The following is a 144,179-nucleotide window of genomic DNA, read 5'->3' on the forward strand; positions in this document are numbered from 1 at the left end:
TGGGTTTTATGCATGACAGAAAACCTCGATTCCATATTGTAAGGGGTTGGCCTACAAGTCCCATAGAAACATCCTCAAGTCTAATCAGCCTTGTCTGCATAGTATTATACAGCTACCTATGCAAAACTAGATGCAGCCACTTATTCATAATTATCAGTTTATCTTTGAATGATACTTTTGTTAAGTCAGAGTGGACTTCCAGTGTGGAACTTTATATCTTTTAGAGAAGCCATAATATATGTGGTAATTTTGGTGTTAATAGCCACCCTTTTTTTCTTTCTCCTCCTTTATCTCTATGGGCCATAAGAAGATATGTCTTTCATTGCTTGCTACTGCCAGTGCCATTCAGGACCAAACACAGGCAGTAGTAGTGTTCCCACAGTCTTGTAGCAGGAGGCAGAAGTCAGTCTTACAAAATATTTTTAAGAAAGGAAAATTGCAAGGTAATTGATTTTTAGATTCCTGTCATCATGTCTGGGCAACGCAGAAGTTAAGAACTGATAGCTCAGAGAAACTGTCTGCTTGAATACCTATCCACGCCAATCAGTAAGAGCTTGCATCACAATTCTTTTGAAAAGAGAAGGCGCTGGTACCTTCACAGCAAACCATCACCGGCTATGAACTGCTAGGATGGGCAGAAATGGGATTTTAGAAATGGGAACTGGATTGTATTTTTAGGTGTTAGGTCAGATTGTTCAAAGTCCAGGAAATCTAAATGCAGATAGAAGCTCGCTATGATTCATAGTGTGTGGCCAGCATTAGTTCCTCATGTTCTAACAAGGAGCTGCAGTGTTTAATATTAGATCAATTTTTATAAGAGAAGAATAAAGCAGCTGGATGATGGTGCTGTTGTGTAGTTTCCGCTGAATACTGCTGCCCTTATTTGAGTATTTTTATGGATTCAAAGAACGGTGTGAGCTCTTGTACATTTTTTTTTGCTTGCTTTTTTGATTGCTTGTGTTACCACCTTGCACTATTTTCCTTTTGCTTTCACAGTGGCCCATTTTTCTTTGTCATTTATTTTATTTTATGATATATCTCTTTCTGGAAAGCAGTTGGCCCTGCTTTTGTGATATGTCATCCCAGAGTGTTGCTTCAGCCGTTGAAAAGAAGTGTGAATTTCAAAACCTCATGGCTGCAAGCAGGTTTTAAACAAACAAAACAAAATCCTTGGGCTGTGCTCGCTGGCTTAGTGTACAATAACTGTACAGGAAAAAACCAGATGTGATTCCAGGGCCCAGATGAAATACAGATGAAGGCAGTGCTCCTACCCATGGCAGTGAAAACACACCGTAATGTTGGATATTGACATCTTCTCACTATCGATAACGGTGTGTAGAGAGCACACCTTATCGAGTGCTCACTTGTATGTTGGCTCAGGTAGGAGAACTTAGGATCCAAACCAGCCCCTTTTAAAGACCTGGCATATCTGTTTTTCATTAGCCGGCATCTGGTGGTGGCGTTCTGAGATGCAGAACTCACCTGAGGCTGCCAAGGACCCCTTGCCCAGGGCAGTTTTTCTAGAAGGGCTTGAGAGTCTGCACTTCTGCACTAGCTATGCAACCTCTGCATGTAGTTATTTTTATCTGTATTCCAGAATAGCGCCAGGCCCATTCCCCTGGGTGCTGGATAAGCCCACAGAAATACAGTAACTATTCCAAATAAAATATATATATATATATCTCAGACCTCAATACTCATATCAGTTAACACATATGACCTCATGGATTCATACAAACTAATCTTGGGCACATAAGTAAGGTGCCTGAATTAGGGATCTATGCTCCCTCTACAGTCAGTGGAGAGAGGCAGTTGATAGATGTGCTGAAGTTGCATTCTTGCAACCTCTCAGTAAGCAGGGGATGATTAGGCATCGAAGCCCAAGAGGCTCAATTAAATGCTTGGAGTCAAATGGAGTTAACGTTTCCACCTCTGAAAGATGCAGTAAAAAGGGAGGGAGAAAGGTAACTGTGTCACCTTGGATGAAAGGTTATTTCGCTTGCATTGAGCAGGCTGTGTATGCACAGTCATGCTAATGGCAACCAGGAATTTCACCAGAAAACTAGGCAAGAAGCAATATAGGTAGGACAAATGGGCACATGATTGTATGAGAGGCCTCCTAGAGTCATGGTCAGATGAAGGCAAAAGAAAAGATGATATGCCAGACTAAGATGTGGTCTGGGTTGTTCAGCCGACATCACATTTAAGCTAAAAATTGTCTTTTTGTTGCTGCTGTCTCCTGGGTTTGACTGGTAATAACTGGAAAATGGGTGGAGAACAGCTGAGTAATGGGGACAGAGTCCAATGGCTTTAGACAGGGGATCATCACTGGCTGAACTTTCTGAAAGCTCAGTCTCTTTGGGTCTTTCACTGGACCAGCCTTTATGAATAATGTAGGCTATCTCCATTTTTTATATTCCTTAATTGGAAACTCTGAATGATGTTCCCTGAATCTCATTTCTGAGCAGTCGTTTATTTGGGTGACTTGAGACGATAATGACATTCTGCTGGACATTCAAATGACATTCAGATGAAGCAGTTTTCATATCTGCCTTAACATTTCACCTCTTAACCTCCCAAATCCAGACTGCAGGTTGTCAAGGTGAGGTGAATTGTTTCTATGATGTCATGTATTCACTCCTGTAATGAATTTCTGTGGGTACATCCAAGGTAAGGCTTCCCTCCAGAATGCCAAGTTACGTTAAATATTCTAATAAAATTTACCCTGCTCATGGATGATCACAAACCCTATATAGCACTTATGTGCTACTTAGACCCTCAAAATTAGGCTTCTTTGCAGCTTAAGAGATATGTAGGATTTGCAAATAGTGGTGGATTTAGTTCCTAAGTCCTTGAGGTCCATTTGTGAATCAACATATTTGCAAAGAAAAGCAGGCTGGTGTCAGCAGCAGCTGGTAGAGACCAGCCACCTTCAGACACTCATGAACGTAAGCAGGGTTCTCTTAGTTTGTGGTTTCTTCTAATTCACACTCTAGTTACTCTTTAAAGCTCAGCCTTCCTTGCAGCAAGGCAATTTTATTTTAAAATCAAACCTGAGCCGTCTGACCGTTATCATAAATACCAACCCAAACCACTGGCAATCTGCAGCTGGAGAGTAAGAAGGGCCCAGAAATAAAGAGCCCCATGGTGCCAACGGTTTAGGAAGGTGCACTGAAGACCCCCTGGCCATGCATTGTGATTTATGGCATGGTATGTCTGCAGATATCACAAAGCGCGGTTCCTCTGTAAATGGCCTTAGCAAGACACAGTTGCAAGGCCCATGCACTGCAGACTTTTCTCTCTTCATGTACAATGAAAAGAAAAGGTGAAACTGCTGAAGATGAAGTCTTTTACTCTGTGACTTGCTAATTTCGGTTTCCAGACATCTCTGAGTTAGGAAGTGAGTCAGATGGTTATTATTTACTCATCTGCTCTGTAGTTTCTGCTGTCTTAATCATTTTGGTTGTAGCTGGGAGTGTTACCTTCTTCAAAATAAAGGCTTCAAAGATGAGCAACTAATTGCAGTCTTCACTCCTTGGATTACAAAACACCAGCAGGTACAAGGCTGGCAGCCGTATTGATGCCGAGGATAATGTACTTTCCTGCAGTGTTTAGAGGGATCCCCCAAGTGTTTAGTCTATAAGCAGAGTTAGAAGAGATGCAGTTAGTAATACAGGGATATCCAATGGCAAGGCCATAGCCCAAGGCCTCCTACAGCCCCTGTGCGTGGATGGACCCCGAGCCCTGCTGACTTCTGTGCTCACGGGGCTCAGGAGGAGTCAGAGCTTGTCCACAGAAGTGCTCCAAAACTGCCATCCTGCCTCCCAAGGCTTAGACAGCCCTGCTGTAATACATCATATTCCATGATTTGTCTCTTCCTAAACAAAAGTGAAAAAAACCACCATCCTCTTTTCTGGTCCTTTAATGGTCTCTAATTTTGACAAGCAGCCTCTCTCCCTGCATGACGTCCCTTGCAGTCTAGTCCCACTCATGTGAAAATGGAAAGAGAGTTTCACAGTGGCCACCATCTATGAAGTATTTTCTAAGCACGTGTATGTCTGTAGCAGCCATCACTGTGGTGTCTGAATACCTCACAAAACCATTGCCACAAGCTCTAACTGCTTGCGCTTGCCTAGATGTAGGTCTAGAAAGTGTGGTATATTTTGGGGCTATCTGAAGTTTGAAGTGACTCGCAATAATGCCTGACTTGCTTGTATCATCTTCTTTCTTTATGCAGCAGTTTAGTAGCTCGGTGTCCTGTTTGCTTTTGTTATCAAAGTGGCATGGTAGAGGTACAGGCTTTTCTACAGAGATTTCGCATTCACCCACAACTGCTGGTGTTGTAATTGTTCCTTTGATAACAAGTGCTTTTAGTGCCTTGTTTGCTATCTCTGTCACTGTCACATAACTGTACCAGATGTCACTTACCATTGGACTACTGCCCTTTCTATATGTGGGTTTTTTCAGTAACCATTAGACTTTCTCACTGCACATCCCTGTATGATTTTTTATTTTACCTTTTTTTTATAGCAGCAGCTAATGGTCCCAGTGAAATATAGGAGCTCTGGTTTGGAGCCAGCATGCAAATCCATAAAAATAAGTTGTCTCTGCCCTAGTTAAACAGCTTACAGTGTAAATAATAAAAAAGGGCAGCTGATGGGAGAAAGTTAAGCCATTTCTGTACTACTACATTTCTGATGCTACTAGCATTTAGTGTCCTTCTCAGAATTGTTGGCAGGATCAAGACACTACGAGAGTCTAAGTGCTGGTTCCAGACAGGCTGAGAAAAAGGGGGAAAAATAAATTTATCAGTTAGCCAAAGAGTTTCTATGCATTGGAATATGTACACAGACTGTAACCCAAGTATCACGGCATCATTAAGTCCTAGCCACTTACCTACTTCATTAGTTCAAGGATTGTCGTGCTTTTAATCTCTGTGATCTGGGTCATCGCAGGATTCAGGCTAATGTTTGAGTCAATACAGGGCTTCAGTTTCCTACTCCTACCACTGTGTGTTTTGCAGTCTGTTCTCACTTGAGTCGAGTAAATATGAAGGAAGTCAGATTTTGAAGCTTGTTTTTTTTTTTCTTCAGTAGTCACATCAGTTAGGTTCTTTCCTCGGTTTGTTGTTATGTTGTTTAAGTGACTGACACGAAGCAATCAGGGTTCAAAACCCCACTGTACTCAGCACTGTGCAGCCCTTTGCTTCCCCAGCTCCCAGAGGTACAAGCTTTAAAGTGTTTCAGGTGAAAGTGAGTTTTCTTGGTTGGGGCTGTGAATTAGTTCCCTGAGCAATGTTTTACAGCAGCCTGGTACCTACCCTGTCTGCAAGGAGGCCAACAGTGACGTGTGGGCAGTTCTCCAATGCCCTTCTCGTGCTTCCCCTGTCAGAAACCAACTGCTTCTGCAGCTGACACAACCAGCAGAGGAATAATCCTCAAGTGTACCAGTCCAAAGAGTTGCAGGAGATCTCCCTGGACAGTCAGACTGGTAGTAACATAAATAGACAGTTCTTCATACTCATTTTTAATGGGCGAGCCTGGGCTCTCAGACCCCGATTCAAATTACCAGTGCCAACTGTGGCATGAAGACGTATACCCAGAAGTGGTGGCAATCTTTGCTTTGGGTGGAGAACTCCCTCCCTTTTTGCCTCCAGCTTGTGATTGCTCAGAGAAGGATGTGTTAATGTGTGTACAGGGGCTGAGGGGATGCTGACTCCCTTCAGGAAGTGTGGAGGAGTTATTCCAGTAGTGATCTCCTGTGGTCAGGAGTGATTATGTTGCTGCTACTAGAGAAGCAGTAGGAAAGATAGATGTACACATGTAGGTACCTTATCCAGTTTGGTGGGGTGGCTGTTAATTTCTAATTCAAGTATCTGATACATCTAAATGTGCAACAGCCTCAGAGAGAGCTTGCGTGGGGAAAAATAAGGTCTGTACTTAGGGAAACCTCTTTGCAATGGAAAATAGGCTGGTGTGGCAGTCTGATGGTAAGAAGAAAAACTGTACCTCTCAAATTGTATTCGTTCCCTGTCTTCCTATTTGAAAATGCAGGAATAAGCAGGTAACAGTATTGCCTAACACTCACCTGTCCTGCTGGAATAACTGGGCTCATGTTGGCCTTCTGCTGCAGCTGGTTTGTTAAGTGACTGTTAGAAGGAAAACTGGAATTTAGATGATCATACCTGGCAGTTTGATCTGCAAGTGTTGCAAGAGGACTGGGAGGAGTCGGGCCTGGAATCAAACCTGGGAAGAGGTTTGGAAGCTGTGGAAGCACACACAGAAGCACAGCAGGGAAGGCATAGGGATGTCGTGATAAAAAGATCCCCAAAGGAAAACCCCGGGAGAAGTGATAGTGAAATAAGCAAGTTCAAGTAAAGGTGACTTTACTTGGGACTTACACCTGGTTGACACTGAGGTTTTTTTAACAAGAATATGATTTTCCTGTTGATATATGTATTGCCGATAAAAACTGCACTCTGCATACAGAGCTATAAAAAAATGTATGCCAGTATACTCTGTTTTGCTGTGTGTAACTGGATTAAATCATACCAGTATAATTGCTACTATGCCAGAAAGGCATTATGCTGCTCTGTGTTAGCATAATTAAAGTAGCAGAACTTGTAAGCATAGATGAGTCCTTGAAGACCTTGGAATCTTGCTTGGAGTCAGGCGGAGCTGCTGGTCTCATTTGTATTGCATTGCTTTTTAAAAGTATTTTTCTGTTTTGGTTTTTGCACAGAAGTATTTCCTTATTGCCATATAATCCCTCTCAGAGTACTGTATGCACTTAACAGCGTATGCTGGTTTGTTTCAGAAAGGTTTCTTCTTAATGTGTGGGGCTGCTGAAACTTTGAAGAGAAATCCTGGATCACTTTTTTAAGGAGGTGTGGAAAACAAACTGTGGGAATAAGCATACTTGGCTGGACTGTAACTTCCCTAGATCCCCTGGGAGTTTTGATTGTCCAAGGGATGCGAGAGTTCGGTGTTAAGAATATCCCAGAAACATGAAGTTCCTGAAGGCAATGCTAATCATCATCACATCCATCCTAAATCCTAGCAGCTCCTGAGATTTCAAGCATTTACACTGTACACCTTACTTCAAAGGAAATATGCCTGAAGGGAGTAGTTAGATGATTCACAATAAAGTCCATAAATATTATAAGGCAGTAAAAATATGTTCCAAAACAACTAATAACATTAACATGCATAACCTCTCTGAAATACTGTAACTTCAGTAAAATGTATTGGGGAAGATTCTGACCTCCCTCATCCACTGAGAAAGGCAGAAGCACTGTCCTAAATACTAGGGAAAAGAATAGCGAAGGATCGTCATGCCTCAGCCCTTGGGAAAGATAAGCTAGATCCAGAAAGTATGAGAGGCATTTCTACACACGTCAGTGCAGAGAGGGGACATACTTTTCTCTGAAGCACTTGAGATACTTTTTCTGTTTAGGAGGAGTTATAGCAACAGTAATCAATGAGGTATTGGCTAAGAAACCTGTGAAGTAATCAGGAGGATTTTAGATGGGGCAAAAAAAACTTGGGGGCTGTACATATATGTACAACCATCTTTCTTTGAAAAGAGTGAGAAATGGCTTTGTTCTGTGGTCCAAATACTGCTAAGAGCAAACAGACCCCCTCGTTGCTCAAACGAGAAGGATCCTGCTTCTCTAAGCAAGAATATTTGGATTCTGCCTGGGAGGTGCGGTACAGCTTTGCATGCTCGCTGTCTGCTGAGTGCGCAGCTGGATACCTGCGAAATGCTGGGTGACCACAGACTCATTTCCATGTATGCTACAGCATTCCTTTGGGAGGAGAGGCTCTTAATAGGTCTGTTCATAATGGACGTGTAAGCATGCAAGCTTTATTACCTGCCTCTGCCAACTCACCAGGAAAGTATGCCAGTCCTGCACTGACGGATATGTAACCAGGGCTGTTTAATTATCATGTGGCTGCGCTGCCAGAAACACTGGCTCACTCTGTCCTTGGGCTTTTCACTGACATACACAAAGCAGGAGCCTCTTGCTCCTCTGAATCACTACTGATATTATTGCAGCCGCTGGAGAAAGGGAAGGGCAGACCAGGAAAGAGTTAGGCTCTCTGTTTATCAAGAAAGTTGAGGAGGCGTTGATTTTAGGGCAAATCTGTGACTTACAAAGTCTGTGCCTGCAACCTGTATGACATTTGGGATATCATAATTCTAAAAAAAAAAACCATTTATAGGACTTTCTGCAAACACCATCCATTGTAATCGTTTAAATGGTAGGATTTAGACACAGAGTGTTTTTCTCCCCCTCTTCCCATGCTTGCAAACTAATGCTCTGAGACAGACCCGCAGTGTTGCTCTTTCAGTGCTGTGCGGAAGAAGTCTGATTACAGAAACGCTGTTATGAGCTTGAGAGGCAAAAAAGTACAGCAAAAGAAAAAGAAAGTTGAGGGATTAAGAAGGAAAAAAGAGCACAAGCCCCAGCCAAACCAAAGCCACAGGAAATGGAGTCTGAATGTGAGAGCAGAATCTAGACAGAAAGGGATTTGGCAGGAGGGAAATCGTTGCAAGGACTTCAAGGAGAAATATAAGGCCTAGTCCTATAAAACTCGTGCTCGTGACAGGTCTTTATCTCTGCAAATGAACCCATTTGCATGACGCTACTATAGTTTGTAGGTCTGGGATGTTAGAAAAACACCATCTGTTAAAAAAAGGGTAGCAGCACTGAAAAGGGAACAAAAGGTAGGACCAGTGAAATGTATAGGGAAGAGGGATTGCTTGCTTTAAGCTCTCTTTGGCTGGGCAGCAAGGCTCATATCCACAGACACAGGTAGCGACTGTTCTTTTCCAAATGGGTAGGGTGTTTGTTGGGAAAACAGTGCCTCTGGTTGTGACAAAAAGGGGTACGTTTCACATATGCTTATTTGCCAGTTCTTCTGTTTCCGTCAGGATACTCCTTGTGGTGCTGGATTCCTTCCCAGACTCCTGTAGATTTTGGAAAGCCTCCCATTCAGCTGCCATGTAGAAGGCTTTGAACTTAAAATGGGAACAGCTGAAATGCACCCAGCGATGGGGGGGACCCTCACAGCCCTCTCCCCATTTCTTCCTTCCCCATCAGGACCACCAGGAAGCTGGCAGGCGCCATCCTGGGACTAGCAGCACTGGCCGCGAGGAAAGGTGGGGTTTGCAGCGCAAGGAAAAAACATTTGAAGATGGAGGCATGGATGTTTAATTGGAAGCCAGTGCCTGATTAGTTTTTAGGATAGAATTTAATCTCTTTGTGGAAAGGGAGGCACTTGCCCGCAGGAAGGGTTAGCTGTGCAGGGTCTGATGAAGAGACACTTGTCCCAGAGCCATAAAAGTGCGTGGAAAGGCTGCAGAGAGATGTACTCCATTACTGTGGAAAAACAGGTAACATTAGGATTTCTTTGTAAAAAGTCAACAAACTGCTTTCCCTTCAAGGAACAGAAACACTGATGAAGAAAATGCCATCTGTGCATCAGCTCCCTTCTGACTACAAGTGTGTCTTAAGTCAGGAGAAAAAGAACTGCAAACTACTTAGCTGATAAGAACAATCAATTAATTTAGCTGTGGCGTACAGTAGGTAAGTCTTACATCAGTGTGAGTTGTGTGCAGCTAAATCTGGCTCATAAAACAAACACAACTTGGGGCAGCTACTTGGCAGAGTCCTATCTTGCTTCATCCCACTTGGAAGCATAGTCATGGCACTGATATGTAACGTATTTATTTGTTGATATGTCTGATGTTTGCATACAGGGTCTGAACCAGAAAGACAAAGAGATACCCTGGGATATGGGTAATACTGCCCTCAATATCCTTGATACACCCAGTGCTGTGTTTACCTATCATCATAGCACATTTCAGAAGGTCCCCTTCTTACTAGCCTGAGAAGCTGCAGGAAGTTGTTGGTGTGAGAGAGCACAACAACCCACTTTCTTCACTTCCTTCCTTACACTCTTGAGTAAAGCTGCGGTCACCAGCATAGGAGAAAAAATAACGCATACTTTTTTTTCCTTCTTTTTAAAGGCTTTATCAGGCTCTTCCTTGACACAACAGAGTTAGACTTCAGTTCTGCTGGAGAGACCCTCACGGTTGCGTGGACACTGCAGAGCTGCAGCAGACTGTGCAGAGCACTGCACCTCGCCAGGGGAGGTACAGCCAGTCCCAAATGTGCCTCTCACAGTTTGCCTGGGGATGGAGGTTAGAACAGCAGATTTCAGTAATGATGTAAAAAAGTATCCCATCAGCTTACGGGGATTTCTTGCAACTTCAAAAGTGGCTGCTCTGTAATAAAGGGTATCTCACTAATGAGGGGTTTGAGCCCCATGGGAAATTTAGACGTCACAGGGCTGAGCACTGCATTGTTGGTGGGTTTGTGGGGTTTAAAACATCCAAGATAAGACCTTTGTTCCTCTACAGAATACGTGGGGGAGAGAGAAACATCTGAGTGAAAAAAAAGGGGATTTAAGAATAGTTGCTTTTCCAAATTTTACACAAATAGAGCTACCCACTTTTTTTTTTTTTTCCCTCCAGCGTATTTGAGAAATAAATCTTTTCAGTTTTGTTTAAAAATCAGCTCGGTTCTCCTGGTCTGAAAAATGCCTTGTTACTAAAATTCTAGACCTTGCACAGAGATAATGGGCTCGTTTACAGACAGGAGGTACTGATCTTTAAAAACTCATCCTTAAGCATATATCGAGTTTACTGACCCAAGCCTAGCTTAAGGAAATGTGCTCTAATCTGTCTTTTCCTTGAATAATGTAGAAAAAAAGAGTAGATTTTAGACTTTTGAAATGCTTGATTGTCTTCCTCAAACACCCAGTGGACCCTGTCGGAATATCTGAGTAAGGGAAGTCTATTGCATAACTTGGCCAGTCCCAGCGCGTTGTCCTGTTTGTATCTCCCATCGGTTCATACGTGTTCCTGAAAGAGCACACACGCTCCTGGCCAGGCGATGCACCACTGAGCTGACAAACGCAAAGATATCCAGGAGATTCATGGACCCGTCTCTTACTGTGCATCTTGAGGATGCGTCTCGCTACATATCCTTTAGGAAATGTTTAGGTACTTGTTCTACCTCCCCCACCCAGAGGAAGAAATTCTGGCATAGTACAGAGATGCTAAAGCAAGTTGGGAGTGGAATATCAAACTCAAAGCCATCAAATTCAGCAGATTATTCTGGGATTTTTTTCCTTTGGGATCTCCTCTGCTGGTCACTTATACTTGTGTAGGTATACAGCATCCAGGAGGAGAAAAAACCCTCCGCTGAAGAGGTTTCTGAAAGAGAACAGTAGGCAAGATAATTCAGAAGGAGCAGCCACTGGACAGAAGTTGCAATGTCGCACTCTAGCTTACTGGTATTTAACTTTCAATAACGTGCATGGGCCAAGTCCTGATAACTTTAAGGATAGCTTGCTGCTACACCGAACGGGGAACCGTTTGAGTCAGCAGCATTAAGTTTTATATAAACACAGTAATATCACCCAATATGTCATGAGGGAGAAGATGATTTATTGAAGTAAATGATGCGACAGGAATATTACAGAATCACAGAATCACAGAATCACTAAGGTTGGAAAAGACCTGCTGTTACCCAAAGAGGAGAGCCGAGCTGTTGCTGCCTGTGGATGATGTGTCAGAAGTGCCCTTTGCTCTTCCAGCACATCTGCCCAGGAGACAGCCATCACGCTGTAGGCCAGCTAACCTCACCCCCTCTCAAGGTTTTGTCTTAAAAACAAGTATTAGTCACGTGAGAGGTTTGAACACTTGTATTGGGAAAAGTGCATAATTAAGGACTTTCTAAAGCATGCAGTATATCTGTTTCAAACTACAAAGCATTTGAAAGATCAGTGGTCAGGGATTTATGGAATGATTTATTGTGTCAGTGACCACTTAGATACATCATATCAATGGATCATTTTTCTCTGTCACAGGAAGAACATTTGTTTTTATTCAGGGCCAAAACCTGAAGTTATTATTCATTTTATTACTTAGGCAAAATTCTCATTAAAGACTTAAGCATTTGGCTCAAGGCTCAGTATTTCAAAGGAGAATGTATTTAGAACAGAAAACAGCAGAAAGGTCTTTGTAAACATCCGAACGCCTCTTTAAACTCATTCTACAAACACATTAAGTCCATAGCAATGCAAACAGAGAAAGTTAATTCAGCCGTAATTCCCACCCTTCTTCCGTGCCAAGAGATGGCTATGTTTACTCCTCGTGAAGACGACTTTGTTTACGCTCTCCCAAGCTAGCCTTAGCACCTCCCCGCTTACCACCTCCATCAGTGGTGAGCCCTGCTAGCCTGCTTTACAAGCCTGCTGTGATGCTTATCGCCTTGGCATCCGAAAAGGTCTTGGATAGCCTGTAAGTAAAAACAAACTAGAGCGATAGAGCCTTTCAAGTGTGCTGTCAGTGAACAAATGATGTGGTCACTGAGGGAGCCTAAAATGAAAATAAACAGCGTACAGATTTCAAATTGGCCTGAGGGCCCCCAGAGAGATATTGAAGGCATATAGTGCAAACCTACCAGCGAGCATTGCTGATGTGCACTGGGCATACATATTCTTGCCTAACTCAATTAGAAAAGTCGTATCTGTATAAATACAAGGCACCAGATGATTCTGTAGGTATGTTTTCAAGTTTAATTCGATACTTTTAAAATATGGAAGTGGCTTACCTGTAATATATTATACTTTCATCAGTCTTTAACTAGATTTGACAATTCCTTAGGGCAGGAAATATCTTTGGTTGTGGTGCACATATGGATGACAATTAGTAGACAAAATTTAGTAATGTATGTGAGGAGAACTGGAAATGACTGTAATTTGCTTTGGTTTTCTGAAGAGTCTTAAAACTTGCTTCTGCAGACTTGGACTGCAGTAGCTCTGCGTTTCTACAGTGTCGAGCTATAGGATTTCAGAGGTCAGTTTTCAGTGTTAGTTTCCTCATGTAAATTATACCACCTTCCATCCTGAAAACACATTCTCCCTCTTCGTTCAAATATCAAAGCATAAGAATGACGTTATTCTCTGAATTCTCAAAATTAAAGTGATGAACAGGAACAGTTTAGGAAGGAGTGACCTAAGTTTCACTTAGTCCAGGTTCTTGATAGCAAGACAGAGAATGGTTTTCTTGAGTATCCAAACCAGCCTGAGGATGAAGCAGCCTAATTCACCTTCATTTGATACAGCTTTAAGATTTTAAATTCACATCGTCCAATAGGTTCTATTGCCCAATAGCACAGAAAGCTGTTTTATTATTCCACGGTGTATTCCCCGTAGCCAAAACATCATTACCTGAAATGACACTCTTGGTTGTTCAACCAGAGATAAATGTGTATAAATACCAATTTAACTTGAACTGCAGGGCGAATCCGAGCAGATCTCAAACACTGGTGCACAGATGTAAGGCAGATTCATCATTCAAATAAAATGTGCATTTGTTAGGTAACCTCCTACTCAGAACTGTGTAAAGGCTGTCAGCTACGGTCAGATGAGATTTTTCCGTCTCCCATGTTCACTAAAGAGTCATTATGCATATGAACAGTTGATTTGCGCATAATTTATTAGCCTGGACAACACTTGCATATTTCAGGTATTCCAAAATAAGTCTTTTCTATGTGATCTGGGAAAAATGGGTAGCACAGATTGATTAATGGTCTTCAATATGCGATTGCCATATTTAACATACACCACACATGGAATATTAAATGTCCTTTTACGCCCTTTTTTAAGTTGCAAAGGCAAGTGCTCAGGGCTGTTGAAATGCCAGATTTTAAAAAACCTGCCTTAATGCATAATTCTGTCTCTTTGTGCATCTATTAGCACAGTCTCCAACTGCTAGTTTTTGGCAAGCGATTGGACCTATTTGCAACATCCAGATGCATGGAAAGGGATTTTCCCACTTGAGCCAAGACAAGCCCTTTGGGAATGGGCCATGTGCTGCTGGGGCTGCACAGCCGCCGCATGACAGTGCCGGGCTCCTGGCTTCGCTTGGCCTGGGAGAGCAGTGCCAGGGGCAAGTGGTAGACCTCCGGACGGAGAAAAAGCAGCCGAGTCCAGCACTGTGCCACCTTAGTTGGGTCCATACCACCGTGAGCAGGCAGCCATCCTATAGGTCCTAAGCATGCTGTGCCCAACCTTCTGCTTTCTGTCCTTGTTGCTGCCTGAATGTGTGTAGCCTGTGCAAGCACCACCAGCCCGGCTGGGAGCAAACACGGCCAGCATGCCCGGGCACTGGCTGTACCCGAGGTGCTTTTACAAGCTTGCAGGAGAGATAGTAAGTGACTTTGGTTTCCAGGGCAGCCTCTAGGTCACCTGTAATAGGTCACCCTTAACAAACAGCATTGACACAGAGCTGGAACGGTGGCGAGTGAATGAAATTTAGCTCTCTCCTATTTGAGCAATGGAATTTATTCCCAGCTCTGACCTTGTGCAAACTCTGTTACCATATTTATCACACGGAAAGAATGACCATGGCCACTGCCAGCAGTGCGGGCAGGAGGCCTCCTCAGCAGGAGCAGCTCCCAGCCCAATCTGCACACTGAGGGGCCGAAACACACATGGTGATGCTGGGGGAAGGAGGGAGGAGGGATGTCCTCTGCTCTCGCACCCGAATCCAGGGTTGTCGGAAAAAGCTGCCGAACCTGAACGACACAGAGGGTGCGGAGCTGCGCTCAGCTGCTCCCCAGTATTTCTCTTCTCCTGTCCCCTGGGTGCCTTTGGGTGCAGAAGGGCACTACACAGAGCTTCGCTGCCAGAAGGGGTGAGGAGAGCTGGCCTGAAGCACCGCTCTCTCCAGTGGTGCCGTTGCAGCTGAAGGTGGTAGGCCAAGGAGGCTGCTACCTTCCTTTCACCCTCACGCTTGAAATCAACAGCTGCATCTCTGAGACACGGGTTTGCGGTGAGAGATGCTGTGCTCGCTCTGCCAGCTTCTCAGGGAGCCAGAAGGAAGGGGGATTTCTGTATGAAAAAATCTTCCCTCTGAATCCATATCTCCTCTTGTGCTGGCAGGGGCTACTTAGCTACTTGTGAAGAAACTGCCTGTTCCTGTGCTCCCTTCTCCCCTGCGTGCCCATCTCTGCTGGGAATGTAGTTTGCCAGAAACAGCCACTGACCTCCCCGAGCATACAGGAAGCATCACGCTAAAAAAAAAGAAAGCAGATCACGTGAACAGAGCTAAACTTCCCACAAGGTGTAATTTTTCTCCCTTTGTTACTTTTGAATGCAAATACATCACGACAAAAAGATACAGAGGAGGTATAAAAGAGCAGGGGGAAGAGCCCTTGGGACCCGTCTGCTTTGCATTCGGATATCCTGAGCCTAGAGAGACATTTGTGCTAAAGGTTATTTCAAAGCAGCTCAGAGAGGAGGCTTATTCGTACTTAAGGATTTTTGTTAATTAGGTGTGACGCACCTCAAATCATTCACCTCCCTGGGCTTTTCGGAAACAAGTCCGTGCTTTTCTAAGCCGCCACGCTGGTGGAAGGGAACATCCCATTTTGGTCAAAGTGTAGGTTCTTGCAATAGCAGTGAGAATAAAAGCAAAGCCCAGCGCGCAGGCACAGCAGTGCTCACACCGCTGCTTGGCAACCCGCAGGGACCCTGCCAGAGCCAGACGGCCTCCCAGGAACGCCGCAACAGGATTTGCCAGGGGTAAGGGCTGTGGAGAGGGATTTCCTGGCCCAAGTCTGCTTTTTCAGGTGGTTTGTGGCAGCCCAGCAAGAATATGCAAAGAGCAAGAGGTTCTTTTAGTGACTAAGCACCTGTTCATTTGGACCATAGGACTTTTTCTGTGTAGCTTCAGCAAACCTGAATCAATATAATAAAATGTCCACCATAAAGAAATCATACTGTGAAGCAAACTCCTCTTTATTGCCTTAAGATGGTGATTGGATAAATATTATTTAAAGGCACTACTGCGGTGATCCTTCCCTGGGTTTCCCCTCCCCTCACCCACAGCAAGATGCCAGAAAGAAAGAGAGTTCGCAGTGAAGCATTTCTTTTTTTGGCATCCCCAGCTCTGAGGCAGGAAGCCTGTGGTTACATTAACTCTTTGGATTTGGGGGGGCAATATACCTTCTCCTCATTCCACCAGTTACCCTGGAACTGTGAAGTGCATCTCTGTAGATGTCCCTCTACACAATGATTTTGAAGCATTTTGCAAGTGGGAGATGCCACCAGCATTAGATGAAATAGAGAGGAATAGCCTCATTACAAAGGGGGAGAAACAAGCACAAAAACGTCAAATAACCTGCAGAGAACTCGCTGCCAGCAAGAACAGAGTTCAACTCAAGCCTCTTGTCCTGCAGGCATCTGCAGGTGTCTGGCCACCCTGCTGCCTTGGCCCCTCGGGCTCTGCCTGGCATGAAGCAGTCCATGGTGCTTGAGCTGGTGGATCTAAGGACTCACCTGCAGGCTTCCTAAGCAAAAAGCATCATCTATGGTAAGTCTGAATGCAGACCGGAGCTTCCTGCTATACGCGATAGATACAGAAATGTAAGAGGCTACCAACAAATTGCAACCATGGTAAAGGAAAGTTTTGTTGTATACTATGGCCCGGTGAGCAAACCTTTTCTTTTTCTGTGGGTACTTCAGTCTTTCTGTTTCAAGGCAGGGCTGGGTGCTACTGCAAACTGCACTTCCTAGCTGGCTGCTTGCATCGTGATTGTGTCAAAGCTGCCCAGCGAAAGTAGAATTGCAGCTGAGATACAGCTGAGCAAGATTAAACTGCTCTTTTTGTTCGCGCTGTTTATTTTTTCCCTTGCCAGTGTACTTCCCCACATTCCTCTGGTGCATTTTAGAACAAGTAAGCCTTTTGAAATGATTGTCCTAGCACACAGGGCAGCCACCTCGGGCAGTCATCAAAAAGCCAGGCTCAATTTAAGTGAGGCATACTGGCAAGAAAGAACAAAGGTGAAGATTATTGCCTTGGAAAAGTGTGAAGCCGACTGTTGCAGTCTGCTGCAAAGATTTTATTTAGAAACACGCACATAAATATGATCATGTGAAATACCATAGAAGATCAAACTGTACTGGCAGCAGATCTCTTTCTTGCTAATGATGTGGTACAAATGGTTTGAGGCTTAAATCAGACAAGAATAATAGAAGAAAATGTATCTACTGCTTTTCTGCCTTTCCATTGGGTTCACACAACACTGTTTGCATCACTCCCCTTGGCATCAGTTCCCCTCCATAACATGAGCTTTCTACTTCCCCTGTGCTCTGGCCTTTTGAAATGCTTTCATGAGAAGTGCTGTAGGTCTCTCATATTTAAAGACGAATATTGATTGTAGAGGTATAAAAAATACATTGGTAATTACAGCTGAGCTGGGAAAAAAATGCTTCTAAGGTATGTTTATTTTGCCATGATAGGATGCTGCAGACTTACATATTAATGTTTAATTTACCACAACATAACTTCAGTGTTGGAAAATGAGCAATGTGCAAGTGCATCAACACAAGGCACCAAGAGAGCAGCAAAAGTTTGCATGCATTGATCAGCCTGACAATTTGATAAATCAGTAAGTTCTGCCTTTAAAAGAATGTAGAGGAGTGTCAGAGGCTTCAGTTTGAAGATGCTAAGCTTTTCTGATTTGAGATTTTTGTTCTCATTAACTCAGCCTTCATAGTTTCCTTCAGTGAAAAAAGTTTCCAGTTTGATGATGACAATGTCCGGACTGGATGCCTGGCCAGGAAGGTGGGTGACAGCAGTGGAAACCCAGCTAGAGTTACGCTAGGAACTGCCATCAGTGGTACCTGGGCTTACAAAGACCCTATGAGGAAATGATGTCTCCGAATGCTGAACCTGTTTGGAAACAAGTGTATGGAAAATAAACAGCTTTGGTCGTGCCAGGTTTGGTTGGGAATGCTTCCCCTTTCAACAGCTATTCAAATGCCAATCTATTTTTAGCATTCCAAATATTTTTACAGCACAGTTTTGGCATGCGTTTTCATACCATAATTTGGAAGGGCTAAGTTAAGGTTTTGCTTTTATTTTTTAAAATGAAACCAGAGGCATAATGCAATGCCATTTTCAGGCAAGAGCCTGCCAATGAGTGTGATTTGCCTTGTAGTGGAATAGAGAGTAAATATAAATTAGAATCTAACACCTGAAATACAGTGGGCAACACCTTCCGTTAGCGTAAATGAGCAGAGCTGCAGTGTCGGTGGAGCCTGGCTGATTTATATCTGCAGGAGTCTGGCCCTTTGTCTGTGCAACTCACATCAGCTGTGGCTGGTAGGTCCCAAAACAGTCTCATTTTCTGCTGCTGGATAGAGACTTTCCCCTGGCTGCCCCATGGGACTCGGCAGAAATGTCTCCCAGACCCAGAGCTAACCCATCAGGGGTGGGATTTCCCCTTCTGCATGACCCTGTTCCTAGCAGGTTGCCTCAGCATGAAAAATTGCTTGTCTCCGCAGGTCTGTGCAGGGCCAGATGCTGATCTTGTCTCCCTACAGTTATCCCTGCTCTATTTAGTGACATAGGCCTTAATGTTGTAATGTTCACTGGTGCCAAAGGTCCTTGGAAGACAAACTCCTGCTTTCAAACATCTCTGCAGAGCCTGCTTGGAAGCTCAGGGGATGAAGGCTCCTCAAGGATTCAGGCACTCCTGAAGATGAGTGGGAAGGTGGGAACACAAAGTGCTGATGTCTGATCCCGTCGCGTCCTGCCCACATTGCTGTGGCTGATGCTTCCCTACTCTGTTCAATGGGAATGCTATTATTTTGGGGTTTTTTGGTCTTTTTTTTTTAATTCACCAGGATACAACATGAAACAGAGGCCATTTGGGTTGTAAGCTGTCAGTGGGCTGCTCGTCAATCACGACGGATGTGTTGTGCCTTGGTCACTGTCAGCTGATATTGCAGGAGCAATTGTGATTGTTTATTTGTGCTGTATCGCAGTGCCTCAACCCAAAATGGGAGACTCTGTTCTGGTGTTGACAAGTTTGGCGAGCCACAGCGATTTGATGGTAACTCTTACGCCTGGTCAATGTGAGACTGAGTTAATCTTGCTATGGTAGTGGGGTTCGCAGCACCTGAGTGTTGCTGAGCGATGGAAAAACTGGCAGATGTCAGAGCAGAAAGGGGCTTTTCTACAAAGGATAAATCATTAGCAGTGTTATAGCATATTTGGTAAATAGACTGAGAAGTAGAAGCAAACCTAAGATACCGCTATACAACCGGAGGTGTTCAGGAAACCACTGTGTGCTCTAGCTTCGTATAATTAAATAGCTGCCTTGTTTCGACCCAGAGGTGGTTAATCTTCAGCAGCAGATGAGCCACTTTGTTTACGATAGGCAAAGGCAGCCTGCAAAGGGCTTTGGTTAGATGCAGAAATCATATTGTGAACAAGAATAATACTTGATTACTAAGAGCTGGAGCCCTGGCCAGGTACAACACATCTTCAAGTTTACGCCCTTATGATCGGAAGGATAATCTATCGATAATGCAGTTTTTAGGAAGAATAACTGGGAAAGCAGTCCATGAGCGGCTGAGACTGCATTCTGCTGGGCGCCATTGGTGAAAGGATGTATTATCACAGTCCTCAGCACTTAATCATTGAGTGGAATACACAAAAATAGCCAGGAAAGTTGCAGGCTGTGCTGAATGGGTTGAAAGGTTGTGGGAACATGTTCTGGCACACCCTCGTGCTGTGGTGAGACACACGGCAAGGGGGAAGAGGGGGGAGCATTTCGGTGGGCCAATGCAGGGGCGAATATACTGCTGTTCCCATATAAACCATATTCTCTCTTTCTCTCTTTCACTCAGCATCATTTTGCTTCCTGGAGCAGAAATAATTTCCATTACTTGTTTAGGGTAACACTTTTCTAATGCATATAATGTGGAAATGTCTCAGCTGCAAATCTATGGTCCTGCTCAAACACTGGGAAAAAGCTTTAGTATATTACACAATAAAGTATTTGTAAACACAGATTGCTTGAGTTTAAGAGGAACTTTGGTCAGCTGAAAAATAAACCGATACAGCATTACAACATGACAACAAATGAGCCAGGCAGGGAACCTGCCTGTGGCTCTTAATAAAACCACCACCAACTCAAGAAAAAACCAAGCCCCACCGCTGGAGCGGGTAGGAGAGCAGGTACCCCAAGGAAATCAGGATAAAGAGCCATTTGGTTGGCTACCTGTGATATATATTAAGAAAAGGCCCATAAAAACCAGTCATTGTGCCACAGTTAGTATCAAGTTAGCCGCCTTGCTGCCAGACTAGCCAAGGCATGAATACTAATGCTGCCCTCAGCTGCCATAGAAATTGTCTCTTTGCATAAGAGCAGCGAAGACCCTTTGTCCTTAACTCACTTGTGCCGGGACTAAGCCAGGAGCTCCAGCTGCATCTGCAATCAGACAAGGTCTGCTTAGCAGCATTGAACACGCAGCATTGTATTTAAAACGCACTCTTCTCCGCCTCCCGGGGAGAAAATGAAAATGGAGACTGCACACATGTTCTTTGGTAGGGGTGGCCCCAAGGTGGTGTCCCCGCTGGGTGCGCAGCAAGCAGATAAAAGCGCAGCCAGAACGCGCTTTTCTGAGCACTTCGGCTGCGTGAGCAGAGCGGGGGGCACACAGGCCCTCCCCGAGGGGCCGCGGGGCAGCGACTGGGACAGAAGGTGGTGAAGAGATGGCGTGGGGGGCTGCGCTCAGACCAGCAACGCGGGGCTGTGCTGACGCTGGCGGAGGTGCGGGGACCGGGGACGCGGTGACTGCAGGAAACAGCCCCCATTACCGTGGGCCTGCGTGCAGCGGGAAAGTGGAGCAGCAGAACTTTGTACCGATCCGTAAGCAAGCGGAAGTCTTTCTCACTCGCCAGGAAGGCGAGGGCTCTGGCGCCGGGCAGCAGCAGCAGCAGCAGCGGTTCCTTCAGCCTTGGCCGGGCAGCAGCACGTCAACCGCCAAAGCACAGGTTGTGGTACGCACCGCTGGAGCCATTCTCAACGTCGCTGTTTGCTAGCTGGTATGGCTGGGGGTGCTGAGACAAGAAAATTAAGAAATTACTTTTCACGTAGAAAAGTTTTCCTGCTGCCCTCATGCTTGAGAGTGTCCTTGGTTTTATGTAATACCACTCACCCAGCAGTCTCGCATCACTTTCTTGAAGGATCGCCTACGTGGTGGAGTTACTGCAGAGCTGTTACCTCAGAACAGCCGTTTCTGAACATCCCCGCGCAAAACCAGGCTTATCCTGAAACAAGAAAACCTTATTCTGGTTGATCTGAATACTCTGTCAAAACTGACTCCTTTCCAAGGGTGGATTAGGTTAAATCAGACCAGGTGGAAGAAGAGTGCCCACACACAGAAGGATCAGGAACAGCCCTCAGACGCACACCCGTTCTTAATCAGGGTGGATTGGCAAGCATGGACAACTGTCCCAGCGGACAGAAGAACAAAACTAGAGTACATAGATAGGAGTCTGACACGAAGGTGCAGCATAGGCCTCCCAAGCCCTACTCTTTCTTCCAAGTACGCAACAAGTCTGTGAAGTTTAGTTTCTCCTGTCGGTTGCATCTCTTATGCAATGTACTTTGTTCTTTTAGTTTTATTCTTAGGTTGATTGTTTTTTCCCCTGCTTACTTCTGCAATCGTCAGCTTTCTCTTTCTCTCTCCAGTCCTGCTTCTTAAAACAATTGCGTGTGTACAAACACCTGATTCCTTACGATGCAACACTTCCAATTTTCAGATAACCACCTTGCTGTCAACTACCTGCAGCAAATCACAGTCTATTCAAGCAAATCAGGGCTCACTGCATTTATGTCAGTCACATGTTTTCAAGAATGCAGTGGATCTCTTGATCTCACAGTACACACACTGTCACTTCCTCCGTCAGTAAATCCATGAAAATCAGAAGAACAAAAATAATGGTGACACTGAATAATTCAGTAATACACTCCAACAGTATCTGCTAAACTCCTGTCAACACAGCCTACTTTGCTGTCGCTACAGCGTAGAGTGGAACTGGCTTTACAGTCCTACAGGCTATTATTAGTCTGGTTTTTGGATACTTAACACCTTTTGCAAGAATGGGAGTAGAACAATAAACTGAGATTTTTATCATAATAATGTTACAACCAGAAGGATTAAACCCCAACCAAACACAAGTATACTGATGTTTTGTCACTGTTATAGGCAAGTCGATGTATGAATGATCAGCTCTACTAGGTCAGCTTAGTCTTTGCTGCTTGGATTTGTGTCCATCTCCTCCTCTGCCAAGCTCACAACAATACAATGTGAGAGCACACTTATGAGACAACCAGGGAGTTACATAATTTATGACCCAAATAAAAAATCCAGGCATGGTACAGAAGTGGATGGTTGAAGATACTTTACCTAACAATTCAGACATTCTTCTTTAGAGAAGAGGGGAGAAGTAAATCATAAAGCTGAGTCCTTGAGGTGAAGTAAAGACACAGAGCGGCTTTGTATTAATACGAGTGGAGCTACTACTGTGGCACCTTCATGTGAAAGAATGAAGCACTTCCTTAGCTGTTTTACTCAAGCTTGAGAAATATTATGGGTTTTGTATGTAGACTCTATTTAGCTCATGAAAGAGGAAACAAGAGGTGGTTCACTCTCATGTCTGGGCTTCCTACATTTTGCATAAAAGATCTATAGTAGTAGAAATATCTTTAACCCAGACCAAAAAGTGAATAATCTGAGCTAACACATGAAAGGCAAAGCTAAACAAATTCAAAATGTAAGTCAGTCAGTCAGAATCTTTTCACAGTACTTCACCTCTAGAATAATTTATGTACAACTGTAATGAACCTGTTATCACTTGAAGCCTTTAAATCAAGACTGAACAACTTCAAAAATAACAACCACTGTAGCTTAAACAGAGTTAAAGATACCCTGTTGAAATTATTAAGACAGGGTATTTGGACTTCATTATACATAATCCTCTCTGATCTTTAAGTCTATGTCTAGTTGCACAAGCCTGGAGTGATGGGTCTTCCTGTTATAATCTAGCTGTACTTTTAGGCCCTGGAATTTTTCCATAATGAGCAAATTAAGTTGGAAAGTTACTTATTCTGATTAAAAAAATATATAATTCAGATTGAGGCTTAAAAATGAAAGGTGATTCTTGATTTTTGCCGTTCTGAGTTCATGCTGTCCCCATATCGTTGTGCATATTTCTATAAAACAATTGACATGAAATGTTTCCTCTTAAGTTATTTTAAAAGAAATTATGTGTGGGCTCCTTCATGTTTGCTTTCTCCTCTTCCTTGCTTTCCATTGTATTCGGCATTTTGTGCAGTGCAGATGGAGACCACTTGGTTATGGTCAAAGTTGTTCTTTGAAGGATGACACATGGACACTGTATAGTAGCAGAATATATTTTATTTATTGTAGACTGGGCCATACATAAATCAGAGAGAGGAAAAAATGCAAGCCCTTGGGTTCTGTTTTTCTGTGTAGAGAAACAGAAGGTGATAATTTCCCCTCACTCGGAAAATATCTAGGTCAACTTCAGGAGGGAAAGAATGAAATTTGATCGTAATGGACCTGAAGATGAACACTATTTCCCATTTACTGCCAAACCAGTATTGGCTGTGAAAAACTCTTAATATTTGACCTTGAGGAACCTCTTTAAGAGGCGTTCCTCATGTATGGCCTACATGTAAACCCTTGAATGGTGATACCTCTAGCCAGCTACCAAATGCTTTTGGCAAATCCCTTGCTTGAAAGCATCTATTTCTAAACAAAACTTGCACCTAGAACATTTTTCAATGCCACAATAGTGTGTTTTTCTTTAACCTCTGTAGGTCAGTTTAGAGGGTAAGATGGACCACCTGGGAGATTTCAGCCATGGTCAATGGCTGCAGAAACAATGGTGCCAAAGGAAGACTTCAGCACTCCCTGACCAACAAGAAGCTACCAACTCTACACATCAAGAGATAGTTTGACAGAACAGTCCCCTCAGTGGCAATGCTATCCCCACACCCTCCCTTCTGTCCCCTCAATGGTTTCAGTATAACTAGCTGCTGGGTCAGGGAGCTGAAGCAATTACGTTTTTGGTTTTCTTTGTAGTTAGCTTCCCCAAGGGATTCTTAAGTCAGTGCTGTCACCAAAAGAAATGCTTGCCAAGGCTTGCTGACCATGCATCTGTACAGATCCTGGGAGTGCCTCTTCAGTTTTGCCAAGCCAGGTTAGCTCAAATCACTGTCAAACTGCTATTAAACTAAACTGGTTGACTGCTCATAGCTGAGCAGTGAAAGGCATAACTTCCAACAAAGCAGTAATAACAGCTATTGGAAATAGTACCATCATAAACTGCCATGGTCATTCCCAAATCCCACTTGGCAATTAGAGGGTAAACACTAAGGACAGAGACAAGACATCAATAAGTGGTATCATCTGCATGGAAAAACCTGCAAGATACGTAAGGTGGGATTTACATCTATAAATAGGATTTGGGAAGAATATCGCAAAAGGCTTAATTTGATTATAAAACATGGAGTACAGAGTCTCTGTAAATCCTTTAGAAGGAAAGGTAATTCAGAGGTATAGCTTGCTGGCTCAAAACAAGAGCTCAGTTCCTTGAATGTTCAGTTCAGCAAGTGTCTCGGGTAAAGACAGCCCTGGTTACCTTAAACAACTTGACATATGATTTGTATCAGCAATTCTTCTGTGCTTTTGCAATCATGATTTTATCACGATAAAGTCAAAGCAGTTGGACATAGAAGAATATAAGTTTCAGTTAATTCTCCTAGGCTCTGAACCAGGTTGACGTCAGCTTAAGATGAAAGAAATTATGCCTGGTGGTCCATAAAACAAGTTGTTCCACTAAACAAGTACTATTTGAAAGGAGAAAATCACATATCCCCACACATTATTCATCCAAGTGGTAACCCATTAGTGTAAATCATCTCTAGGCAGCCATTTACAAGGTACAGGAGATAACGGTTTGGCTGCAGAAATTTCTGGAGGAGTAAAATATTGTGAAAGAAGTGGAGGAACATAAAATCTTATTGTTGAAATGTCTGATGACTCTCATGTACTTCGGTAGGGTACACATCTCCTTATTCTGCAACCTGTTATTTACAAACTGCATGGAAGAATCCTGAATGAAAAACTGGCTGTAGGCAAGGCAGCTTGTACCCTACAGAGTTGCTCTAATAATTAAAATTAAGACAGAATTTAATCCCAAACCTACTTATTTTAGGTTATGTTTCTACTACTTTCATCTACCTCAATATCCAGAAGTAGGTTAAAATTAAACTAATAGATTCTTTGTACTCCTGTTTTGCCCAAGTTACTAGATTTATTCAGATACATAATAACTTTTTTAAAATCCATTTTTTTAAACAACTATAAAAAAATGCCTGAAGCACTACACTACCTTTCCCATTTTCCTAATGACATCTCGTCAAAGCTGATGGGATGATGGCCTGTAATTCAGTAAACAGGAGAAAGTTGTTCTGGCCCCTATGCGTACCTGAGTGCTCCTGCTAAAAGATGCAACTTGATGATGACTACTTTTATTTTTTGAAAAAAAGAACACTACACATTTACTTTTGCTTTGTAGCTGTAAGAGACATTTCACAAAAGCCAGTTTCTCTCAAGTAATTTATTTCCTTACGAAATACACTCTCCAACAGAAAATACAAACTAGCATGTTTTCCTCTAATCCCTTTAAGCTACCATTACTATCCAATGCTACTGTAAAGTAGGCGCAAAAATTCCAGATGGAAAACATGAGTTAGTTGGATTACATCCCCTACAAATACCTCAATTCTTTTGCAGTAGAAAAACTTAGTAGGGATTCAGAGGTGCTTTGTTTTTTTTTTTTATTAAAAAAAGTTCATAGGAACTATAATACCAGAAGACAGAGTAAATGCTCCAACCTAAGATACAGATCTTCTACTAGCTCCCCCTGGGGAAAGCATGACTGAGGAGTTAGTATCATTAGCCAGCAGGACAGTGATCTCATTTCAGTGACCTTGTTCTATCAGCATCAGTGATGACTTACAATGGCAAAGCATTTAATATTAATATGTAAGCTCTGTCAAGTGCTCTCTAAAATGTCAAGTGCCCCCTGCCCATTTACAATCTATTATTTTATAGATACTGTATTATAAAGGTGTTATGAAGTTATGTTATAAGCAGTTATTAATGCCTTTGCTACAGGCTGAATCTATAAGAGGTGACCGAGCAACTGGCTGCTACGGGATGCCTATTTGGGATAGATCAAGCTAATTTTTCTAACGCACCTTGCCAGTGCTTTATTTCAGAGAAGTGACAACCTGTTGGCCTCCACAGCTGTGGTGCTGATGGTTCAAGAGCCAGCTAAGTCAGTAAATATAGAAGTTTTCAGAGTGAGAGAAGCAAGGGCATGGCAAGAGGAGTACAGGCATTACATACTTGATTATACTTTGTCTCCTCCGAGACTATAACCACCATCGGATGGACACAGGGTGTTTAAAAGTCTTTGATCTTAAATTAACGCATTCATAACTTCCCTGCTGGAAGCAGGTAGTCACTGCGGTACCAGAGGAATAACTGTAGAAATGCCATTCAGCACAAGGTAGCTCAGATCTGCCTTCAGTAAGTTTCTCTACACACATTCCAACACTTGCTTTTCAGGAGGATGTAATGATTTACACATTATTCTTAAGTAGAGGAAGTAGCAACAGCAGATTAGTAACATAAACTTACAAGCTAGATGTGCCTGTCAATGCATAGCAGAGCTGTTGCTGTCTTTGGCCTATAACAGTTGCCATGTAAAAAATACTCCATTTATTAAAAAAAATCCATCATCTGAAGTCAGTAAGAGGTCATGAGTATCTATAAGTATTGTGTAAATTTTCCACACTCAGCTGACTTCAAGTGTTAACGGCTTTAAAAACAGGAGAATAAACCCCCAAGTTTATGAATGTCTGACAACAAACTGTGTAATCCCGGCACATCGTTGTCGGTGTTGCTAAATCTGGTCTTGATACCACAGTGTCAACATCCATCAGGTGCAACTGCCGCATGCTGCTTCAGTCATGCTGTGGCTTTCTGTGGAAGTATGTGCAGATCTTCCTCATGGAAACTGAAGTGGTTGCAGCCTAGAATAAAAAAAAAACAAAACCAAAACTAACAAGAAACATTTCTAGCTTAACAGTTCATATGCTGCAGGAGTCTTAAAGTTGCCCTCCATCATTGTTCCAGTTTGATAGCTTCCCAAAGAAGATAGTAAATGAAAGGTGCTTTACTATAATCTGTTTGTCTCACAGATAAGAGGCTTACTACCTACAGGGAACACTGGCTAAAACCTAGTGTTGTCGTACTGCCATAGGAAAAGCACTCTGGCTGCAGTTTCAGCTTCCCTACAGCAGGTAAGAGGGCTGCAGATTTCCAAGATGTAGCAGAACAATGAATGCTGCTGGTATTCCAGACACCTCCTCAGGCTTCAAGTACAACACAGGAGCATCCCGAAATCTGAACTACAGTATACTGGGCAGAAAAGATAGTTGTTCTATAGTAATCTTTCTCCAGGGCAAATCTTTCTGTCTTGTGTTTAAACATGTACAGCATAAAGCACAAGTAGTTGTAGGTTTACTATAACCAAGATTTCTTGGTACAACAGCAATATGAAGAGGTCAGCTGCTACACATAACTTAAGGAGTGGTGGCTTGCCCACTTCACATCTGATAGAAGTGCTGGAAGAGGTGAGATCAGGTAAGACATGACATACTTTACCAAAATAAGCCTTAGTGATGGCAACAACTTCTCGCATCAGATATTCAATTGAGAGTACAATTAAAATTTGATGAGTGAAAATTTACCCAATGTTTACTGAAATAAGACTCAGTCAAACACACTGTAGGACTCAGAGTCCAGTTTCAGACATGAGTTGAGTTTGGTTTGTTTTAAAAAAATGTAATTATCGTTTCTCAGCTTGTATGTTAAACCTCCATGCCAACTTTTTTAGCTGCTTTATAAGCTTAACTTTCAGATCCTAGGATGAGCTCTGTGCCAGGCTTCTTGTACATCAAAAGTAGCATTATGTAGGTCAAGTCCTGTCCTCTGACTCTTTTGCAATTTGTTTGTTTCCTGCTAGTTTTCAATTAAAGGAACTGACGACATTATTTAGCCCCATGGTTTTACCATGGGTAACAAATTATTTTGCTACCTGGGCTAGAATAAAATTTAGCTCGCTTTTCCAATGCTAAAGTGGCTTTCCAGTAACATAAACAGGCAGATGTGGCGGTGAACACAAAAACAGTAGATCTGCCAGGAAAGGTGCTGTCATTATTGTGCTTCTCAGAGTAGAGCTGTATTTCAGATGACAGCTACATCCTTTGAACACCCAACTAGGGACTGGGAGGATCTCTGAGCTCCTGTGTGCTCTAAGTCCCTTAAAAGTGAGGGACATCAGCATCCTAAAAATTCTCTTCCTGCATGGAGGGGATTAGTAGATAACAGCATTAATGTATCTGGCTTATTAGGCCAGAAATCATCCCTTTTGTCCATAATCAAAGTGATCAGATAATTCTTTGAATGCCTGAGCAGAAGAAAACAAACAAAGGGAGAGTGGCAGCTAGGGATAACTTCTTTCATGATCACTGTCACTGACCGTCCTACTTACAGTTTTTGGCGAAGTGGCTGCTGCCACAGCCTCTTGTCGTTTGGCAGCAGGACTGCAAGATGATGGGGGGCTGTTTGACACGCTCTGGCTGCCAGTTGTGCCAGTCCGAAGCTTCTCTCCCAGAGCAGACAACCAATTTTTTCTTTCAGGTGAACTGTTCTCTTTATCCACTACCTCAGTGTCTTTCCCACATGGAGATCTGAAAAGATGGGGGGGAGTTTGAATGCCCAATGGATTAATACGGCTTCCAGGAAAGGAAGGCTCTTTCGGGCTGAGGCTGGAGCCTTTGCAGTTGTTATCCAAGTCAGCCAGGCTGAGAGAGCCTTCATCACAAGCTTTTTGGTCTGCAGCCAAATGACATAAATTCAGCTTGGATTTCTTAGTCGCATGGTCCAGTTCAGTCACACAGCTACAGGCCTGCAGACACTTCTGCCCCACATCGTCCTCCTTGCTGCACTCAAGCCTTCTCTTGGCACGCTTTTCAAACTGCGAGTGTGGGGTTTTAGGAGGGCAGGCAGCTTCCAGGAGACCTTGGGTGACTTCTGCCAGTGCTTTTCTAGGAGAAGGAGCCTTTTTCCCCACTTCTGGAGGAGAAGAGCATGGAGTCCTTGTAACCCAATGTTTAATGGACATTTTGGAGGAAGGGATCAGTTTGGGAGAAGCACATGGGCTGGCTCCACTCCGCTTGTCTGGGGTGCAGGCTGCGGCCGTCTGGGTTTTGAGAGCGCCCGTCGGAGTGTTTGTAGACAGGGGAAGGTCTCCAGAATAAATGGGAGCACAGGCAGCTGGCCGTGGCGAGGAAATGCATGGGCTGCCCACTGTGAAGGCCTTGGCAGGAGTACTCAGTGGGCTGGCTGGCAGTCCTGATAGGGGAGAAATAAGTAGTCTGATGAGGAACACAGAACAGCAGATTAAAGACAGCCCTTTTATAAACACCCCTTCCAACTAGGAGATGAATTCAGTGCTGACCCTGCTTCTCAGACATACCCTTTTGAATTAAGAGGTTGCATAAATCCCTCTAATTTCAGTTAAATTGGTACAAGTCCTGTGTAAAATCCTATATCATATTGATAAGTATACTATAGTACATTTGTGTAATGTCTTGATGTCTATGCCTTCTGTAATGAGCGCTCTTAGGTGAGCTACAGCCAAGGGACTGACGGGCAGACAAAATACATCTTGAATCGTCCATGTTTATCTAGTCTTTCTGGAAGCCTTGCAGTGGCTCTGTCCAGACAGCTCTGTACTGAGATGCTGCCTGAGAGCAAGGCTGGTCCCCACCTGCACTACCATCCTTAATGGTTGCATAACTGAGTTGAGGGACAAAAGTACTGCAAGTACAGTTTTTTAGCTGCACAGTTAGCACAGCTAATTACAAGACACCAAGGAAGCCTTACGCTATAATGCCCTACCATATGAATAATGCTTCTAGTCAAGCGTTAATAGTTGCATATTTTAAAGATGAAAAAAAAAAAAAGAGTGCGAACAGGAAAGGACATACTTTCATTCTCTTGTCTTTTTGCTGGAGGATTTTCTGCGATGCTATACTAGCATGAAGACGGTGGTTATTTACCACACCCAGGGAAATGTGAGAAATTCTTCACCTCCTGAACAAGGACTTAAATTCCAAAGAAAATAAAATCTGTCATTGTAGTAAGTTATTTCTTTAAAACAAATGATTCCCAAACAGGTATTTCACAGTGGCTTTTGAGCTCACTAGCCAAGATGCAATCCCCCCCTGCTTTTAAAAAAGAGGTTCTGAATACCCAGCTTCTTAAAACAGTAGTCATAGGTAGGGCCATAAGGACCTCACTAGTAACAGTGGGAAGATCTTGGTCTGCAGCAATATTAGAGGGGTTTTTTTTAATTACTGTTCAATTTTTTTATTTCTGGCACCCTCCAAGAGAGAACACATTAGTGGGTTTGTTAGATGCCTATGTTCTCATTCATCTAACTTGCGGTGGTGCAATTAAATAGGATAGCACCTTAGTTACTCTATGCATTTCCACTGCTGAGCACAAGTGCTCTAAACGTTTTCTGTCTACCAGGGGTTTAATCCGAACTCCTAATTTTCAGCATTAGTACTGTACTATAAAGCACTTCATTAGAACAATGAGAAGTCTAGTGTGAATAACCTGCCATTTTCTTTAGGCTACTAGGCTGTCTCACAAATAACATGTCGAGTGAGCACCTACATGACTCTCTGATTATGCACCATACTAAGCCTCTTTCAATCCTTCCTTTTACTGTATTGTCTAGTACCCAAAATACAAGTACTGGTGCATCAGAGCAAAATCAAAGGGAATCCCGTATTAATGGATACCACTACAAATCACTACCACACAAAACAGAGTTAAAGGCTCTTTTCCTGATAAAATACGCTACTTCATAACAACTTGCTTCAATCCGGACTAAGAGAAAGTAACTGCCAACATTGGTTCTCCTAATCTTTACTTTCATGAGCACTTACAAGGCAATATCATCTCAGCTGGGGATTAGTTGCAGTTAAAAATTTAAGCTCCTACAGGTAGAAGTAGCAAGCTCAGCAACTCTTGATCCCTAATGACCATCTACAAATTCATACAGCAGAAATATGGGTATGAGCACTCTCAATCCCAAACCAGTCTGAAAGTTATGCTGTAGAGACACTGGATAAGGGGAAAAAAAGCTATCCTGAGAGTTGGATGGGTGCCACGGCAAGAAGCAAACCCAAACTTAAGAAACATCCCCAAACTTGAGATAAAGAATATGAAGATCAGGCTTTTTTGTAAGACTGCATGCATTATTCAGGCTTGTACTAAGCCAGTTCCCAGCTGTTTCCATTTATGCTGCCATTGCATGTAGTACAATGCTGTAAATACCTGCAGCCAAACTGCATAAAACCAAAGCATGTTATTTCAGATGTTTCCTACCTTCTTTGCTACAAATCTTCTAGAGTGATATCAGTCTCCAGATTTAAGAGTCACAAATGGTCCATGCACAGGCCTGCCCCAGAAATTTAGTTACACAAAAACATAAAGTAGTGCAACTTAGGGAAACCACGAAAATAATTTCCAGAGAAAAGGAAACTCTGCTTGCTACACTTGATGATATAGGTCAACAGTCAATACACAACCTCAATCTCACAATTTGTTCCACCTAAATGGGTGGGGAACTACCTAGATCTCATCCCAGCAGGTCTGAAATAGTACTTAGCTTGCCAGCTCTGAATCAGTCTCTGCAGATAACTCCTATATTCTAACAGCACGCGCTTTGTGTTCAAGAGCCAAGGTCAGCAGGAAGCCTGCTGTTGTGTTTGCAGTGTCTGTGTACTTCCCCTTCCCTCCTGTGTTACTTTAATCCAGCAAGAGCAAGGAGAAATAAGTTATTTTTCTAGTATAATTGCCAAAGCTGACGTGTAAAGTTTTAGTGTATAAGCTACTAGAGGTTTCAGGCTTCTGGGCTAGACCTATGCTTACTTCTCTTTTGCTGAAAATAGTACACAAAGTGATTTTTGAGCCCTCTCTGAAGCAGAGTGTGTGCACACACAAACCGTTTACCAGCTATGGAGCAGACCTGGCACTCTCCCTGCTATTGTCCTGCAAACTTCCTGTGAGATTGTTACTCACTGGCAAAAGGTTAGAGGTAATGTTATCCCATTAGTGGGATTTGGAGACCTTCAGCCTTTATTTCTCTTAGCCAAGGTGAAATTCATTTGGAGGGTGGCTAGAAAAGACGGGGAACGCAGGAAGTCACACCAGCAGCTGCTGGGAAGCTATTGTATTCTTAGTTTCAGAGCTACTCTACCAAGAAGCTCATCTTATTTCACTTTCTGGGGAGGTTATTCTCCTTTCACCTACTCTACTGTAACAAAACGCAAGTTTCAGACAAGTCAAAGTAGTGCTGTGATCCATGGCTCCTTTCTTCTGGTCTACCGTACTGTCCAGTGAATAGCTCCTCTATAGAGTCCAGATCTGTTTGCTAGCTCTGAGAGTATGCTGCATAGCTTGTCTGATCGCATAGGGTTTGTAGAAAGTTATTGCATTTGTTAACTAGCCTTAACATGTGAATAGATGAACGCTATTGATTAATTCTGGAACATTATGATCACATCATGATTGTCCTCATGCATTTTTGAAGTACTTTCACTACGTGGCATTTGTCTGTATAGACAGACAGTACCACTGTATGAAGCTGAAGAGATGTAATACTGATAGTAGCAGCAGAGAAATCTGTGCAGAATTCAACTACTGGGCAGGAGGAAACAGTTCAGAGTTCCAAGGCTGTATATGTGCTGTCAGCCCTTTACTTGATAAACCAGCAAACTGGAAAAGGCGTATGATCTTACTGCTCTCAGTTATTATTTGATATAAAAAAAAGCATGACTTGTCATGTGTGCATGCACTGTAGCAACATCTCCTTTGGCTGTTCAATTATTGAACCCTGCTGATACCCACTGAAGATCTGCCTGCCCGACAAGCTGTATTAATGAATATTTGCTTTGCAGTCTGGTCATACAGACTTCGGCGTACTTATAAGCTATTTCAGCCAGTTTGTGTTGTTGGTGGCAGAAGTATTTATAAGTAGAAGTGTTTGTCTGGCTATATGAATTATTGCCCAATATGAAAAAAATAGAAGACTAATAAAACAAGCCAAAGGCTTTTGTTGGTACAGAGAACAGCCAAAATTCAAAAGCCATGTTGCAGAGCAAGACATCTCAGCTCAGAGGCCTTACCTGCTCCACGTTCTTCTGGTTTCTTCTGAGTGACCCAACCCACCAAGTTGATTTTGCTGAATGCTGATTTCTCCTCCTCAGGACAACATCGTAAGCGCCAAATCCTCACAGTGTTGTCATCAGAGCACGTGGCAATCTACAGTATAAATCAGTTTGTTGGAGTAACCAGGGCACCTCCTATGGATCACTGGCCAAGTGAACTAGAACAGCTACACTGAACACACCATGCCAATATGAATGAGGGTGACGCCTGGTTGAGGGGGTACAAGATTTGCCCATAAAACAAACAAAACAACCCAACTGTGTTTCATTACTGTGCCAGACAGCAGTGTTTGCTTTAAAGCGGACAAGGCTGCTGCCTTCATGTCTTTCTGCTAGAGAAATCTCAGTCACCAGTAACTGTTTGCCTTGCATAGCTCTGTAACAGACGGCAGTCTGCTCAGGAAGGGCCAGGGCATATTTTGAGATTTCAATCACTCGGTAGACAAAAGTGGCCATGCTGCTTTTTGCACCTGCATCTAGGTCCATCTCTGTTACTCAGGACCTTTTCTGCTTGGGGACAAACATTTGCAACACACTGAGAAGGTGACATTGGAAGGCTGTTGCACTAGCCTTAAGCACTACCTCTTCAGTCAGGTGTCAGCAGTATCTGGCAGAGAAACCAACTCTGCTAGAAACATTGGTCTAGATTCCCACTGCAGCATCACACACTCCAAAAGGATCTGAGGAATCTTGTCCAAAGAAGCAGCAGAACCCACCTAGTCCACATTTTATGGCTGTCTTCAGACAGATTACCTGGTGACTCACAGGGCAATCAGCAGCAAGAAGTAGTAAATGCTGTGGCCATAGTTCATAGTAATCTGAACGGGAAAGTGCCTCTACTCTGACCTCTGTGACACCAATATTGTCCCTACAGAAAGCAACTTTGCCTCTTAAATCACTCCAAGAAGCTTCCTGACCTGTCTTAGCACTACATTTTCCACTTTTCTTCGTGCTTCGGCATCTGAACAATGGCTGACTATTTCTTACCTGTATCAGTAATGAGTTCAAAGGCTGTATTGGTCTGCAATTCCAACACATCATGATCAGGCTGCTGGGCTACCTCTAGATCACAGATTTCATCTACAATGCTAATTCTTGTATTTTTGTGCATCTTTCTTACACAACTAGAACAATTCCTCCTGTCTGCCTGCAAGACTTCCACCCTCCTACACTGCAGTGCTTTTCTGAAGACCCGGTGCTATAGTGCAAGCTAGGGCAAGTGGCTGACTTGCTTAACACTCTGGGGTGAAAGAAACTCTGGCTATTATTAGGACACTGTCTATCATTTTTCAGGGTTATTTCTCATTTTGAGCTAGGCCAATGTTTTGAACCAACCTCCTGCTGCAGTTCTCTTCCTTTTGGTGTTAGCTGGTGCATAATTACCGACCCAATTTCACTGTGGGTTTTTGGGTGTACAAACAAATATGTCACAAAACCAGCTCAGATTTTGAAAAAAGTCACAATGAAAAGAGTCCACATGTTTTTCAAAGGACATTAAAAATTCTTTTCACTCTGTACAAGACTAGCAGATACATCAATGGTCAGACAGGTAAGGAAGCTATTAAGTATGGAACCACAAAACAAGCCCCGATTAAAAGGTTTCAGTTTTGTCTCTTACAGGTAGTGTCACAAGCTCTCATCAGGAGAGGTCTTTGTTCATTTGCAATTTCCTAGGTATCAAACAGCCTAAATTATTTTAAAATAATGAAAAAGTTCTGATATGTTGTACTCATGTGACAAACTTGGTTTACTGCCCCCACAAATGAACATTTTTAGAAATTACTGACTAAAAATTTCCTCCCAAAGAAACAAATACCTGCTGCAATTTTGAAAAGCAGATGTTGTCACATAACATCTATTGTTTCAAGGGAAAGACAATTTCCAGAAAACAAACCTTAGTGAAGTCTGAAGGACACCAAGCAATGGAGGTAACTTCTTGAGAGTGACCAAGGAGTATCCGTGGAGGAAGGCTGGGCTCAGAAACCTTAAAAATTCCATAGAAAAACAAGTATACAATCAGAAGCCCCGCAGCCTAATATACATTACTAAGAAAAGACCCCACAGCCCACCTGTGAAGCATGTGAATACTGTCCATCTTTCCTATATGAGATGGATAAATCAAATGCTCTCAGCCTGTCATCATGAGGCAACAACTGATGGAGCCCTAAAAATCAGTTCACGTCTCATTTCTAGAGGTGAAGCAGCTGATCAGCACTGAGATGTACTGTCTTGCCTGGAAACACTTGAGATTCCTGCTACACACAGGATTTCTGCCTCCAGAGCTGTCAGCCCAAAACATGACACAAGCATTTTACTATATTAAGTACCTCTATCGGTTCTAGGTAAGATGCTTAAAAGTTTGGGAAGCTCATTCTTTGAATCAGGATAGGCAAATACATGCCTATTCTGCTGTTGTTTTAGAAATGCCCCAATCAGAGGTTAATGGTTTATTAAAAAATAAAACCGCCACCAACAAAATCCTATAGATGAACCTTCACTGGCTTCAGAACTGGCATTTGTGTGACTGCTAAGTGCCTGTAACTCCTCCAACCAATCAGCTGGACCAGAGACACTCTTAAGAGTTCATAAAAAAGCTCTCTAAATCACTCATGCTCATTAAACTGATCTCCATTTCTCTTATACCCTTCATAAAAATCTTTCTCCTGTTCTACGGTTTTACTATTAATCTTCGATTACAGCTCATGTAAGTGACAGATACAGCTGAAGCTAGCATTAAGTGGCCCAAGGAAGAAAACCCACATGCTTACATACACACAGAGATTGTATCCAAGTTTTGCACGCTTTCAGCAGGCAATTCTTTCTGGAGCTATAAGTCACCATTATTGATGTGACATTATAAGGGGGATTTATCAGGGGATTTGCATAAATGACTAAGTGAATGAACAGATCCTTTACTGTGTGGGAAAAGGAATAGACATTACATATAGATTTCAAAGGAAGATGCAAGACATCGAGGAAGGCTTCCGATTTACCCACAAATTTTTCTCTTGTGGATCACCTCCTAAAACAGCCTGCAAAACCACAATTGGAATATCCAGCTTCAGATCTTAAAGTTGTTCCCATACAAACAGGTTCATCGTAACAGGCTGCTTTTTTTTTTTTGTCCTGGAATAGCAGAGGCAATCACTTGACTAGATATCCACTAAATGGCTTGGTCAGAGTATTCCCTTCTCTACCAAAACATGCAATACCATGGAAACTAAATCCCTATTTAGGGAATAAACAACAGGAGATCTTGGTGCAGAGAACACCTTCATTTACATTTAATAGCAGTCTTGCTATACACACATAACAGACACAACAGTGGTCCAGTAGCCATTGATTGCTCAAAGGAAAGCAGAGGGAGAGAATTACTCTTGCTGGGACACACTGGTTTTACACTATACTAGTGTAAATTAAACCAACTACACCCAACTTATATTATTGTGAACTAAACGAGGATGCATAGTTATAGCTGTGTCCACTGTGTTTGGCAGAAGTCAGCCAGTCTGCGCATGTTAAGTCAGGATTAGCCACAGCACATGCTGCTTTTTGCCTGATTTGACAGGATATTGGTGGGGAAGCTAGAGCTATTGTGGAAAGGTTAAAAAGAGAAACCTAGGAAATGAGACTTTATTAGTTACTCTACTCACTAAAACAGCTGTTGTATCCATCTTCAAGATTCAGCATAAAATGGTGTATATAGTTTTATGCACCATACGATACAGAAGCACTCAAATTCCAATGCTGGGACAGACCAAAGGGTAACTTAATATGGTCACCTCGGAGTAGGCCATACCAAAGGATTCAAAGAACAATGGAAGTATATGTCTATAAAGAATATTTTTTTATTACCAGGAAGGTATCTCAGCTAGATACCGTCTTTGTCAAGAGAAACCTCTCTGCTCTCTGGCTTTTATAATCTCAGGGTTGTTCAAGAGTCAGTTCATTAATCAACGGACTAGTAATTAAAAAAAAAACCAAGAAACCAACACAATAAAGTAAGTGTTCATTGCCTGGAAGTGATTTATATACGGAAAAAGACTGAAACAGCGTCCTCGTCAGCAATAACTTCTAGCCACAGTGTTCCTTGGGAATTGCTGACCCAAACACAACTTAGCTCTGCTGCAAAAGCTTCTCAAAGAAATAATCCGGGTTGATAAAGTCTCGCTCTGCCTTTCATTCCTCAACAAGGTCTTGCTCTGCCTTTTGTTTCTCTCTAGATATGGAAAGCTAGCGCTCTTCATTAAGTTCTTTCCAATATTCCCTGTTAATTGCTCATGCAATATCTAATCCTGGTTTTTTCACAGCACAGTAAGTCCTCATCCCAGGAAAAGATACATATGTTTCAGAATCAGTAAAATCTGCCAACATTTAAAACAAATTAAGAAGCCGCTGGATATGACAGATCTTGAAAGAGGCAGTTTCGCTGGAAGTCCCACTTTCTAACATGACTATGGGATTAAAATAGAAGTAATCATCTGATGATTTAATTAATATGCAATATGATCTGTCACTCACATGTGATAGCAACAGAATGCATCTGTACATGAATGCATTTTAAATGTGCTTAAATGCTTAAACTTTGAGATGTAATGACATCCTTGAATGCTTTCGACCCAGTCCCAGCCTGTGTTCCCAGAAAGTATCAAAACACGCGAATGCAGGATGCGCAACTCAAGTTTGCACAGGTATTTTTGCTGAACCCGCACAGAACATGAGGAAGGTTAAAATTACACCACTTGGCATGGGAGCAGTCATGCTGCCGCACTCCTGCTACTACTGAGTAAGCAACCTAGCCGCTTACAAGTGTTCTCCAAATCAAACAGACTACATGCTCAAACCACAACCTTAGCAGGCTGACCCTCTGCTCTGAAAGGTTTGTATTTTACATTCAAACTCATCATGGAAGGGGTAAAAAAGTCAGCATTCCCTAAAAATTACCCCAAACCTGAAACAGGCAGCGACCTGTGGTTTCTGTCTGTTCTACTTCAATAAGAAGTTTACTGTTCCCATATAGCTGTATGAAGAACAGAACTTGAAGCACGCCATATTCTGAGCCTTATTCTGAGGTCCTTGCTATTAACTTGGTGACATTTGCATTTCTTACACGTCAGTGCAAGATGCCACATGACGAAGCCTCTTGGCTGTCAGATGGTGCTTTGGAATTTTGGTGAAGGCCCTGGCTGAGTCCTTGCTGTAATACAAAGGCTTTAACTACTGTAAATTAAGCATGAGAAAAAGCTGTGTCTGAAGCAAGAGCTGGAAAAAGGGGAGGTGGGGGGAAAGGGTGCCCTTTAAAACAATTAAATTGTTAGGTTTCTGCTAATGTGCTCCATTGCTAAATATGAACTGAGAACTGTCTGTCTACTTGTCATAGCTGGCTGAATCAACAGCATTGAAAGAGGATTTTAATGCCCATTAAAACCAGATTAAGATCAGCAACTTGCAATAAGCAGCAGTGATGAGAGATGTATTGATGGCAGGAGGTTAGCTCTGTTTTACATTAAACAGTTACATCTAGCCTTGACAGCAACAAACACACTCTGCGCACACAACATGCCAAGAGCTAACCCCACGCTGCTTTGAGTGGGAGTGGGAGGCAGGGAGTGTCCTATGTGAACATGAAAAGCAAATGAAACAAAAGAGCGGGGCAGCTCCGGGTTGCACGCTGGGGTCTCTCCCAGTCGCCTCACCTTCCAGATGTATGCGTTGCAGTCACTCGAGCCACTGATCAGGAACTGGTCGTCTGGGCTGGTGCTGGATTTGATGTAAAAGGTTGAATTCTGGTGCCCGCTGAAAACAGCCACTGTGAAGAGAAAAGAAAAAAAAAAAAAAGAAAAGAAAAGCCCTACTCAATGCACAGCCGTGGAGTCAGTTGTGCAAGGAGGGCTGATCTTACAGGCTTTTCCTGCCTAGCCACATATCCTCTAGAGAAAGTGGTTGCACTGCTCCCTCACTCCAGCGGCAGGAAGTTTTTATTATCCAACTGGAGCCCTTCAGGCTTCCCAAATGAAGCAACAGCTCTCTCCACAGCATTAGGAAGCGGTGGCAGTTTCATTAAAACTTTAGCTGGACCCGTATCACAAGCAGGCTGAGACATTACCTGGGCTGCCCCACTACTCTGGTTAAGGTTCCTTGTCTCTTCCTCCCTCAGCCGCCACCACCAGCCCCGCTACATTAACAAGGGCACATAGCCAGGGCCTTCTTCCACCCAGGCGGCAACAAAGGTGCTTGCTGCTCCTTCCTCCTGCTGCCAGCATCTTTATTTTGTCAACAGAACTTGCATCATGTCAGCCACACTCGCCAGCTGCCTGTGTTTACAGCCTCAGTAGTGTTTGCTAAAGCCCTGAAACCATTGCCCCAAATGGCTGCCGTTCCCCCCACTGCGAGGACCTGAAGAGGCAGCAGCCGGCACAAGAGCTGAGTGTGGATCTAGAGCACTCGGCCGCACCACATCCCGTCCTCTCACCGGGGCAGAAAGGGCGAGTTTCCCGAGGTAGCATCAGGCGGGGCTGGCACCCCCTCTACCAGCCCTGTTTTAACAGTGGTTTCGGCGAAGGAGGCGACCCACAGACCAGAGGACAGGTGGCTGCCGTCGGCGGTCTTTAAAAAGTTGCGAGACCCCAAAATATCCCTTAATTTTTACCCGCAGCTCTCTCAGCGCAGCGGTTACCAGGCAGCAAGTCCCTTCCTAAGCCAGACCTACCAGCAAGTCCTGTTACAGCGAGGATTTCCTCACGTCCCCCTGCAAACTAAAGCTGCCTCAACACTAGACAAGCGCAGCCGCAATGGGTTTGAAAGCCAGCGAGCGAGGAGAGCGGCACCAACCCGCGGGCAGGCGCTGCCCTCTGCGGGAACAGCGGCACACCGAGAAGCCGCACGCATTTCATCCAGCTGGATGAATCGAAATCGCTTGCCGGGTTTTATCGGCGGCACACAGAAGGCAAGAGCTCCATGAGGAGGCGGAGGGCGGGATGCCCTGCGCTTTGGAGAGAGCCCACTCCTGCGGCGGGACAGGCCGGGGAGCGTATTTCCACAGCTCAGTGGTGGCACCCGGGGTTAACATCAACAACAGACCTATTAATATTTATTACTTGCACCCCTTCTTGACTCTGGAAGCATTCCCACCCACCAGATTGCCTTCCTGAAGAGCAGACAGAAGGACACATTGTTCATTTAATTTCAATTAACTGAGAGACTGAGAAAAGGCAATGGAAACTAAATGATGTGTCTGGCTGGAATGTACCTAACAAGTTTTGCCACTTTCTGAGAAGTGGCCACTGGCCTATGACAAAGCAGCTTAGTGCACCAAAGGCTGTGGGCCATCGTGTCAACGTAAAGGTCACAGATGCAGAGCTGAAGGCATCTAAAAAGCCGAAGCATCTCCACAATATGCTGGGGATGCTTTCTCCCAGAAACTGCGGGAGAAGCTGAATTTAAAAGACAGCTTAAAATATCTGAATACAACATATCAGGTGATTGCTTTACATGGATTCATACCTAAGAATTTGAAAAATCAGTGACTGCCAGTAAGCAGAAGATTCAAAATTGCTGTAGGTGGGTAGCAGCTGGACACTAGCCATTCCTCATCAGATAACTAGTCAACATGCAAACTAACATTAGTCTCTGGGTGAACCAGTATCTGCACTTATGTAAGTTTTTGTGCTATTAATTTTATGTGGGTGGCTTAACACAAAATATGAACTGCCATTTTAACAGGTGCCTTCTCTCCCAGGTAGCTTTAAACATAAGAGCATGGAATAGGTTTCCTAAGCATTCAAGCTGCTCTCTGTCTAAGTTACAGGGAGAAACTCGCCTTTCTATGCTCTGTAACATCTATTTTTTGCAGCTATTTCCACAGATATCATGCTTACCTGGAGTGGTCCTTAAACTCGTCATATTGAACATGTAGATACTGTCATCAGTGCAGTTAGCAAACAGATTAGCACCAGTGGAATCCAAAACCAGGCTAGAATATCCTGTAGGCAAAGAGAGAAGTTCTTCATAAGAAATAACTCCACAAAAAACATTTTGGAAAAAAGGCATTCTCAAGGAAATGCCTAGAAAGAGAAATTTGGAAAGGATCTCTATCACGTATGAGATTGTAATTGGAAAGTTTATTTGTTTGACAGAGCACTTGCTGGAGAAGGAAAGTTTCTAGAATAACATCTACATTTTTTCATGAGGATTCAGGGTGATATTTAGAGAGGAATTTCACCTTCAGAGCAGGCAAGCGATTTGTTTCATAGTTGCAAATGGATAACAGAAACAATCAGTTGTAGAAGCAGAGATTAACAATAAATAGAAACCCTCATGCTTTGGTAGAATAAGCCATCCTCTGATTTGCTAGTGATTTAGGTGCAAGAAAAATCTTTCCCTGCAAGCAAATTATTTCACAACCAGCTCCTTGAGGATTTCCCTCATGTTCTTGGGACTGACACTGACCATTACCACGTGAAGATAGTTGATTAGACAAGTCATCAGGAATTACTGTGTTGCATCAGAGCATTGTAAGGCGTTAAGATACAAAGCAGCACAGAGCAATGTGAACAAGAGAGCTATTGTTTTTGATAATAAACAGTTTCAAGTATTGCTCGACTCCGGAAGGATATAATGTAAAAAACCCAGTCTGGTCTGTTGTCTTTGCAAGATACAATGCAAAGAAAGAGTTCAGTCTGATTTCTACTCATGCATCGAAATGACTAGCAAAATTCTACCTCAAGAGCTCTATTATTTCCTCATCTCCATTTCTGAAAATGTACTACTGAAGCTTACGCAAGTTTTTATCATTGGTGCAACGATACAAAAGTGGGGCACTTTCATTCTTCAACTTGAAAATTTGGTATTGGCAATCAAAATACCCTGCTGAGTTTGTCAATATGATCAATAATTGGCTAAAAAGATAAGAGATGGCACTCTCACTACTTCTTAAATTCACTCTGCACTTAACAAATACCTCCTCCAATAACTTACCAAGTTTGCGAGTACTGGTCCCAGGGTAGCAAAAAGACTTGAAAGGCACCGGGTCCTGACGGTAAGCAGCGTAGTTCTTGCGCAAGTCCCATACTTTGATCACACTGAAATAGAAAAGCAAAAGTGTCTTCAACATTTCTTTTGCAATGCTGATAGGGCCTTCTAAGAGCGCAGGAAGACAGGTTTCTCATTATTGAGGAGCATCCAATGCTAAGGAGCACAACTGAGCAGAAGCAGAGCAGAGACGTGCTGAAAGCAAAACAATCGCTCTGCTGGGTATGGATGAGGAAGCAGCATTGTCTTCTGTAACTAACACAAGATACAAGAGCCTGCAAGTCAACTTTCTTCAACTAGTAAAAGGAAATACAAGGATGCCTCTATACTCCTGACTTGTAGTTTTAAAAATGAAGTCCTTCAAGTTTTTTCTTGCTCTCCAGGAGCAAGCCTCTCTCACGAGCTGTAGGCAGGAGAGTCAATCTTATCTGCCTCAGAAAGGCTCTGACTACATGGAGCCTGCTAAAGAATCGAGTCCTAAGAGGGTAATCTCCATGCTAATCAATGAGACAGTTTGCTCGAACTCCAAGATGCTGCAATGGATCTGGCACCTAAAAGAATGCATCTTTTGTATCTCAAGGCAACATTTTCTCAAGCACGCCTACACATATCCAGGCACCAACCACCCACTTGCATCCCAAAACAGCTCACTGTCTAACAGTAGTCTGTTTATGTGTGGTCCCATAGGTCCACGAGAACAGAGAGCGATGATAATAACTACTCTCATTCTGCTCCATAGCTAAGACACTAAAATGAGCATTTACCACATATGCACGATTTGTCCCAGCACTGCAATCTCCAGTAAGGAAGAAAAGTGGCATTCAGCTTTGCCAATGCAAGCTGGCAGAGTAGCTCTGCTGATTCTACCTAATAGTAACTCTAGCCTTGCGGGCCACTGAGTGACCTTAGAAAAAAAATCTCCCGATCTTTTTGTGCCACTAAGAAGAACACACAGAACAGACAAAAAAGCAGGCATCCTCCCTCCTTACCCATCAACAGCTCCTGCAGAGATAAGAGTATGCTCGTCCTGAAGCAGCACCACAGTTACACTCTGCTGGAAATCCTTAAAAAGAAAAGAAAAAGAACTTTATTTTCTTTCAAGGTCAGCAAGATCTTGCTGCTTTGTTCAAGACCAAGTGAATACCGAGAAAACCTCCTCCTAGCCAGTCAGGAGAACCTGGAAATACCAGATGCAATTTAGGACACAACAATCCTTCGAGCACTCCCACCAGTGAAATTGCCACTGAGTGCTAAGTGTCTGGGCAGCAGTTTGAGATTATACCTTTCAGGTCAGAGACAAGAGAGTTGCCTTCATCACAAGATTCAATAAATTAAATAAGACCAGGTCTTACCCAGTAAGGCAGTAATTTGTGTGGTCAAATTAGGGGGGAAAAAAAGAAAGAAAAAAAAAAATTACAACCCTCCCTAGCTCCTCCCTCCAAAAAGGAATGCTGGCCACTCCTTTCCTCTCCAGAAAAAAAAGATGTATTTTCACATGGCATTTGCACAAAGATGGCTTTGATGGCACGTGGGTTGTTAGACAACTAAACAACGTCTAAAATTAGCCATAGCAAGTGACCATGACACAAAAACCTACCTCTGCAAAGATAAATGGAAGCATTTACCATATTCAAGCCAAATATTTCTCATGATAATTACTTAGGAAGACTTCTGTGAATAACATTGTCCTCAGAACAGAGGCCTACATTTCGTTTGCTCCCCAGATACCTACCACCAAGGGAGCAAGTCCTCTTAGGTTCTGCCTCTTCTTCTTCGGTTTGGAAGGAGTCTGCTTGTCAACCACATTGTGTGCTCCACTGATTTGATTCACCTGCCTATAAAAACCATCTGAAAGAAATCAAAGACATCTCAATTAATAGTTTCTATACAATTTTGCTATCACTTTAATAAAATAGGCATCAGCTTGGAATAAGTCCTAAAAAGTGGCTGAGACTAACCTTTAAAATCATTAATGTATTCTGAAAACAAAAATTGTTAGTTACATATGAAACTGATGAGAAGAACACAGTAGAAAACAGGAGCATATATTGCAAAAAATTACAGAGGTCAATGTAGTGTGGACATTGAAACTAAAACTGGTCTAAGCAGGCTGCCTTTGGAAATCATTACCCCTTGGTCTGGTCTTCAGCATGCATCCTGGTCTGGAGCTTTCAACCATCTCCTCTCGAGCAGAACTGCACTCACAGGAAGGTTTCCAGTGCTTTTCCACTCTATTTTATAATTTTCTATTTAGCCTTTTGTCTGCTACTTCTCACTTTATGAAACTTACTGCATTACTAGAGTAAAGCAACTTTTCTACTTCTTTTCCTATACCTTCTACTTCAATGATGTGGAGCCTCCCTTTTCCCCCACTTGCCTGTTTGAAGAGCCAGGGAACCTGGGACAGATGGAAGAGTGAGACATGTTCTGGCAGCACAGGCCAGGAAACTGCTGGGACAGAGCAGGGAACTGGGAAGAGGCATAAGGGCATGACCTGACCAGGGACGGAAAAGCTCCAGGAAACACAGAGGAGCAGAATGAGTTCACCCTGCATTTAGTACGTGTTCCCACAATATATTCAGTTGCTCCCAGCACCCACAAGCCCCTTTGCTCCTGCACTTTCTGCCTTCCTTCCTACCCTGGCAGGAGTCTTCCCAGCTTTGCTTCATCCCCCTGAATGGCTCTGACCTAAGCACTCTCACCCAGCCCATCTGTCTCTGTGCTGCCCCACACAAGGATGTATTCTGTACCCCCTTATCTCCTTACCAATACACAGAGTATTATCAGGACAGCATGTATATCATGCTGCAAATCTGAGACTGTTACAAAGTGGAAAAATATATTAGACACAGAAGAAATGCCTATTCCTCTCCTTTACTGTACTAAAGCAGTCCACTGTTATGTGGCAATCTTCTTCTTACTGAAGTGTTGCCTGTATTGTAATCGAAAGCATTAGCCCAACATGTATATCTAAGTACTATTTTTACCTGAGATCCCAAGCTTTCTTGATACCTATCTGAAAGTTCAGTTACCTTTCTTGTTGCATCTGGTATCCCAAACCATGATGTTTCCATCTCTGCCTCCAGTACAGAAGACAGCTGAGAGAGAGAGAGAGAGAGTGCTATAAGCTTCCAAAAGTGTTAATTTAATCAACTGAATGCAGTACAATGCCATCTATGTGCCTCTGGCTCTTCTGCCCCAACACTTGGGATGCCAGTCCTAGAAATACAATAATCAGGCCAGTGTTCTGCCATGCTTTTTGACTAGTTTCCTTACTCTTCCTAGTCTTTCTTTACTACTACTCTAGAGAAAACAGCTTATGAAAAGAGTATTTACACACTTATGTATGGAAGTAAGGACTGAATGATTTCAATATCATGTTTTAAACTTGCCCAAGATCAGAAATGTGCAGATGTTAGCATCAGGTCACCGTGAAGTTCCAACAAGTTAGTTTTGCTTCACTGGCTGGGTAGCTGCTCAGCCGGCCTGTGCTATTTGTAACTGTCAGTTTCCAAAGCACTTTTTTAGCCCCAAAAGTACCAATGTGCCAGGGGAAAGAAGAAGGAAAATCCAGACAACAGGGAATATCAACATTTACCTTTCTCAAATCTAGAAAAAGCAACTGACTTGAGGCTACACTGGTGACCTTTGCATGTGCCAAGAAGCTCGCCAGCTCTCACATCCCACACCTTGGCTGTCTGATCTCCCGAAGCAGTGACCTTCAGAGGAAAAAATAAAAAGCTTTAGTCATTTTCTGCACACAGTTTCCAAAGCACTAAAAATAAAGTTAGATGGCAAAAGATTGCTTACAATCCTGTGTTCCCCAGGTACCCAGGCAAGGTCAAATACAGCATTTGAGTGAGCCTGCCATTCTAATAGGAAAACAAAAGCCAAGATTAGTTCAGTGTGTTGCAGCATGATATTTTGCAGAAGACTAAAGAACATCAGACACTGAAATCAGAAAACTTGTCAACAGCTTGCCTTAGGCATGAAAAACAACACAGAACAATTCACCTACTACTTCTGTTGTAAGAGCACGCTCATGCTGCTGCTTTGTAAAGAAGACTCAGCAAAGTACATGAAAGGATTTAAGTACTTCCCACATTTATGTTTAAAAGACTTGCAAAAACCTTTCTTTGATTCCAGTAAATCACGTACTTGTCACATCAAATGAAGATCACATTCTATGTAACACTTACCCTTGAAGATGAGTTTGCTGGTAGTCTGAGCTTCGGTATCATACAGTCTAACAAATCCTTCTTCATTTGCAACTGCCAGTACATGCTCCAAATTCGGGGCTGAAAAGAAATTGAGATGTATTTGTGTGTTATGCAGCTGATTCATAATCATGCCCCTGCTCTTTGTGAAGGGCCACAGATACTTTAAATAGGGTATACAGCAAATAGATAGCTGAGAAATAAACGGTATTTATGTAGCAATTTAAATGTTCAAAATACAGAAGTATTGGCAAGCATGTTTTCCAGATGTTCCGTTTAGGAACTACTATACATGGGCAATCAAATGACTCCAGGAGCAACTTTTGAGATGATGGCCTCTTTCACCAACTATAATAGTTCTCTAGTTACAGTTTTCTGTATCTATACTACCTATCATCTACAACCTCCAGTATTTTCTATGGATCTGAATCGGAAAAGCAGGAAGCCGCCTTGGAGAAACGTGTAAGTTCACTCCAAAACTAGAGTACTACAAATGAAAGAATTTTGCCCTAAAGATCCAGCAGCTTCCACACTTACTTCACTCATCATGTATTTATCATGGGGAAACACTACATGTAACAGCCTAGTGACATCCATACACCTCTTTGATTTTTACATATTATTTTCCATCCTATTCTTGATATATTTTGAACAAAGCCCAATTTTTCAACTATGCAGCCTAGCACTGTCACCAAGAGGACATACCTTGAGACAGACAAAGCTGAAACAAAGAGACATTAAAATAAATGCTTTGTAGTTGTTTCTTTAAGGGAATACTTTCCACCAGTATATCTAGGAGCACCATGATCCAATTTATATCACATCTAGCTGCAAGTACATTATTACCAGTTCACTTTAAAACAAGAAACTCTGAAACCAAATCATGAGACATATTAAAAAAAAAAAAAAGAAAAAAAAGCTGTCAGCGGTGCCCACATCCTAGCCCCTAAAAGGGCCCTTCAGAAGGTGACTTTACCTGCAGAAAAGGTGCAGCCGAAAGGAGGGACCGGCATTCCCGTTTCCCCGTAAGACAGGTGGTCATCTTCGTGGCTGCACTGGTAGCTATCCAAGAGGTGCTGCAGGGGTAGCGGCGAGGACCGACCTACAACGAGACAGACGGACCGTAACCGCACCAGACACCACAGACTCCGAGGCGAGGAGCCCCCGAGACCCCCACAGTGGCCGTGGAGGCGCCCGCGCCGCCCACTCCGCCGTCGGGCGGAGTGGGGGGTGTCTAACCCGGGGGCTCCGAGACCCCTGTTACGGCAGCGGGCGGCCCGGGCTCACGCCGCCGCGGTCCCGCCGCCCGGGGAAGAGGCAGCGGCGGTGCGGGACGGGGCGGGGAGCGGCGCGGCCGCGGTACTCACGGGAAGGCGCGGCCGAGGCGCGGCGGAGCAGCGCGCGGCACAGCATGGCCAAGAACACCGGGCGCGCGCAGACCCGGCTCGTGGCGCCAACTCCCGCCACCGACCGACCCGCCAAACGCGCCTCGGCCCCTCATTGGGCAGCAGGCGCCCGCTGCGCCGCGCCCTCTTCCTCTGATTGGGTGGCGCAGAAGGGGCAGGGCCTCCAGGCCACACCCACCCCCCGGTCGTTCACCGGGATGCCGCCGCCGCGAGTGGCCGCGCCGGTGTGGCTGCTGGCGTGCGCACGCGCCTCGGCGTCGCGCCTGCGCACAAATCTCGCGGTGATTGGTGTGGCCGCCCCTGGGCTGAGGTGGCGGGAGGGTAGCTGCGCATGCGTGGCGGCAGGGCTGGGCGCTCGCCGAGGCCGGCCGGGGCAGCGGCGAGTGGGGCGGTATGGCTGCCAGCGCCAAGTCTTTCCTGGCCGATGCGGGCTACGGCGAGCAAGAGCTGGACGCCAACTCCGCCCTCATGGAGCTGGACAAAGGTGAGGCCGGACGGGCTCGCGGTTGCCGCCGGCCTGGGGAGCGGGGCTGGCGCTGCCTGCCCTCTGCGGCTGCCGTCGGCGCCCGCTCTCTCCCCGGCGCCGCGCTGTGGGGGGCGGTCCCGTCCTGTCCTTCGGTTCCCAGCGGCTGGGAGCTTTGTTTTGTACCGCTTTACCGCGAGCGGGGGGTGGAGGAAGGACCTGGTTTTGAAGGAGCATCGGTTTGCCCAATAATCATTGTTCTCTTCTTTAGGCCTCAGGTCTGGCAAACTCGGGGAGCAGTGCGAAGCCGTCGTTCGTTTTCCCAGGCTTTTCCAGAAATATCCTTTCCCTATTCTCATTAATTCAGCTTTCCTAAAGCTAGCTGATGTTTTCAGAGTGGGGTAAGTAGCTTCAGTCAGTTTCTATTCATTCAAATCTCTGACCGCTGGTAATGCACTGTATCTTGGAGTGTTGCTGCATTGGAGCCTTGGGCAGTCGTGGGGTTTTTCTGCTTCCCTGATAATACCACAGTGGTATCTACTCAATTGAAGACAAGTTGTGCTTGATTGAAGCTTGCTTTCCCTGTCTTCAGCAGGCCTAAGTGGCTGTGAGTGATCAGTGACACAGTTCCTTTCCATCTGTCCTGATCTGAGGATTCACTTGCTAACTGACTAGTGTAAATTTTTCTCCATAGGCATGTTCAAATTCATAACTAATAAATAGATGAATGATCATATGTGCAAATCCCTTCTCTAAGGAATGTTAATAACAAAGACCAAAGTATAGCTTTTACAAGTGCCTGATGTCCAAATGATGCATGTGATGAAATTGGAGCTACCTTGTTATAGCTTACAAAGTTATCTGTTGCTGTTGTGGAATCTTCACTGTTGGCTCCAGGAAGGAAAAGCAATTCACTCACACTTGGCAATGGCAATTAGACTTTTCTATCTTAGTCCTGGACATGCTTTTCTAGCAGAATTAGATCCCTAAGTGTACACAAAACAGGCATCTGCTTACACTCCTCCTCACTGGTGTCAACAGGTTAACTTCTCTGGAATTGGGCTTAAATTTGACACTACCTGTAGTAGAAAATAAAATAGTAGTGTGTTAATAGTCTCTTTTTAACTATATCAGTCTACTTAAATATACCATTTCTAAAGCATAGACCTTTCCTTGTTTTAATTAACTCTCAGATATTTTTTTTTTTATAATTTCTTGTTTAAAGTGTTTAAATTTTTATTGTAAAACAGCCTGATAAAGAATGTGTGTGTCTTCTAATAGAAACAACTTCCTGAGGCTGTGTGTACTGAAAGTTACTCAGCAGAGTGAGAAGCACTTAGAGAAGATCCTAAATGTGGATGAGTTTGTGAAAAGAGTTTTCTCAGTAATTCATAGCAATGATCCAGTTGCTCGAGCTATTACACTTCGGTATGTATTACATAAATGAACCTAATTTACTTAAAATCTCTACCTAATTACTAGTGTGCTAGTCTGGAATAACAAAAATCTGCAACTACTGTGAATGAAGTGTAGGAGGCGTCTTCTACATTGGTCATAGAGATAAAAGCAAAGACATCTGTCTTGAAGGGGGTGAACAATAAGGATCTGTGATCAGAAGAGCAAAGTTATTAACCATTTATGGTGGTAAGAATTGTGTGGATGGCTCCAAGCAAAATGGAATTTGTAACACTGAAATCTTGTGTTCTGAAGAGAAGAAAAATAAAACTCTTGTATGCATAACTTAGATGTATGTAGCTATATGCAACATATGATGTACTGCATACGACCTATTTAGACTAAGACCAAAGGGAAAGTGCTTCCCTATGTGTCAAAATATTTTTTGTAATTTGTAAGTAAAACTTACTTACGTGAATCTTGTTAAGCTTGCACCTGGTTTTGATTTATTCTAGAAGTTCAGGGCTTGTTAGTCTCTGATAATAACTTCTAAAGGAATGTCCTATTATTGATTGCTTTGGCCTTCCTAGGAATCAAATGGAGAAAAAAAATATAAATTAAGCTATCTTAAATGTCACTGTCCTGCTGTTTGGTGTCTGTGTCTCTACCGCTACCCAACATGACCATCTTAACTGAATCTTCTAACTCCTGTGCAAGTGAATTCAAATGTGAAGAGAGCACTCTTCTTTTTCCTTTTGTATTCTTTTCTTCTGCCCATCTACAACTGTTACTTATTTCACTATTGCAAGATGAGAGGCATTAACAGAGGTTTGATTAGCTCATATGTCCATTTCTTTCTTTTTTTTTAATTTAAGATAATGCTTTGATGCTCTAGTGTCTCAGAAATGTGTGAGTACAGTATATCTATATGTTTTCTTGTAGTTCCACTTCAGTATTCTAACATAAGATTACACTTGTTGACTGGTATTGAGAGCTATCTTGACATACTGCTAGAAGTTCCAGGAATCTGCTCAGTTTGCAAAAATACTTAAATTACAAATCAATTCACAGGATGCATCAAGTGAAAAGTTAAAATAGTTGTTGGTTCAGCAGTATGAAAATCTTCAGTTGATTGGGTTTTGTCCTCCTTAAGTAGTGTCAGTAAGAAAAAACATGCTGAAAGAAAGATCTAAACCAAAACTTTGTGTCTGGGCAGGGATTCTATGGCTAGATAACTGTGTGTAAATATTTGCATAGAACTCTTGCTAAAATTACCATCAGTGCAAATCCTGTGTTCATTCTTCTTTTAATTGAATTATGCTAAATATGTCTGAAAAGTGTCTTTGAGATACTCTTAGCAAAAGTATAGATACATTGATTTGTTCCCTTTTTAGCAGTTACACAAAAGGTATTACACTGTTCCCAATAATAACCTTACCTTAGATCAGCAGATGATCTTAGAAACAAATGATGAAAGTAAGACATTTGCTTGCTTGATCATGGTAACACAAAGTTTCTAGAAACTTTGCTTTCTTAGTATGTGGTTGACATTTATGACTGTTCAGACATTTGTCACTTACTTCATTCTGCAGTTGGGAGGAGGGTGGAAACAGTTCTCTAAATGCTTTTTTTTATCCCCCTAGTCTGCCATATTTCTGATTTTAAATCCCATGATATGTAATTCATCTGTGTCTGAAAATAGCCATCAGTACATTTTGGCATTAAATCTATTGTATTAATACCAGAACTTGAACATAAAAGCATCTTAAGAATGCTCAATGTTCCTAATGCCATAGTGCACTCTTAATTTTGTAAGAATTCTTGGTAAGTTTCTCTCTTTGCTCATTTCAAGCTAAAAGCTACCAAAATATAGTTAATTTTTCTTAAACCATTAACATAAGCCACATGACAAACTGTTACCTTTTAATTATATACCTACTTTTAACATTTGTTTGTTTCTGTAATAGACATGAAAGAGTGCATAATTATATAAAAAAATGAGTCTTTTAACAGTCCTTTTACATTTCTGTTTGGTTTCATCTTGCATTTCTTCACGATTTTTGTTTTTCCTGATTTTGCTGTGATGTATTTCTGTAGGATGTTGGGCAGCATGGCATCTATTATTCCAGAAAGGAAGAATGCACATCACAGTATTCGTCAGAGTTTGGATTCCCATGATAATGTGGAAGTCGAAGCTGCTATATTTGCTGCTGCCAACTTTTCTGCACAATCCAAGTAAGATGTAATTTTTTCATTTTTTCATATTACAGAGAATGGAAACTCCATTGACACTGGCATTCACAAAACTTAATATTTTCTTCTGTAGTGCTAGCCATGTCATATGTAGCAAAACATTTAATTATGTGCAATAACTGTATTGTAAAGAAACCTGAATACAAGTTTAACAGATATCTTTATTTCTTTTTTCTTCTAAAATACTAATGGAAGGCTCATAAATATGGGAATGCAAAGTGGAATAGCAGCTTTAATCAAGGATTGTTTTACAGAAGTTGTATTAGGCAACTAAATGTAATGCTGCTTGTGACTTTGACACATTTTTGAAAGATTCCATTTTATCATTTGATCATGCCCATGTGCAGGGGTTCTAAAATGACTTAGGTCTTGGCAAGCGCTCTTTTGTAAAAGTTTTTATTGTTAAAATGCAATGCTTGGTAGTTCAGTTGATTTTTGTTTTTAATTATTTATTTCTTTTTCATTTCACCTGGTACTTTGTCTTTTCTCTACAGGGATTTTGCTGCAGGAATATGTAATAAAATCAGTGAGATGATTCAAGGTACATGTGCATATTGAATGATAAAGGGAAAAGCTCTTAATTTCTTTGAGAATTCTTTATTATCCATATGTAAATAGTAGATATCAGAATACTGTTGCCCTTACCCTCAAATGATTCCAGTTTTTAAGTTAAATTAGCTAATCAATAATCTAATGTCTGGCTCTTGCATCCTGTTAAAATACAAGTTTTCAAAACACCTGTTTGGTAAAGAATAAAAGCTCATCTGTAGTACAATGAATGAACTTACATAGACTATCGCAGATTGCTTCAGATGAGTTAATGTGTGTGTTACTGCAGTGAAGCAAGGAGCAACCTTCTCAAAGAACCATGAAAGTGCTTGATACCACTGTGGTTATACTGCTGGCTAGTAGATGAGTTATTTGAAGCTAATGCAAGTGTCTGCACAATCTGCATTCAGCAGTGGTAACAATGCAGGTATATTGCATGCCTCAGTACTGCCAAAAACCAGTACAAAGCACTAACACTCTGCCTGTGTCTCTCTTCCTTGTTGCAGGTTTAGCCACACCTGTGGACTTGAAATTGAAGTTGATCCCTATTCTACAGCACATGCATCATGATGCTAGCCTGGCCTCCAGCTCCAGGCAGCTGCTGCAGCAGCTGGTAACATCGTATCCCTCTACCAAGATGGTCATTGTTACTCTGCATACCTTTACTCTGCTTGCTGCTTCTTCTTTGGTTGACATTCCTAAACAGGTAATTCTTCCTAATTCATTCCTTCAATTTAAAGTTCAAAGTACATTTAAAAAACTTCAGATTCTAGCTGATGCTGAAAATAGTGATGGATATGGTAGGATGGTTGCCTCTATGTGCTATAGAGAAAGAATACCTTGAAAACTGCTGCTGCTTTCATATTTTTTGCCCTCTCTGGTCCCATTTCCAGATAACCCCATCAAACACAGGGACCTTTATTTACAGATCATAACCTGTCTTTCTTTAAGTCAACTGGGATTGAAATCAACTAGGATCAATCAGCATTTAGGAAAGCAAACACACTGACTTTTTCTGAAAACATTTCATCTTACCCAGGCTTCACTTTTCATTGCTGTATATTCTCCTGGGTGTGCTTTTTGTCTTTCTTGCATGCAAGCAAATGAATATTTCAATAGCACAGAGTGCATTTAAAAATTTATTTATTGAAGAGCTCTGAGGAATTTGAATCTGTTGCTATAATTTAGGACTATAAACCAAGTTGTGGGAAAGCAGTGATGGAAAAATACAATGCTTTTATGTTCTGATGATGTGCTTTGTGGATGTGATTTCTATCACAGGTCTGAACACAGTGACATTTGAGATTCATCTAACTAATCCTTGTAAAGTAGTCATGAAAATCTATTTGCTTCCTTTCAATCCTGTACAGCTATGGAAGGCTGGTGTCTGTTACTGTTAGACTAATAGCGTTGATCTGTCTGAAACTTTTTTGGTATGGCTGATTTCTGTAGTTCAGAGGATGCTTTTGATAGTACTGAATCTAAGCCAACTGAAACAACATGTGAACACTTGATGTGCTTTTTTTTTATGGTGGTAAGCATGGTGCTTTAGGCTGTATTTCTGCAACACAACAGCCAATGCTGCTGAAAAGTGATGTAGCCAGGGTCGAGGTGGAGAGCAAAACCATGGCTGGCATGTTCATGGCTGGCTATTCCATCTCTGTAAATTTGCAGGAAATGAACACAACAAAGGGCATGCAGTTAAGTGTCGCTTAATTTGGAGGGGGTGGGTAGGGATTGTTTTGTTTGGTTGGGTTTTTTGGAGTTGTTTTTTGGCAACTACTGAGACATACAAGGTATGTCTGTGTTGCTATCTGTTAACTGCAGATCATGCAGACACCTGAATTGACATCAAATGCCCAGAATACTTACTAGTAGCGTAATCACGACAGTATAAAGTGTTTACTGGGCTTCTCAGGGATGTTTTATGGTATTTCTGTGAGTGCCGAAACAGGTCTTAAGGCTTCTCAGGTATGCAGGGTCATGTAGAGGAGGGTGCACGAACAAGGAGAGCAGGATGGTAGAATTTGGCTGTCAGACTATTTTAGCTTGCCATGGCATCAGCCAAGTAGGGGCTTTTCCTTGTTGCAAGCAATCAGACAGATAAGGCAAGTTAGTTTTGGCTGAGTATGCTCAAAATTTCTTCATGAGTACTTTTGAAAAGACTTTCTTCTAGTAGCATCTCTCTCTTAAACAATGGATTTACTTTGTTGCAGATCCAGCTTTTGTTGCAGTACTTGAAGAACGACCCCAGGAAGGCTGTGAAGAGGCTTGCAATCCAAGATTTAAAGTTGTTGGCCAACAAGACACCACATACATGGAGCAGAGAAAATATTCAGGTTTATACTTTTTTTAAGCTAAAGTTTGTTATGGAACTTTGCAATTAGATGTAGAATGCTTTCCAGAAGAAAAATTTGGGAGGTAAAGGAAGGAAGACCATACATCTCCGTATCCTTAAGTTAGGTTACTTTGCCAAGTAGAGTAGCCAAGTATTAATGAATACTTGAAGTATTATAACTGAGGAAAGGCATGTGTCTTGTAGTAGGCCTTTCTGCAGTAAGGAAATAACTTTTCTGTCTGAAAAACTCATCTGAGATAAGATGCAAGAGCTGAATGTTTACATTAATCTTACGATACTGAGCACGTATTAATGCTCTCGTGTAACACAGGGAGTCTCTCTGGAATTTGTCAAAACATGTCATCCAGCAAGGTATACTTGAAAGGACAAATGTAATTTTGACTTTATTTCTTAGTATTAATGGCTCATTTTCAAGAGTATCCTTGTGACTCCTGTTGTATTAATGAGACCCTAGAAGGTGTTTATAGTGCATCTGTGTTATTTGGGGAAACAGTTGTTATACTGTAGATAGTATTGCTGCTTTCTTCCAATCACAGTTGCATATGAACATTCTTTTCTCCTTGTCTTTCCCTTTTTCTGGTAGAAATGACCATAGAAAATAACTTCAGATTAGATTAAGAATCTAATGGGAAAGTAAATATTTCAAGAACTTTATGGCACAGGCTTATAGCTCTACTTTTCTGGGTCTTTTTTATTTGTTTTTACTACTCTTGGAAGCTAGTTTTGCTATATGCTGTTGGAGCATAAGGCCTCTGGGAGGAAAAAACTATGCGGATTTTTGTTAATAATCATGTGGGAAATAAGGCATATTTTGCTTTGTCTCCAACTCTTAGATAAAATTATTTGGAGTTGTGCAGAGGTTTTTATTTTAATGAACGGCTTTAGTCTTCATAATAAAGAAGAAATTTCTTTCTTTTTAGGAATTTTAAGGAATTCTTTTAATGACTTGTGGCTTCTTTGCTCTATACCATTAGTCCTGGTTGGTAGTTACCTCAGTACAAGTGAGAGACACTGATAACATGGCTTTCATCATTATGTAGTGTCTTAAAGTAGTTGTCCTGGTGGTTGAAATGCGTAGGAAAAAGTTCCACTGATGTCAGAACTAAACCAGTGACTGGGTTAGAAAAAAAATAATTGACTGAAGCTTGTTATTACTTGCTGAATGGCATGCAGTAGTAATAAGATTTCTTCTGACTTCTGAAATATATAGTCAACATTTTGAGTTGGGCAACTCTTTTCCATATGTTTAAACAATTTGGTAACATCTGTACAAAAGGGACTGGAGCAGACCCTCCTTTTCTCATGGAAAAACCTGCTTCTTGTACCTTTTTACCAACAAGAGTTTCAGCAGAGTTAACTTCAGCGTTTTGGGTCTGTCTCTGTAGGTCAGATAGGAGGCTTGGTCTTTGAATTGTGGAGACTTCACTGACTTGCAGGCATCAGCTTTCGAAGCTGTTGCTGTTGATGCTTAGAGCAGTCCTCCTACTGACTGTGAAGGTAACAAGCAGTCTCCAGTCCATCATGCTAATTCTTCTGTGCTCCTGGCATTCTTCATAGTTACTGTTTCAAATATGTTCTGTGAGTGGTGATCCAATAGCACTGGAGTAAAACATGAGTGTCTTCAGAGACATCGAGACTCATTTTCAACCCTAATCATTGTATCTTCTGTCTGTTGATGCCATGCTATTCAGTGGATTAGCAAAATACTACATTGGTGCAAATTACAAGTTTATTTAGAATTTAACTCTTGCACCATAGAAGAACATACATATGCCTGATAAGAACACTATTTGGGGTTTTTATTTGTTCTGTGGAACTGATTCAACTTTTGATTTCAGTATAGTATTTTCTGTGGAAAAATCTTGAGTTTCAAAACCTTTCACAGACAAGTGCAACTAAATGTTTACTACAGATAGCTTATGGAACTTCTTTCCCTCTCTATCTTTTCTTCTGCTAATCCTTAGGCACTCTGTGAGTCCGCTCTTCACACTCCTTACGACAGCTTGAAACTGGGCATGCTATCTGTTCTTTCTACGTTATCAGGGACCATTGCCATTAAACAGTACTTCAGCAGTGCTCCAGGTAAGAAAACTAGATTAGATCATTATCTTTGGCATTTCTAATGGGTTGGCTATCTACTGATAATCAGTTTCATCAAAACACTTTGTAGCATATTCTTAAACTATTTTTGAACTTCAGAACACTAGCTGAGAGTCAGACTGTGTTCATTGTGTATAAACTTAAAATGGGATACTGTACACCCATGAATAGCCGTGGTCTAAATTTTTGTTCTGGATTTTGTGGGTAATATGCTGTATAAAAGGGTTTTTACCTTTGGGTGTTCAACTTTTCATTTTATGAAGAAGTGTAATGCCTCTCAGATGGCTGACTTGCATTCTGCTTAAGGTGATTTGAAATGGTGGATTTGCATAGTTTTTGAGTAGCATGGAGACTTAATGGTGTGAGAGTGGGCTGGCATGTTACCCTGGCACAGTGAAGCTATGCCACCCTTGTGGGAATGACCTGCTTCAGTAGCAGGTGAACCTTTCTGCCTTGTGACTATATTCTGGAGAAACAGTAGCCATTTTAAAGTGATTCAAGGTATCTTGTTCTTAAAATGGTGATCATACTGTTTTCTTTTTTTCTTCTTGAAAGCCAGGCTGCCCTAATGACTATTATAAGCCTAACTATATGGGCTGCAGAAATGAAGAAAAATAGTACACCCTCTTCAGTCATTCTGGCATTTCTTAATAATTAATACGCTCACTGGCTTTTTTAATCAGATATCATATTTCTTAAGGCAATATTTCTCTGAGTCCCTGAAACATCAGCCTTCAGACCCAAATATTCTTTCTCATGTACGTCTAACTTGTATAGTGTTCAGGAATGGAAGGCTAGCCTCTGTTTGTGTGTGGAGAGAGAGAAAGATATGTTTTCATCCTGTTCTTTAAACATACAGAAAAAAAATAATCCTAAGTCAATCGAGATTTTTTGCAGAAATGTATTTGGAAAGTTCTGTGGTGTAATTATGGACTGTGCTATTTTCCATCCTGTTTGTCTTGTCTTTATTTAGGAACAGCAGCTACAACTGCGAGATCATTTGATTTAGTAAAACTAGCACAGGAGTGCTGTTACCATAATAACCGTGGCATTGCAGCTCATGGTGTGAGAATTCTGACTAATATATCAGCCTCTTGTCAGGAAAAAGGTAAATGAAAGCAAGGGCAATGAAATCTGTCTGTTTACAGTCAGGCTTATGCACTTAACATGTATTGGTCTTGTCTGTGAACCTGTCTGTAAATCTTTCTGATTCTTCATACTGGTTAGGGAGAATGGGGGGCTATAACGTAGTAGAAAATTTTCTGTATGATTTTGTGAATGATTGGGGAGATTCCGTCTTTGTCTAATTTAGAGACAATTAATGGGCACAGCAGAACTTGTGCTAAATAAATGCTTGTCTTACCTGCGCTGTAAGACCAGTGAATTGTCTGTCAACCTTTGAAAACTTTTAGCATGAAGTCTGTTGCAAATGATTAACAAGGCATCTAGATGTTTTAGTCCAGAGATTTATACACATTCTACAAATGTCACAGTTGGTGTGACTGCTGAATGGTTACTGAGACATGGAATGGCAGGATTGTTTCTAATCAAAATAAGATAAGGCACAAATATCAGAAAGATAATCTGTCATGACTGCAACACCAGTGCAAGCATTACGCCCATTAGGGTCAGAAAATGTAACAGGAAATTAACTTACTCTGTTTTTCTTAGATCTTCTGCCGTTGGAGCAAGATGCAGTTTTTGGCTTAGAATCTCTTCTTGTTCTTTGTAGTCAAGATGACAGTCCAGGAGCTCAGGCAACCTTAAAGGTGATAGTATTGTTGTCTTTCCCTAGCATAGCTGTAAGTTATAGTAATAGCTTGTGTAACAGAAAGGCTAGTGTGCACTAGATCCTTTCTGGTGGAAGCATAGCATACTGGAAGGAAAAGAAGATTTTTCTGTTTTGCTCATAATCAGAGTTCAGAGCAATAGATAAACGGAGCACAACTATAGTGCAACTCCTCTCTTCTCTAGAGTAAGTTGATTGTTGTAGGGGAAAAAAAATGCATTCCTCTCAGAGGAACAGCTGTAATAAAAAATGAACTTGAACGTGAGGTGGAGGTGTCTCTGGAGGGTGAAGAGAATCTTGGAGATGTACATGATTACAACACTTATAAAATATTAGTTTTTATTTTCCCATTTCATAAGCTGCTATCAGTAATTTTATCTAGTTATGTACCTGTAAAGGCTGGTGGTATGAGAGGGAAGATTATCATTTCTTGAATTTGTGGTATGTTTTTGTGCTGTGGGTTCAGGGACAGAGGCTTGGGCTCTTAGAAAAACACCATTTTTGTAGAGTACCTGGTTCTGAAAATACCAGATCTTCTATATTTCTACAATCATAAGTGTCTGGCTTTTTTATTTTTAAGTAGATGTTGTGTTTATTGTACCTGTCGATTGTGTGAATTGCAGATCACGTTAACTTGTATGGTGAAGCTGGTCAAGTGCCGTCCTCACCTGAGCCAGTCAGTAGTCGAATCGCTGCTGACCCAGTTGCACAGTGCCCAGGACGCTGCTAGGATTCTCATGTGCCACTGTTTAGCAGCTATTGCCATGCAGCTGCCTGTCTTAGCAGATGGGATGCTAGGAGACCTAATGGACCTCTATAAATTAATTGGACGATCTACCACAGATAAAAAACAGGAACTCTTGGTAAGGCCTTCTGGTGACTAGCCCTTGATGGATAAAGTCCATATAAACTACTGTGATTGGATTTTATTTAAAAAGGCAGCTAAGCCTTTTATGTCCAAGTTAATGTGCCAGTCTGTAGCCTTATTTTTAGTTTTACTTTAACTTTTGATTATGTATCTCAGTGTTTATTCAATGTTGAAATCACATCTCATAGATGGAGCTGAACTATGCAGTGTATTCCATTAGATTTTCCAGCAGGTGGCACTACTTAGACAAACCTAGCTATTGAAATTATTGGGGTACCTGTGAAATAATGCTTATAGAAAAACAAAATGGCAGTTAGCTCAATTTATGAACGGTACTCTGATGCACATGACTTTTAATATACTGTAAGAGATAAAAATGCTTTTATCACATCTGTTTGGAAATGAATTTTTGAATTTTAAGAAAGAAATTACAAGCTTCCCACTAATTCATTTGGAGCATTTGAAATGTCTCAGTTAAAAGCCACAGTAAAGATTCTTTAAATGAAAGTGACTTTTATCTACTAGAAATACTTGGGTTGCCATAACTACTTAAAAAATATATGACTGAGAAAAGTTCCTCAGTTAAAATGTGTATGTAATCTTCTATGTAATTTTGAGTTCAAAATCAAGCAGATAATTTCTGGTAGTTTAGGAAACAGAATTGGCTTTTTTGTCTTGTGTTGTTTAGTTCCTGAAATATAACCTTCTTCCTCACCTCTCCACTCTTCATTAGGTTTCTCTTGCCACAGTGATATTTGTTTCCAGTCAGAAAGCTTTATCTTCAGAAATCAAAACTGTTATCAAACAGCAGCTTGAGAATGCGTCCAATGGATGGACAGCCTACAGGATAGCCAGGCAGGCTTCCAGAATGGTAAGTGAAAATACCTGGAGGAAAATGGTTTGGTGTGGTTGGAAGGATGCTAGTGACTTCTTTGAACTGGAAAAAGAAAGTAAGGAAAATAGTAGGAGTTGGGAGGAGGAAGTGAATGGGGGGCAAAAAAAAAAAAAAAATAATTTCCCTTTTAATTCCCTGGAATGCTAATTCAGATATATGCCATTTAGGGCAGTCATCTCATCAGGATGGTTTTTCACTTCTCTTTTTGAAGTATTTGAGAAGGAAGAAAGTAATGACCTGATACTTTTTTGAGCACGTGCCTAATCCGCATTGCCTAGCTGTTCTTCAGAAGGTGATATAGGCTATCCTAATGTGTGCCTCTCCTTTCTTCACATTGAAGAAAGGAAGAAAAAGATACTGTTTCCCTTTTCCCTTCAGTGAAGTCACAGCTGGGGTTAGAATTATGTAGAAACCCTAGTATGAGATGCTGGGGTAATTTTAAACAAGTAAAGTACATATTGTAGAGAAGAGGACAGAGCCTAGCACTGTTTTGGTAATATCCCACTGTTTTGGGATACTTCAGAAAATCACAGAATCACTAAGGTTGGAAAAGACCCGTAAGATCATCAAGTCCAACCATCAACCCAATACAACCATGCCCACTAAACCATGTCCCACAATGCCACGTCCACACATTCCTTGAACACCTCCAGTGATGGTGACTCCACCACCTCCCTGGGCAGCCTGTTCTAATGCTTGACCACTCTTTCAGTAAAGAAACTTTTCCTAATACCCAGTTTAAACCTCCCCTGGTGCAACTTGAGGTCATTTCCTCTTGTCCTGACGCTAGTCACTTGGGAGAAGAGACCAACACCCACCTCTCTGCGACCCCCTTTTAGGTAATTGTAGAGAGCGATAAGGTCTCCTCTTCTCCAGGCTAAACAACCCCAGTTCCCTCAGCCGCTCCTCATAAGACTTGTGCTCCAGACCCCTCACCAGCTTCGTTGCCCTTCTCTGGACACACTCCAGCACCTCAGTGTCCTTCTTGTAGTGAGGGGCCCAAAACTGAACACAGTATTTGAGGTGTGGCTTCACCAGCACCGAGTACAGGGGCACGATCACCTCCCTACTCCTGCTGGCCACACTGTTTCTGATACAGGCCAGGATGCCCTTGGCCTTCTTGGCCACCTGGGCACACTGCTGGCTCATCTTCAGCCGGCTGTCAGTCAACACCCCCAGGTCCTTTTCTGCGGGGGAGCTTTCCAGCCACTCGTCCCCAAGCCTGTAGCGTTGCATGGGGTTGTTGTGACCCAAGTGCAGGACCCGGCACTTGGCCTTGTTGAACCTCATACAATTGGCCTGGGCCCATCGATCCAGCCTGTCCAGGTCCTTCTGCAGAGCCTTCCTATCCTCGAGCAGATCAACTCTCCTGCCCAACTTGGTGTCGTCTGCAAACTTGTTGAGGGAGCGCTCAATCCCCTCATCTAGATCATTGATAAATATATTAAAGACTGGCCCCAAAACTGAGCCCTGGGGGACTCCACCTGTGACCGGCCGCCAACTGAATTTGACTCCATTCACCACAACTCTCTGGGCTCAGCCGTCCACCCAGTTTTTTACCCAGCAAAGAGTGCACCTGTCTAAGCCACGAGCACCAGTTTCTCCAGGAGAATACTGTGGGAGAGAGTGTCGAAGGCTTTACTAAAGTCCAGGTAGACAACATCCACAGCCTTTCCCTCACCCACTAGGCGGGTCACCTGGTCATAGAAGGAGATCAGGTTGGTCAAGCAGGACCTGCCTTTCATGAACACGTGCTGGCTGGGCCTGATCCCTTGGTTGTCCTGCACATGCCCTGTGAGCACCCTCAGGATGAACCTCTCCGTAATCTTCCTGGCACCAAGGTCAGGCTGACAGACCTGTAGTTCCCCAGATCCTTGATTTTTAGCTCTGGGCTTATTTGATAGTTTTCAACCCAGTGTTTCTGTGGGGATGGAAGATACATTTTCAGTTAAAAAAAAAAAAAAGGTAAATTTCAGTATTTGTTTCTCATCTTGTCAAACTATCTTGTGTGAATAAGTACTATACCTTATACAGGCTGGTATTGCCATAAAATAAGCATTTGTGCTTTTATTTATTTTTGGGATTGTCATGATCAAATGATTGGAAGAAGTTTCACTATTTTTAAAGTAAGAGTAGTTCTGGAGATGTTACTGTTCTCTTATTTGTATTTGTTTCATAGAAACCCACAGCCTTCTTTCATGTCCCCTCGTAGAAACTTTCTTGTCGTTACAGGGCAACCATGACATGGCCAGAGAACTGTATCAAAGCCTGCTGACTCAGGTGGCTTCAGAACACTTCTACTTCTGGCTGAACAGCTTGAAGGAGTTCTCCCATGCAGAACAGTGTCTGACAGGTTTGCAGGAGGACAACTATAGCTCAGCGCTTTCGTGCATTGCTGAAGCTTTAAAATCCTATCACAAAGGAATAGCATCACTGACGGTTAGCACAGATCTTCTACTTTACTGATGATGTTTCTGTATACTGCAGCAGGTCTGTTTGGTTTCTGGTCTTAAACCTCTGAAAAGTTTTTAAAGATGTTTGACATCTGCCAGACTCTCTTTTTGAGAGGACTGCAGGGAAGAACCAGTTGTAACACACTGCATCTTCAGAGAGAAGATCCTGTAGCTCAGCTAAGTGCGATTAGCTAGATTTCTTCTTTCTTTTCTTCTCCCCCCCCACTTCCTGCCTTGAGCAAATCTTACGATGTGACAGATCTTTTTTAAAGTTACAGTACTTAAAATTTTACACTCCTTGTCTTGGCTGAATAAACACTACTGTAATAGTCAGGCCTGGGAATTTGTCTAAATTGGTTGCTATCCTTCCAAGATACGGAGGTTTTAATTGTCGTCTTCCCTCCTGCTGAGTTTATGTTGCCTTGTATTTGACAGTGTGATCCTATTGAATCCTAACAACAAGGTGACACCAGTTTAGTAAGAGGAGGGAGGACAATTCAGTCTCATAAAATCAGAAGAATTCAGGTGGTACCTGCTTTTATGCAAATACTTGCTGTTTCCACCACTTCACAGAAGTAGAAAGAAGCTCTGTGCGTGGTGTCTGTGAATGTAAACAAAAAAAACATTAATGAATATGGACCTTCAGTTCTTACTGTAAAGCTGCTTCTTAACAAAAGATGATCCAACTTCACACAATACTTTCTTGCATATTTTAGTTTCCATGAAGAAATCTTTACATAAAGTTTTCTATATGTCTTTTGAGTGAAGCTGCTTTTGGGTTTTTTTTTTTCAATTACTGGAACTGTCAGTTTAATGACTATTCAGATACTAGTGTTTAATGAAGCTCAGATATTACTGTTTATTAATAAACTGTCCCTGAATAAGCAGGAAGGATGTAAATTTTACACCTTTGTTCTCTGAGAGAAAGCTCCATCATTCCTGAAGTATTTATCTTTAACTTGTTGGCTGAGTGAATGAGGCTTTTAATTCAACATTTTAAGATTCTGTAATGTCTAGAAGACATGGGGGGGGACACCACACCTCATCTAATCAAATGTTAATATTTAATACAGGCAGGAAAATAACTTACTTAAATAGGTCATTTTGTGATTCAGTAATTTAATTAGCCTTTCCCTAGAGTTCGTGGGGTTTTTTTTCTGTTGAAGGATTCCTGTCCTCATCTCCTCTGCTGACTTCACTTCCTGCATGTTGCACATAGGTATTGCACCCAGAAAAGCACTTCCTTGTGGGTTGTTGTGGTTCAGAGGAGGAAGTACCGGTTTCGGAGGGCTAGAGAAGAGGAAATTGGGTTTTATTGCTGGCTGTTGTTGACTTCTTGCATCGCTCTGGACAAATTCCTAACCATGCTTGAGTGTGTCATCTGTAAAAGGAGCCACTCACTGCTTGCATCTACAGAACTCAACATCTCAAAGGGGAGCCAAGTGCTATAAAGTGCACATGATAGTCTTACTGCTGAAGACTTTTGCTGTCTCTTCCCTCTGACTTCAGTTTTACTGTTGCTGGTGTTTCAGTGGAGAGCATGACTCATCACTGTTGGTACTGCAGGCTGTTAGTGTGTATGCTGAACCCTGTGTAGCTGTCCACTTTGTAGCTGGAAGACACTGTGCCAGTAAATCTGTTGCAGATGTTCAGTCAGCCCAGTTTAGCAATGATGAAATATTCAGACAGTGTCTGATCTTATCAGAAAATTTCTCAATTCCTTCTTGACATACATGCAGCTGTCTGTCTCACATTGCTGTATGCAAAATGTTCTTTCATGTGGGTTAGTCCACTTGAGGAAAAAAGTCCCATCACTTCATGGATCAGAGGTGTTGGAAGGAGGGCAGGGACTTGTCATACAGCGTATCAGCCACAGTCCCCATCTGTCTTGCTGTGTACTTGCTTGTATAGTTAAGCGAAGGTTTTGAATAGGACCTGCTCTTTCTGGCACAGAACATGCATCTCATTGGAAGCATTGTGCTTATTTTTCACTGCTGGTCATCTAGAGAAGATATAGAACTTGAACGAAGCACTAATATAACCTAATAGAAATTAAGTAGCACTAGCTCCAAATAAGTTGATAACAAGTGGTGGTGTTTGAAGAACCTGGCTGAGCCAAGTAACTCTTTCTATCATTTTCAAAAAAGATTTGTAACTCATTTACTGCCCGTGGCTATATGGGTAGCAGATAAGGTAAATTGAAGTATTAATGAGACAAGCTTGTATTTCCATTTACAAGAATCGAGTCCAATTTGTGCTATTAAAAATGTCTGGTTTTTCTGATACAAGTACTGGTACTTTACTCTCTATAAAAGCATGTCGTCTCTGTAGAGCAATTACAGTGCAGTGAGATCTCTTCTACAGAGGGTTTTCTGAAACCACCCTTGCAGAATAAACTGAACAGTTTCCATTCAGAAGGGATTTTTTTTTATGCCCTTGGAGAAGGGAAAGCAGAGTGGTAGATAAGAGGGGCTGAATGGCTCAAGTGATGAAATAGTCTTATTTCTTTGGTTGAAAGCTAGCTCAATAGTTTAACGTGGTTGCAGTTGGCTGATGTTTCTTCACTTTAGTTACTAGTGGGCCAGTTCTCAGAAGACGTGATGTTTTGTGAGAAACTAGTTTGCTGCTTTCCTGCCAGCAAAGAAATGGTTCTTAGTAAGATTTTAGGATGGGTTATAACTTTTTTCTTCCAGAAGTGACCTTTTCTGTTGAGGAATAAGAAGCACTGGGGAAGACATGCATGAGTGTAACACATATCCATTCTCTGAGTAAGAGAAGGTACCAGTGCTTTGTTTTGCAGATGGCTTTTTCCCCGTAAAGAAAAAAGTATACTGTTCTCAAAATCCAATAGTATAAGAAAAATAAGTAGTGGATTTTTTGTCTTAACTCATATCAAATCTTGAGTGCGGCAATTTACCCCCTCCTGGTGTCCTAAGCTGTCAGAGATGCTTCGACAAGTCAGATAAGCTCTTAGGGAGCAAAGTTTCACAGAACCGTATTTTCTAAATAATAGCAGCATGTCCACCCTCCTGGAGTTTTGTCACTGAACTGTGTCTCTGCCTTCATCAAATATAGAGATACTGAACCTTGCAATGGTCCTGTCCATTTCACAGGTCCAAAAAAATCAAAGGTTATCACCCCTTTCTTTTGCTGCAGGTAACTTTAGCCAATTCTTTTCCTTTTGGCTGATGCAAAAGGAAATCCCAGAGGAAATAGGTGCCCTTAATAGCATTGTAACAGCTTAAGTCACGTTTATTAAAAGGCTGATATGCTTGAAATACGGCTTAGTAATTACTTAACTTCTGTGTCCTTCATATTCAGTATGATTTAAATTGAGCAAATCTGTTAAATGTAGTTTTAAAAAAGCAGCTTTTAGAATTGAACTGAAGGGTTCAGTTGTCTGATGGGACAGTTCAGTGACATTGCAAAGTTATTTTACCATGTTTGCTTTTGACCTAGATTACCAACATTCCTATTACTGTGTTTCAGGCTGCTAGTACGCCACTTAATCCTCTGAGCTTTCAGTGTGGGTTTGTGAAACTCAGGATTGACCTTCTGCAAGCTTTTTCTCAACTTATTTGTACCTGCAACAGCCTAAAAACAAGTCCACCACCAGCTATTGCCACAACGATTGCTATGACGTCAGGAAATGATCTCCAAAGGTGTGGACGCATCTCTAACCAGGCATGTGTTCTTGTTCCACTCTTGTGCAGTTATGTTTATCACTCTGTATGAATTTTGCTTCTCAGCAAACATATCTGATGAAAGAAATGAAAAGTGGTAGTGAAGAGTTTTGCTAAATAGTGGGCCTTGTTTTTCACCTGTAGCTATAAAAATGTCTGCATGTAGCAGGCCATATTTTGAGGTTGAGCACGTGTGTATGTTTTTTCATACGTTCATGTGCATAGCTTCCAAGGATATGTATGTAGTAAGCCACTCAGTACAGTCAAACTTGCAGCAAGACCTTTCACACCTTGATTTCAAACACCTCAGATACTGTGATTACACTACAGAAGAATATATACTCTAAGATTATACTGCAACTCCTTTTGGTGAGTGTTGGTAACTGACTCGATACGATATAGAACAGCAAGATAGTCTGCTTCTAAAATGCATGTAGTCTGCAGAAAGGAATCAGCAGGTAGTCTTTGAAAGACAGAACAGTTTGATTTACCAGTAGGGGATGGGGGAAGTTGTTGGTGGGTTTTTTTTTTCGCTTTATTTTTAACCCAAGGAAGGTATGTTGGTGCTGTGTTACAGGAAAAATATCGTGTAACGCATTGATAATAGTTTGTCACTTTGGTGATTTTTATCTGTGTGAAGAAGCAAGAACTTTATATATCTTGCCAGAGTATGTTGTCTTATTCCTTCAGTGTTGTATGTTATAGTGTAGTGGTTTTCTGGATGTGTGGGGTTTTGTTTATTTTGCTTTGATTTGATTTTTTGACTAGTAACATTGTCTCTGTAGATGAAACACTCAATGGAGGAATTCCGAAACCTGGCTACACGGTATGGAGATCTGTATCAGGCATCTTTTGATGCAGACTCAGCAACTCTAAGGAATGTAGAACTGTATCCTTTTAAAATCTTAGAATTTGTCTACTTTCCTTCTCATGTGGACAGCATGAAACTTAACAATCCTCTTTTCTATGAAGACTGGCACAAAGTAATTTTGAAGCAGTTAGTAACGTTAAAAATTAGGTACCAATTGCTTAAAACCTGTTTGGAAATAAATATTGCCATACTATTGTCTGGAATTACTTTATGAACAAGTTATGACACAAAAGTTGCAACAGCATAAAACAGGATTTTCTTAGTTCTTGCTTTGTTTACTAAAGGACTAAGGACTGTAGGATTACTTCACAAAAGCTAGAGAAATAAGGACAAGTGCCAGTAAATATACTGCATTTCTTGTTTTAGGTGCCAACTTTGTAAGTCTTAACTCCTTAGTATTAATATCAGACAGCAGCAGAGCTGCCTATTGATTTCACATGCGATAGAAGCTCTGATTTTGGATCCAGAATCTGCAAGGTAGGTTTGATAGTTAACTTTCTATTGCTTTGCTATTTATTTCTAAATCCTTGGGGCTTTAAGTGTAGAAATTCAAAGAATGTTGAGAAAGTTTCTCAGTAGACCCTTTTAATTCTGCTCTGGGCAGGCTTGAGGACCTGTTGCTGGTTAGGGACCTGGCAAGATAGGGACTGTGTTTCGGGTTCTGCATTTTATACTGATTTTGCTCTTGAAAGCACTATACGGGACTTGTCTTAAGTATAGACTTGCGTTAAAAAAAACCCCAACTTTTAATCTCTTCTTTAGCCACCTATTTTAACTTGTGTCATTTCGTGTTAGCTCCCGTACCTACTGTTTGCACGTGTTAGTTTCCATCAGAGTCCTGAAATTATATACACTAAATCAGTTAAAACTTCTAATGTAAATTCATCATCTCTGGCTTTTTTTAACAGTGAACTTATGCCCACTAGGAAATCACATTGAAGTACCTATGAATTGAATCACTCTTTTAAAGCTCCCAGGCTGAGATTAAATGGAAGATAATGTGGATAAACATCTTTTAAATGTGTGATTTTATAACTGGAAATACAAGTGAACATCCTAAGTGACTGTCCTACTCATTATGAATTAAGCATTGCTTAGAAGATGTATTAATCGTACTTGTAAAAAGTGTGAAGCTGTGAACTTCAAAACATTAGGTGTCTAGGAGATGGAATGTCTGTATTCAAAGCATGAGATGATAAACTTCCAGATTTAGTCTTAACTCTGACGGGCATTCTTGCTTTTCCTTGAGTTGTAAGACTTTTAAAAACTTTATTAACACTGCAGGCTTAAATAAAAGCCAGGGGAATTAAACACTGCAAGCTTAAATAAAAGCTAGGGGAATTAAGCATGCTGAGTCTGTTAGACCTGTAACTGCTTCAAGTGAGAGAGAGTGGGGACAGAAAGTGGTGGATAAGCTGTAGTTAAGAAAGGGTTTAAATGCAAAGGGCAAGTCTTATAGTGGAAAAATAATAAACAGAGTAAACAGTTTGAAAGACATAGTTATTTCTTAATGGATTTCAAGTTGTAACAGAGGAGGGTCTTGTTGGGCCTGTTTGGGAGTAAGCCTCCCAGGTTACGATGACGAAAGTATGTTAGACGTGATGAAACGTTTTGTCTTTTTAGTTTCCAGGAATATAGCTCAAATGGAACAGCTCATGTTGAGAGTGAATATGAAAGAAGAATGATGTCTGTATTTAATCATGTACTGGAAGAAGTGGAATCCCTCAACAGGAAGTATGCTCCTGTATCTTACTTGGCAAGTAACAGTTTTAAATGTATATTCTGTAGACAAAGGTTCCAAAAACTTGGCAACTCCATATATCTATGGTGGTCAAGAAACAGAAGAGCACACTTGGTCCTCTTACTGGCACAAGTGGTCTCTACAGAGACTCACTACTTCAAAAATACTTCAAAAAATGTTTTGCTAAGACATCTGTAACCTTACTGGTCTGATTAAAAATAATGCTTTAAAAATTCTAATACTAAGAATATAGCAGATGCTGATAAGATATCTAAAAGTAGCATCAAGTCTGTCAGATCTCTCGCCACACTTGCATTCAAATACTGAAGTGCATTCTCTTTGTTCATGCTGTTGTCATGAAGGAATTCTTCCCCTACCACACACAGTGCTGGAGGGTCCATTGCTAGCCTAGCTTTGGTCGCTGAGCTGTTGGCAGTTAATACTGTGTTTTCTGAGTATAGCATTTCTCTTATCAATGCAGGTCATCAGAGAACACAATGTAAAGTGTGCTGAATGCAAACAGTGAGCTGATAACGTACTCCTTTACAGAGCTAGTATGGTTTCGTCTTTTACTGTTAGTGAACATCATAAAGCTGAAGTGCATGTTGATGGGAGCAAGGTAGTTTATTTGTCATGGCTGGCATCTGTTTGCCTTGTTTCTAAATTCAACAGTCCTTACCGATTCCAAATAGAATAGAAGAATGAGTTGTATAAGACATAGCAGAGGTAAACACTGTAAATTTAGTTGTCACTGGCTCCATAGCAATGCAGCTCGGTGACTTCAGTAGCGCTGCCTTTGCTCATCTGAGCCAGAAGGACAGTATAGTGCAGTGGGGAAAGGAAGAGTAGACAAGAAGCTTAAAACTTAATTATTGCACCATGTTAAGTTGTGGTAGATGCCAGTCTTGTTTGCTTGGAGGGGAATTGTTGTTTATTTGAGAGTTTGTGTGTGAGGGTTTTGTGTATGAGTGTTTCAGGCAGATCCTGCTCTGCTGACTCTTAACACTAGGACTGAAATGATTTGGATTTTTCTTTTTCTTGGCCTCCTTGTTCTTTCCAGAGCAGAATACCTTCTTCATAAAGGGTAGAACATAAATAGAGACTGAATGTAGTCACTGTCATCATAGTGGCTGTAATCCTATGACTGTATCAATGTATTTCTGGACTTCTAGTGGAAATTACTGTAGTTCCAGTACCTCAAATGCATGTCTTTTTTCCTATGCTATGAATGATATTTTTCTTCTCAATTGTTTTGACTCTGTTTCTTACAGCATACAGCTTGTCTGTGCAATGCTGTTATTGCGTTGTTGAAGGTACCCCTTTCATTTCAAAGGTACTTTTTTCAAAAGCTGCAGTCTACAAGTATTAAGGTAAGTACTACTCAAATGTGGCCTAAAATTTCTCTTTATAGAGTCTTTACTTCGTGAGAAAAGCCTTACTGAAGGCTCAAAGCTTCAGCATTTTTAATGAAAATACTTAACTGTAAATAGCATCTGGGTTTATCTGTTAGGAATAACTTGAATAATATGTACCTATGATCATTAAGGAATGCTAGGCTGTGACTTAGGCAAGTAGGATTCAGTTCTTTGCAAAGCATTAAAGATAAAATCTAACTGGAATTTTTGTTGATTCTGAGTCTGCAAAGCTAAATAATGTTCTAGTCCTGGGAAGGCAACTTTTATAAATTTGTATTGTTTTTCCTTTTCCTTTAAAAACCAATGTTTACTAGCTTGGAAGAAAATTGTGATATTTATCAGCAGATTGAGTAAGAATGGCTATATGTGACCTTCAGCGGTCATATTTTTTTTTTACTCAAGTACTCATTTTTTCTGGGAGAAGTGAAAGCCTTAAGGTTTTGGGTTTTTTTTTAATATTTACTCTTATTGTTCAGCTTAATATACTTCCCTGTGGCTATCTTGTAGAAGATTTTTTTCCACTTCTTTAGAAGAAGTGCAATTAATGAAACTGATATAAAGACCACATCTGGTATTGCTGCTGATGCTTATGAATTATTATAGTAACAAGTCTCAGATATAAGTTCTGTGTTTCCATTTGCTGGTTTCCCTACCAAACCTTTCCTTGGAAATTTTTCTGTAAGAAGGTGTTCTGTTTCATCCTTGAATTGTGTTTGCTTTTCTGAAGGCATAAAATTACATTTTGGTCTGGTTTTCTTGTGTTTCAGCTTGCTCTATCCCCATCTCCAAGGAACCCAGCAGAACCCATTGCAGTACAGAACAATCAGCAATTGGCCCTAAAGGTGGAAGGAGTGGTTCAGCATGGATCTAAACCAGGCCTTTTCCGCAAAATCCAGTCTGTCTGTCTAAATGTGTCTTCAGTGCTGCAGAGCAAAGCTGGACAAGACTATAAGGTATGGATAGAATAGAACCAGGAGTCTTAAGCTTTCTTGCTGTATTTTCCTGCTCTTTTGTTTGGCTCTGGTTAGCAGAATTTTCAGGTTGAAATGAATGGGTTCTTCTGCAGTCCTCTCACTCTTGACAGCTGACCTTCAAGCACTGGCCAGAGCCAGACATAGTGCATGGAAGTGATGTGGGATTTTTAAGTCTGCTGTATGTTGATACCTTTCTAGTAACAGCTTTTCTTTCAAACAAAAGAGGCTTTGTGATGTTTAGAACAAGCCATTAGGAATCTGCTTGAGATCAGGTATATATCATATGAACTCCACAAGGGAAAAAAGGCAGGCGTAGATTATTCTCTACCACATAGTGTGTAGAACTTCTTTATCCTTATTTTAAGGGGGTTTTTTTGTTTATGGAAATTAGGAGGGCAGGCTGTCCAAATTAAATAGCACCTGAGGAAATACATTCTAAATTCAAGTCAACAGTTTTAACAAAGATTGCATGTCTGAAGTTCAGGTTCTGCTAACATGTGACATCTAGTGAAAGGCCTGTTTTGGTGGGTTTTGGGGTTGGTTTTTTGTTTGTTTTGTTGTTTGGGGTTTTTTTGAGGGGGAAAAGGAAAAAAGTCAGTTGCTTCTAAAAGAACAACAGGACTAGGAAGTACGTAATGCTTGTCTGACTCGTATTACTCTGGGAAAAGTAGAACCTCGGATAAAAAGACTTGTTAGCTACCTTGCTTCTGTGAATAGATATAAAAACTAATTCATTGATGAAAAAGCATGTTAAGCTGGCTCAAACATGCACGTCCATTGGTTCAGGAAAATTGAGGACAAAGATTTTTCTCCTTTTTCCTCTCCTTTGAATGGAGAGCAGAAAACTTATTTTAACAGGTTTATATAAAATGGCATTTTAACCTTCCATGTGTTCTCAGATTCCTATTGACAACATGACCAATGAAATGGAACAGAGGGTGGAACCACACAACGACTACTTCAGCACTCAGTTTCTGTTAAACTTTGTGATACTTGGCACCCACAACATCACAGTAGAGTCCTCTGTAATAGATTCAAATGGTATTATCTGGAAAACTGGGCCTAAAACAACTATTTTTGTTAAATCTCTTGAGGATCCGTACTCCCAGCAGGTTCGTCTTCAGCAACAGCAAGGACAGCCACCATCACAGCAGCAACAGCAAAGAACAGCATACTCACGGTTTTAATTCCCAGAAGTGACTCTACCCTGGTCAATGGTATTACAGTTTTTCTTGGACACTTTTTTCAAAGACCTACAGTTTTACCCTTCTCCTAGAAAATCTTAGATGTCAATTTGTTGTTTTTTAAATTACCTGGGGTAGATTTGAACTTGATTCAGCAGAGGCAACTCTGTTCAAATTCGGAGTTGTGCTTTTAATACGAGAACTTTTACCTGATCTCTTCACTTTTGTTTACAAACCTGTTGCAGCAGGCTCTACAAACTTTGATAGCAGGGGACACTAAGAGCTCTTTGACTAGTACTTCCTGTACTTTCTTTTTTTGAAGCACATAAGTTCTAATGTTAGGCTTTCAGGACATGGGTAAACACTCTGGCTAGTTATACAGAACTGAGTGTAATATTAAGTCTGTATCTTTTAATGTGAAGGAATTGGCAGGAATATGCAGAGATTTTTTTTTTTGACATTTTAATAGCAACTTCCAGTATTTGGCTGGTATATGTGTATTATTACAATTCATCCGCACTACTTAATGCATGCATCTGAAAGAAAAAAAGTTGCGTCTCACTTCTTGTACCCAGTCATTGTAGAGGGAGGAGAGTGCTTGAGGGGTTGCTGTCTGGGAATCTTACAGAAGGCAGAATTTTACAGGTGGGAATAATAACTGTTTCTCAGATGATCTAGAAAAGATTACTATGTTGTTTTTAAATCTTATGTCTCTGTATTTCGGAAGGCTTTGGGTTTGTTGGATTTTTTGTTTGCTCTTTTAAGAGGGATCTTAAATTGCAAGTTGTCATTCATTTTAACTGCTTTGTTTTTTAAAAAGGAATTTTATATACTAAAGCTTTGTAATCTTGTGTACTCTTTCACCAATTTAGTAATCTTAATGGTTACTTTTACAGGATAACTTGAAGGAGAATTTTGCCAATCCTAGAAATTGATTCAGAACAATGTTGGAAATATGCTGCTTCAAACTTAGTTTTTGTGCTTCCTTTGAGACCTAAAAGGCTGAACTCTGCCTGTGTCTGGACTCCCAGACAATACATCACATAACATGTCCTTCACCTGGTCCTCATCAATAATCTCTGCTTATCACTCTGCAGGAAAGTAGGACCCAGTTGAATGGGGAGGAGGAAGGATGGCACTTCTTACAGACTTCAGTTTGTAAATAGATTAATCACTCTCATTGTAGCAGAAATTTTCATTGTTATTTTCTCAGTAAATTCCTAAGATACTGTTATTTCTTCAAGTTGGTTTTACTGCAGAAGCTGACTACAGCTTGCAGTTTCTGCTTGCTTTATATGAAGACAATATGATAATGAATTGTTATAAGCCTAGGTTTCTTTGGCATAGCTGGATGAAGAATTTTTTACTGTGTTTTCCCATAATAGTTGCTTAAGAAATCAACTTTCTTCCTCTTGGCTCGAGACTTAACAAAAAAAAAAGAAGTGATCATGGTAGATTTCGTATCTTGGTCAGGCTATAATCCTAAGCAGAAAAGATAACTGGGATGCAAGGTGGAAGTAGAAGACTCACAACATTGGTGAAAAATTCACCAGCATCCTTCTTAAATCTGATTTTTATTTTGTGCAGGAGACAGAAACTACCACTGCCCTTCAAGGTGGCTGAGGAAAGTGGTGGTTTCTGTCCCCGCTTTTATGGTTATATACTTAGTTTTGTGTGTGCATATACATACAGCTATGTATGCACGCATGCATACGTGTACCTATAGCTATGTATAGTATATGGTCCAGAAAGAGATGATTCACCTAGTGTTGTGCATGCAGATTGAAGATGTGAACTGTTTGTTGTTGGTTGGGTTTTTTCATTAAGATCATAGATCAGTGTCTTAACCACAAACCCCTCCTTATTGTAATGCAAAAAAAGAAAAAAAAAAATTAAGAGGTCAAACAATTTTTTTTATCCTGCATAATGAATGTGTGTTTCTTGTTCTGTTATTGACCAATATGTTGCTGGAATCCTGTGATGGTAGCATTCCAAAACAACTCAGAAATGAAACGAAATTTCCACAGTAGGGAGCAGACTTTTCTCATAAGTCACATGATGTTCACAGTGCATAGCTAAACTTATGAGAAGCCTAGTAGAAAAAAAACTTATTCAGGGGAAAGCCCTGAGCTGGCCTTCAGGCTTAATTGTCTGCGAGCCAGTAAGATTAACCCTGCTGCAGTTGAAAAAAATTGTTCCTTCTCCAAAAAAGTTTGCTCACCTGATCTGAGAGGCTTCTAGAACTCCGGGAACTTTATCAATTTTGGAGCCAGGCAAATAATAACTGAAGTCTGAAAATCTGGATGCTAGGTATTGGAGATTGCAGGGTGAAGGTAAATGTCTTCTGGAAAATGGCAAGTAGTATTTATTGGAAATCAGCTTGTATAGGAAGGTGGCTTGCTGTGCAATGATCTGAATTTCTAACAAATTCTGAAAGATTTCTCATGCTGGCTCATTTGCAGGTTAGTTATATGTGTGTGCTGATCAGGAAAGACCCTGGACCTGTTACTAAATTGTCATTTTAAGTAAGCAAAGTGTTTTATGTTCTGTGGGGTTTGTAGTGAGGCTATTCTCTGGGTGTTTGTTTTGTTTGTTTTCAAACATTGTGCATTTTTATTCCTAATACACTATGAAGTACACTTTGGCAAACAGGAACCAAGATTTTCATAGAAATCAATGTCTCAGAATACCCAAAGAGAAGTGAGGAAGGGTGTTGCAGTTACTGCAACATACAGAAAACTGCTGTTGGAGCTATCAGCAGTGAATGTGATCCTTGGCTATTAATAGAAGCTGGGAGGTTATCTTGCTTGAATCCTGCATGCTGTTTCTGGTGCCCGTACTTGGAGATGTGCAACAAAGAATCTAGAAAGTACTTCTATGGTATGGACCCAAGTTAAATCTCCTTAGTGTTTCTCAATAAACAAAGCAGTAGCTTGATCACTGTGCATAGCTGCACACTGATAATGAAAAGAAAATTCTGATCTTTTTCACTTACTGGTAAAAGAAAGAAAATACTTAGTGGCCAGACATTGGTCTTGAGGTTGCTGCTAAGAATTCAAACAACAAAAAGGCTTATTGCAGGCAGCTACATCATTATCTAGTCTTAATCATTGAAGATATGCCTTCATCTAGCTTTGATAAATTCTTGGGCAGGGGAAGGGTGGAGAAGATAAAATTAAGATGACTGGTGGTATTCATAATATGTGCAGTTCTGCATTAAGCCAATAGTAATTGGTGCTTAGGCTCTAGAATTTAACCTGACTTCTCTGTGGATAGTGTAGCTAGTTACTCTTGGAAGTACTTACTACTCACATTCTTGTGAACCTGTGCTCAGACATACCAGAAAGTGTCATTTCTAGATTCCTGGCTGATCTCTCGCTCAAGGCAATGTGGAACTCAACAAGGGGTAGGGAAGAAATTTCCCCTGTCAAATTCTGCCTTCCTCTGGAGTTTAGAGTGTAATCTCCTGCTAAGGTCATTTAAGTGTGCTTCATAAGTGATTCCCTGAAGTCACACCCATCGTGGATATTCATGGCATCTTAAACTTCCCTTTCTTCCCATTTTTGTTTCCTTGGATATGCACTCACTTTACCTGAGGACTGAAATGCCTTAATTTAGCAAAGGTTTTTGTATTTGATAGTGGATATATGTGTATCTTTGACTTAAAGCCTGTGAAACTGTACAGGAATTGGACAGGTCTAGAAGCAAGTTCAATAGTCCTTTAAAAATATGCATAAACTTTTCAAGTTATTTTCTTTAGTGATTGCAACTTTAGTTTTTTTAAAAAAACCCACTTATTGAAGGAATTGATAGGATTTGAATGAATTATATTGCATTCCTAAAAATCTCTTTTGAATGATGTTCAACGCGTGTATGTATGTATATATATAGAGAGAGAGAAAGAGCGATCTCGTACAACACAATATGGAAGCATCTTGCCTTCAAAGTAGCTATATTTCTTTTCTGTCTGTCTTCTTTCTGCTGGTATACAGTGCTTTGCTGTCTCCTTGGTCAGCATATTTACACATGTGCCCATTTAATTCTTAGCAGCATTTTCTCAAAACAATCTGTTCCTTTTGTGGCAGGGCAGGTGTAGTCAGGTATCTGCATTGTTCAAAGCAAGGGGGGGGTGGGAATAAAGGAGGGTAGAGGGGGGCACTTAGGAGCCCTGCCAGCTCACAAAGCAGTTCTGAGTTGAGTAAGCCCAAAAACTGGTCGGTCTCTCTGCTTGACTGCTGTAACCCACTGTCCAGTGCTATTGGAGCTGCTCTTGCTTCAGCCACATAAATGCCTCTAAGGACGCGACCTTAGATGCTAAGCAAAAGGAGACTTATCCAGAACCTTGGCCTATTAACCTCCAAAGCAGAGAGAGTGATAGTGACAAAAGCATTTCTTGAAAGCAAGTGGAAAAACAAGTGTTACATTGCTTTTCTTACGAGATACATTATGCAGTGTTGCAGTTACCTTCTCCCCATGTGAATTTTTAAGCCAGGTGCTGTTTTGTGTTGCTGGGAAACAAGCCTATCTTAGTGGTGACACTAGATAGCTCTTGAGTTCTGTGTACTCCAAGGGACATCTCTCCGACAAACAGCAGCTGCTTAAACTCACTATTGAAATCACAAATTACATGTATTTCAGTGAGCAGTCATCCCAGTTGTTCTGCACGCTTCAGAAAGTTGCTCTACTCTGCTGATTGTCAGTATAGTGCTGAGAAATAGGAAGTATCTTCTTGGTGTTCTCATTTGCTTTTAGGATAAAGTCTTTATCTACCTCTTGCTTGCCCACCTCAAAGCAATGCTATTGAAATTAAGGACAGCTTGGCTGTATGTTAATGCAGTTTCCAGTTGGCCTCAGCCTCCTGATCCAAGGATCTTAGACAAAGTAAGAAAAGCCTTCAGTGAATTTTGAGAGAAAAATCTTTCTCAGGCTAGAAAGCCTGTGGCAATGTCTTAAACTCTTTGGTCTACTGGACACCTAACTACAGTAAAAAGCTGATTTTTCTTTTTGTCAGTGCTGAACCAGCAACCCAGTAGAGCAGTCAAGGAGATACTGCAGCTCTTCTATTGTGTAGAAATAAAATTTAGGCCATAGCCACTTCACAGTCTTAAAAATCATCCCTCCTTTTTTTTTAATGGATAGGGAGTCTTACATTCACATTCCCCCAAATTTGAGTTTGATGGGATTTTCAAGAAGTCTTTTAAAACTCTGATTAATACAAGCAATTGTTTAGAGGTTTTTTAATGGGTATCAGTGGTGACTACAAAGCTCTGAAGAAGAGAAAATAAAGACTTGTGTGGGTTGGCTGATTTTAAAATACCTTTGCTCAACAGTTTAACTATGTGACCTGCTGGCAGTCCATCTTACAGACCCCTTCCCTGCTTACTAGAAGTACTAAATTTAGGAATGCAGTTAATTTGAAATTAACATCTGTCCATGCTTAACACACAGATTCTAACTACAGGGCAAAACCAATGAGTAGCAGTTGAACTAGAAGAGACTGTCTGTGATAAATATAAACTGAATGGTATGTGGATGGGTGGACTCTGCCAAAGATCATGGGTACAGTTTCATGCTTCACTTAACACAGTCTAGGTGTGTGGTGTTGCTGAAAGGGGCTTTCTCTGCTGCTTATTCCTGCCTCCGTTTTTGCTCTTTGCATCAGATCATGAGTTCATCCAAGTTGACACCCTAGCAAAATGAAATTGGTTTTTTTCAGCTGAATCAGCAAGTTTGTCTTGGCTGACTGTGCAGCAACTTGATCAACAGAGCTAGTACAAGGAAGGTGCTGGGGAAGACATATGGTGTATGCTGGAAGAAATAATCAACTGTTGGATTGCCTGACCATGCATCTGTGGTATATTTCTGTATTTAACACAAGTCTGGAGGGAACAATCTGAACTGTGGCATTTTTGCATGGCCAGTTGGAGAGGGCAGAGATCACTGCAGTAGTTACCAGCCAGCTGTTTGGCTTTCCCATCTGCTGTGAGTCACCACCCACGAGTGAGGCAGCAGAAGGGAAGAAATGCCCTTGTGGAGCAGTGGATGAGGCCAAGCCTGCAGCGAGTTGTCAGTCTTTGCTCTGGAGTGGGTGAGGTGTGCTTGAATATGTCCTGATCTGCCAGCAATGCATATGGGTAGTAGCTAACAGTTGTGAGCAATGACAACGGTCTGACTTGCCTTGTTTAACAAAACCCTAAAGTGTGCGGATGTTAAGCTTCTGATTTCACATTAATTTTTAGTTATACTGGTGTTATTCCTACACAACCGCTTTGAAATTTTGGCTAAAGGCAGGCTTTTATCACTTAATCTTAAATCCACTGGCACTAGTTTCATGGGTACATATTTGCAGAAATTGGTCTGTGCAAATGACAATGTTCAAACCAGATCATTGTCCAGTGAGTAAAGTGGTAAAGCAAGATCGATGGAGACCTCTACCCACTTCAGACAGATAGGAAATTCCAGGAGTTGTAATAATTCACAAAAAATGTTGCCTGACCTCTTCAGAAGGTCTCTTTCCTTCACTTAATGAGGGAGGAACAAAAGCTGTCGTAATTAATTATGCTAATTGTTGCAACTCATTTAGTGAAGCTGTCACTCTGACGTGTTTTTTCCTACTCAGTGTGAATTGATCATGTCTGCAATGTACAAATGCTGATAGGTTTTTTTTTCTGATAGGTTTCTCTATATGTCACCGGTAAAGAATTGATGTGCATTTTTATCCTTGCAGAGGAAAATATTTACCTGACAGTCTTTTATCTCCTGTGAGAGAGACGCAGAACCTTTCGTTGTTTCACCTGTTCTAAGGTTTTGTGTGTTAGTATGGACAAAGTCTTTGTGAGTAACTTTGTTAGTAACTTCTGAGAGGATTAATTATGAGTGCATCTGGGTAGTACAGCCCACACAATGGATCCCCTAGAGATTTGTATTTCTGTTAGCATGTGTACACTAGGTTGAGAACAAAAATATACTCTGATTTTTTTTTTCATTTTGGCGAGGAGTGGGGGGATACAGGTGAAACATAAAGATAGCTTGAAGGCTGTAGGTTTAGTTGTCATCCTGATATTTCAGCCTGACCCTAAGAAAAGCACCAAGTTATTGTGTGTTGGCTTTCCCATTTAAACAAAAAACAAACCCAAACCCTAATTCCTTATGCTTTGCTGTTCAGAGTTTTAGAAATTCATTGGTGCTATGGAAGTGCAAAACACTGTGCTGCTGTTTTGTGAAAGGATATTTTTTCTTTTTGTACGGGAAAAAGGAGATCCCAACCGTTGACTATTAAGCATGTTGCAGTATCTACAGTAGTTCAACTTGGCAAGGTAACAAAACCAGTGCAGAACTTGTATGGCAATTATCTTTTTGAGAAAAACTATGTTAAAATGCCATGCTGATGAATAAATCTTTGTCCCTCTTTTTTTTTTGTTATGAAAACTTTTCTCAACAAAAAACAGTGGTGCAGACCAGGTACTCATGTCCAGGTCTGTCCTTTAAGTGTACTAAATGGCAGATGGGAATGTTGATGATTCACTGAATATATTTATGTGTATTCTGTATATTTATGTAAACACTACCTCACCAGAAAACAGCTTACCAAGAGGGATATGGTAACTTAAAATTTGTTTTTAGTTAAGCCCACTCTGTAGTATAAACATAGTGAGCTCTTGCTGTGACAAAACAGATGGGAGAGCCCTCTGCGGTGCCTGCCTAATCACCTGAAATGTACCTTTCTGCTTCTTTTGGGCTTTGTGCTTTCTGGGCACTGCCCTTATCGTCATGGCTAATAACAGCATTTACAGGCTAATAATCTACTGCTAAGTCAGTCACTGTTTACCTGTGTTGTAATGTAGTTTTTCTGATTCATGAGTTCTTACCTATGTCTGACCACTTATCTTCTGCTGGCAGAGATGAGAATATTCTTTTCTACGAAAAGCTGCTGGGAGCTTGACACCCTCTTCTTGCTGTAAATCTTAAACTGCTTCCAGCAGCTCCAAGGCAGGCCAGGGGAAAATTGGCATTGGCCACCTCCAATACTCTCCTATGCAATCTGAATAAATTTTAAAAATGCCACTCTTAATCTCTTGAGCTTTTACTTTCAGCTCCATCTCCACAATCATGATAACCATAAATCATGTTTTGCATAATCTCATTCCTTATTTTTATTTTTAGTACTTGACTCCAGGAAGTGTGGCTTTAAAAAAAAAAAATTTTCAAAAATACCAAGAACCAAATGTTAAGTAAAATCTGTCCTTCTGACAATATTGTTAGACAATTCGGTTAGCTTTGATTTGGCTTTCAAATGCCCAGTCTTACTGGGCTGGGCCTGACATATATTTGGCCATTCAAGGAGTAAAGGCACAGCAGAATAGGAAATTAATAGAAGTTTTACAAGCAAAGTATCTTCCACTCAAACCTATAGAAAAGGAAGTGTGGGTGGAAGGTGGGGAGCACTTGTGTGAGCGAGACTTGCAAGTTGACAAAAGTTGATTGCAAGTTAGCAATTTAAAAATGTGTCACTGTAATTATCACCTGGTTTATTTCCTCATCACCTTTCGGAAGAGAAAAAACACACTCTGATTGTGCTCATAGAAATGATTACAACTAATAAAGTTACATATTCAGTAAACTAGTGTTTTGAAATGTTGAGATCACTGGGAATAAAAACATAACTCATTTTGTCCTTTACCTTCAAGGAAAGACACTGACCAGTTTTCTAAAGAAGCTATGGAGCCTGGGTTAGTCATAGCAGTTTAGGTGTTTGAGCACTGATTCATTTGTACCTGTTCTTAGTGCTAGTTGTGGTGTTGGTAATGAAAAATTGATGGCTGAAATTACAAGACAGAGAAAGATGGAAAGGGCCTTGTCCAGCAAGAGAGCAGCAATCTACAGCTGTGCTGCCTGAGACATAACTTGTTTGCCAGTGATTTGGTTACTTGACAGTCTAGATGGATTCACAAGCCATTCACAGGAATCAAATTTCTAAACAGAATGTAGACAGAAGTTTCCATCAATGTAGGACAAATCCCGTTAACACTGTAGTAGGGTTGACACACGGCACAGGATCTCTGCTATAGTTCTGTACTGGACTAATTTTAAAACAAGGTACATAATTCATGCTTCGCAGAAGCAATCGAGACCATGACTCCTTTGTGCCACTTTAAAATATTAAAACTGCCAGGCCACTTCAATTCCAAGCCTGGCAGGACATACAACCTGATACAGTGAAATATTTACCTGTGTTATCCAGGCAATGGCAAAGAATCCAGTCATTGCAAAGAATGCTATGTGTGATTATGTCATTATTTAAATTGTTTTTTTTAATTATCTAGGAGTAGAAGGCGCTACAGTTGAGTGGGCATTCCGCTTACGTGGAAGCTTTGTACCATTTGTACCATTTCTTCAAGAATCTAAGTCTTTAAAGTATTTGTGCACGTGTGAGCAACTGCTGCTCTGAAGGAGGGTGGGAGATAAGAGAAACTGGGCAAATTTATACTTCCATAATAACAAAGCTTAAAGATGAATTCTAAAAGAGAATTTGCAAAGGATCTTGAGGTGTTTGAGTTTCATGCAGGACACATTAACAGTGCATTTAATAAATAGCATATGTTAAGTAATAAAACTACTGATTAAAGACTAGTTTAAGTGTACTTGATGATCAAGTCTAATGTAACAGAATTAGTACTTCTGAATTGCTAGAACTAGAATCTTGTTCAAAAGCATCCTTTAATCTAGTTGGTAGCAATAGCTGGAAATGACAAGCTCCTGTACTTGTTTGTGTGTTGTGGTGTTTTTTAATGGCCAATCCAATATCATTGTGTCACAAATTCAAAATTTGATTTTTTGCATTTATGTAGGCAGCTCTGTTGAACTCTGTTTGCAGACAACAGATGCACTTAGGAGTGGACTTAGCCTGGAACTGAATGCATGCAAATGGCTCTATGTGTGAAACTAGACTGAAAAATCTGAGTATTCTAGCTTGTGTTTCCCTGCATAATGAAGTCACTGACTAGTACGATCAGATGATATAAAAGTCATCTTTGGCATATATATAATACCTAGGTTCACATGAACTGGTTTTAATCACTAATTCATATTGTTTATCTTGCATGATGAAAGGATATAAATGAATATACATTTGTGTACATTGTGACAACCGTTGTAGAAACCCCACAGGATTTTTATAACAATTCAACTGAAATTCAGCGTGAACCACATCAGCTGTTACAGGCTTGGTAGGATCCCAGCAACATAGCTCAGAGGATGAAGAGCTCTGTGAACAAGGGCACAGAGACCTAGAGAGAAACGGTTAATTAAGCAGAGATCCTACTGAAAAGCAGTGGTAATATTTGAAAAATACAGGCTTTCAATTAAAATAGCAAATACATAGTTTTTTCTGTGGCACTCAACACTTTCGGAACAGAATACTAATCCGTTGTATTTTGTAAGGATATTTCATTTGTCATCTATTTTTAAAGATAGTGACCAGAGACAGTGGGGAGGTTTTGGTAGCTGCTGATCTCTGGACTACAGGATTGCAAGACTCAAGTTGCATGTCAGTGTTTTTATCTATTTGTTTTGATCATAAAGTCAAGTAGCGATGTTTTCACAGAATCATTAAGGTTGGAAAAGACCTGTAAGATCATCAAGTCCAACCATCAGCCCAACACCACCACGCCCACTATGCCACGTCCACACATTCCTTGAACACCTCCAGTGATGGTGACTCCACCACCTCCCTGGGCAGCCTGTTCCAGTGCTTCACCACTCTTGCCATAAAGAAATTTTTCCTAATATCCAGTCTAAACCTCCCCTGATGCAACTTGAGGTCATTTCCTCTTGTTCTGATGCTAGTCACTTGGGAGAAGAGGCCAACACCCACCTCTCTGCGACCCCCTTTCAGGTAGTTGTAGAGAGTGATAAGGTCTCCCCTCAGCCTCCTCTTCTCCGGACTGAACAACCCCAGTTCCCTCAGCCGCTCCTCATCAGACTTGTGCTCCAGACCCCTCACCAGCTTCGTCACCCTTCTCTGGACACGCTCCAGCACCTCAGTGTCCTCCTTGTAGTGACCTCTGGTAAATACTAGTGAAGAATGACTGCTTCTGATGTACTGGTGAGAGTAGTGATTTGCAAATCTTGACTTGCTGCAATGGTTTAGGCTTCTCAGGATTGCTCAAATATACTACATAATACACTCTGATGTGAACACTTGATTAACTTTTTTCCCTACAATCTATTGCCTTCATTCTTCACATTCACGGGTCACTTTCTACTCAATTGTGTCTTTATCCAGCTGCTACCTTGCACCTTTTCATCCATCTCCTCAAGACATAATCCATAGTGTTTGCACAACAGTGTTTGCATCTAGTCCTTCCAAATATACCTAGTGATTATTTTTGTCATTCCCTTAAGTTATCTTTGCAAAAGTTGTGATGCTTAGGAATTTATGTCAGAAAAGGAGTAGCAGAGGGAGCTAGGAAATAATGTACCTGTGTGCGGTGGGGTCACCCTTGCTGCTTTACAGTGATCAACACCCTCTGCCTGACCAGGCTGTGTTAGGGCTGCTCTCTTCCATGTTTGCAGTTCACTACGAAAATTTAATGGCCGTGAGCAAGCGTTAAGGTGGTTGGCAGTATAATGAGTAGTAGACATGCAATTGCATTTCCTCACCTGGACCATGAGCCTTTCTGCTATGGATTGGGACACACATACCTTATGCTTGCTTGCAGTCCTAGCTTCTGCCTCTGCTACCTTTCAGAGTCGAGCCCAGGGAATGTTTTTGTGGCCTCATCTAATGACTGCTGCTGTTTGTGTTTTGGGTTATTTAGGTTTGTTTGTTTTTGTTTTGTGTTTTTTGTTTTTTTAAGGTGTACCCTATCCTTAGGGGAGACATGATCAATATTTAAGGTATGTAACAACTTCTATACTACCTCTGCTTGGAGACAGAAGTTACCACAATAAGAGTGTGTGTTGCAGGGAATGGAACGTGCAGTACAATTTGCAATACTCCAAATTACCAGCCTCCACCCCAGCTTGAGACAGCAACAGCTGATGTGGGACTAGAAGGTGTCAAGCCTCTGCTTCCACTCCTCCCTGCCTTCAGGAAAAGAAACAGTTTATAGCTGGGCAAGGTAGATCCTCCTGCAGATTCCCATGTCCGAGACATTGCTCTAGCTAGAGTTGCTCTCTACTAAGCTGTCCACTGGTGATCTCAGGCACCAAGATAGTCTGGAATTAAAGTACCGCCCCATTGTATGTCCTGTTTCTTCACCACTCAAGCTTGATGATCCTTACTAACAAGCTGTAACAAATCCAATACAATTTGTTTTTCAACTGATGGGTTTTATTTTTGTGTTTATCTTTGTTAGCTTTGCTTGAATAAGGGTCTAACTCCAGTCATCATTGAGTATTAACAATGGAAAAGAGGATGCTAGGCTGGTTTTGGGAAGCAAGAATCCCCTGGAATACACAAGTACAGAGAAAAGAACATTGAATAGTAGGTTAAATACCCAAGCATACACTCTGTAGTATCTAGCTATTTCTCCAGCATATTACTGGTTTGATCCTTACTTACAGTTTGCCAATCAAGACACATTTTATGACAAGATAATTTTTTACTTAGTTTTTTCATATTCTTGCTCTGACTGGAACTTTCTGCTTCTCTATAAATTTTTGGCCTAAAAGGTTTAAATTAATGTCTTCTCTTTAGACAGATGCTGCTATTTAGAAATGTTATCTAAAAGACATGCAGTTAAATCTTGACCTCAATTAAGTCAGTACAAAGTTCTCACAGCTCAGTGTGATAAGCAGTTATGATACTGAATTTGCTGTGATGTATCATTTGACCACTCAGCATTAACACAAGGCCTATTTTGTTTGATAATTTTTCAAGCCTCAACACATTAGCCTGTTTCCTCTTCTCTTCCCCCTCAAAATCTAATTATAGTGGCTTTCACTGCTGCCTGATAGTCTTGACAACTACTAGTGGAAGCCAGCGGAAAGACCTGAGTTATACCAATAACCAGACTTAATTTATCAATCTTGCAACTTCATTTTACTACCATTTTTTACCCCTCGAAGCGGGGGATGCATCCCCATCTGAATGACGTGGCAAGTGTCCTGGGGTCAGTGTGCTGCAGGTACTATATCCTACTCAAACATGCCGTTAGACCAGGTTATGCTCTTCTGCCTCCTGCTGCTCTGGGCTCTTTTGGCCCCAGTTTTCATTCGAACCCTTGGAGCTATAGAGTGCTAAGAGGTGAAAGCTGGGACCTTGGCGTAACTGTTGCATTTGAGACAGTGTGAGGCAGTAGGCATAAAACACTGGTACACTGGATCAGCCGCAGCCTGGGCCAAGTGGGATCGACAAAGGTGTATGCATGTCCAAAGGAGCTCAGTGAAACTGGGACTACTGAGGGCAGAGTATTCATATATGGGGGGAAAAAGGGATAATAGTTGAGCAGATGTTTGAAAGGGTTTTTTCTTTTCCCCTTGTGTCACTTGTGTAGTAAAGAGAGTTTCTGTTGTGTTTTTATGTTCTTTAATCATTTTTTTTCCTGAAGACATAGTAGATTAATAAACCTAAGCAAAAGTAGCATTACAGTTATGTCTTGATCATTTTGAAACCTTACTTCTGTTTCCCTCTGCCTTTTTGTTACGAGACTTAGGCTGTGCTAATCAAACTATGTAATCCCTCGGGGTCTGGCTGGATTCATCCATGCCATTAGGATTGCTTTTCTTAGCCACAGTTAACAATGGTGTAATGGCTTTTATAACACTTTATTAAGTTGAAATGCATCGATAGCACTAATGATAAACAATTGTGGTATTTTAGGAAGAACAATTTCCAGCACTTCTGGCACATGCCAACCTGCAGACCTTCTGGGCTGCACTTGACTCGCTGGTATGGAAATACAGAGTATTTGCCCCTTACAAACATGTTTGTGCTGTGGTACAGACTTAAGAAAACTGGTCTTGGGTGTCTGTAATAAGTATATAAAAGCATTACTTTCATCTCTCTAGATTAAAAGTCCTCTTTGAATGATAATGACTGTTGCTTAAGTCTTCACTGCTGGCTAGTATAACTTGGGATAAAGTGGCCTAGCCTGGATTTGCTGTTAGGACAGGAAGGGACGCCTTGTTGATGCCAGTCATATGACATGGCAGTTGTAATGCAGCCTCCTCCCTTTCTGTCCCTCCGATGCCTGTTGGGACTGTCCCTGGCTTAGGATGGTAAACATAATGTGGAACTACAACTAAGATGTATAAGAGTTTTCTGGAATTCAACCTCCTCCATCTTTAACTCTGGAGAGGAAAAAAAAAAAGCAGGCTACCTTTTAATGTCTAACTAATAGCGTTATCTGACTTAATTAATGATTACTGATTAACCAATGCCAACAGTAGCTTTAACTGAACTTTTCCCAAGGAAATGATTAATTGCTGTTAACAACAGACAACAGCATTCTACTACGTTCAGCAGAGAGACAGCAATAGTGTTTTTCAGTCATGAAACAAGCAGGTAGTGAGACTGCAGAGGATGTGGGTGAAGGTAGCTTAAATGCAAATTATGACATGACTTCTCCTTTTGGTTTTCCTAGTCTTGCGCTATTTCTTCAGTCTGCATCAGCTTGTTGTGCAAAAACTGCATAACTAGCTTGCAGCACGGACATATTCAACATTACCTTCTTTCGGTAACCACGTTAAATATAGCCTTGAGGAAGCTAAGTAAAAAAGTTGCAAAGCTGCGCATGCCATTGTAAGGCAAGGGGTTTGTGTATCATGTTAAATGGTGCTAAATTGGGGGAGGGAAGATGAAGTGTTTTTTTAATAGACCTCAGTCCTGATTAAATTTCAGTGATGGTGTTTATTTTACAATACCTACTTCCTAGAAATGCTCAGTGGACCTTGGATCAGACCTGATTAGCTTGTCCCCAGTTCTTCAGTCAGCTCAAATGGGATGGATCTTTGCACTTTGCACGGGGCTGTTTGAAGTCACGGGAGTTCAGCACATGGACAAATAGACTTGCCCACAAAGGCAGCTGGTTTTGTTACATTGGACTCTTTACTTTCTTTTTCAACTAGAAAAACCACCACTTTTCTGAAACATCAATATTAATTTTAGCTTGTAATGATATAGAAGCCAACAAACATAAGAAGAATAAAGTAGTCTGAATACCTCTTTAATTTTATAACAAGCTATTCACTAGGGATTTAAGTGTGAGAATCATCTTAATAATAGTGATAAGTATTTATTTAGTTCTCTTGTATTTGTGGTTTGATCTACAAACATTAACTGGATGTTGATAAGAGTTTACTAAAACCCAAGTCAGTCAGTCTGGTAAATGTTGACTTGAAATGAACTTGAACAAGTTTGAAGAAAATAGGAGCTTCGTCTGATGACTGACCTCACAGCATGTGATTATCAGAACCATGCAGTGTAGTGCTTAATCTGCCAGTACAGATGGAGAAAAATATTAGAGATTAATTCAGTGGAGTCAAGTCCCTGTTTTTGCTACATTCTTTTTTTTTTTTTTAATGGCTAATCACAAAACAGTGTGACAGCTAGAAAATGTTACGAGTCCCATCTGCCTAAAGACAGGTTGGCTTCATCTTTTGCGTTTGTACCATGCTTCTATATGCAAACTTTATGGGCTTATAAAAATCTTGCGAAGTGCAGGCTTGTACATAATCAGCGTATCATCATTGCCTGAAGTGAGACGATTCTGCAGATATGATTGAAATAAATCAATTTGTCATGGAGAAGAGATTTCATAACCAAGCTAACACAGAGGTTGAAGATTCAATAAGTAGTTGGAGAAACTCTAGTTCCTTTCTTTCAAAAAATAAAAACCCCAAACAAGTCTCAGACAAACTAAAGCCAAAAGCAAACCCTCGGCTCAAACTTACCTTGGTGACAGTAGTGTCAATGGGTGAAATACACCCATGTAACTGAGATGAGAACCCAACTTTGTTGTGCTCTACTTAAGCTGCCCATTGATTGACACACATAGTATGGCAGAAACACATTACATGCAGTAACAAACGAAAGTGTTGCTCACTGACCATCTGGTTGCATTGCGGTGTATCTGTTACCGTCTTTAAGTGGTCTCTGTGGAAGTCTTTGGTTTAGTTTTAATGAGAAATTAAACACCTCAAAACATCTGAATTATTTAGCTCACAGTTACAGGTATGGGAAAATTTAATATGGTATGAAATGGCATTGTAATAGCAGGAACAAGTTTTATTTCCTGTTAGGAGATGTATATATTAGGTTGCTGCAATGTTGAGAGTCACAACAAAATGTGTATTGTTGAAACAAACAAAAAGTCACAAATCTGAGACTGAAGGTGTTGTCCCTCTATGGTTAATGCTAAATTCTTGCTTATCTTATACCCTTATGACAATTGTAGCCAGAAAAAGGAACTTGAAGTTAACTTCTGCGTCTTTAAGGAGATTGAAATATCTCTTGAAGGGTTTATCTGTTTAAAACCTAACTTTTTTTTGAGAGCTAACCTCTCTGTTTTTGAAGGTGATATTGATTTGGGCAACTGTGAAATACATTACAAGTAGTTTTACTGGATCTGTGTATGAGTTACAGAACATGTAGCTGCAACAAGAGGGCTTATACTCCTGACGTGCTAGACCAAAAGCAACCAAAAAAAAATTAATGATGATGTATACATTTTATGTAAAACAGATTGAGATGGAAAATCCAAGTGTGGCGTTGTTGTAAAGGCTAACAAGCCCTGCCTAAGTGCAAAATTATGACATTTGCATGTAACTGAGAGAAGAAAGGGAGAGATGGTTACATCTGCCTCACAGTCTGCTAGTCTTGACTAACTGGCAAATTGTTCAAATGTGATGTATTCTGTTTTTTCACTTTTCTTACAAATGGTGAAGGTCATGAGCAAAGATGAGTGAGCTGTCCTTACCCAGCTCAAAACTTGGTTTGCTATGCTGTAGAAAGAGTAAGTATGTTCCGACATGAATCTACCCAGATTCTTTTGGGAGATCAGGATAGCCTTGACCAAAGCATCATATGGCTTGGACCCTCTCCGTAGCTCATACTTAGAGTCTCTTTAGATTCTTAGTAGTGAAAGTAGTACAGATACTGGTTGTCACACTGCTTTTGTGCTACAAAGGAAATAAATGTGTCCAAAAATAGTTAAAACCAAACCCTTGGCAAAACATAAATGACAGAGTACTTCTAAATTTTAGAACATAAATTCCACCTGAAGAAGTTTATGAACTACCACTTTATATGTGTCCATACCCAGCAAATCTATTTTGACGCTGCCTTGGCCTCAGGAAGCCATTGGAAAACACATGATAAATACGAATTAGCAATCAAATGGGACAAAAATACGTTCCCATAGAGAGCACCCAACTATGTTGGCTGGTTAAATTGAGCAGCAGTAATCCAACAGATGAGCTCAATCTGAAGTGCAGAGCAGGGAGAGTGCAGCACACATGTTCTTGAGATTTCTCACTGTATAAAAATCCATTTTGCTGCAGGACTTACAGGACAGAGTGATGGGACCGTAGCCAGACCCAGCAATTAGATGTGAGTGGTCTTTTCTCTTCCCCAGTAGCACAGTTGATAATATGTACTTATACTGATTTAGCATAGCTGTGTCTTCCATGTCATATGGCCTCCTTGGATATGGCTTGGCTTTCTCTCCCCAGAAGCTGTGTGTTGAATTTTAATTTTTACTTTATATTGGACAGAATTTCAAGCATTGCACTGGAGTGGAATGTGAGGGGATGTTTCCTCCCTGGAGCCAGAGTTTGTTCTTCCGTCCCTGTCTAACTATATAAAATTCCCTGGAGCAAAATTACAAATGCAATAATACCTGGTTGTAAAATGTTTAGTCGGTCTCATTTAGGCTTACAAAAATTTTGGAATGAAATATTAACTCAAAGAACTATGTAGCAGTCCAATTTGTATAATATTTAATGATTCGTGATTAAAAAAAAAAAAAAACAGATTTGGGGTCGAACAACATGACACTGCTACTTCAATGCTATTTTTATTTACTGAGAAGAAATACCTTCTGTTTGTTTAGTCTCTCTTACCCTAGCAATAACTTTTTGGTTTATTTGGTTGTGTGTTTGTTTATATAGACCATTTCTTTAGAACAGGAAATCTTCTTTGCCACCTTCTCCCAGGAAAAAAATGGCCCTAAAACAACTCAAGACCTTAACTTGGCATTCTGCAGTCTTGTTAGAACTAACATTGTCTGAGGTCTGATGTCAACTCAAGCTGGTAGGGGGGGCGGGAATAAAGGCGTGCATTTAGCATGAGCCTGAAATTTTTGGTCACACTTGTGATGTATTTTCTCTGAGGCCTATAATTTTTAATGTGAAAAAACTTAGGCTCTCATTCAAGAGCTTAAAATACTAGAGAAAATGAGCAAGAATTACCACTCTGTATGCTAGAGCCGTAGGCACTGGCAAGGCTGACTTGTCTGCAGCTGGCTGATCTTGGTGAGGGATACTGCATGTGGGATCTGGAGCAGGAGGCAAGGAAAAGGAGCTTGTTAGGGGGCTGAGCCCTGTGTCAGGTCAGTTAAAGCCTTTTTACATAAATACAGGGATGTAACAAGTTTTAAAGTGGAACGAAAGGTCAAATAGTCTGATAACATTTACTTCCTGGAGAAAAATCGGAAAAGGAAAATGGCCTGGGTTTTGCATTTTGTTTGTGATAAATGGATGTCAGCCTTGAAAAGGAACGCATGTATCTAAAAGATTACTGAAAGTAGAGCTTTTAAAAAGCGTGGTCTACTGTTGGACGAGTAAGAGAAAGGACGTAAGAACAGCTTGCCACTGAAGATCAAGGGACTTTAACAAGCATGTTTCCGCCGTTACTCCTGAGGTACAGCTGGTAGAGACGGAGTGACTGATACTGTCCTTTAAATTTAAGAATTTAATTGGGAGAATGGAGGTGATTTAGCCTTTCATACAGAGGACGTGATGGAAACTACTGTTACAGAATATTTTGGAAGGTTTAAGTGTTATTATGAAAATTAATCAAATGTTTAATGTTCTGAAGACAGCAATGCAAAAATCTTCCACGCCAGGGTATTTGACACTCTGTATGCAGCTCAGAATTGGAGGTTAAAATTTAATTATATCCTTTTTTTTAAAGGGCCCATGACTTCCTCCTTTTTGTTAGTTTATTTTTTGCCTTACCACTTCTTTTCCCTTCTTTCTTTATTGCAGCCTATAGAAAACATAGTTGTTAAGTTCTTCCTGGTGCTTCTTTAAACTGTTATTTTTCCAAATCCAATGCTAACTACTTAATTCACTTGAGATGCTTTCTGGATTTATACTCCCCTGAGTATACACCCTATTTCATGTAATGCGTCTTCCAGCAGTCTGTGCTCTGCACATGCTCCTATCTTTGTAGTTCCTCATGGCATTGTCTACTTTCATCTTCTGTGTCATGCTATTTTTTTAATAAAATTGTATAATTTTCCCAAGTAGCAAGTTGCTCTTTCTGAGAGGTTTGAAACAGTAGTTGTTTTGTGCTCTGTAGAATTTATGAGATTTCTCAGGCTATTTTCTTGTCTTTGCTCTCTGTATGACAGGCCTTTATGACTCTTAAAGGCAGTTTTGGTTTTAGTGTCATCAGCACACAAGTGCACTCTCCTAACCCTTTTTTCTCTGACCATCTGTGACTTCAATTTGCTACAAGGAAAGCAAGCAGGGAGAACTGAATCTGGTCAGAACAAATGTGCAGCCTTCTATTTCCCAATCTTTGACCCAAAGAGAGGTTCAAAAGCATTCCAAAACTTGGTGTTTCTAAACTTCAGGAACAAATCTTTTAGTTGGTTTGGTGTTTATGGCTTTGAACCTGGGTTTCATTACAGTTATCCATGCCTCTGTGACTCGTGGACTACTTGAATGTCTGCGATGCATTGCCTCCTCGCAGCTACGCTTGCAGGCAGCTCTAACGCTACGGCAAAGTTGGAATGCAAATACGTGCCATTGAACGGCAGCGTATGAGAATGACAGTGGCTAATCACTTCTTGAAGTGTACCCAGAGAGAAAAAACATTATCTTCTTCAAAAGACTCTCAAGGAGTTTGACTAAAAACCTGACTTGAATCTTGCAGCCAGATACAGGGATCAAATCCAGCCTGTGTGAATTAAGAATCTTCCACACTGTGCAGCTCCCTTGCAGTAACCTATGTGCTGTTCAGGATAACTTTTTAAAGTAACTGAACGTAACAGATGTGTTTGTTTATTACTGTGTAACATCCCCACCTCAGTAATAACGTATTTTTCCTTTTTGTAGGCAGGAATAAGGCTAACCTTCTTTTTCTGTGTTTTTGGCCTGTAGGTTTTTTTGGAGGTGAGTGTGAGACAACTACAATATTTAATTATCTGCTCCAGCAATCCTTGACATCAGTTAATCACCTAATATTGCCAATGCTAGTATCTGTATCTACCAGTTAATAAGCACATTAAAATGTATTTTTACAAAGATCAGTAGTGACATCCCTGTCAGTATTTCTGTGAGGCTGAAAAGACGTAGTTACAGGAGGGTATTAAATAAAAAAAAATGTAAACTTTAGAAAAATGGTTAAAAAGGCCACAAATTGAAAGTTGCTTGTATTGACATTTTGCCTTTTTTTGCATTTATAATAGTAAAATGACAATATACAACAAAAGCTCACGAAGCTCCAATATTATGAGGAATTACTTCCAGAAACCAGAATAAAAAAAAAAAAAAACCAAAAACAAAAAACAAAAAACCAGTTGTGAAACTTCTGTGCTTCAGCCTTAACAGTTATTGACCAAATGAAAAAAATTTCTAGTGCTTGGTTGTTTCCTTCTTTTTGTTTGCAGTAATGGCATGTATATAGACATATGTATGTTCTTCAGAGGGTTCTTCAGAGGCTCAGCCTGGATGACAGACAGCAGGCTTGTCAAGATCCGTAAGGGGTATGTCGTTGTGCACGCTACCTAGGAGTTGGGTTGTCCACGTGAAGGCCAGGACGTAGGGGTGGGTCTCTGCTACTAGCTCATTCAGCAACATGCTAAACCACGGCTTCCTAAGCTTAAGGCAGTCACTCCGACAAAGAATGCTTTGTATGCCTGCTTCCCCATGTGCAATTCCTTTCTGCAATACAAATTGGCTAATTCTAACATAATTTCTGCAGTCCCTCATTTTGATGCATCAGATTTGAGAATATGATTCCAAATTGTACAGATACCAAATTTTGTAAAAATGAATTATAATTCATGTTGTTTATCTTGGAATAATATATAAACATGGCTTCATTTTGCTGTTGGGATGTAAAAATTAAAATGTAACTTTAATTGTGGCCTAAAAATCGTCCTTTTTCTACCTGAGGATTTTGAGCAAAATTTTCCTGAGAATAAGTTCAAGTGTATGCCTGGAGTTGTTTGCATGAGATATAAAAGACAAAAAAACCAAGCCCCCAGTCTTCCTGAAGGTGGTAGCAGTTCAGAACAGCTCAGGCTGACACTGTAATGATTACCAAGTGCAACTGTCAGATTTAACCTAGTAATAAAAATAACATAGACAGAAAACCACCCGGACTTGGAAACACTTACGCAAGACACGTCCTTTTTGTCAAGAAGGCCAGCAGTTTTGTTTTGCTCAAATAGATCATGATGGCATTATTTGGTTGTTTGCATTTTTAAATTCTCAAATGAAATTTATCTGCAATAACAACTTTGTTTTCTTCCTGGAATGGAGGTTGGGATTTAATTTTGTTGATGCTACAGTCATCTCTGAAGCCTCATTGTCTAGGAAAGAGTGGACTAGCTTTACGCATTGCATGGTTTGTATGGGAAAGCGGTATGTTTTTCAGTCGAAGTATTACAATTTGAAAATTTTCTTTTTCAGCACAGAAGACCTTCTAGCATGTCTCCTTCTTAAGGTGTAGATGTTTTTTTCATCCGCTTCTATTCCTTAAGAACCCAAACAGAGTTAAAATCACTTGTGCTTGTAGGTATTGTAAGAGTTGAACTGAGCTGAGGAAGCTGAGCCGGGTCAGTCTGGGGAGGGCTGGCGGAGGCCGGGCCCTGCTCTGCCGGGCCGGTACCGGGGCTGCAGAGAAGGCGGTAGACTTGTGTCTGACAGGCGCAGTGAACTGATGAGAGGCAACAGTCCTGTATTGCCACCAGGGATGGTGCACTTAGAAGGCAAAAATTCCTCACCCTGGAGTGGTTTTTTGGGGTTTGGTGTTTTGGGGGGTTTTTTGGGGTGGGTGGGAGGTTGTCTGGAGGAGACCGTGGCATTTCCCCCCTCGGCCGCTCCTGGGCTGGGGTGAAATGTCACTGTAGATCACAGACCTGTGCAGGGGTGTTCTAGAAGTAGGTGATGGTGTTTGTGGCTGCAGGGGAGGGATGAGAGAGGAGGAAAAAGCTGGAAAAGCTGATGCGTAAGAAGCATGTGAAAGGGACTTGTGACTACACCACTTGTTGTTGCTGTCCGGGCCAGAAGGGTCTTCCTGGTGGTGCTGAGGGGACCTGTGCCAGTGTCCCCTCTTCCACTTTCCCCGTTTGCCCAACTTTAAGGAAAACAGCTGCGCTGGGGGATCACAGCAGTGTGTCGCCAGGAGGGGGGGACGTGGGGCCGGGCCGTGCTGCTCGCGGTCTCGCCCCGCCGGGCTCCGGGACGGGAGCAGAAGCCCCGGGGGGCCGCCGCAGGAGCAGCCCCTACTTCCGCTCCCTCCGCGGAGCGGGGGTACCCCGCGGGCCGGTGCGGGAGGCGCTGCCGGGGGCGGCGGGGCCCGCTCCGCTCCGCTCCGCGCTGCCGAGCGTGTGCCTGTGTGAGGGGCGGGGGGCGGTGCTCGCCGCAGCGCCAGCCCCGCTCCTCGGCAGCGGGCGGTCACGGCGGACACGCAGCCGGCGGGGGCGGGGAGCGCGGCCGCAGCGGCCGGCATGAACCCCCGGCGGCCCGCGCTGCCCGCGGCAGGGATGGAGGCGGCGGTGCCGAGGTAGGGATCCTGTGCGGGCCGGGCCGGGCCGGGCCCCCGCCCCCAACAGGTGCAGGGTCTTCCCCCTGTCCGCGGCACCCGCCTGTCCTTGTGGGGCCGGGGCTCGGCGCGGTCCCGCCCGCGGAGCGGCGTGCTGAGCCAAGCAGGAAGGGAGGGGAAGGGGTGCCAGGCCCGGCGCGGCCCGGCCGCTGGCGCGGGAGAACCGAGGTGAACCCGCGGTCTGCGCCTGCCCGCCCGGCCCGGCGCTCCCGCCTCCCCGCCCGCCGGCCCCCGCGCTCACGCCGCCCGCCCCCCTCTCTCCGCAGGGAGCCGCAGGGCGAGTAGCGCTGTCGCAGCCGGGCCAGACACCTCCGGGTCCATGAGCCGCCGCCAGCCGCCGCCGCCAGCCGGGACTGCCGCCGCCACCACCGGGCCCAGCTCCCCCAGCCCCGCCGCCGCTTCCGCCGCCGCTCCGCCGCCCTGCCGGAGGTGAGTCCCGCGGCCGGGCCCGCCGCCGCCCGCTCCCCTCAGCGCTGCCCGCGGGCCCGGGCTCCTGTCAGTCGCTCCGGGGCGGGGGGAGAGGCCGCCGGCAGCGCCTTAGCGCCCGCGACCTTTTTTGGGGGGGAAGATGGAGGCCGGCTGGGACCGCGCGTGTGTACCCCGAAGGGGAGCTGCGGGCTGGGGGTCCCCCGGAGCCCGCTGAGGAGAGGTGAGGGGAGGCGGCCCCCGCTGCGGCGCCGGCTGGGGGGTCGCGCCGCGCCGCTTCCTTCGTGCCCACCTGGAGCGGGGGTAGTTTTCTTCCCCGGTGCCTGACGGCGGAGGCAGACGCGGGCAGCTGGTGGGAGCGGGCCGGGAGTGGGGCCGGCGGGCGGGCAGCCTCGCCTCGCCTCGCTTCGCCCCGCTCGGAAAGCGCTACCTGTGCCTTGTTTTTCCTCTCCCGTAGGACGGTCCCGCGCCCTCCGCTGTGAAGAGAATGGCCGTGACTCTGGAGCGGGCCCAGCGGGTGGGCTATATCTGTCTGAAAGCACTCCTCAGGTTCGCTTTTATGGTCGCCAATAACCTGGTTGCTATTCCGTCCTACGTCTTGTATTTAATTATGCTGCAGCCTCTCCGAATATTGGATAGTAAAAGCTTCTGGTACATCGAAGGAGTGTTATTTAAGTGGCTTTTAGCTATGGTGGCTTCCTGGGGCTGGTGGGCAGGATATACAGGTAAGAATGTCTTATTAATTTAAAATCTATAAATATAAAGATGTAAATGAATGTTAAAACACAAATGTTTTCGTATGGAGACGTGTAGGGGAATATCTAAATGTAGTGGATATCTAGGATGTTTTTCTTTCAGGTTTCTTGCACAGATGCATTTTATTTCTGGACTGAAGTACCGAGCGTACTGAAACATTTTTTTTTGATTGTAGCTACAAACTTATTTTGTGTCAAGTAAGAGTTTCTCAATGAATATTTTATCTCAGTATAATCAGAAGTACAATTTTTCCTAAGTATCTTGATCACTTTATTTTAGTGTTATGTGAAAAAGGTACATCTCTTCAAAAGAGAGTTGATTTGTACTGTGCATGTAGCTGATAGAGCCAAACTTTTCTTTATTAATTCTGTGCATCTCTAACTCATCTCTACTTAAAACTATCAGGACACAAGGCTTAGAAGTTTGACATGAAGCTCATGTCAGACGAGTAGGTCTTCTATTCCTTGCCACAGCGACTGTGTCTTTGCTGCTGCTGCTTCAGGATGGAGGGAAACAGGGGGAATCTCTTTCATACAAATAGTGATACACAATGTTTCTCGACTGTATGGCTCTTCATTTACTGTTAGCAGAGCTAATTACAGAATCCGTAGGGTTTTTCTACTCTGCATGCTTGCTTTGCAGTTATTATTGAACTTATTTTTGCTTGTTGGTATTCATAGGCTCATGAAGGTGATGGACTGAACTGAAATACTAAGGAAGGCTCTAGTCTTGTCCTCAAATGCACTGATTTTCATCCTGGCTACTGCACTTTGTGCAAGAAAACAGCCGTTAGTTCTTTGTATGTGCTTAGACCTTGGAAGGGGGAGGAAATGAATCTACTGAGCGCAAAATATGAACAGCCCTCCTAAAATGCTTTCCCTCTCTTCTGCCCAGGCTGCATCCGCAGGTCTTGTCCATGTAAACAAGGAAAAAAGGAATGGCAGCACACAGCTCTGGAGTCTGGTCAGACTCCTGATTAGTCAGAAAGTCAGTGTTGACCCAGATGGAGCGCTCTTTTTGTTAGGCTGCAAGAGCTGAAGCCTCTGTGATAATGTGCCTTTTGGTACCCTGTCGTGTGCCTTTCCGAGATGCACAAAGTTTCTGTGGATACTCTAGGTGAGCTTCCAGTTCTTCTTAAGGAGATGGTGGCAGCAGCAAGCTAGATTCTGGTCTGTCGGGCTAGAACTGTCGCAACGTTGCACTGCTTCAAAATTGCCTTGCCTGGTGCAGCTCAAGCTTTTCCAGATACGCTGTTTTAAAAATCTTTTTATATGTTTATATTTGCGATTAAAAGAAGTCCACATAGTATTTGCAGTGGCAGGTGTATTTTTGAAAGTCTGCCTTATGCCTTAAAGCACAAAGGCCTTCCGGAAGGAAGGATTGACTTTCAAGGTGTTGTGTGTATTGTTAATTGGAAAGTTTATGGGCATAATGGTAACGTTAAAGTCATACAGCATATGACCCCGGGGATTTGCTGTGTATATTGAACATGCTAGTTAAAATTCAAGCTACTGTCGCATGACGGTATGGTTGTCAATTTTTGAAAGCAGTTTCCTTGGGATAGTTTTACTGCTGACTGCAGAACTGTGTGGTTTCTTTTGCCTATTGCTTGGAAAGTGGTCTCTTAGCATGATCTGCATATTCTAGAGTCTTCCTGAAGCATCTGTTGATTGGTGTTGCTGATGTATCTTGACAATTTGAAATCCTTTGTTTTACAGTCTTGAAATGTCTTAGTATGTTTGTTTGAAGTGTCATTTGCAAACAGCTACACAGAAGTGTTTTCTGGGATGGTGTATGGGTAAGGAGGCCCTTCTTTTCGCTTTTCACTATAAAGCATGGCTTCTGTTTTGGGGAAGATTTTAAGCAAATGCTTGTACGAAGTCTCAGTTTAAATGTATTTTATTTGAGATGAAGACCTTAATGTGTTTTATACTGAAAGCTACAAAGTATCAAGAATAGCTTATTTCTTTGTCCATTCTTTCTTTACCTTCATCAGTGCTCACCACCACATGCAGAACAAACCTGGGAAGCGTATCTTCTGGCTTCAACATACGTAGACAGAGTAATTTATGCGTCTGTTTCCAGATTGATAGATTTATAAAAGACTGTCACTAGCTCCCCTCTTTTTATAGAGTACAACAAAACTAATTCAGAACTGAAACACTACATTATTAGAGTTGGTGTTTAAGACTTGCAGTGGTGCATCTGAAAGAGGCATTGCTCCAGAATTATGCTGTTTTCAATTCCAAAAACTAAGTCAAAGATAGGCTTCAATATAGTCTATCTTTGCAAAAGTAAATACAAGATAGTAGGTATGTATGGGTTCACTGAGATGATTAAGGATTTTTCTTTTCTTTTGAGTAGAAGAGCAGTTGGTGAGTTGGGGGTTTTTTTGTGGTTTTTTCCTTGATTAAGAGGGTAACTAGCTAAATAAGTTTACTTGTCTTTTAATTGGAGGTAGTGTTCTGCTTCAGTTGTGTTGAAGGTGTGTTTCAGTTTTTTTAATTTATTTATTTTTTCCTGTTCCGAGCTTGGGTCATCTGTTGGGTGAGAAGTAACATAAACCATTTGTAACTAGGGACTTTAAACTCAGCCTGCAGGAGTAGATTCAGGGCGGACTTTTTTTTTCCCCCCTGTAAGTTTGTATGCAATGTGTGGGAGAGAGCTCAACAACAAATGAAGAAAATATGGTGAGTACTAGGTTTTTCTTCCGGGCTTTGTTGCTGTTGCGTAATTGTTGGTATATTTTATTGAATAAAGCTGGAAGGGCTGAGGAAAACTCATGAACTAGGTCTGCCCTTCTCCTCCCCACCCCTGCATAAACCTGTGGTTTTGTGCTAGGATCCTAGAGGATTTGTCACAGAAATTACATTATCTATGTCTATATCAGCAGCTCTAATCTGTGCTTTTCGATAAACATAGGTGTTTCTGTTTGCAGATGCACTTGATGTTATGTAAAGAGGTAGTGTATAATTGGACAAGCAAAATAAAGGAAGGAACAGGGAGAGAAATTGTAAAGGCCACTCTCCTTTCCCTAATCTTTTTCTTCTTAAGATGCAAGTATGAGAGAGAATTTGGGTATAATTGGTTGCCTTTGATTTTTAAAGGGCAGAGTATGATAAATATCTATGTTGTTCTCTTGAACTCTATAGCGTTTCTTATGAAAAGGAAAACTGAATGTCTTTTTATGAAGAACGTTCAGATAGTCTAGCAACGTTATTTTTTTATATGCTTTCAGAAAGGCCTTCTTATAACTCTTCTAAGCCTTTTTCTTTTTTTAAGGCTTTTTGTATAAATGTATTGCTCTCGTAGGAGCTCTTCTGTTAGGACACTCGGAATCTGTATATTAGTGTGATTTGAAAGGCACCTTTAAATAACAATTCTAAATATTTTCCTTCATTTGATGGAAGATGCATTCTAAAAAAAGCAAACTTGAGAGTGCTTGATCCTTTGTTGGCAAGTACCTTTTTCTCCCTATACTGTAATTTGTCATTTAATATACAAGTAAACCAGAAACCACTAAATAGTGCAGTAGATGTAATGCGAGGGAGATGGAGCATATCTGTGGTGGTGAATTTCTGATGACCTCCTGCTCATCTACAAAACTAGTTTTAAAGCAGCCATCTTCTAGATTTGAACTTCTCTGGGCAAGTAACTATTGCAGACTAAAGTTTAATACCCCTGTATCTAACCAAATCGCTAAAAATAGGACTGCTAAAGAAAAGCTTGCTTTGCTTAGATGCGCTTAGACAAACTGTTTTGTTGTTTTCTCCTGCTCCCTAAACGCAAAAGTTAGCATTAGCTTGTGATAGTGTTGTTGCAGTATTGCAATTAGAAGTCTCTGCAACAGCAGAGTAATCAGTTACAACGCAGTCCTGATACTCATGGTACTAATCTTGTGCTTCACTCTGCTCCGCGCAGCTCTGTCCCACTGTAGGGAGCGGTGGTATGTGCCCAGCCTGTACCTCTGGCTGGGGACAGGGAGGAGCTGGCAGAGGGTGAGTGTCCTGTGTCTGCAGCAACTGTCAGTGCTCTTCTGCCTGTCGGAGCACCAGGGGAGAGAAGTGTTGCATGTGGTCAGCAGGGTTGTGTGCATCTTGGGAGGGGTTTTCCTTGAGAGTTGTGCTTGGAGTATTTCGTACTCTGGCAGTAAAGAGTACAACTCAACAAAACCTTCTGTTTTCAGCCTCTTGCCAACACACAGAGACTTGCAGTAATGTTGGACAGGTTGGTGCGCTGTGGGCTGATGAAAGGAAGAGTAATACACCCCTGTTACCACACACAAAAAAGTCTTAGTGGTGTGAGTATGCTTACTGGTATAATGATGCAGTGCTTAATAAGAAGTGAACTGTGGTATTGCCTGTTACTCTTCTGTGTCAGCTGAGAAGGTGACATTTAAAAAGTGTCTGTAAGAATTGGCAGGTTTTGTCAAGTGAGGAGAGTTTCCCTTTCCTCCTCCTTTGTTATTCAGCCAAGTAGAGTAAAATTGAGATTTGGATTTTTAGTTGTGTCCCCCCTCCGCCCCCGTCAAGTGATTTAAAATTTAGTGGCTGATTTGTATTTATGATTAAGTAGTGATCACTCTCTAATTTTTTCAGCAGTCATACTTCTTTTATTCTCTAATTCAAAATCTTTTTGGTTTCCATTTCATCAGTCAACAGCCTCAGCTCCTTTGATCTTCTAAGAATGTGAATATTTTTGTCTTCCAGAACTGTAAAAGTTGCAGGTGGAGTTGCCGTGACAACATTTACTCAGTGCAGACAGCGCGCGCTGTCTGTGCTGCTTCTCATGACAAGTCGGCCCTTCTCCTCGGGCAGGAAGTGCGGCAGAAGCTGGAGAACAGCAGATCAGATAAAGTAAATTTTTTGCCCCAAATAAGGCAGGAGGTGTTATTTCAGGAGACCTAGCTATGCCTCTAACCCTGCCATTGTTTTCTACCATCCTCTCTTTCTACAGTGTGATTTTTAACTGGTGATATTTTGGTTTTGGGACTGGTCACTACTCTGAGGACTGGGCAGGGAAGGGCGTGGGGCAAACAACTCTTGTTTTTGAGATCAGGCGGGGTTTGAAATGGAGAAACAAAATTGTTCTTGTTTTGTGTTTTCTTTGAATGTGCAAAAATACCTTATTGTGACTCAGTAGATTTGGATAGCAACATACCACATAGAAACTTTTAGTTTATGCTATGGTTAGGTGTTGAGTTTCTAGGTAATCCCTGGCTTGAATGCGGCTTTCTCTGATGTGTATGATTTATGTGTAGGTTACGCTGAGATCAAGCAGGGATCTTTGAATTTATTTTGCTGTTTGTAAGAGGAAGTTTGTGTGTAACTTGTGAGCTGTCTTGGTAAGAAAAGGTCAGAGTTGAATGAATTGGGGATGTTGGAGCTGTTTCTACCGTGGCCTCGGAGCAAAGGCTCATTGTGCCTTTGCGTAAGAGGTGGTAAGGAGTACAGTGAACTTACGGTCAACTTCTTTGTACCAATGATGTGTCTGTTTGTAAAGAGTGCTACACAATGACCCTTGTCCTATTTTAGTAACACGTAAAATCACACCAGGAAATTCCCATCTCTCCTTTTTGGAACATGAGTTACAGGCTTTACTATACTTCTTTGTAGTTCGTCTAGTGTCAGCAACGTGTCAAAAGCAGTAAAGCTTATCTTTCATTTTCCTATTGTATCATTTAACTATAAAGGATCATTCTAAAAGATTAGGTATTGAAATGCTCTCTGAATTTTATCTTTAGAAAGTTACTGCCTTCTGGCACAAAACTTAGAGTAAAAGCACGCACTGTTGTTTTTTTGCTAGTGATATTTTTGTTGTTTGTTGCTATTTACGTCCCTTTTTTTTTTTTGTAGAGTGGGTTAGTGTCTGCTCCTGTTTCACCTACTTTGCAATAGTTTTTGTATTATCCAAGCATACCAAATCTGTCACATCTGCCTAAGGGTAGTAAATATGAAATTATTGAGGAATACCTATACAGAAAGGTGTGATTATTTACTTTTAAGACCAGGAATGGCTGTGGGATGCTTCTTCACTAACTTATGTGCTAACAGCCAAAGGAAGACAAAGTTTTAGGAATTCTGGGTTCTATTCCTGCGTATGGCTGAGTTTGCTATTTTTAGGATGTGTTTTCATCCCTCCTGGTCCTTCTGGGCCTTTGTTTTTAGCATATCTATTCACGCTAGTCATCTTCTCCCTTCGTTGCTGGTTGAGTGCCTGAAAGGATATGACTAAGAATACCTGAGAGATGTGTCTCTGTTCTCTGTATCTTTTCTTGTTCTTTTTCTTGATGGAACCATGTGAAATAATTGCAGGAAAGCTTTTGTCCAGCTCTGATTTGGAGAAGCAAAATCTCAGGGAGGTAAATTCTTTGTCCGCAAATTCTTTGCAGAGCGTATGAAGGAGGAGTTTTTTTCCACTTTGACAGTGTGATTGCGTCTGTATTGGAACATGTCAGAGATGATGCCTTTATGTGAGACATGCATTTCTCATTCTCGTTTAATGTAACTGTTCTAAAGCATAGAAATTTTAGAGCTTTTCAAGAAAACTGGAGAAAAAAATTGGATGTTTAATGTGGGTAAAACCTATTTTCTCTGTCACTTTGTTCTGGGAAATTACTTTTTTAGAATGAAACTCAAACAGATGAACAGAATATATCACTTTCCCTTTCTCTGTTGGGTGTGTGTGAAGGACAGAGAAGTCTTGCCAGAGGTTAGTTTGGCAAAGTTTTAAGTCGCTGAAAACAGGATCTTAAAAATGGAAGAGTTGTGCAACCTTAATTAGACAGGGTAGCTAGTAAATCCTTTATGGAATATAAGCTTAGTGGTGTAACTTTCCAGTGTGAACTGAGCCAAAGTACAGCTCCAAGATATGTAATCTGCTCGCGTTTATTACAGTGGAATATAAACTCTAATACTTAAGATGACATGTCAAATGCGTGATTGTGTAGGCATGTAATTGCACTGCTATTGCAGTCACCACAGTTGAGATAATAGTTCAGCCATTTGTATATGCAGTTACTGAAATAAATAAGGCTAATATGTTTGCATTCCTAAAAATGTTCTGTGACACCAGTAAGGAATTCTGCATATAAGGCTGTATTTTATTTTATTTTTTTTCCTCTCCTCCAACAAGCATTTCAAGCAAGGAGTGCCACTGAAGAAAGCCAGTTCCAGCCTTTCAGAGTTATCCTACCACCGCTGCTTCAGTTTTATTGGCCAAATATTTTAATGATTGTGTGGTGATCTGGATCATGGCCCTGATCCACACTAAAACTACTCACCCCCTTTTTTTTGCTGGGTGACTTACAAAACACAGTCCCTAACCCAGTTCATTTTGCGGGTGTGGCAAAAGAAGAGCGTGGGTACAAATAGCAACGGGAAAGAGGAAGGAACTGCATCTTCTGGTGACAGTACCAGCTTTAATGTATTTATTGAACTACTGCCTATGGGCCCAATTCAAGAGAGCAGTCCTGTGCAGGATAGGGCCTCTAGTGTGTGAATAAAACGTCACCGAAGTAGGCTTCTTCACCTTTTCTTACTATTTTGTTAACTGGTTAGTGTTGTTTAGACTGGAAAAGTGCCTTCTGCAAAGTTCCTTTAGAGAAGAAAACTAAGCATAAGGTGAGAACAATGGGTTATCATAAACTGAAAACTGGTTGATAAAGGAATAAAAAGGCCAGTGTTCATTTTGATGAAAGCTTAGCAGTGGGGTTCCTCTGAAGTTTTGTATGTGTACTGTTTGAGTTTGTCAGCTACAGAGACAATTGTAAAGAACTTCAAAAGTACTTAAGCTGTATGAATAGCCAACAAAATGCAGAAGTTGTTCAGAGTTGGACAGTCCAAAGTAATAAACGTTGAAGTAAAGTAGCAGTTTAGGAAAGAGATTAGTATCATGCTGGAGAGCTTAGGGAAAGTTTTGGCTCAGTGCACAACTGTACATTCTGTTACAAAGTATGTAAAGAACAAGATGGAGGATAATACTAAAAATACCAGTGATTCAACTTCACACTTTGTTGGTTTTGTCTCCATTGTTTTAAAGCTATTGAAGAGTTAAGAAGGGGCTCTAAGAGGGTCGACAGCTTCATTAGTACAAGCTGAAATCAAATCAGAACAATTTCATTCACAGCTGAACTTGAATCAGAACTGAATTGGACAACTCAGTGATTCTGTTTCCTGGGCAGAATAGAGTAGAAAAGATGCAATCTCCCTGCCTCTGTGTAAAGAAGAAAGGGACTTTTAGTGTCATTGGAAGGTAGAAAATTAAAAGTCTTTAAGATTTAATAAGACAGCAGTGCCTGGGGTTTTTGTTTGTTTTTTCTTAAATACTTTCATTATGTCTTTTCACAAATACTGACTTTGCAGGGTAGTGTCAATGGTGTTACTTCTTTTAAGTCGTACCACATAACCTGAAAACTTCTTGTTTAAATGTTATAGTTCTAAAAGGTGAGGAATTGTCCCTATTTAAGGAGTCTAATAGTTTAAACCAGCTTAGAGATTCACTTCAGTTTTGTAATTTAAGTAAAGGGGGAGAGGAAGGATTAATAGCTTTATTACTGCTTCTCACTTACATAGAACTAAAAATAGAAATGGTGTTCTAAGAGCAAGGGACAGCATTGGTGCTGTTTAGGAGAACATGGGTTCTGGAAAGTTGATTAATTAGGACAATGGCATGGGTGCTTGTGGATGTAGCTTTTTGGTGCTAAAAAAAGAGTATTTTGTCTGAGATTTTTAAATTTAGTTTCATTTGTTTTCTAGCATCCCAAAGTTACAAGCATGTGCAGTTTCTGTGAAAGTCTGTAGTGTGTGTGTTTGTTTGCCAAAACTGGGGAAAAAAAACCCCATTAATATTAAGAATATGTGGTTTTGGTTAATTTAAGCATCAGTTATGTTTGAGTGTGGTGTTTAGGGTGGGCCATGGAACAGTATTTTAGTGTAATTTGGTGACTTGGTGTTTTATTATCTATGTAGATAAATGTGACAGTGTTTTAAGCATTGTTTCCTGATGGGACTAAGCTACTTGTTAAACAGCTATTCTTTCTGTCACCCCTCCCACACTTCTGATTTGCCTCCTTGCAAATCTGTCTGTGATTGACCAGATGGTTCAGATTTCAGACATAATGGTGTTCTCACGAGTTTTGTGAAAATTGGCGGGTGAGCGGAGGAGAGAGAGGCCCAAGTTAGTGCCTCAGCTGAGGGTATCACAGGCAGATTTGGCCATCGTATGTCTTGTTTGACATCTGCTGCACGTCCAACCAGTGCATCAATGGTTTTGGGTTTGCCGCAGTGCCGACGTGTCCAGACCGTTAAGGATAAGGAGGTTAAACAACAAGTTTTTGGGAAACCAGGCTTTATTACTTCTGCTGCTTCTGGAGCAACATGTTAATCTGGCAGTGGCAAATGGTGTATGAAGCAGCATCCTTTCCTTAGATGATGTTTAGTCCACCTTGGGTATCATAGCCTTCTAGATCCAAAAGGCATATGCAAATAACTGTTTAGTCTTAATATTAGGAAAAAGAATAAGGTGGTAAAAGAACTTAAAGCATTGTGTTTTTACGACTTTCTAACTCTGTATATAAAACAGGAGTTGGCGTAGCCTCCTAAAAGGAGGACTGGAAGGGCATCAACCTGACTGAAACTCTCAAGAAAGAGCAGTGATGCTCAGATTACTGTAGGCAGGGCAGAGCCAAAGAAAAAGTCAGTTATGAATCTGACCCAGGGACATGTGAAGACTTGAGGTGTGAGGTGTATTTGGGGATACCTGGGAGAGAGCAACGGTGCGGGTGGTAAGCAGCATGAGAGTCTGTCAAGAAGGGTTCTGTACCAACATGTAGCATGCATGAAGGCATTACATTAGAAATGTGGCCTCTTTGAGTCTTGTACCTGAACCTGTTCTGTTTTGATATGGATAAATATATATAGATGGCCTGGCAAAACTCCAACTCTGGTAACTGCCAGTTTCCTTTCCAAATGCATTCTTCTTTCATATCCATTCTTATTTCCTGTGCTGGTTTCGGGCATAAAATTCAGTTGTTGTTGCTCCTAGCAACAGCTTTACTTGGAAATAAATATAACCGTAGCCTGTTTATACACTAAGACAACATGAAGGACCTATGAAGTTCAGTTTACATTTGTAAAAATGCTTTCAGATGCAGGTACGGTTAATATAAATGTCTGTTAAGCCTCTTGCATGTAGTGGATTACATGAAAACAAACAGATGACTACTTTTTTGTATTTAAAACTCTTCTATTTGTATCATCAAACCTAATACTTCGGTTTTCTAACCTGGTAACATAGGAAGGGAATGTGAAAACAGCAAGACCTTTGCCCAGGTAATTAAATTGTGTTGCATGTGTTTAAAGATAATTTGATGCCTACCTTGGGCTTCTGGAGTTTGACGAGATTTTTAGCAGGCTGGAGAAGCACTTTTGTCCCTCATCTATTTCAGAGGGAGAAAATACTGAAACATGCCTTTTTTTTTTTTCCCTCCTTTTTTTTCCCCTTCCCTTTATTGCGTTTGGACTTGATGATCTTGCAGGTCTTTTCCAACCTTAATGATTCTGTGTGTGTGTGCTTATATTCCTCGTATGTTTTAACAGCCTACTAAAATTTAAAAGCTAAAATGCAGAGCTGAGTTCGTGTAACCACGAGTGGAGTCGCTGCGCGTCACTGTAGGAAGGCTAAGGGTTATTTGGGTGACTGCTGTGGTGAAGAAAGAACCATAGCAGGTGGTCTGCTCCTTCCTTTTCCAGTCCCATTACCACCATTTCCTGATACTTTGCAAAAACAATGTGGTAAATCTGAGTGTCTGGCCACTTGCTGAGTTTGCTTTGAGGCAGGGTTTCTTTGAGCAAAGTATGGAGGGTTTAGTTGGATAGGTAGAACTCGATGTTTGAAGTGTATTGACCAAAGCTCTTACTCTGTGGGAGTGTTAGACTTTTGTAGCCTGAATAAATTTATTTTTGCCTACGTTTCTTTTTGTCTGAGGAAAGAGTAATTTGTAACACTTTCAGCAAGTGCTTCATGAGTAAGCCAAGGTACTTACAGCCACAGATCCTGACACGTTCCATGTAAAGTCCTTACAGTGCCTATTGCTACCCACAGACTTAGGAGTATTCAGATTAATCATTTAATTGTAAAGTGGAATTTTGAGATTCATAATATCTTCTTGCATTTGTGGCACACTTGCTGTATTTGAAATGAAGTCCATTTCCACAGTCTCTTTCACAGCTCTGTTGTTCAGCCCCTTTACGGGTGTTCTCCAGAGAAGATGCTCTGCAGTGAAGTACTGTTTTTAATTGAAGTACTCTGAAATCTGTTCTTTTTTTTTTTTTGTTCCCTCAGCATTTGTCTGCTGTCATTTTTACCATTTGTTCCCAATGTACAGAAAAACTTTTTGATCTGAGATACGGAATTTTTTTTTAATTTGAGGAGGGAGAAGAGAGAGAGGAAGAGAAGCCGCAAGTTACTGTCATTGCAGCAGCATATTTCAGAATTGGGACCTGGGTATTTCATTGAAAGGTGTATTGAATCTGTGCGCTGAGGGTGAAGGGGTAGGTATTGGAGCCAGCCATTAAGAATGTTTGAATAAATTTGTTTGTATCGAGTCCAGCCATTTTATGTCAGTAAAAAGTACTCCCAGTAAGACTGTTGGCCACAAATCCAAGGTATTTTTTGCAGTTGTCAGCTGGTGTAAGAGGATTATTTGTTTTGTACTAGTAACAGATGCCAGAGAGCTAAACTTTTTTTTTTTTTAAATTAGGAACAGTAAACTTTCGGCTGCTGCTTTGAGGTACATCAGCTAGAATAATCTAATGAGAGAGGCTGTTTGTTCCTGCTAATTACTTCATTTGTGATAGCCTGAGAAAAGGCATAGCTTCTGATTTTATGATGATGGACTTCCGCTTACTGGCAACCTGAAACGTGGCTGCACACTTAATTCTTAAGAGTTGCTGAACTGGTATAGGATAACCTGGGGTAAATTTAAATATGGTAAGATGCTTTGTTGGCTTGAACAATTTGCTGCGTCATACCAGCAGAGGTACTAGCGTAAGTTCCCGGCTAGAATTATTGTCATACACTTTCCAGCATGCTTTTCAAACTTACTGTGACCTCTTGTTTTAATAATAGGACTTGCATAAACAGCAACGTAAAACTGAATATAGGAATTTGCTGTTATGTTAATCTGCATCATTAGTTTCTTATTGTTCTATGATTAAATTATTTTTATTAAATTTGTAGTAACTGAACATCATTTTCCTCCTGGCCTTTATAAAATCCATTATTTTAAAAAAATGAACATAGTATCTAAAAAGTCCAAGGGGAGATGTTTTAACAGTTCTTGTTCATGTTATGACTTTTTTGTCATAAAGGCTATTGTTTGTAGCATGGGTGAGAAGTTTAATAAAGTCCTTGAAACCTAACAGTGCAAACATTTAAGGCTTCTTTTAAAAGGTTTGTCCTTCTGCTTCCTTGCATCTGTATCCAGTTATTTTCTGATTATTTGCATGCCTTTCGTTATTAAGTTTTCCCCTCCACACTGCAACTTGAAAACATCGAATGACTTGGTTCTGTTTTGTGGTACACAGCAACGCTAACCCACTGGAACTGGAGAATGGTGCAGAGATGTATGGGGGGAGGAGAGAATAATGCTGCAGCTGTTTGATTAGTAGCCAGTATTATTGCTTGAGGATATTGATTTTTAGATTGTGCTACTTCTGCAATCTCAAAATACACTGTTTGATTATGTATTTCTGTTTTTATGATCATTCAGGCGCTTGGTAGATTTGTTCTTTCTGTCCAGAGTTGACTGAGTTGAAGAGGTTTCAATGGTCAATGTCCTTCAGGTGGAGAGAAGCTCCTCAGTTCTGAGCTCACTATGAGGAGATGGTAAATGAATGCACAGAATGGCCTTTTGCCGTTCCTGTGTAGGCCACTGAACAGAGATAATGTAAAAGTAAAGGGTTTTCCAAATACATCCGGCACTACTTTTATGTGGTGATTATTTGTATTGTATCATGAGCTGGGCTGAAAAAGTCCGCTGTGTAACGGGACAGCATCAACAGCATTTTCTGGTAACTTAAGCAAGACTGGAAGAATATGAAGACGTAACTGGAGGGTAACTGAACTTGATTTAGATAAGCAGAAGGTCATGGCCAGAGCTGGGATATAGGGGTGGTCTTACCACATTCAGAATCTTGGATTCCAGTAATAGCATTGTTGGTTTTCTTGACTTGAACCTTTAGCCAGTGATTACAGTCATGCAGTTTGCTTCCATTAGGAGGAAAAATTGATTAAGATCTGGTATTTTTTTGAATCAATATGGCTTATTTAAAGGATACATGCAAAATGATGTTTTTCGGAGCCCAGCTGGATTTGAATGCTGGGAAAACCAGTTTCCTTGCTCAGTAGTGTAATTACTTTTTTTTTTAACCCAGCACATCTTCAGAAAAGCATCGTCTTAGTTCTTATATGTAGTCACTCTGGCAGCTTTTCTTGATAGGTACGCTTTTGGCTGTAACCCTTGCCTGTGCCCAGTCCTGGTGGTACAGTTCTAGAGCTAAGTAGTTGAATGCTTGGGGGCTGATCAAACCTTTTCACCATGCTATTTAATTAGGCTTGGTATGTAGGGAGAGATGAATGCAAACTCTCACTTGGAGTTTTAGGCACGTTCCACATCTTGTTTAAAGGAAAAGTAGTGTTTGCTCACTTCCAGCCCTGTTACAGTTTTCTGGGTCCTGTATTTGATAAACCTCAAGGCACTTCAGAGAATTGCATGGGTACTAGAAAACCCTTGATGAGTTATCTCTCTAGCTACAATGTAAGTGCACTAGAATAATGTGCTTTATGATCTTCCTGTAAGAAATTTCTCTCCTTCTTTGTGTGATCCAGTGCCAATTTTCTGCATTCTGCATGTCTTTTACTTGAAAGAGCCTCTTGTATAGTGCTCTGAAAAGTTTATGGTCCCAAAATACACAGTAACTTAAAACTTGCAGTTAAAAATGGAAATGAGGCTTCCAACTCATGTCTTTTCATTGCTAGCTAGCCTCTCCAGTCCCTTATGCAGTAGGTAGTAACTAAATTCTCTTGAGTTCTTCCGCTATCCCCAGAAAGACTTGATATTCCATGGCCTTGGGATATTTGTTGTAAGATTGCTGAATATATCATGTTTTTTCTGCAGCTGTGTTTTTTGGGAAAAAAAATCTGAAAAGCTTCTAGATGCTCTGGTTTCCTTGAAATTATATAGGAAGCTTGCAATCTACAAATCTTACAAGGAGAGGAAATGGCCATCTCTTCTTGGGCAGGTTCATTGCTATATGCCACCAGTCACTTGCTCTTTAAAGCCATACTTTCAGCTGGCCTGACTTGGAAGTCTTGATTAAGTAGGAGCAGAATCTTCTGTATGGCTAGAACTGTGGCTTTCCAAATACCTCACTTTTTTTCTTTATTTTTTTCCCCTCCAGAAAAGAGCCAAACAGCAATTTTTGCAGAACTTTGTTGCTCTCTTAAGTAACAGTGAAAATCTTGTGCAGTCTTTATCAGGAGTTCATTTTGGGCAGTTCAACAGTTATCACGGAATATACTTAAAGTTTTTGTAAGAAGTTCCTTCAAGTCTTATGTATCGTTGTCCAGAAGCAGTAAGGACTCAAATCTGTCCACTTGGAAAGCAAAAGCGAAAAATCTAGTGTGGGTTACATCCACGTATTTACCTATTTATGATAATAGATGATTCTTATCTTTATAGCCATCAGGCTCTGCTCATGTCTTACTTTCTTATTGAAACAGAATTACAGATTTTCCCCAATTATATATTTGAAGGCTTGCTTCTGTCTCGTGGGCGCATTTTTTTTCAGCAGAGTCTTTGTCCAATTTCCCCAGTATTCATATTATTCTGGGCTACACAGTGCAGACTCTTATTTCTGTCATATAAAGAAGAAAGTTTGATTGCTAATAGAAAGTCCCATGGTGTTCCAGTGTGCAGCTCTGCATAAGCGGCCCAACAGTTGAATGGAAACTAGGAGTGCTGTGGTCCTGTATGGTGGCTTGTTGATTATTAGTTTGTTTTAGCCAGCTTGCACTAGGCCAACTAGTTTGCATCAAGATTCTCAGAGTTAACAGCTGAGGCTGCAAAGCAGGTTTCAACCATTTCCCCTGTTTTGAAAGAGGTAGTACCCTCTCTGGAGGAAACAGGACTGCCATTTCACAAGTAATTTGCTTTGCATGGACGACTACCCTAATGGGATTTTTCACACAGTTGGTTTGGATCTACTGTTTTCTGGTTTTGATTACACAATCTGAAAAAATATCCCTTTACTTAGGGCTGTGAACCTGGGTATATTTGCTGGGCATTGTCTCCCCTGGAACCTGACTGGGAAGATCTGTTTTTGTCCTGTATCTATTAGTTTTTAAGGCTGTATGATATGGTAGCTGTACTTTTTGAGTCACCTTAACAGTTTAGCGAGGTGAAGTACCTTACGAATGATTATTTGGCATCACAGGGAATTTCACATCTGGAAAGCCAAGCAACAGGATCAAATTAGTAATGCATACCATTGCCAGTGACTCAAAAGGAAACTGTAGTAATAGTGTTGTAGTTTGCAATACTGCCCCTGGGTAGATTCTGCTGCCTAGACAGTTGACTCTGCAAACAGACAGCTCAGGTTATTGTTACGATGTAGTACTTTAATTGTGACAGAGGGTGTGCTTTCAGAGTGCTCTCTTAGGGAGAAAATATTTTCTTTAATTTGCTTTCCCCAAACAAATCCAAAGCCCAGTAAAAATCAAACAGCTATCACCCTGTCCCTGCCTAAATAGTGGTTCTGTAGTGTCTGTGCCAGATGGCTACAAAATTTTTATAACAAGGATGTTTATCTTTCTCTTTTGTACTTAAGCTTACAGGGAAAAGGAGAAGAGTGGGGGCTTGCACATTTTTAACGTGTTCTAAAGTTCTTTAAAGGAACAAAACTCTATGCTTTGCTATGCTCTGAAGACCACAACATGCCTAACGAGTTTGTTTGTTTGTTTTGAAAAGAAGTTCATAGCAATTTCAAAGGTAACTTAGGTGACTCATGCTGGTTATGCTTTGCACATTGGGCCAACCGGACTTGCCCAGCAGGTCTTCCGGCGTAGCAGACCACAGTTCCATACGGATTCATTCTGGTCCAGCTGGTGCTTGCTGCCCCATCATCCCATCTTCTTCTGATAGCTCTGATTGTGCTGTCTTGCCCCTTGTTTGTTTTCTTTCCATCAGCACAGATGCTCACATGATGTTGCAGCAGCTGTCTTTTGCTTCTCAATTATTAGAGCAACTTGCCCAAAATAAGAAATACCTTGGGTAAAGATAGTAGGGGAAGTAATTGAGGCCTTCCCACTTTACATGTTGGGTTTTTTTGTTTACTTGTTACTACTCTAAGCTTTAAGTTTTATGTTTAAGTAGGTGTCAGTAGCTATATCTGAGTGTTAAGTAGTAATTTGAATGTCTTGGTGTTTGAGTAATTAAAAGTAGCTTAATTTCAGTGTAGCTGCTTGCATGCTTTGTGTTTGACATGCAGACAAAACAGTCTCAATAGAGTAGTTTAATTTGCCATAGTATTTCGTAGTACAGCTAAAGATACAGATCTGAAGGTCTCTGTCTTCCAGCAAAGGTCTCAAGACTTTATAGCAGTGACACAATGGCTTATTCTGGCTAAAATGCATCGTTGCCTCAAGTTTGTGGTATTGGTTACTGGTCCCACTTTTTTGCCTGAGTCTGATCCCAGGTAAATTGTATTCTGCTTCTTCCATATTAAGGTTTGAACGATCCTTCAAATGTATGTCTTTGCTGCAGTTCTGCAGCAGTAAGACAAAAAAACCTTGCTAGCTTGTATTTGCAACATGTGCTTTATGACTGGAAAGGCTGCTCCTTTTCATGCCGCAGGATGAAATTGTAGGTTTTGTTGTAGTTGAAGGTATCCACTAAGAAATAACTGTGTTAACACTGCATTTTTTCCTCCTGGTGTCAGGATGTAGATCACAGAATTGCAGAATTGTTTAGGTTGGAAGGGACCTCTTTGAGGATCGTATAGCTGAATCCCCTGCTCAAAGCAAGGCCAGTTAGAGCAGGTTGCCCAGGTCTGTGTCCAGTCAGGTTTTGAATAGCTCCAAGGATGGACACTCCACAACCTCACTGTGCAACCTGTGCCAGTGTTTGACCACTTTTATAGTAAAAATGGGGTTTTTTTTTGTTGTTCTTTGGTTTTTTCCTTGTGTTGAAGTGGGATATCCTGTATTTCCATTTGTGCTTGTTGCCTCTCAACCTGTCACTGGATACTGCAGGAAAGAGTCTGGCTAAGTCTTCTTTATTCCTCTCCCTGCACCCCCATCAGGTACTTACACATGGGTAAGATTCCCCCCTGCAGCCTTTACATCTCCAGGCTGAACAGAGCTAGCTCCCTCAGCCTCTCTTCATATGGAAGATGCTCAGGTTCCTTCATCTTAGTGGCATTTGTTGGACTCACTCCAGTAAGTCTGCATCTTATATTGTACTGGGGAGCCCAGAACTGGACCCAGTGCTCCAGATGTGGCCTCCCCAGTGCTGAACAGAGGGGAAGGATTGCCTCCCTCCACCTGCTGGCAATGCTTTTCCTATGCAGCCCAGGATACTGTTTGCCCTGCTACGAGGGTGCATTTCTGGCTTGTGGTCAGCTTGTCCACCAGGACCCCAGGGTCACTCTGCAAAGCCACTTCCCAGGTGATGGACTTGGCGCTTCCCCTTGTTGAACTCCCCGAAGTTCCTGTTGGCTCATTTCTCCAGCCTGTCCTCATCCCTTTGAATGGCAGCACGACCAGATGGGGTATCAGCCGCTCCTCCCGCTTCTGCGTTGTCTGCAGACTTGCTGCAAAGTTGCAGAGGGTGCACTCTGTCCTATCGTTCAGGCTGCTAATGAAGATGTTAAACAGTACTGGTCCCAGTATCGATGCTGGGGTGCACCCCTAGTAACTGGCCTCCAGCTGGACTTTGTGCTGCTGGAGGTGATGATTTTCTCTCCTACAGCTTTCCCTCTTAAAGCTCAAGTCACAGTGTTGACATACTGAACTTCAGTATCTTTATCCCTTTTTTGTGCTCTGAATGACTTTTCAACTTTCCTCCCATTTTATTTCTCATTCTTTTCAGATATAGATAGAGGAGAGGCCTGCCTGTAATGCTTTCTGACTTGAACCCAGGAAGAAACCACTTCTCCAGCTCCAGATAGGAATTTTCACAAATACACCTGTAATTTTTAAAAGGGGGGGAGGCCATGGCACTTCTATTGAGTTGTTCCTGTCTGTCAGTGTTTGATGTGTCAGACCATGATGTTGGTCAGCTCTGTTCCTGCTTGGTTAGTTGCTCAGCAGTAGTGATGGGGCAGATGAATATGGGTAAAGTACTGTAGTAACCTGCTGAGTTCACGTTATTAAAAATACAGAGCTGCAGCCAACTGTTCTTTGCTTGAAAGGGTGATAAGGGTAACAATAATAGCAAGCTGTGTATTTGTAGTATTTTTCAATTACCCAGCTGCACCTGTATGTTTTTTGATCAGTGAAAAGAAATAGTCTTTCCTTTTCTCACTGTTTTTCTATGGTACTTGACCTTTTACAAAGAGAAACGTGCTCGAATTGTTGTAATGGTGTTATATTCTGAAATTCCCCTGTTTTCAAAGTAACTTTTCTTTTTAATTCTAGAAAAGCTAACCTGTTTTTAATAAAACTGTCTTACAGATAGAACTTTCTTTGAGCTTAAGATGTATTTTGCATTGTAGCAATACTTAAAATACTGTAGTTTCAATATACAGTACACAGAATAGGACTTTGCACAAGTTGATATCACAGTCTTCAAATTTTATTTTGGACTACCTTCTTGTTAAGAGTAAACATCAGTGTTATGGTTGAAACTGCAAGAGTTTGACTCTTGCATTTTAAAGAAATGGAAAAGTGTTCTGTGGATTTAGCATATAAAGTAATTTGCTTGAGTGGTGAGAATCCTTTCTCACTTGTAAAAATCATCCTTGTAGATAAAGAGACTGAAACGTGGGACCCACAGCCTTGTCTGACAAAAAGGGTCTATTTAGGCAAGTGCTGGATCTCTGTGTTGGGGGATTGACTGTGGTGTTTCCATTATTGTCTCTGACCTTGGGGTTGAATGACAGAAAGTGCAAACTGGTAAAAAAAAACAAAAACAACTTGTATGTCTTGGTGGTTCTTAAAATTTTCAAATCTGTAGTATCTGTCTGGGGAGCAATAAAACAGATTCTGTGTACTAAAATTTCTTGGGACATTTTTTCATACAAGTGGTCTTATGGCCCTCTGATTGTCAAAGGAGGTTTCTCACCATGTTAAATTGTGCAGTCCTAGAAAGCTGCAAATCTTGTCTTTGCTCTGTGTAACAACTTAGCTGAGATCCTTCTATTCAGAGTCTCTTTGATGCTTGTTTTACGGAAATATGTTTCTTTGCTTCCATCACTTACGGTGTTACAGCTTTTTGGTCATCCCCAGAGTGTTTAAAAGCTTGTGACCAGCAAAAGGCAAAAAATTATCCTTAGCTTATATACCTGTTTTTGGTTTATGGTCATCTTAAAGACAGTCCTGTAAACTTTGTCTTTATTTGGTGTTGGAAATAAACATTTTTGAACATAGATTGACAGTGTTTCTTTCCACAATATAACTAGGAATGACCAAAATGGTACTGAGTATCAGCTTTAAATATGAACTGAAGTGATAGCAGTTAATCTGAAGTATATTTAGCATTGGTTCAGATTCTTCTGTCTTTTTAGGACCTTGGTGACAATGTGCTTCTAACTAGGTAATTTTTGTGCATACTTTGAAACTTCTTAGGATTGTTTTTAACTTTCAAGCCTGACTATTTGATTTTCAGTATAGCTTAATAACCTTTACTTGTTGTTCCTGATGTTTTATTTCCTAAGTGTGTTAAAAATGTAAAAAAATATTCTTTCATGGTGAGGAAAAAATTGCGAGACTGCCCCATTGTTTTGCTTCTCCTTCTTCTAGGCTTCAAACAAACTGATCTGTTTTCCGGCCATTATAACATCTGCAGTATGTAAGGTATTAGAGCATTAGGATATTAGTTCATGAATGCATTCATGTTCCTCTGGGTAGTTATACTTAATGTATTTTATCTGTCACCGGGGAGGAATGTGCTGTACAGCTTGCTCCTTCTGCAAGTGGTCTGACTCATGAGCTCGAGATACTTCAAAAGGATTTCAGCACTCCATCCCATTCTTCAGTCCTGCAGTTGCTTTTCTAATAATAGAAGCAGCAAAACAGACAGTGGAGCTGCTTCTCGGCTGCTGCAGTTTATTACCAGTATAGTCATGAAAGCTAACATCAATCGCAATCTTCACGTTTCACGGTCCACATTTGCCTGTGTGGCTATGAACACTGCATCTCTTGTACCGCTTCTTGGAAGCAGTAACCACCGTATACAGCTGGGGTTCCAGTTTGGATGATCAGAACTATGAGCTGTGGGACCCTGGTGCCTCTACAATTCAAGCGGTGTTATGGAAGCGGCATAAAATAGCTGTTGGAGACCTCCAGCAAAATGTGGAGGGTCTCTCCAGTGAAAGATGTGTTCTTATAAGACTTAAGATATATTGGAACTATTCCTTAAATATCTGTAGGGAGCATAGCTTGTGTGTCCTGACAGAATTTGTTAACTCTAGAAGTTTTCTTATCATACAAACTGCTTGCCTAGCATAATTTTGAAGAGGTGAAGCTCTTGATAATTGTCTGTACTGAAGTCAGTGGAAGAAGTTGGCTTCACTGAAGGTGAGCTAAGGTTTCGCTTTTATTGATTCTCAGTCACAAATGGGTAAAAGGAGCCCTCTCTTCAGCCACAAGCATCATCTCTTGTGCCAGCAAATTACAGAACTCAAGCAAACTGTACCCGTGAGGTCTTGAACATGCACTCCAGGAAAATTAAGTCAGTCTTCAAAAGTAGTCATCGCTAGGGCCTATTTCCAAAAGGAACTGCTGTGCTTTAGGAAAAACGTTGTTCTTGGGTTGGTTAGAAAGACGAAAGAGCCAGGGCATCTCTGTAATTGTCTCCTGTTTTTAACACCTCTTACTGTCAGTTAGTTGAAGTAAGAGTGTGGGTTGACTTAGGGCATAAGTATTGTGACTGCTAAAGTCCTCTTCTCCACAAAGCAGATCTGTCTGTGAATGGCAGTACGAGAGGGTAGAAGCTAAGAAGAATGGAACTGAAAGCAAAAGGAAATGTGTGTTGTTTCCTACAATGAAGTGTAGAGGTGTGCAAAATGGTTTGTCACAGAAAAATGAAGATGGTGACTGGGACATCTTAAACCCAGCCTTGGTTTATTAACAGGTACTATAGGAACAATCTCCCTTTATCTGCAGGCTTCTCTTCCCCAGCTGTTGCTGCTTCCTGACTTCTCTAATAAGCATTTTTCTTGATGGAAATAAAAGGAAAAATTTGTCAGTTCCGGTCAGTTTATTATCATTCTAAAAGACTGAATCAAGTTAGCTGTAAAAGATGCTTTTTCTATATTAAAATCTTGTTTGAAACTGTATTTTTACAACCTTAAGATGTGTGTATTGTAATAGCATGGAAATTGACGCTACTTTTGTTAGTAAGGGTACATTCTGTAATAGGAAAAGAAAGATAGCATGTTAAGTGAAGCTGTGTTTAATGAGATACAATGTTGTATGCATGTTCTTTCCCTCCTTTTCTGGATTGTACTTTTATTGATCACCTGTATGTCTTGTGTGTACTCAGAGACAATATACGAAGGTTTCCTTGGCAGTATGAATTTTGGAAGGAATGGGTGGGGTAGGAAGAGCTTCTTTTCTCTTCCAATAGTATGTGTCCAATGTTTATATAGGTGTTTTAAATACCTTCTAACCCCAAAATACACACTTAAGAAATGTAAAAAAACTAACTGCATGCTGATTTGCTTAGTCCATTGTTTGTTTTCCTTTTTTTCACTGTAGACAACCAATTTGCAGACACAAATGCCTTTAACCTTTTTGTTAAGGGGGGAAAAAAACACCTTTAGCACATCTTCATCCATTTTTTTTAATGCGGTCTAGGCATTAAAAGTCATATTTAACCTCTGGCATCACTTCTGGGATTTCTTAATGCCAGCTATCAAAGAATCCCATCTATAAAGGAGAGACAAATGAGTTTAACAACTGTACATAGCTACTCTAGCTGAAACATGCTTTGACAAGCCATTTGTGAATAACAGTAAAGCAGGGTTGCAACTTGCAAGATGCAAATGCTTGAGTATGAGGAGTGTTTAAAACATAGAAACCTGGTTGCCATGAGTTACAGTTGCTACTGAATACCTAATAATAACGTTTCTTGTTTTAGAAAGCAGGATGGCTTTTGAGGAAGCAAAGGAGGCTGTCCGTTAATAATGCTGTTTGTTACTGAAGGTTTCAAAGAGATTGATAAAAGGTGGTACCGTTCACCTCTAAGTGTTGTCAACCTGCAACTTCTTGGAACGGGTTTTCTTGAAGCTTTGCCTCATGGATGCAAGTGATTACAAGTGATCAGAAGAAAAATAAAGGCGTGGGAAGTTCTGGAGTAAAAGTTCTTAATTTCTCAAATTTCTAGAGAAAGATGTGAATATTTTGCGTACACTCAAATCTAAATGGCAAATAAAGTGGATATCCAAATCAATTATATGTTTACATATATTATAACTTTCAGGTGATTTATCTAGCTGTTTTATGGGTTTGGTATTTTTAATAACTGATTAGAACACTTAAAGAGTTTCCCTGACCTTGCCATAAAGCATCAGTCTTTTCATGTTTTTTTATTTATGGGATTAATATGGTAGCTTTTAGATTTGGATGATGCTGGTATGAGAATTGCATCTGGTTCCTTCACTGCCCATTTCCTAATGGCTGTTGAAATTTCTGGCAAGAGGCTTTTTTTTTTTTTTTTTTTTTTTGCTTTCCAATTCAGTGGAGAAATAGTAAGTTAAAGCTCAATATATTTTGAAATTGTATTCATTAGAACTTAAGTTGTTAAGATGCCCATAAAATTTATGCTGATTCTTATGGCACACAGTAGTGAAACTATTAACTATGAAGAAGACGAAACGGTCAGAAGTTTCAGAACATTTAAGTTTTAAAATGCAGTATGCAAAATGAAGTAGTTCATATTAATTGCTAGGCAATTGCGCAGAATACTAGACTGCCATTCTTGCCTGATATATTCAAAAGTATAAAATAAATCTACTGAATTGTTAGTTAGCTGAGTAGTCATTTGCCCAGCCTAATGACATACTATGATTAAAATGCTTGAATATTTATTCACAGCATCGCTTACATGCACACAGTTATGTTAAGGACATGATTACAAAACACCCAGGTGTTCTGAGAACTCTCAATAGCTACATTTAGACTTGTAATAGTTCAGTAAAAAAGTGGAAAAAGACTCGTTTATTGCTTTTATTTTCTTCTTTAAGCTCTGCAAGGATTAGCTCGTAAAAAGCTTGGTTTGCAGCTCATTGTATGAAAGATTTTCTTGATGTTTTAAAGACTTGTGTACATCTTGGGCTTCTTGTTATAAGAGAAGGATAAATCTTTCTGTCTGATGGCGTGTGCAGTAGCAAGTAAACTTGTCTTCATCCTTTCCTGGAGAAGCCTTTTGCTTACAACACTAAGTCACAAATGAAGTATCTAAGCCACTTCTGTCTCAATCTTATGGGTAAAAGATGTCATTACTAATCAGGATTGCCAGATTTTCTTGGTACCGAGTTTACCGTAATTTCAAATTACCACGTTAAACTGATTTCCTGCTCTTTCCTTCCTGTATGTTATGTTACTGTGTTAAACTGCATTTGCAGAAATCTAACTATTGCGTGGCTGTAGACACAGAACCAGTGTCCTTATAAAATGTGCCCTGGCAATAGAAGGAAGCCATGGAGGAATGTTTGCTAGTTTTCAGGCCCCTGAGTGACAAATATTTGTCTTTGAACTGTTTTTTGTCTTGTTACAGTGGAGCAAAGCAGTGTTCCTGGTTCTGCTGCCATGCAGCTGAGGTTTTGATTTGAATGTTTCCAACTGCAGTGGAGGAATGTAATAGCACAAGTATTTCGTAAAGCAAAAGGTGCTCCTTTTCAAAATTTCAGTGTGGTGAGAAAATTGAAGACAAGCATTTATTTCCCCACTGAGTTTAAAGGGACACTGTGAACTTAAAATCCTAGATATTTGAGGGGTTTTTTTCTTCTTTAAAAAATTGTGGTAATGGCAGTGGTTTTTCTGCACTCTTTTGTGGTTTGCTGTTCTGTTTCCGATCCAGAAATGCTCTGTGGAGGACTTGCACAAACTGATTCTTTTCTCCTTGATAATCAGGTCAATCAATTGACCATAAAGCGTTATTAAGCACAAGAGATAGCCTGATTGCCTGAGGAGAAATGACAGAGGGAGAAGAAACTAGAGGATGTCCAGCTGAATCACTGTGATTTAATAACTTAGTACCTGTCAGCTGAGCCACAGAAGTTGAGCTATTAGTCTGGCCAGTGGATAGATAAAATGAATTGAGTAAATCAATTAAAGAATTAAATCAAACTTTTTTTACCTTGCATTTAGAGTGAAATAACAGAGCGCACCTTTTTACTACTTCTCAGCTGAAACTTGTTAGCGCATTGTAAGCTGGTTGTGTGGTTTTACCCTCTGTTGTATTTAACAAGAGTAGGTGAAATACCCTAGGTAACAGCAGAAGCTTTTTTTCCTGTTTTTCTTTGACTGGGGCCTATCTGAAAGTTTCAAAGTCAGACATTAGTCTTCACCTAGTATGTTAAAAATGTGGTTTTTTCTAGCAAATTAAGCTTCATAAGTTCTCCTCCTTAGTTGTTTTCAATTGTATGCTACTTCTCATGCTTTACGTTTTTCAGTCATGGACTTTATTTTAAAGAAGTTAGATCTATGAAACATTTTTGAAGGTTAAAAATAGTTTCTTTTTAAACTGCTCTACAGTAGAATTTATTAGTAGCATAAATTGATATGTTCCAGGGAAGTATCTATAGTAAAGTAATCCATTTTTTTCTCTGAGTGATCTAGAAATAAAGTAGTTTTATTTGGAAATAATTAGCTACTTTTGAGAAACCTTATTTTGCAGATGGTTAATGTATTTAGTACTTAGCTTTTATTACTTTTGGAAAGCCACAGTTCAGTAGGACTATTGTGTATTGGCTGCTTAATAAAGTCTCTGAAGTAATAATTTCAAAATCGGTGCATGGTTGATTCATTTCCCTTTAAAACAATTCTTGTTCCATCTCAGTTTCTTGCCTTGTGGGGTACTGCCGTAGGTAGATACGTGAAATACTTGATAAGGAAGGTGCACGGTCAACTATGACTGCCACTTCAAGGCATTTTCCAGCTTCCATGGAGTTAGAGAGGACATCGGAGGGAATTTGCACATAATCAAGGAGGAGGGATAAAGGCGATCTTCCAAGTTCATCTTGCAAAAAGTAAGAAGGGATCTGTGCTTAGCATGCCCAGGGAAAGGAAAGGAGGTTAAACATTATGGAATGAATAGTTCTCCTCACCTTCATATCTCTAGTATGATTCTACCTACTTGTGACCAAATACAGCATTTTATCTTTTTGTGTTCAGGTCTCAATTCAGTACTAATTTGGGAGCCATTAGAAAGTAATAGAAGTGGCAGTTTTCAAAGGTGTGATGCTAATTGGATTTCTGCAAGGACAGGGAAGCTATGTATGGATTATTGCTTGTTGTCTTCAGTGTGTAGCCTATTGCTTTTGCATCAGTTAAACCAATGCTTAAAACACAGATAGTAGTACAGTAAGTAATTGCCCTGTGATGAGAGTTGTTCATTGCCTGGAGACCTCTTAACAATAGTACTAAAGATTCAGTAGTGGAGGTGAAATACTTCCTTTGATGTCAGAAATGAAAATAATAGCCACTAAGAACCTCTTAAGATACTGAACAAACACAGAAAAATAATCATATTGTACATGCATGGGCAATGCATCTTACTTTTCCTTTTGAACTTCATAGAGCTACTCTGCCTGCCCATCCTTTCCCTTTACCCTGCATTGCAGTAACCATCCCTTTTATTGAAGAGGGCCAGATTCTACTCGCTCGTCTCTTTGCCCCAATAACAGCATTAATTTATGACAGGCTTTTTCTAGTTTTCCGTCCTGTGTTCTTCTTTGGGAGGCAGTCTTCTCTTTCTCCATTTAGTTACTTTGTGATGATGGAACTAGCAATTTTAATTCCTTTTCCTTACCTCAGCATATTTTTGCTAGTCAGTATAAATGCTGGATGATCACCAGCTGTAGCTTCTTCCTGACATCATTCTTGCCACTGGAGTATCTGGTCTCTGGTCTACAAAATAGTGACCAATAGTTTCTGTCATTTGAGCAGCATTTTCTGAACCCACTTTCTTGCCTATGGCTAACTTGTTTGCATTTGAATTGCTGAGTTTGTTTAATGCAGCATTTTAAACCTAATGATCCAACTACAGATTTTTTTGTTTTGCTTTTACTGGAGTAATTTAATATAATAGTAAGTGTAGAAATGAAACAAACTTGCTAAATTTAAAAGAAAAAAAAACCAAAAAACCATTTTTGACAACATTATTTTTTTTAATCTAATGAGGTGAGACAGTTGAATTTGAAAGCTGGGTCAAAAGCTTATGTAATTTTGAGACCCTAAATATAGAATGGTGTAATGGCACAAAAAGATGAATCTCTGTGCATATGTTCTGGTAGAGTATTTTTGTTTTGTTCTTATTCTGCGCATGCAATTTAAAACTAAGCTGGATACCCTCTGCTTGGGAAAAATGGTCTTGCTAATATTCCTATCTTATGCTATGTGCCAATTTAAATTGACATGTAGCATGTAAGTTTCTTTATTATAATAGTTGGGGGGGTGTCTTTGGGTTTTTTGTTTTGTTGATAGTAAAATTTCCATGTGGTCTTTGTAAAATTTACCTATTTATTTATTTATTTTTTTAATAGTAGTGGAATGGGGTGATGATGTTAAAGCAGTATCAGAAGATGAAGCCATGGTGCTGGTGAACCATCAAGCAACAGGTGACGTCTGCACTCTGATGATGTGCCTTCAGGATAAAGGCACGGTAGGCTACAACCGGGGAATGGGATAGCTTCTGTGTATGCGATCTGTTAAACCTTGGGTGTGCTTGCGTCTGTGTGTGATACTGATGACTGACTTTTATGTGTTAATCCACCAAATAATCTCAAGGCCCTGAATAGGAAGTTTTTTGTTTAGATTTGGTTTGATGTGACAGCCAGTAGCTTGGAGCAGGTTTTAGACCATAAGCGTTGCATTTGAAGATGGTCAAATACGAGCTTAGTCGGTGTGCATGCAGTCTAGGTTAACATAGAGGGAAGCAGATCTCCTTGCAGGTAATCATGTACTTGACTTTTTCTCTCACCTCATGCTCTTGTGCAACTCATGCTAACTTTGCTCAAACCAACACAGGTCTGGCTTTTTGGTTATGACTTTATTCCAGCATGGAATTTTTCTCGAAGTTAGAAGCAAGTTGTGTGTGGGATTTTGGTACGAGTTCAGAAACTGAAAGTGACTTCCCTATGAGGGAGTGTTCAAGCTAAGCTAGCTAAGGTCAAAATTGCTTGAGCTCTTATTTCATAAACTCTTTAAGCATTTCTTGGGGAGAAGTGCAACTGATACCAATTGTTTCATGCATTGTTGTTCAGAAATTCATGTCTAGGGGGTGTAGCGCTGGGAACTAGAGTATGGGGTCTAAACAGGAAATTAAATTTATGTGCAAATCAGGAGGAAGGGGGTATGTATGATTAGACTACAAAGGGTGGGACACATACCTGGCAAGCTGAAAAAAATGCATCAGCTGTGCCTGTCTTAGTGTTGTCTTCTTTCTTGTGACCATACGGTGAAGAAACAAGGAAAACAACAACTGTGTTTTGTTGCATCTGCACAACTTGTAACTGGCACTGTTTTTCTTAGTGTATGTTAATATAGGCTGTGTGTACACTGTATCTGTACCAGTGATTTAACATTTTTTCAGAAATTTTCCCAGATCTTACTTATGACAGCAGAGCTGATTAAAAAAAAAAAAGAAAAAAGAAAAAAGAAACCCCTCAAACAAAACTCAAAAAAGAAAGTATGAAAATGCAGCTCAAGATTGAGAAGAGCCTAATTTCTTTCTCTCTACTGTAGGCTAGAGAAGCCTGTGTTTTAAAAGTACTTTTAATTGCTTTAATTACTTTTGGAATTGAGGAAGTTTTTATATATATATGGTATTCTGTACTGTACCCCAATGAGTAGAATAACAGAATAAACACTCTTTAAGTCCCTTCATCAAAATTATGCATAGGACAGTCTTGTGATAAAGATATGACTGTGAGTCCTGTGGATATGTATTGCATATAATCTTGACTATTGCTGTCCCTGGTGTTTTAAATATCATAGAGCTTCATTGACTCATGCATGTATACTAGTGTATATCTAAATCTAAGCCATGTTTATGCTGTTTGACTCCATAGCTAAAAAGTTTCAGTCAAGACACAGTAAGTTTCATTGAATGTAGATGATGTTAAAAATAGAGGAAGGCATTGAGATGGCAAATAATCTTCACCATGGAAACTGTTAGGTTTGCGGGTTTTCAGAAAATCAAAACATCCTTAAAATCACTATTTTTTCTCTTAAATAATTGCAGTCATTGCTTCTGGAATATACATGTCCAGAGCCTAGTATGGCTTTAATGTTTTTAGCTAATAAATAAAAAAAGTACGAGCTTTGACACGTGCTTAAAATATAACATGAGTAGTACAAGTGGCTAAAAATAATGAGAAAGATCAGGATAGTTTATCCTTTATGGAACTTGCTGATTCAGGTGTTTTTAAATAGCACGCTTCATATTTCTGAACAGAAGAGAATTGTCTTTACTTTGAGTGACCGTGAAACCACTGAAGGAAAAAAACCCACAAACCTACCTGTCCAAAAGAAATCATTGTACAATAGGCAACTATTTAAATTAGGCAGTTTTCTTTAAATACAGTTTAAACTCAACATGGAAACCTTCACAACCTTGATACGCATGTTAGTAACAAGATAGTAATTTCCAATAACTGTTTTTATTTTGTTTAGGCCGGTTAAGCTGCACTAATTCCTAAACACTTTAGCACTCAGACAACACTTTTTAGCTCTCAAAGTATTTTGTGGAGGTGAAAGGCTCACTTCCATTTTACACAGAAGGGCATACAGAGAAGTAAAACAGCTTACCAAAGGTGCCCTCTCAGCAGTGATGGTGCAGTGGCAGAACTAGGAAGACCTTCCTCCTTTGGCAGTCCAAAACTTCTTTTGTTTGCTTTTGTCAGCCAATACAGACTGAAACCAGATGTACTCTGCAAGCACTTACTGTTTAATGCTGCTTTTTAAAAAAAATGTTAGTTTAAGACATCAGAAATTTTCAATTTAAAGTTCTGTCTTTTTCCGTGTAGTGATGTAGAGTTCTGAAACGTTCTTGAATTTGACAGGGCCATGTCAGGAACTGTAATGGTATTTTTTTTCTAGTATTTTATAAAGTCTTATACACAACTGATAGTGTAGCCTATCTGTTTTAAGCCAATTCACTAAGCAGTAAGCGAAAATACGTCTGTTAAGATGTTTCTTGTCTTTCAGATTCACTTATGTGAATAAGGAAAACATGATCTCTTATTAGGGAAAGTGGAACTTAGCTGAAAGTTATAATTTTAATGGAAGGACTGGACTGGACTGGACTAATACATGTTACCATAAGACAAGCCACACAGAGCAAGATTTCAGCTGAATCAGAAATGACCTAATTACACTTTTTATATAGATCAAGAAATTGTTCAGATTTGTTTGTGAAAGTAAGTGTTAAAACAAACTTAGTGAGTTGAGGTCTCATAAACATTAAAGGTTATGTGTTTAACGAAGAGAAGTAGGTTAAAATGCTACTATTACTGCTTTCTGACTGGATTAGGACTGATAATAGTGGCTATTTTTTCTGATTTAGAGCAGAAAGCAGTGCCAGGAAAGGTGCAGTGGAGAGAAAAAAGTAGAGCTTGCAGCTGTGTTTGAGTGCACGTTGCAAGACATGCGTTCCCAGGTTTCATTGTTAAGTTAGAGGTGCTTGAAAGACGACAGTCTATTCAGGTTGCTTTATTATGAAATCTGTGCAGAGTGAAATGAAAGTGGGCCTGTGAATAGGAGGCACCTAGATTTTTATTATAAAATTGAAAGAAAAGCTTTTTCTACAGTCGGAACTTACTTAAGCAGGAAGGATGAAAAAAGGACCTGGAATGGCATCCAAAAATTATTTCAGTCCATAAACAACTATGAATCTGTGCTCAAAACACTTCTGAATGTCTTTGCTTGAACCTCCTTGAAATGCAAGTGATAAGAGACTCATCTGATAAGTTGTTTCGTTCCTGAGGATAGAAAATGGAAGAGCCACCACCAATATCTTGCAGTATCCTCTGTTCTGCCCTTGGTAGCAGAACAGAATGAATATCCATTAATCTCATTTGCCTTTTAATTGCCAGCAAGATAATTGTGTCCTATTCTTTGAACTGCTCCTTTTTGATTTTATGTGTTAGAGTGTGTGTGTGTATATTCATTAATTCATACATAAAAATATTTCCTCTTACCACTGCCTAGGCTTATAGGCAGATTTGTAATCCCTGAGCTCTGGAGTTTGCCTCTTTGTAGCCCACTTGCAGCAAACTCCCTGTATGTTTTGTCTTAGTTATAACTTTTATGTCACACTGATCTTTGACACAATTGCATCACTCCTTCTCAAAAAGACTGAGGAAGTCCAGGGATGCTAGTTAGAAGCCCTGTGTCACCTAAAAACATGATGAGATGGACTTCAGACTCTGAAGAGCAATGATCAACTTTCAGGATAAACCTACTGTCATCTAAATAAAAAGACAATAGAAAGTGGTATGGGAGGAGAGAAGCACTAGCATTGCTGGGCAAGAGTTCCTCCTCCAGGGTTGCCATAGAACACGTAGGAGCCCATGTTGACTCATTAAAAGACACAAACCTTTTCTTTTCAGGCAAGCAAATTACTAAGCCTGCTTATCTCCTCCAGTGAAATAGATTATATTGGTTTAACTTCTGCTTGATGTAATAGAACAATAATTGCCAAATGCCAAAGTAGTAGATGAACACTGACAGTCATATGCTGCAGGCTAAATCATCATCAGGGGAATTTTCATGGTGTTTTTATCAAAGGGTATGGTTCCCTACACCAGCCTGTCGTCTTTGGGCTGGTGCGCGGGCATGAACTTACGATATTGTAGTGCCTTGAAGAGCAGTAACACCTCCCAGGGATGCTTTTTTTTAAACTCTTGTCCTTAGGGCACACCTTTTTCTTTATTTTTTTTTCCCTCCCTAAGGCTTTCTAATTTACTGAAATGGAAAGAATGTGAATCTCTGCAGAGAAGAATTTTTGCTTTAAGATCCTTTCTTTTATTTAACAAGGGCCCGGGGACAGCTGTATGAGACACCATTTCACCAATATTAGTCTCAAGTGGGGAGTTATATCTAGGAACTAATTTTTCTTTTATCACTCACAAATACATAGCATGTCCTTGTTCCCTCGGATGTATAGCATCTAGTAAGAATTGCCACTGGCAGACAGGAAGGGATACTAGCATATCACAGAGAAGAAATGGATGCTTGTTTCCAAAGCAAAACCTTTCATATCTTTTGAGAGCTGTCCTTTTCCCTCAGACATAGTTTTGTTTTCCCCTTCCAGTGGTGCTAAAGGGTCCAGAAATGGGTGCTCTTGCGTTATCCAAGATCTTCAAATAGAAAGTTTGCTAGTATTAAAAAACCACCAAAGTTGAGGTGTTCTTAATGTGCTCTTAGGCAAGGATAGCTGGCTTCTAAATGTGACATTCAGATTTCACTGGGAGATCAGCTATATGTCTAAGGCAATAAAGTATCTTAAACGTTCTTTGGCAGGTATGTTCTTGCAAGTGCGTAAAAACTTCACTTTGCTGAGCATCCGGCTGCAGTTGTTTAAGGATAAGTAAAAGAAACAGGGTATGTGACAGTTATCTTTCTCCAAATATATAACCCAGCATTCATTTATAGCTTCTGTGGTCAAAAGGGAGAATAGGTAATCAGAGCACTCCAAGAGATAATTAGATTTCTTAAGAAAGACTTACTGCAATTCTAGATATAAATTGCAAATTATCTAGCTGCTTTTACGAAACAGAATGCTGGCATGAAATATAATCTGCTTCTTTCTACAAATTCCATGTAGACCTGTGAAGATGTGAAAACAGGTAAAAGCCACCATCTTTCACTGTATCAAACTTTTGTTAGAAGTATTGTTGAAGGCGTGAATGTAGATTCTGAGTATTTCAGTTACTGTGCAAGCCTTTGGTGTTGGAGAGAAGCGTAAAGTACACTTTAGCAGTAGATGTAATCAACTAATACATGAACAATACATTGTATTTTCTAGAGGAAATCTTTATTTCTTAGACTGCTTTCTTTCTGTCTTTGCCTCAAGTTATGTATCTTGGACAACTGAAAGATGCCAAGCAGAAGGTGCTTGTTTAAGATAATTCCAAAAATTATCTTCTGACTACCAGACAAATGTCATGGTTCTCCATACTTTTTTATAGTGTAAATGGAGGAGTACTATGTCATATGACTTTTAAGTTTCACTGAACTTGAATCAGTCTTGGTGTACCCTTATAACACAGGGAAGAGTAAAGACAGCTAGACTTATGTAGGATTGAGAGCATGTAAGAGACGCTGGATTTTGCAGTTTTGGAGAGCTAGTTCCTACCCCTCTCAAAATCTGCATGTAGGAGCTACAGAGGGAAGAGACCTTGTGGGAGAAGAAGCTTTTCCCTTCTGTTATTTACATCTTCTGGAGTAATTCTTCTATTTTAAATCTCAAAGGACTGAACAGGTATAGTATCTGCCTTCACTGTCCTGTAAGAAGTGATGGTCAAAGTGAATCTAATGGCTGAACCTCTATTTTTGCCTTCTCATGGTACTTCTTGGCTGGGACAAGAAGCATGACTTAACGAAATTCTCAGGGATGCATGTGGCTGCTCTGTCATGAGAGAAATCGGTAATGGCATGTGCATAGGTCTCAGTGAATGCTGCTGTTCAAAGATAGAGTGAGCATGTGTGGAGCATGTGCACATCAGAAGCATGAAAACAACATGATCTCATCCCCAAAATCGCCAAGTACAAAAAAAATAAGGAAATATTTTTTTGTAATAGACATAAAACAGTTGGAGATTTCAAATACGGATCTGTATTGTTTTGTGTACTTTAACAAACGCTGAAAATTGTTTTAGTTTGCAGCTGGCTTAAAATTGTGGTGGTATGTCAATAAGAAGCATTACACTACCTGTGTGAAAAGGCTCTAGCATATGGCTAATAGTGTAGAACTGTATGTTATATTACAAAAAGGCAGCTATTTAATCCTGCTCTTGAGGGAGAAGTATAGCACCTGTGCTGCTTTATACTTTGGGGCATAAAGGACTTTATTCCATATATTTGCTATTTTTATTGCTGTTGCGAGAGTGACAAGAATGTGACCAGTATATACATAATTCTCTACACTTGATATTTACTAAACTTTTTTTTTAACTTTTCAGGTTGTCCGTCAGATGATGTGGCTGATGGATCATATTTTTAAGTATACAAACTTTGGCATTGTGTCTCTAATCCATGGAGACTTCTTTATAAGACAGGTAAATGGAAACATGTAATAGTGCTTTGATTTATCCATATATTTGAAACATTGTGGTGTTACAAGACTTACTCATTACCTCCTGGATGGTTTGCAGGATGAAATAACTATGCTGTAATGTGTGGATTTGGGTAGAGCTTTGTTCTGAAACTGCTTTTTTTTCCCCAAGCTTATTTTATTATTTGCCTAGACACAACTGTTTACAGAACCCAATTATGATGGGAGCCTTTTATAAGAGACGTATACAAGCAAAGTACATGGGCAGTCCTTTTTGTCTCTCTGCTTCTGGCTGCCCATTGTTGGCACCTCTCTTCTTTCCTTAGAGACCTTGAAGCTGTGCAATGAGTCTGGTTAGGTCACTGTTCTGACTGTCAAAGTTTCAGATAAGGAAAGGCAGGACCATCCCTTTTAGTGGTGACGTGGTAGTAGACCACTTTAAGGTGGTGATGGACCTGCATAAATAGTAATTAATTGATTCTTGAGAGTTAATCATTATTTGAGCATCAGGAAAGAGTGTGTGTTGAGCCCAGCATCTCAAATTGTTAAGGAGTGAAAACGTCAGATTATTTCTTACAATTTGGGGGGGTTTTTGTTGTTTGGCAGCTGTTGATCAAACTGCACTCTGAAACTAGAAACTTAAAAGTACAAAGATAAGCATGGACCTGCTGCCAGTTATGTGAACTGCGACATCCAGCATACCCGTGTCTTTCCTCTCCTTATTTTTATTTGTCTGGACTTAAAATGTGTGGGCAGCCAGAGAGAATTAATGAGTTTTCACTTTACAGAGAAGGAGAAGCTAATTTGCTCAGAATGAAATAAAGAAATACTTAATCACAGCTATACACAGCTAAAATGAGATTTCTCACTAAGACTAGAGGCATGGTTATAAAACCTCAGGGAAAATTAGATAATAATATAAAGGTCTCTAGAGATATACAACTGTGTACTGTGAGAGTATGGAAAGGAACAGGGTTTGACACTTTGTAAAATATAAATCTATTTCAGTAGTTAAAATTCACAAGATACACATTTTGAGGGACAGATGGCTGTCAGCTTGTTAATTGTAATTTCTGAATGTCGTGTTGCAATTCCAGTTACAAACCCAAACCATTATTGAGCTGCAAAAACTAAGGCTTTTCCTCATTTTTGTAAAGTGGCTGAGATACGCAACATCACAAATAAAATGATGTCATCATGAGTCTAAATATAAACCAATTGAAAATAAAAGGTGTTTTTGTGGTGTGGTGGGCAAGGACTGTTGTAACTGTGGAACTTTTATATTGCTCTTTAATTGCATTAATATGAGCAGGCAGAGCTTTTTCCTTCCCTTTCCTGAGATAAGTTGGAAGTAATTGCAATCGTGAGATTTCAAAATCTAGGAGAAACACTTTCACAAAACTTGTCTTCAATAAAATACCGTTTCTTGTGTCTTCTGCTCAACCCCACTTTTCCCTCTTCCCTGCCAAAAAACCCAACCACCAAACAGTGGAAGGTCTGTGGTAGTTCTGTTGACATTTCAGAGAACTAAAATCACCTCTGCTGAGGGAAGCTTAAATTTTGGACTCCTGTGTCTTTTGAGTGATTTGGCAAAGTCACTTTAGAACACTCAAAAGTTGTAATTGATGTAAATTAATTCCTGTGAAAATTTGGGTAGCTTGCTCTTGCTGTGTGTGGAAGTGTGAAGAGATTGTTGAAGATATTGAAGATATTTCTACAGTAATTAAGGACAAATCTTACTGTCTTAAGTGAAAAAGTTGTGCTAATACATCAAAGAGGAGAAATGAATGAGGGTTCTTTGTTTTGGTATGGCTTTTTTCTCCTCCCCTTGGTCCTTCAGGTTTAATTATCACCTGGCTATATCCTATATACGGCTAATTATCAAACTAGAAGCTGGTGTCATAATATCTTGTTGGCTAGGGCATCTCATTTTTATTGTTGCAGGCTTGCTTTAAGTTCACACAAATAAAATCACTTCCTACTCAACAGTTTCTCCTAGAGAAAGAAGACCTGCAAACATTACAGCCCAGTACTTTTTTTTTTGTTTGTTTCCCCCCCCTCAAACAGTAAGTGTTTCCATCAGTGTGCTGATTTCAGCTGAGACTAAGCATTCAAACAGTGCAGGTTTGGGAGAAATCTGTGGTTCTGCTGTGGTAACCGAACTCAAGGCTGGTCTTGAGGTCTGGCTGTGTCTTCTGGTACCTCTGCTGTTCTAATATCGGATGCGGGGAGAGGTGCATGGAAGATACATAAGCAAAGATACTGTTTGGCTTGCAGAAATTAGTGATGATATGTGGACCTCCAAATCATAGCTTGACCCCTAGATTGATTGTCTTTGCAGAATTTGATTTAGCAAATTCAACTTGGGACCAAGTAACAGCTAGGGAATTCTGTAAATATATCCTCCTGTTATGTGGAGTTCCCATTTACAGTCTGGATGTCGTTCTTGCAGAGAAGTCGTCAAATTGGGAGCTTCATCCTCAATTTCAAGTGCTTTTTTTCAACCTTTCTGTAAACTGGCAGTAACTCAGCCACCAGTGGGTACTCCGGGAACGTTGTTTTGTGTTGTCATAGAGGCTTATTTGTATCTCTGAAAAGAGAGAGAAATCATAGAAATATAATTGTCTGTCTTAATGTTACCTCTTTTAAGCAGTCATTTTATTTAGGTAATGTTTTATCCTTATAGGGAAAAACACACCGTGACCAGCAGCTTGTGTTACTCAAGGAGCATCTAGAAAAATATTACAGGAGCCGTAATCGGAAATGGATTGTTTTATTTCCAGAAGGTGGCTTTCTTAGGAAAAGGAGAGAAACAAGCCAGGCATTTGCCAAGAAAAACAATTTGCCATTTCTTAAACATGTCACCCTGCCGAGACTTGGAGCAACACAAGTAATTCTGAAGACACTTGTAGCGCCGCAAGAAAATGGAACTCCAGCAGGTAGAGACGCTGTGATAAAAGGTAAAGGCCACTTCACTCTTGTGAATATAAAGCAAATTGAATGTCCAAGATTTAAGCAAAACATTTTGTGTTGAATTGGTCTCTTTAAATGTCAAATACATCCATAATGCACCATCATGTTTTATATCATGTTTTCATGCTTACTTTTAGTTCCACTAAATTTATTTTTTATATTGAGACATACAAAAAAAGAAAACCTTAGTTTTAATTTGATTTAGTCCATAGTGAGGCTGCACGAATGTTTGTCTTGGTACACATGATGGGTAGACCAGATGCTGGAATGAGCACCTGTAGTGGGCAAGAAGGCGGGCTGCTCCTTTCAGCAGGATTGATTGTTTGCACTGGTTTATGGTAGTATGGAACCATAGTAAAAGTATTCCTGGAATATGCAAACTGTGTTCAAATTTTTATTCCTTGCTTTAAAAGTTTCTTTGCATCCAGTACTGTATACTTCATTCCTCTCCTTGAATTTTTTCTATTGAGTTCAAGTTCTTCTATTCTCTCAGATTTTTATGATGACTGTCCCTTTTGTTGCTGGAGTTAACTGTCACTGATGACTACATTTGAAGGATTGTTTTGGCTGTCTTATGTTAGAAGAGTTATGAGGGAAGAATAATATTCCTGCAGCATTATTGTTCTGGGATGCCTGGGCTGTAGGGGAGAGTATAGCTGGGATATAAATAATGCCTGTAGTTATGGGACTTGGTGCTTTTAGTCTCTCAATTTTTAAAATTAACTTCTTGGCACGTTCAGAGAGCGGGGTTAGATCTCACTTAACCTAGTTGTGGATTTCTGTTACTTTATTATAGAAACAATGGACTGGGGGTTTGTGGTGGTTTCTTATTGATGGGTGGTGCTGGTATTTCCATAGCCAAATTGTTATAATCGTTTAGCAGTTTGAACGAAAGATCTTCCCTAATGAGGCCACGTATGCAGATGACTTAGGTTTTTTTATGTGCTGAAGTTCAACTTTCAGGGTTAGCAGGAAGCCTCATACAGAAATTGCTTCCAGATTTTTACTTTTGAAGTTAATCTTGTCGACATAGGAAGTGAATGGAGATGATATTCTGGCAGGAGTGGAGGGAAGATTTTAAATGAACTGAAAATCAAGCTGTGGAATGCATCAGAATATTTCCTTTCAGGCTACATTCAGAAAAGAAAGGCTGAAGAAAGCCCTTCTTCTCCTAGAAGATTTTAGGTTTAAAAGAGAAACAGAATACACTAGTCCTTGTTAAAATTTATTTTTTTAAGAAGAAAAGTTTGGCCTCTTCCTGTTTTATTTATTCCTGTCTCAAAGGCAAAATGGTATGAAAAGTAAGAAGTTCCCCAAATGTGAATTACAGGCCTTCTAGTTCTGGAAAGGGACCAAAAGCACTTACCAAATACCAGTTTTATATTTTCATACTCTTAGATTGCTATCAACTTAGCTGAACATCAAACCTGGCTGCTTTTTCTTTGTTTTGTTTTTTTTTTTTGAGCGGCATGATTCAGACTCTGGAGAAATGAGCATTTGATAGTAGTTGACCTAACTAGGTATTAAAATAAAGGAATTGTCTCAGAAATACAATGGAACCACATCTGTCCATCCTACTCAAAAGACAGAAAGAAAGATAAGTGGGGGGAAAAAAGGAAAGAAACGTGTGGTTTTTAGCTATAATTTTTTCAGAGTAGTGGACATGAAAACGTAATAAAAGCGATGAAAAAGAGAAAAAGTAAATTTTATATGCTAGGAAAGAGTAATACTGGAGACGTATGAAGCTGAGGTATTTTAAGTCCTCTCTTCTCTTAAGCTCGCAAAAATGTTTCTAGCATGGTAAAAATTCCCTTTCAGAGATGTACAAATGGTTAATTCTTGATCTATATCTTGTATAAAAGACTCTTCCTCTGATCTCCTGCTTTCTAAATGCTTTTACTGTACTCTTGCCACTTCAGAAAATTTTTGAAGAATGTTTGTTCAGTTAAATGAAATATAATTGTATAAATTGATAAAGTTAGAAGCCTAACAAGTTAGTGCTCATCTTTACTTTTTATCTCTCTTATCTTTCCCTTTTTTTTAACCACATGAAAAAACCTGGCTCAGTGAAATCGAATTTGCCTGTATCCTCTTTGGGTTACCATCGTTGAGTCGGGGGTGCTAGAACTAGGTGCAGTTATATACAGGAAAGGTTTCGCCAGTGTCTTGCATAGAGATTGCGTATAAACTTGTACATTATTACTGTACTCTTTTGCTTGGGAAGTGGCTTGTGTGTCAGTAGCATCGCACTTGAACTTCGTGGTTCACTGAAAACATTTTTCCTCTGCACCACTTCTTGTGATTATTCAGCTTATTATAATAAGCTTTCTTCTCCATTATTTATCATTCTCTTAATCTTTTTGTTCCTGCCAAGCTTTACGGATAATAATGAGGGTTCACCTCTCTCCCCCACCTGATTTTAGTTAATTGGTTTGTAGATTAGGAGTAACAAAAATCACGTCCCCTTCCTTTTGAGTTTCCTGGGTAGCTATGTTATAATGAGTCATAATACACAGTTGCGGTGTTCTTGAGTGCTGTCATTTTATTAGTACTTAATTAATTTAAAATTTTCCTTGTAGCTTTTATACCATTGCAGATTTTATACCATTCTCCATTCTCAACTGGAATGGTGTTTAATACTGGGTGAAAGAAGAAAAGATGACAAAAGCAACTATAATAATATTAAAGATGATTCATTCTTAATATACTGCTACGCTGCACCGTAGTTTTGCTCCAAACCAAGTTGCACACAGTTGTTTCATGTCACACCCCCCCACCCCCAGCTCCCCAGCCCGCTAACTTGCTTTTGTACATCAAATCCCCCTGGAGTTACAGCCTTCAAATAGTAGTTCAAGAATTGTGCAACAGCTAAATGCTACATCATCTGTCCTTCTTCTATAAGGTCTCTAATCTGATTTCTGTCATCCCTTTGATAGAGGTGGGTTTATGTTGTGAAGTGCAAGGTGCAGTAAGCCTCCTCAAAATTTCATTAGCCTTAATTATTATATTAGTATTCTTAATATCCAATCACCTTTTCAGTTTTACTTTTGTACTAGTTAGGAATTTCCCACAGTTTATTACCTGATTCTTCCTCTGTGAAGTGACAGAGGAAGAACAAATGTTCCTGAGCTAGACAATCAATACTATTTGATTATTCTTGTACTTAAACTGATCAGTTCTTTATTGGTTGCTTTTCCAAGGCAAGCAGCCTCTATTTTCTTAATTTCCTCCTCCTAACAGTTTTCCAAGATTTCTTTCATATTTAAAGTCCCAAGTACTTGCCTTCATCCAAGTGAATTTTAACTTACTGCTGGTAAATACTAAATTAAATTACTAAAATAGTTGTTGCTTTTGCTCCCTTTTGAATCACGTGTTTAATGGAATTGTACAATTTTATTCCTAAATAAATAGAAGGATGGAAAAACATAGAGGAAAGGTAGTACTATCACTTGATGGCTTGAGTGCTTTTGAAGCTAGAAAGTACAGACAATGCAGTTAAGTCGTGTCTGTCCCTGAAAAGATGCTGTAAGTTAATTTTGGTGTCTGATGAAAGCATCCCTCTGGGCAGATGTGCTGTGCCTTGCTAAACAGAGTGCTGCTGCCAGCGCCTGCATTCCAGGAGAAGGTTTTAGTGCAGAATAGAAATATGGGCAGCATAAAAATACTTGATGCGTAGCCATCATCACCTTAACCCTGTAGGAACCGATGCGTGTGTGTGGGGGGGTATTTTATGGTTTTGTTTTGTTTGTTTAATTTTTTAACGGAACGCAAATTCTCTGACATAGTTGCAGGTACAATGTTTCTTCAGTTAATAAGAATTGATCTTGTGAGTTTTAGAACTAGCAAAATGTTCTAAGTCCTAAACAGCTGGCAATTCAAAGGAGTTTGGAGCAATTGTTCAGTGAAGATATGCGTTCCAGAGCTTATTTTTGATGAACCTTGCTCTAGTCTGTTTTTTCAATTCTGCTGTATTTTACCGTGCAGCGATTTTTTGTCTGATAAGAGGCTGTGATTGAGCTTGGTTAGAGCCATATTGAAATCTTATCGTACTCTTTTCAAATGCAGCACGGTACATTTGGTTCTGATGCTTTTTCTTAGAGAAATTCAGTTTTCCCTTCTGCAGAACTGGACAGTGGACTTCATAATTGATTTATTTTTTTAAAACACCTTTTGATTCACTGTGGTATGAGGGATGTGACTTGAATAACATGTGGGAAGGCTTTTTTTAATCCTGGAAAAGGGGCTTCTTGTTTTGTTCCATGTGATTTGTTACAGAGATATCTTGGGATAATGAGTAAGATGTTCAGTCTGAGAGCTGATCTTTGGGAAAAGAGTTAATTTTAAGGTCAGTGGTCCAGTTGATCACAGGAGGACAAGTAGAGGACAAGTAGCAAGTTAAAAGAACGCGTTGCTATGGAGGGGGAGGCAACAGCCTCTTTTGGCTGCGTTTAGCATGATGTAAGTGTGCAGGAAACCACACCTGAATACTAGTGAATGCTAGTAAATGCTTTCTTTTTCACGTGGAAGCTGCAGTCCTCAGGTTCACACCTGGCTGGTGCATTCTTTTCCACTCCAGATACAATCCAGCAGTATCACACCATCCGGAGCTCAGCTGGGGGCAAGGTTTCCTGCTGAAACCTGTCTTTATAACTTGCTCTTTTTCTCAGTGGTAAACACTGGTGGTCTGCTGGCGGGTTTGAAGAGTCCTGCGCATAGTCAAATCTGGCTTTTAGCATTGGTTAGAGTAACCCCAGAGAGGACATAGAGCAGATGAAGAGAAGCTCTGAACCCCACTGAATTTGTGATTGTAGACAGTCAAGTATCTGCTGTGAGAGGACTGTAGAGGATGATGGAGCACTGAATGTCTTGAAGGTGCTAATAGTAAGTTGTTTCATAACTAAATATGAAGCAACTTACTATTGCTGAATCCACAGCCAGAACAAAAATAAGGAAAAAAAATAGTTATGAAGATTTGCCTCTGCTGGTGATTTTACAAAAAAAAAAAAACAACCAAAACCAAGAAGTTAGGAGACTGTTTAAATTTTTTTTTTTTTTTTTTTTTGTCTAGGCCAGAAAGCTACTGTTACATATGATCGTTCAGTCTTGTCTTAGCACTCATAAGTCAAGTATGTACCATTCATACTAAGGTACATTATTACTACATGGTTTGGATGCAACTGTGTTAGGACAGATGCCTGCATGCCTGTTTTGAACATTTATGTACTATTTAAAAAGAATCAGACTGCTAACATTTTGAGGCGATTGGAGAAATCAAAATCCTTCACCTGTGCTGAAAGTGGCAAGCAGACTGACACCGCAGAAGAAAAACTAGTCCTTGGAGAGATCAGCTTAAATTTGGCCTCTGCAGCAGTTTCTTCTGCTGAAGTCTCTGGCAGCCAGGCTGCTCAACCTTTTAGCAGGTACTAGAAATGAAGGATGAGGATGTCTTTTAATGGTAGGTAGAAAGTTCAAAAGGGTTTGGCTGTCAGAAACATCTGTGGCTGCGTTGGCCAAGCCAAACTTGGCAAGAGGAGTTCTTGAATAGGTACACGCAACTCCCTTTTTTCAGCTACAAATGCTAGACCTGAGATTCACACCATACTACAACTAATGCAGAAGTCTTTCTGTTCTGAGTTCCTGTTAGTGTGCTCCATTTAAAAAATAATAGGGTTTATTCTTGTTCAAAGGTCTGGTTAGGGTTGAAAGCAGCATTCTCAGGCATACTGAGGTCCCACCCCTTTGTGTTGTGTGCAGTTGTCTGTTTCTTTTTCAGTTTCAGATTCTGTTAGAGCTTCATCGCTTTAAAATGAATATGTTCTTGAGCAGCGCACAACACAGTATAACTCCCCAAAAAGGACAGCAAGATTTATTTCAAAATTAGTTTTCCGAAATCCTTGGTGACTTAGATTTTTTTTGTCAGTGTGGGATCTTGCATGATTATTTAAGGCTTCTTTTAAACCAAAGCATGCAGAAATAATGCCTGTGACTGTGATTTGACAGCACGTTTTGGTAATTGCATGTGAAGGTAGCTGCTTGCTCCAAAGGAGAATCTATGGAGGCTGACGTTACCTTCAGAATTTATTTATTTATTTATTTATTTTCCCTAACCTGGGGTTCCCTGGTGGGCTGTCAGAGGCAGGTTTTTCTCCCCACCCTGCCCTGGAGGGTGCTAAAGGTGAGTTTGGAGCTGGTCTGAGGAATCCATGCAGCAGCTCTGCTCCACAAAAGCAGAAAGTAGGAAATCAGCACCAAAGAGTACTGCAGGAGTCTTCCCATAATGAAGTTTGAACCATTATCCACTGAAAGGACAGTTTGAAATACTAGCTAAATATTTAATAAATGATGTTAAAACATTTTACTGTAAATAATAAGATAATGTGCCTGTATTCATCTGGCACTTTTTAATTGCAATTAATGATCTTTGTTGCCTACTCACTTAGACAATTTACTTGTCTTTATCCATTCTTACTTTACATCTGGGAAAATAATAAATTGAATGGCTTTGTTCCGAAGTCCATTTCTAAATTAATACTTCTGTGGATTTACTATTAATTTCATATTGGCTTTTCTCTGATACATTGCTACTTTTAAAATGAAGGACTCTGTAGTTAGTGCTTTTGTTAAGAGACTTGACAAGCACTCTGTCATGATGCTGGCAAGCCTAGAGCCTCTAACGGGACCTCGTGTTCTCATTTCATGTGTCTGTCAGGGTTTTAAAATACTGTATTTCCAGAAGGTGACACTGGATGTTTCAGCGTGACCTGTGTAGCTTTACACTTGGTCAAATTTTGGAATAGCACATAGTAGCTACTAATAACTCATAACCTAAATATTAGGAAATACTGTCTAGCCTTATTCAGGTAGTGTATTTGCATTTGTAACAAAGCAGAACAACTCCATTGTTGAGTAGACACCGTGAAAACACAAGCTTCTTGTTAAAATAATTGATATATATATGTGATAGCATTGCTGTAACTGTCTTCTCACAATTAATTAAATTAAATGCAAATTCAATTAAATGAAATCCAGGTAGAAACTCGCGAGTCAGTCCTTGCACGTATGTTCTGGTTGGTGTTAATAACTCTGTGGCTTTTAGAGTGTCTCAGACCATGTGTTGCGGATTTCTTCATGTGTGTGGTAGCTCTTCTGTAAAATTTGAGTGGCGATTCTGGGCAAGACCAAACATCTTGTCCATGACTTCAGGTGGGTGTCAGAGGAAGAGTGTGAACACAGCAAACGTGCATTATACTTCTCCCACATACTCTCCTAGCTTCTTACTGTTTCCCAAGCCAGATGGGGGTTTCTGCCTGTTTAATCCTCCAACAGATTTCTTTCATGTACTTGTCCAATTTCCTTTTGAACCCAACTCTCGGCATACTTGACATCCTTTGGCAAGGGGTTCCCCACAGTTTTATACCCCTCTGCATGAAGAATCATTTCTCTGTTTGCTTTGAAAACTTTTCCTCTTGGCTTCATTTTGAATACGTCTATTCTTGTATTGAGAAGGACTGTGAACAGTCTATCCCTGTGCACGTTCTTCATGCCAACAGTGTTTTTGTCAACCTCCTATCATATTTCTTTCATAGCTATCTCAGCTGCAGGCTTGAAAGGTCTTGTACTTTATACTAAGACCTAACACCTCTTACATGCTTCTGCCAACAGGTGGCTGGTTTTAATAGTCAACTTTTTAAATGCTTTAAGATATTGCTGGGTATGATGTAAGCATATTCCTATACTAGTGCATTAAGCATCAAGTAAGCATACTACTGTACTAGCCCGAACATAACGTGACCTCAGATACAAGGCAGAGCCAGTTCCCACAGAACAAATATCAAATTGACAAGCTAAACTCCATGCCATCTTGGCAATGTGCCCCTCCTTCCTGGTTTGCTTTCCAGATCTGCTGCTCTCCCTCTTTGCAAACCTGTGAATTGAAGACATGCCAGAGAGAGAGGTCATGGCTAGACTGATATCTGACCTTGACTATTGCTGGTAGTAACCTATGTTCAGATTTAAATTTGACTCTCCTGAATAATCTTCGTAGCAAATATTTTTACCTCCTTTGATCCTTTTTTCAGTTTCTAAATATGCTGAGCAGCATATGAACATATACCGGTATCAGTCTTTCTAGGACCTTGCGGATGCAATCTCCTCTCCATTGTGAAAACTGACAATCTTCTATTCATTGCTTTCTTGTCTTTAATACACTAAATGGTGTATTTCCTCTTTATCCCGTAACTCAGATTTTTAAGAACCTTTGAGGGATTTTTTTAAAAAATGTCTGAAAAATCTAATTACGTTGTATGACATAAATCACCTTTATCCACTTGCCCTAACCCAGTAGTGAGGCTAGTTGTCCGAAGGGGTCTGCATGGCTGTTTCTTCATCAGTGATCTGCAACTGCGAGCTCTTACTAAGGCTTGGTTGTAAATGTGCTTAAAGTGCAGACCAAGAAAGTTAGATTTTTATTTTTTAAGTTTTCCTTTTGGTGAATGGGGAGGAGCACCTAACATTTGGGCCAACATGTTATGTGACTATACTCATACCCAGTGAGTGAACTTGTTCTATTCTGTGTACGTTCTCTGTGTGTAACAAGAACAGAAATAACTGTGAAAGTAAAATCTTGGGCTAGCTGAAGTTTGTAAGTGTATTTCTGTGCTCTGTAGTGAAATCCAGATTGGATTTTTGGCTGTCTTATGTTATTTGTGCTTCATACCTCATGAAGTAATATAAAAATGGAATAACTATTATAAATGAGTGACATGCACTTTCTGATTACTTTTAATATCACATTTCGTTTTGTTCTAGAGAGCAAATCAAAAGGCCTCCAGTGGGTGATAGATACAACCATTGCGTATCCCAAAGGTGAACCTATAGACATCCAAACTTGGATTCTTGGCTACCGACAACCAACGGTTACACATGTACATTACAGGTAGGAAATAAACCTTCTACTCTTACATTCAACTAAAATACTAAAAAACAAGTATTCACAAATTAGTAGCATCATGTTTCAGGATATGGGAAATCAGTAGCAGTGTCTTTTTTTTATGTGCGTCTCACAGGTGGGCAACTCATATTATCTAAACATAGCGCAGTTTTCTTTTGAAAAGTTCAGTGACCATTCCATATCTTAGCACGTTTAAGTCTTTGACTAATGTCCTGTGGCTGAATATAGTTATGGGGAATATATTTGATGGCTAGGTCATCTTTTCCACTTTAATGTTAAGTTGCTAGTAAACCCAACCTGTTTTTCTTTGTTTTGTGTTTGGGGTTTTTAAATAATGACAACAAATGAAAAATCACTGTATTATTTAATAACAGTTTTCCTGAGATTATTATTATATATTGTATTTAAATTTCTGGCAAAGAAATGTCAGCTTTTTCATTCAAAGCATACTCTTAATTGTTGAGCAGAGCAGCACTCTGGAAATCGTAGCAAATCTCATTGACATCCAGGATGGGATACTATTAAAACTTTTCTCCTCAGCAGTTCTTTGTCTCAAGACCTAAGCTAATGGAGAGAGAAGTTGCATTTTGCTTTTGGTTTGTAGTTAATTGCAAGTCTGAGGTCTCCAGAAATATTTTAACACTCTTCCTATACCAAATAAGTTGATTACACTTTATCCCAAAATTCCATTATTTTGTCTTAATTCCCTTTTGCTGATTTGGGGAGCTTGTAGAATTTTACAGTAAGCTTTCAGCTATCCTTACGTGGATCCCCTGGGTGGCAGTTTAACTGGGAATGACCTTCTCCAGCATCACTGCTGTGTCAGTGTTGTGTGATGGAGAGTACAGGCTGCTCACTGGAGCTCCTTTCCACAGCCATGTTTAAATCTTGCCCTGCTTTTTGTAGAAATCTGCCTTCAGGTTTTTCCGAAGGTGAGCATACTTACACCTTAATTTATGTAAGATATCATAGTATCTATTGTGGTTTATTCAGGTCACCTTAGTAGTCTCTCAGATCTCTGGGATAATTTCAAGTTGAATGTATTTTGAATTTTTACAGACTATTTCAAAAAATACTTCCTTTCAGAAAGAAAGATAACTTAAGTTGAGTTAACTTCCTGCTTCTAAATGTGTATATTCAAAACCTATTTTTGAGCATGAGTATAAAGATGATGTAACCTCCCTTGCATTGAGCTTGAATGTTACAGTTCTTGTAGTACTAAAATTCTAAGAAAAAATACTAGAAATTGTTTATTGTTGGGTGTAGGTTTGTTGTTTTCTTTCAGAGGGTCTAAACAACTGGTTTAGACAGGGGCAAGCTTCTCTATTTGATTTTTTTTTTTTTTAAT

The 144,179-nt window shown here is 40.7% G+C and overlaps 3 protein-coding genes across 6 annotated transcripts in view; 2 read left to right on the forward strand and 1 right to left on the reverse strand.

The window, feature by feature from the left end:
• Window positions 1-26,890: 26,890 nt before the first annotated feature.
• Window positions 26,891-48,012, reverse strand: DTL (denticleless E3 ubiquitin protein ligase homolog). Its single transcript, XM_059833498.1, has 15 exons — window positions 47,967-48,012; window positions 47,576-47,701; window positions 46,582-46,680; window positions 46,193-46,254; window positions 45,981-46,101; window positions 45,415-45,480; window positions 44,115-44,230; window positions 43,372-43,445; window positions 42,329-42,432; window positions 41,230-41,334; window positions 39,049-39,161; window positions 35,247-35,336; window positions 33,311-33,446; window positions 28,597-29,459; window positions 26,891-27,073 (listed from the first exon to the last, which is right to left on the reverse strand). The coding sequence occupies exons 1-15, from the start codon at window positions 48,010-48,012 to the stop codon at window positions 27,005-27,007; spliced, it is 2,190 nt and encodes a 729-aa protein (XP_059689481.1). The 3' UTR covers window positions 26,891-27,004.
• A 386-nt stretch (window positions 48,013-48,398) lies between these two features.
• Window positions 48,399-73,008, forward strand: INTS7 (integrator complex subunit 7). 4 transcript variants are annotated; one of them, XM_059835265.1, is made up of 20 exons: window positions 48,399-48,489; window positions 48,740-48,869; window positions 49,750-49,896; window positions 51,961-52,098; window positions 52,611-52,657; window positions 53,172-53,371; window positions 54,882-55,004; window positions 56,989-57,106; window positions 58,098-58,232; window positions 58,796-58,893; window positions 59,537-59,776; window positions 60,515-60,652; window positions 62,909-63,115; window positions 66,619-66,813; window positions 67,598-67,701; window positions 68,092-68,160; window positions 69,307-69,439; window positions 70,696-70,794; window positions 71,607-71,792; window positions 72,713-73,008. In XM_059835265.1, exons 1-20 carry the CDS (start codon window positions 48,399-48,401, stop codon window positions 72,998-73,000), a joined length of 2,886 nt encoding a protein of 961 aa, XP_059691248.1. In that variant the 3' UTR covers window positions 73,001-73,008. The 4 variants fall into 4 exon arrangements, with proteins under 4 accessions (XP_059691248.1, XP_059691252.1, XP_059691249.1 ...); XM_059835269.1 differs by having other exon boundaries at window positions 69,307-69,421; window positions 70,738-70,794; XM_059835266.1 differs by having other exon boundaries at window positions 69,307-69,397.
• A 23,393-nt stretch (window positions 73,009-96,401) lies between these two features.
• LPGAT1 (lysophosphatidylglycerol acyltransferase 1) overlaps window positions 96,402-144,179 on the forward strand; it is a 66,495-nt gene continuing 18,717 nt past the window's right edge. The window contains exons 1-6 of the mRNA XM_059834991.1: window positions 96,402-96,431; window positions 96,886-97,153; window positions 124,175-124,293; window positions 130,817-130,912; window positions 133,595-133,868; window positions 142,690-142,816. Of these exons, the coding sequence (XP_059690974.1) occupies window positions 96,916-97,153; window positions 124,175-124,293; window positions 130,817-130,912; window positions 133,595-133,868; window positions 142,690-142,816 (854 nt within the window). The 5' untranslated portion in view covers window positions 96,402-96,431; window positions 96,886-96,915. The remainder of the gene's footprint in view (window positions 96,432-96,885; window positions 97,154-124,174; window positions 124,294-130,816; window positions 130,913-133,594; window positions 133,869-142,689; window positions 142,817-144,179) is intronic.

The sequence above is a fragment of the Gavia stellata genome, chromosome 2, assembly GCF_030936135.1.
Source record: "Gavia stellata isolate bGavSte3 chromosome 2, bGavSte3.hap2, whole genome shotgun sequence".
Classification (NCBI taxonomy): Eukaryota; Metazoa; Chordata; class Aves; order Gaviiformes; family Gaviidae; genus Gavia; species Gavia stellata.

What these genes read in the sequence shown, in the direction of transcription:
- DTL (XM_059833498.1), bottom strand. Translation starts at nt 48,012, where the DNA reads ATGCTGTGCCGCGCGCTGCTCCGCCGCGCCTCGGCCGCGCCTTCCC. An exon ending in CGCCTCGGCCGCGCCTTCCC is followed by an intron (nt 47,702 to 47,966) that starts GTGAGTACCGCG and finishes GTCTCGTTGTAG; the next exon opens with GTCGGTCCTCGCCGCTACCC. An exon ending in ACCAGAAGAACGTGGAGCAG is followed by an intron (nt 29,460 to 33,310) that starts GTAAGGCCTCTG and finishes CTCCCCTATCAG; the next exon opens with GACTGCCAGCCAGCCCACTG.
- INTS7 (XM_059835265.1), top strand. Translation starts at nt 48,399, where the DNA reads ATGGCTGCCAGCGCCAAGTCTTTCCTGGCCGATGCGGGCTACGGCGAG. An exon ending in TGGTTGACATTCCTAAACAG is followed by an intron (nt 53,372 to 54,881) that starts GTAATTCTTCCT and finishes ACTTTGTTGCAG; the next exon opens with ATCCAGCTTTTGTTGCAGTA. An exon ending in CCAGGCAGGCTTCCAGAATG is followed by an intron (nt 60,653 to 62,908) that starts GTAAGTGAAAAT and finishes TTGTCGTTACAG; the next exon opens with GGCAACCATGACATGGCCAG.